Here is a 126821-nt window from a genome sequence, read left to right as displayed (position 1 = left end):
TGTAGCAGTTGGTGTTCTGTTTCTACTTTCATTGATTGTTTTGAGGAGGATAAATGGTCAGCTAAGAAACCAACGAGGCGTCTGCCAGTCCTGTATGTAGAATATACGCCATTATAAGCAGGTTGCTCGGGTGCCCTCAGATGATGTGGATGAGAAACACAAAGTTGTATCGCTGTAATATTTTCTTAACAGAGAATCAAAAGTATTGCAGTGCTTGGATATTTATATACTCTCTGTTAAATTACTCGCCCGCTCAGATGCCCTCCCAGAAATGATTTCCCTTAAGAAGAGAAGCCATTAAATATTTACTGTTGTGGACAGTCCTGGCAATATTGTCCCTTTTAACGTTTGTGGGTTCAATGTGTGAGAGGAGCTTGGTGGGCTCTAGTCTTGGGAGTATCTGTGTTATGAATGACTCCTAGACTTGAGCTTAGTCTGGTGTGAGAAGGTGGCTCCTGGTAGCCCAGGACTCCACAGGAACCAGTTCTCTATAGATGTCTCCTGTTATGGGAAATCTGGTCATAACCCCCGCAGTTTGGAAGACTATTGGGTTAGAGCAGAAGTTTTGAAACCCAAAGCTCAAGTGCTGCCAGTTGTACAGGTTTTCTGTTTCTCCTCACACAAGTGTACGTCTGAAGACAGGTGGGGTTGATCTGTAGCAACAACGCACCGTGGGGTCTCAGAAGGCAGGAAAGGCCTAGGTGGTTTTTATACTTGTGATACGCAACTTAATAGTGACATATAGCCTCCTAACCTTTAATAACTTAAAATTGAATAACCATAAGGCAATATATGAGATCATGTCAAATCGTATTGCAGATAATCTAGGTCTTGAAATGTGTTGTCTGTATAGACAGGTGAATAGTTATTGGTTTCCATAGCTTGCAAAATTAATAGGATTATTGTGTGTTATTGACTGTACACAAAAGGTGCACACGTACGATGTCCGTAAATGTGCCAGTAGTTCATTGTTTCCTTTTAACATTGTCCTTTCTACCTGTTCCTCTCCTTTTCTGCGTGTGTGACGGACAGTATCATACCTGGTCTCGCCAAAGGATCTGAAGGAGTGCTAACGCTGATTGGACCTTTCCACGGTTCGTTCTGGTGATAAGACTGCCGGTGCACCATACTTTGCACCAGAATTACTTTTTACTGATAACCGGTGTTATATCTCCATCCTTTGTGTGACCTTTGTGGACACCACGCATGGCAGGTGATATGGACTGCATCCGTTTCCCGCCCCATCAATGTATTCCTATCGTCCGTAGGAAGTAAGGCACGCGATGGCTGCTGGGTGCAGTTTGGGTTGTTAATTTTAGGCAAATTAATTTTTTTGTGTTTACCAAATTAAGCTCAATCTCGCATATCTGGTAGAAGCAAATCTCTTATTTTTTTTTTTTCCAATTAAGGAAAATAACCATTTTTAATATTTAACCACTTATAGTTCCTTTAAGGTGATAAAGAATAAGGAATACAAATACAGTGGAAAATAGGAACATAGAATTTGAGATAAGAGTTCTTCCCATTTTTTCCTGCGGTATAAAAACCTAAACCTTATTTTTGGTCTTTTCTTATTTTCAGAGTAGCTCTACATCTACCCCATGCGTGTTTAAATTCTACTTCTCTACAACCTTTTTAAATGAAGTAAAACTTCTTTACATTAAGCGTTTAACTCTTTGTCCCGTTACATATTTAAATGTCTCGTATCCCCCCCCCCCCCCAAAAAAGACCTTGTGAAACGAGTAGCAAGATGCGGAACTGTATTAGACCGCCGCCGTGTTTTCATAGCTTCCGGAAGATGATGTTGTTCATAGAAGTCATAGAAGTTGTGTGTTTATAAAGTTTGCAGCTTTTATCGCTTGTATTTATCTTATTTTTTGTGCATTTACTGAATCTTCTGAATTTCAGTTGAAATGTGAATCATCTTTGAGGCATACGAGTACATACGAACACGTTAGTGTTGACATTGCTGGATGCTGTGTATGCAGTAATTAAGAAAACACTATTCCATTTGTGCAATGTAATGTATCTTAAAGAAAATAATAGGAACCAGGAAGAAAATTCCTAAGGAGAAAAAATTCCTTGGGCGCGGGTCATGTGACGCGGTCAGACACTGACTGGCTGCCGTAAATCTTTGTGTTTTTATGGGATCACACATTCTGATGAAGGAATTTGATGACAGAGCTGCTAATTTGCCTGACAAACTAGAAAATGAGAATAATTTATTGTCTAAGCGGAACGGCAACTTTAAAGTGGCTTTGTAGAAACGCGTTTTAAACACACACAGCTGCTCTTTCATTACCTTTCTTTAGCTCTCCGTTCCAAATATTGTCTCGCCATATTTTCTTGGTATGTTTGTTTTGTAAATGGGTCGCTCTTTAGTTTGAGTTTAGAAAATAGTGTTAGGGGTCAGAGCTCTGAATAGCCCTGACATAATGACGTCCTCAGCAGCTGAATATTTACATATAATAATCAGCTATTTTTTGAAAATAATCCATTCATTTTCAATATTCATATTTAGCGGGTTGTTGGGTTTTCAGGATTAAATTAAAATGCTAGTGATAAATCAAGTAAGTCAGTGGCGCAGCATGAAATGATTGTTTATGCCGATATAAGATTGTTAATGAGTCTGATTGACTCAGACTCCGTTTGGAAACAGCCCAGCGGTGCAGAGTCGCTGTGTATTCACAGAGCTGTTGATGCGGAGAAGGGGTTGGAGAATGTGTGGCATGTGCATCTCGGCAATGCTGTGTGTTTCTGGTATTGTGTACCCATAGCCCGGAGCTAGGCTTTGAACGGATGTAACCGATCTTTGCATTCCTCTGTCTGCAGAAAAGAAGTACGTGCTAACAGGATCCCGCGGCAAGAAGCATCGCGTTGTCCCCGAGTCTGAGTGCAGCCGCTCCAGCATGCAAGGAAACGAATGAATTAGGTACTGGCCGTAGCTTACAGGAAGCCCCATCTCACATTCTGCTTCCATGAGCGCAAACACAATGATTCCACGACGAGGGGCTCCTCCCTGACGGCTAGAAATAAACCGCAGAGCATCGCAGAGCGCCCTGTCACTGCCTTTGTTGCTAGAAAATCTAAAAACACCTTTCAAAGGAGGGAAGGATGTAATTGTTGATTATTGTGAAGAGGAATAGCGGAAACAGTCCGGAAAGGAAGCATTGTTCTATGCTATTTGTGTTTAGATGTCTGAAAACCTAGTCATATGTATATAACCAGATCATGATTATTCACGGAAAGTAACATATGATGTAGCCATGTTATATGAGCCTTTGGACCTCCTTATTACCTTTCCTACCTTTCCTTCTGCTGCGCACCCTCCAGACCTGTTTACGTTTCTATAACCATCCACTCCAACTCTCTTCTTCATGCCACCCTGTACGTAAATAAAGCATCCAAAAACGTTCCTACGCCACACATGCTTATAGCATATCCCCAGACTTTGCCGAGGATGAAATCCATCCTCCGGGAGAAATCGGTTATAGATACGATGCAGAAATTACACGCTTTAAAGTGGGAATCACAGCATTTTAAATGCCCTCTATAACGATTGAGTATATTTGAAAGGCCGGAAAGAAATTGTGTTAATCAATTTCCTCTCTTTATGTTTTATTTACATAAGTAATTGTTTTTTTTTTTTTACAGCCTTAAGACGTACTTGGTCTTAAAACAAAACAAAAAGTGGGGGCAAAAAGGGAAATGTTGGACAGCAACATAGTTAATAAACATTGCCCTGGTCTCGAAGGGGTTAAGCTGCCCCTGTCTGCTATGATCTGTTGTAAAACACTCAATCCAATGTTTTTATCTACTGCGCAGATTAAAGGTTAAACAGGGCTCTTCGCTTTCTTCTCGCCAGATGCCGTGTAGCACGTCGGATTGTGACTGTTGTGATAAGTGGTGTAAGAGGCAGGAAACCAGAGCGTGTCCGCTGAGAGCAAGCGATAAAATGTAAGTAATGTTTATCGTGTCCTAGAGACAGGAAGTCTCTCGTTAAAGGTGTTACTCGACTAAGCAAAGCGCCATCCCGGTTACACTTATTTGTCTTATTCCATTTTAAACAGCTAGCGATGTTTTAACTGTTTCATACTACAGCCAGCATGCGCCCGTTTAGCGCTTGTATGTTTATAATACGAGGGAATTTCTAACAGACCCGTGAAAGTTGTAGCTATTGGCAGTTTTGCCGTTTAATAGCAGCAGAAAGGTTCACGGCGTGATGGTATACTATATATACAGAAATCAGGGAGTTGTGTTGGAGGTCACATACACCAAGAGGGAATAAAGATAGATCCAATCCTATGGTGGGGAAACAAGAATAGCATAAGACCCCAATGATTAGATGAGCCTTTATTTACTCTTGGTGTTTGTGACGGCATAAATCACTGTTTTTCAGCACAACTCGCCCATTTTTGTGTTTACAGTAATCACGTTTTGCTTTTATGTAAAAGAGCTCTGCTAAAAGTGATTTTGTTTTTTCTTTCTGACTTGGTAAGTGAACTTCTAGGTGCTTTCAGCTCAAAAGAAGACACTCAGAAATCAAATCATTGTCAGATTTGCAAGTTTGGGGAAACTACCGTATTTGCTCAATTATGAGACAACCCTGATTATATGACGACCCCCCCCCCCCCATTTTTATATTTATTTAGGAAAAAAAGGAAAAGGCCTGAATATAAGACTACCCTGTGGGAAAAAAGGTTGTACTAGTAAATATTCATTCACATGAGAAATATCTTTTTGTTTTTATTTCCTTTTATTTGCCACTCTTCCCCAGTTATGCACATCTGCCACCGAGATATGCCTTATACCCTCCTATATGTCACTCTGCCTCCCTAATATGCCACTCTGCCCCCAGATATGCCTTATACACCCATATACCCAGATATGCCTTATATGCTTATACACCCATATATGCCACTTTGCCTCCCTGACATGCGTTTTAACCCCATATTTGCCACTCTCGCCCTCAGATATGCTTTATACCCCCTATATGCCTCTCTGCCTCCCTGATATGCCTTTTTAACCCCTTATATTCCACTCTGCCTCCCTGATATGCCTTGTAACGCCCTATATGCCACTCTGCCTCCAGAAAACCATTGAACCCCCCCATGCCACTCTAAACCATTCCACCGACTTACCAGTGCATCCCTTTACTTGTGACCCATGCTTTAGACTCCCTGGTGTCTAGTGGGGCAGCCGGTGGAGGTCTGTCCGATGGTGGCCAGTACTTCCACTGGGGCTTCTATGACAGTGCCGGCATCACATGACATTTCGGTGCTCCACCATAGAAGCCCTAGCGGAAGTGCCGGCAGCAGCGGAGGTTGTCTGTGCGCATCACGCGAATTTTCACCGGCTGCGGGATGCGCACAGACAACCTCCACTGCTGCCAACACTACTATCGTGGAGCACCATCATAGAAGCCTCCAAAGGAAGTGCCGGCAGCAGCAGAGGCTGCCAGAGAGATGGATCCAGGTCCCCTGCAGCGCTGTGGGGAATCTGGATCTTATCTTAGTCTTGTAGTCAGGCCTCTATTTGAGGTCTGATTAGAAGATGACCTAGATTATAAAACCTTGTCTTATAATTGCGCAAATACGGTAATTTTGCAGCCAGCTCGTCGTTTTTTTTTTTTCTTGGCTTGTAAAACTGGTTTGGTTTTGTGTCGGTGTGGTTTCTTTGTAGCTATGATAGGCTGATCATTTCTACATAGCGTCTGGTTTCCTACAATTTGTACCGCCATTTCAAGCATTCTTTTTGATCATTGTCCTATATGGGGTTGGTGCGGGTTCTAGTTGCCCTTTCATCAGGATTTTTGGGTTTCTACTAGAAATGTTAGCAATTTTTTTTAATTTTTTATTTTTTTACGATTCCAAATATTACCTCCAAGCTTTCTACTGTAAATATAGTCAGTATATATATCCTGATTTGATAATTTCTTTATTCCTTTTTGTCCCGAGATGATTTTGGTGAAGTTGTGTTGGACTGGAGTGTGTCTATCCAATGTGCTTTAGGCCGCTGTATTACAGGGGCACTTGGCCAGGCTTGTCCTTTAGGCTAAATGTTACCTGCCCTTCCCTCGGCACATTCTTGATGCACAGGATCTCATGATGTGAACAGGTTGTTTATCACCAATGACTGTGCAGCATAACATATAGATCACCTATAGTTATTATTATCTTTTAGTTATATAGCGCCAACAATTTATGCAGCGCTTAATACAATACATAAATTCAAGGGCTATGACAAGATGAGAATTGACAGACTAAGACAAACCGATGCATTAGGTGGAGAGAGCCCTGCTCGCAGGCTTACAATCTATAGTTACAATTGCTAAAAGATTATTGTAATTTGCGTACCTTGATTTGTGTCAATGCATTACTAATATTGATGATATGAGTACTATGCATTTTTCTTGTTCAATCGCAATCATAGATATCATAACGCATGTTATTGCTGATCCAACTGCATGGAGTACATATGCGGATATTCACAGCTAGTCCGTCCCAGTGCTGGCTCCATGGGATCGAACCCCCATGCTGGTCGTTACAGAAAGTATCTCCCATTGGTTTTGGTTGAGTGCTTCGCTGCCTGTGATTGGCTGAATTGCAGACAGCAAGTAGCGGGGTACATTGCAGCTCTGGATCATCTGAAATGGGCTTCTTATTTTTTTATATTTAATGATTTTGTTCCCACAAATTACTTTTTAAATTGTGTGTTGTTGATTTGTGGGCCTGTGCGGTGCATTAGACTGGACGAGTTGGCTTTATTCTGTAGATGTTCATGGTGACTTCACAAGATTTGCTAAGTAGTTTAAAAATTACGATTCAAATACTTCACTAACTGGACAAGTTTTTGTGCTTTAGCGTTCTCTATTTTATTAAGGTCATCGCACAGAGATGCTTATAGAGAGGTTCCTCTTTTGTGACACTTGGTTTTCTTTCGTTCCCGCAGACGTCCGGTTATGTGCTGATCAGAAGATTTTTCTCTGCTGTCACCAGACCGTCTACGTTCCTCGGTGAAGATGGGGTTTGGTAGGGAGCTTAAATTTTCACACGAAGCGTTACTAAAACTGCAGGACTGGGAGCTGCGCCTTCTGGAAACTGTGAAGAAATTCATGTCCTTAAGGATTAAAAGTGACAAAGAGTACGCGTCAACTTTACAAAATATCTGCAACCAAGTGGACAAGGAGAGTTCTCCACAGCTAGATTACATTAGCAATGTGTCCAAAGTAAGTGTCAGATTGCGTCTGCTCGGTACATGGAAATTCGGCTGGTTTAAAGGGATTAACTCACGGGGGTTGATGTTGTACCAAGCCGTTGCGGTTTCTTATGCATCTGATAGCAGGTAAATCTGGAAAAGTGGCCTCTGGCACCGGCTTGAACTATTCTGCCTTAAAGTATTATTAAAGTTGCTGTGAATTTATGTTCAGATTCTTTTTGAAATATTTTTTTATGTGTTGGGGTAAAAGGTGTGACATTTACACTTAGGTCTCGGCTATATCATTAAAGTCACGTGGTTCTTCTACGGCAAAATAAGGATCTGATACTGATAAAATCCAACAATGCTAATGCAACTTGTACCTCGCGCACGTTTCAGGATTAAATATATTGTCACAAAAGTGTGTTGTCTGGACTTTCCCGGTCTTCGCACACAAATCTGTAGTCTACTCTTACGTATAAACACCACACACAGTAAACTAAAAAGGTTTCTCGGGGGCATCATTGATGAGAGCATTTTTTATCCTATCCTCCTTCAAAAACATTATGCTTGTTCCATTGATACAAAATCAACTCTGTCAATGGATTTATCAAGAACAGCTGCGTGAAACTTTTTTTAAATTTTATTTAATATATTTACTTTAAAGACCCTTTTAGCTCCAGCTTTTGATACATTTAATGGAATTCCGGGACACGATCAATCTTTCGTTTTAATAACCTTTTCGGCATAGAGACGTAGCTCAGCTTCCTTCTTTGCTTTGAACAAGGTTGGGCCCAGGTGTGTTTTACACTTACAATTTTAATCTTCTGAATAAAAGTACATTGTCAAGTAACGTGAATTTATTGTGAATTGGAAAAACTTTGAGTCTACATGTTCAATTGACATTAAACAGTCTTCAAGCACATATTTGCCCGTGTTATTGCCTTTTAAATGAGATCATTGAAAAAATAAATACTAGGTGATAAAATGTGTAATTTTGTGTTTAATAGTTTAGAAGGCGATTCAGTTTTTGAATTTAGTTAGAATATTTTAGAAGGTAATTCAAAGAATGCTTGTGAAACGTGTATTTTTTTTTCATTTTCAGTCATGGCAGCACATGGTACAGCAGACAGAACAACTTGGTAAAATAATGAAAGCCCACGCCGAGGAGCTGAACGCTGGACCGCTTCATCGTCTCACTGTCATGATCAAAGACAAGCAACAAGTCAAGAAAAGCTACAGCAGTATCCATCAGCAGATAGAGGCAGAGATGTGTAAGGTAGGTCGTCTGTCAGCGCGCACTTCCATGGACTGTACTGGCGGTATTGGAACTTTAAACATACGTGCTTCATTGTTCCAAGATTTTTCCAGATATCTATGATTGTCCTGGACAAGTAGATGAAGCTAATATGCAGAGATTACTGTAATGATGCCCCAAAATAATCCTCAAAATCGATACACGCAGCGTGGTTTATTATCTGTTGTTTTGATGGATGGCTTTTTTTGGTAAGGGAGCAGTCATTTCTTCCCAGTGATCAGCGAAGCGACCTGATTTTTGTGAACCGGTTGCTTTTTCGGTGAAATATGAGGGAAGCTCGAGAGGGAGCCGCTGATTCTTCCCTTAATCTGATGTCTGTTGGTTAACTGCCACTTCCCTAAAACGTGTTTCTCGCAAAATTTCCTCGTGTATTTTAATGTACATCTCTTGTGTTTACGACTGCCAGTTTGCACAAAAGTCATCGTTTTGTTGGTGAAACCCTCTTAATGGTTGGTTTTGCAATATAGATTCAGTTTAGTCTGGCTTGGCAAAGTTTCCCAAGGGTTCCCTTTTCCTCGTGTTGTTGCAGACAAATCCACATCAGATGCTGATAATGTTTTTAAGGGGAAGCACAACCTAAATGTAAAAATCCATGTTTATAAGATACCCCAATCCATGCCACCGGTGTTTTTGGAAGTAGAAGCAGTGGGGTGTTGATGCGTTAAGATAGCGAGTTTTGGACAAATTTTCAGCACCTCGAGCTCTCTGCGGGAATGATTTTCTCTCTCATCCTATCGCAAGATCAGATGTGTGCATCAAAAATAATATTAAAGAATGAGTGAAATATGGTAAATGTGATAAATATCGATGTAAATTTTTGCTATTTATGACATCGCTATGGAATTTGATGGCGCTATATAAAACGATAATTATTTGAAGGAAATGTTAATAGATTATGGTGCAAATATTTATTGTACAATATATTTTGTATGTTTGATAATAATAAAAAAAATGTTTCTTAAACTGAAAAAAGATCTGAGGTTGGAGTGAAGGTGGTTGCTGGTTTCATTGGTATAACTCTGTATGTTTTATTTGCTTTAAATGGGCTGACTATTCCTTTAAACTGGTTCTATCAAGGTTTTTGTTTCAGATCTTAATCAGTCTTTGGTCTTGGATATCTTCATGCTTATCCCATGTATGTTTAAATTTCCTTTCTGTATTCGGCTCAACCATTACTGATGGCACGCTGCTACATTTATCTACTACACCCTCTCAGTAAAGTAAAACCTTCCTTACATTACATCTAAAACTCTAGTCACGCTAGACAACTGACTCTTTGAAACAAACTTCCCTCCTGTACTTTAACGCCTTGACTGCTAACGACGGCATGGTGCCGTCGCTAGCAGTCCCAGTCAGTGCTAATGACGGCACCATGCACCTTGATGGAGGTCTGTGGACCTACATCACCACCTACCCCGGCGATCTGCCCCTCACACTGAAGGGCATCACCGGGGCTACCCGATCTGCCCGGTGACATCGCGCGCGATGACGTCACAGCGCAACTTTATTAATAACTGACAATTGTCAGTTAAAGAGGTATGGGGGCATGCTGCTTAGATGCCTGTATCTCGGCTACAGACCCCCAACATATACCGTTGGAAAGGTAATCGTATAAGGCTTGTAGAAAAAGAATAAAAAATATTAAGTTAAAAATCTTAAAAAGTAAAAAAAAAAATTTGTGGGTCTCTAAACACAGATAAATAAAGATCAAACCTCGAGACCCCCAAATTAAATTATCTAAACATAAACAATGTTACCACAGTGATCATATAGCTATGAAAAGTCACATTCCCTTTTTAAAAATGGCCGATACTAAATTTTAATCCCATGCTCCCTTTGATCATGGGATTAAATTTAGCCAATTAGCTCCTTGCATTTTTACAGCAATACTTATTTTTTCTCCCTTTACCATGATTTCTTTGGGATTGTAAGGGGAAAGAATGGTGTGTGTGCGTCTGTGAGTGAATGTATGGAAAGTATGGTGTGTGCTTCTGCAAGTGAATGGAGATATGAAAGGAGTGTGAATGGTCAGTAATTAGGGTTGAAGCCTTGACGTGGCATTACTGTTCATGTAGGAAGTTACATTATGGCACAACAAGTACACATTTGCAAAAACTACACCCCTTGGTGCATCAAATGAGGGGCTGCATGTGTTTCTAGTACAAACCTAGAATGCGCAAGACACAAATGAACATGTCGCTATGGTTAGAAAAAAACATTTTCTAGCCAAAGCGACATATTCCGTCATTATTTGTGCACTCAACTTTTGTCCTAGAAATACATATAGCCCCTCATTTGAAGCGCCAAGGGGTGTAGTTTCTTGAAATATGTACTTTATGTACCCTAATTTAACTTCCCAGATGTCTAGAGCACTTTAACTTCAGAAGTGGCAGATTTGAAAATCTTGTTAAAAAATTGTCTTAAAACATTTAGGGGTGATGCCTGCAATTAGACAGCTCTAGACAGCTGGAAAGTTAAATTATGGTACATAAAGTATACATTTTCAGAAACTACACCCCTTGGCGCATCAAATGAGGGGCTGCATGTATTCGTAGCACAAGAATGAACTTGTTGCTTTTGTAAAAAAAAATTTTTATATAAGTGTGATATTTACTTATTTGTTGTGCACGTCAGATTTGTGATACAAATACAAATAAGACCTCATTTGCTGCAGCTGGGGGTGTAGTTTTATAAAAATATATAGTTTTGTTGGCATATTTTAACATCCCAGGCAGCCAGAGCTGTTTAATTGACGGCAGCCACGCATTAAATGTAAAGATGTCTTTTGTGATAGTCTAGTAAATTGAACTTTTAGCAATAAAATATTAGAAAAACACAGTCTACTGTTCTCAATTTCTGTTTATTTTAGACCGGTTACCTACTACAAATATTTAGCAGCACAGCTTTTGATATTAGAGTTTAGAAAAATAAAATGACAAACTAGTTTTTATTGAGTCGGAAGTGAAGAAATACACTTTTTTCCCATTTTTGGCTATATTTTGCAAACCTGATGAGACATACACATATAAAATGGTATATTTGGAATCTGCTGGGTGTGCTGAAAAAAACAATATATGGTTTGTATTAGGGCTGCAACTAACGATTATTTTAATAATCGATTAGTTGGCCGATTATTTTTTCGATTAATCGGATAAAAAAAAACAATATGCAAATTTTTCGTTTATTTAAAATAATTTAATGAACTGGATGTTAAAAAACAACTTAAAATTTACATTAACATTCTTATTTTGTTATGATGTAATAAAAAACAATATTTTCAAAGTACAAGAACCCAAACACAATATTTATGAAACAAAATAACCCCAAACATTCTGAAAAGAGGTGGACTATTACTGTTTAAGAAACTTTGCCCCAGCCCTGGCACTTTGCACCCAGCACTTTGCACCCAGCACTTTGCCCCAGCCCTGGCACTTTGCACCCAGAACTTTGCGCCCAGCCCTGGCACTTTGCGCCCAGCCCTGGCACTTTGCGCCCAGCCCTGGCACTTTGCGCCCAGCACTCAGTACTTTGCACCCAGCACTCAGTACTTTGCACCCAGCCCTGGCACTTTGCACCCAGCCCTGGCACTTTGCACCCAGCCCTGGCACTTTGCACCCAGCACTTTGCACTGTGCCCCTGCACCCAGTCTCCAACTCTGCCCTGCCCCCACATTCTGCCCTGCCCCCACACTCACACCCTGCACCCACACTCACACCCTGCCCTGCACCCAGTCTCCCACTCTGCCCTGCACCCAGTCTCCTGCCCTGCCCCCACACTCACACCCTGCCTTGCACCCCCACCCCCACTCTGCCCTGCACCCACACCCTGCCCTGCATCCCCTGAAACCCCACCCCCACCCCCGCGAATCGCTCTGTGCGAATGGAGCCACTCGCACAGAGCGATTCGCACAGACATGAAGAATACTTACCTCCGGAACGCGTCACGTAACTAAAAGAAGGCGGAGACTGCAGAAGCGGGGAACGCTCGCGGAGGTAAGTAAACAACGAATCGATCACTCGATTAATCGATAACGGAAATCGTCGACAACGATTTCCGTTATCGATTATTATCGATTTTATCGATTCCTTGTTTCAGCCCTAGTTTGTATAGTTTATTCCCAGGAAATTTACTTCTAAAAGCGTTTAAACGTGAGATGCACCAAAATGCCGAAAACCAGCTTAGCACCCAGGTGGGAAATGGCTTAGCAGCCAAGGGGTTAAATCCTTTTACGTATTGAAGGCAGTCTCGTAAGTCACGTCCAGACTTGTTGCATCGCTAGACGTAGGCTCTCCTTCCTCAGTCACACAGATGAAGTCTCTGCCCATCACCAAGCACAATAACTACGCTGTCATTTTTGGAGTATTTTATAACACTTTGGGCTGGATTTAATTACATAGTTTGTCAGTATAATGCATGGATCTGAGAGTCCATAACCAAATGACCTTACCAATTGAACTATGCATTATACAGGGCTGGCTAGACTCCGCTACTTCTGAAGTAATTGGATGACTCCTTAACTTCTTCATGATCAGGCACTGACACGCCAAAAAAAAATATGCAGGGAAGCCGCAGGATAGTTCTCTGGAACGTTCTCATTCACTATGTTTGAAGTCAACATACCTTTCAAATATGGCGGTGCCTAATGCGCCATAAAAACATTACATAGTTACATAGTGCATAAGGTTGAAAAAAGACCTAAGTCCATCAAGTTCAACCCTTCTACCTAACCTTTCTATTCTTGATCCAAAAGAAGGCAAAAAAAAACCCAAATTAAGCTACTTCGAATTCTGCCATCAGGGGAAAAAATTCCTTCTTGACTCCAAGAGGCAATCGGATTTCTCCTTGGATCAAGAAGCTCTAAAATATTAATATTATTCTATTTATATCCCTGTATATCGTGCCTTTCTAAGAAAATATCGAGGCCCCTTTTGAAGGTATCTAATGTATTGGATAACACTACCTCCCTTGGAAGTGAATTCCGTACCTTAATTGTCCTCACTGTGAAGAATCCCTTCCTTTGTCGTCTATGAAACCTGCGTTCTTCCAGTCTCAGAGGGTGACCTCTCGTTCTTTGTACATTTCTGTTAATGAACAGGTCACTGAAGAGCTCTTTATATTGGCCCTGCATATATTTATATAATGTTATCATATCCCCTCTGAGACGCCGTTTTTCCAGTGTATATAATTTTAACTTTTTTAGTCTCTCTTCATAACTAGTATCTCCCAATCCCCTTATTAATTTCGTAGCCCTCCTTTGCACTTTTTCTAATTCCATAATGTCCTTTTTAAGGACCAGTGCCCAGAATTGTACCGCATATTCAAGGTGAGGTCTTACTAATGACCTGTAAAGAGGCAAGATGATATCCTCCTCCCTTGAATCAATACCTCTTTTTTTTTTTTTTTTTTTTTTTTCCCCTTGAATCAATACCTATTTATAAACTCATGACACACATTACAATCTATTTAGTAGTTTTTTTTTCATTAGCTCTTGTAGATGAGTAGAAGGAAAAAAAAGCCTTTCATGAAGGGTGCTACATTTCAAAAAACTGTCCAATTGTGAAGGGGTTAAATGCTGGGCTATCACAGATTGTGGCCTGTTTGCATTATGGCCCAGGTATTCTCTTTATCCGCTTAATGAATCCCAGATAATATGAGGAACCTTGGTAGAAATATGTTTGTTTTTCATATAATCTTTCTCAGGTTTCACTGTATAGCAGCCATAAATATATCTGTTTGGTCAGTTATTTCAAAGGAGACGTCATCTCATTTATTCTTCTTACAATTAGGTTACAAAAACAGAATTGGAAAAGTTGAAAACCAGTTACAGACAGTTAACGAAAGAAGTGAATTCCGCCAAGGAAAAGTTCAAAGAAGCTGTTACAAAAGGTATGCTCTGAATACAATCACACGCTTTCCACCATTTACACAATCTCTCAATTTGGTGGAAACAATTCATTTACTTTGTAAAAAAACAAACAAACTTTAGCAATTACCTACGGAGTAGCTTATTAAATGCTGGTCTAGGGGATGGATTTTTACATTTTAACAGAGCAGAATATATAATATATCAATAATACACACACGTATATATTATATACACACATGCCTATAAATTAAATAAATAACAGGGGTGGGAAACAAAAGGGGGTTCAGATCAACGCCCTCTCTAGTTTCTTCTACAGCCTTAGAACACATTTTAAAAGCTACCATATGACCTTAAACCGCTAAGTTACATTGATTATTTTTGTGAGATTTGGTCTTCACTATTTGAGTGAAATACCAGTTCTGTATTATAAACTCCATCTCTTAATGTAAAAATGTCACGGTAAAGCAGCAGAACTGCTTTTCTCGATAGTGTTAATGAAACCACTGATGCTGAGCAATAGCAGTTGGACTCTGCTGAATACTAACTTGCATTTGGATCAAGTCATGGACACTATATCAGGTCTGCCACCAATTGCCAGGCTACTGTAATGGAAAAAAAGGCCCTCCTTGCAGAAGCCGAGATTGGAACGATGCATCATATCGGCTGTGTGACCATATCCAGCAGAGCTGCTGTCTCAAAGCCATGGCAACCCAAAAAAACTCAGGCTGGTTATTAAACTAAATCCACCAAGATCAATCAATCTCTGAGTAGGCACCATATTGCTGCATTTATCTACATTATATCTGCGACATTCCGTCGATACGTTCAAAGCTGTCCTATAAATATAAAATGAACAGTTGTTCAGGTACCATGTTTTTGAACGACATTCTGCTGAGTTCACTACCCAAAGCCTCAGACATTTGCTTGTATAATGGCAAGTTTATCTGTGGCCTTGATCAGCGGAGCCCGTATTACTATAATCCAAGTGTTTTCAGAAAGTTATTATTGATTAATGTCAATGTGTGAGAATTGCTATCACCAATACAACAGTGTATTATTGTTTGTTTTATTTCTTCACCAGGGATCTTTTGTTTGTCATATGATGATTGGAAGAAATGTTTTATGTATGGTGTTTTTTTTATTTTTTCCATATGCAACTTTTTTTGTTCTCGTTTTTGCAATGCAGGAAAAGAGACAGAAAAGGCCAGGGATCGCTATGACAAAGCCACCATGAAACTCCACATGCTCCATAACCAATATGTTCTCGCACTGAAAGGAGCCCAGCTCCACCAGCATCAGTATTATGACTCCACTCTCCCTGTTTTGCTTGACTCTCTACAGAAGATGCAAGAGGAAATGACCAAAGCCCTGTAAGAATCATTTTACTCAGGAGTAACAAATGTTATAATGGTTGATAGTACATAGAACACTCACACCTTGTAATACATGTAAGATATCGAATTGCACGTCATATACATTCACGCACCTTTTTTTTTTTTTTTTTTTTTTTTTTTTTTTTTTTTTAAGTACTATACATAAACATCACACTTGCCTATTAGCAGTGGCCTTTCTCTTCTGTAGAGCTGTTGATCTGGCTCATATTAGTTCTGGCTTACACAGCGATTAATTAACAACATACAGCCTGTGTCTTCCAGCATCATGCGCCTCGGTACAAACTTTTCTTCATTCCTTGAAGTGCTCAGTCTAGACGTAAAAGCTTGTGTGAAGTGTGAATGAAACACTGATGGCACCCAGAGCACCTGTTTCTCTGGCAGTGTACTGTTTAGGGATAAGGCCAAGTGTAAGCAAATATAAAAAAACATAAAAACAATATTTACTTTTGTCTTATATTGATATCAAAATGAGTTGGTTCCTAAAAGCGTATGCCTGGGACCCTAAATCCTACACCCCTCCAGATAATTGTTTTTCTGCTAAAATAGTTTGTGTGAACAAACCAAAATGCCGTTGCACACGGATCAAAAAATAGGCAGTATGTAGGTAAAGAAAAAAGCCTCCCTCATAGAAGCTAAAACAGTGCATGATATTGGCAGTGCGGCCACAAGTCAGCAGGGAGAATTTTTTTCCCCTCTTTCTGGATTTCTGGTACGGTTCATAAAACACTCTGTATTCTACAGACCTGACAGTCTGACTTCTATCCAGGGATTCTACTACGTGCACAGCGTTCACAGGGAATATTCCGTTTATTTCTATGGGCATTATTCTGCAGTTATAACATTGCCCAAGAATTTGCTTTTTTCTTTATAGTCATAACCCACTGAACCCTTATGCTTTATTATCATTCATTCATTTACCTGTACTGCATTATTCCAAGCACTATGAGAAGAGGTAAGAAAGGTGATCCGTTGCCACTGTGGGGCAACCCAGCCTCTTATATACTGGGCAGGAGATCAGCCATCTGGACATCTTTTGCCCTTAAAACATTTGTAATTTTGTTGTAAAAGGCTATAATTGAGTGGGAAAATGGCATCTTGAATTTTTCAGAATATTAAATATTTCATATTATATACAAATATATATTCAGAACATTTCCATTTGAGTGATTTAGTTTTACTACAGGCTAAAGGTTATAATTTATTCTGGTTTCTTACTTCATTTCCACTTTCTACTTTTATTTTTGCAGGAAAGGAATATTTGATGAATATTGCCAGATCACCAGCCTTGTGTCGGAGGAAATTGTGGCTGTTCATAAAGAGATCGAGGCCTGTGTTCAAGAAATAGATCCAAGCACAGAGTATGAAAGTTTCATTGAGAAAAACAGGTTGGCAAACTAATACTTTTTTGCTTAATAATATAAATAATGTGACTTTGTTGCTGGAGCAAAAACATAAAACTACCTTTCCAGGTTTTGAAGGACATCTCGGAAGGGATGTTCCCATTCCGCTCTACTTTTTCTAGAAGCAAATGTATTTTAAGCAAGCGATAGGCACATTATAGTTTTAACTAACTGCTGCTGTTATTGTTGGGTGTAGTATGCATTTGATGACTGTTTGCTGTACATAGAATTATAAGGCAAGATCAACACTATTTTTTTTTTTGATGGACTCTTTTCAACAGGTCACCAGAAAACAACGAACACAGTATAGAATTTGATTTGTCTCTGCTAGAGGAGATCGAAAGCCTCCAGGCTAACGAAATCATGTGGAACAACCTCACGGCAGACAGTTTAAATGCTATGTAAGTCATTTGTACTATTATCCTATATCCGGAATCCTTCCTTTAAACACATCACTTGGTACCAAGTAAAACAGGCCCTTGACCATCCTTGAGATGAGTAGGACATCTTAACAGAGAACTCTTACCTCTGCAGTACACCAGAGATTCTGAGAAGCTAAACTCTAATAGCCTACAAATTACTGGACACATGAGTGTCCTTTGTGAATTTGCCTTTCATTGAGCAGCTGCCGGCTTCAGTTTGTTTCTGCAGGTTATATCCTTATTCATTGCAAGATCATCTTTACAGAATATTGCGGCAGCTCTCGTTACGTTAAGATTGAAAGTTGCTTTTCACTGAGACTTGCAGAGGTGGGTAGTTACGAGGCACCCGAGCAGAATTTCCTGCCTAGTGGTCCCCAGTTGGCCTTTTAAACCCCTTATTTGAATAACCCAGTGTTAGGTGATATTCTCAGGCCATCCTGACCCATAGTGAGTAGACTTGAAAGGTTGCATTTCAATGGAAATTGTGTATTTTATAACGTATATTATAATGTACGGTATATGTGTAAAGAAACACAGTATGTGATTATATAGTTCTTCACAGCAAGTCTCTTATTGAATTAAAAAGTTCCTAATAGTTACTGCTTTGATTTTATTTAAAAGTTATATTTTTCAAGCGATATCATTCCACGCTTGCTTGTTTTTGTCCACTAATACTGGTAATTGATCATCGTTTGCCTTGCAGGTTAAAAACGGCATCTGAAGAGCTTGCACAGACACAGCAGTCACTTTTAAGTAAGGAAGAGCTCCTGGCTGAGCTACAAAAAAAGATAGAAGAATCTGCAAGCACTTGTGAGAAGAAATCAGAGTAGGTATCTGGTTAACTTTAGTATGTGGGTTTCAGACTTGCCAGCTGACTGCAACCTTTTCCAACCTGATAATAGAGAGCCGAGCCGTATCCAACTTAGAACGTTATCATTTGTTCATTTCCAGTCCTCCGACAACTTACAAAGAGTAGAGATCTGTAATATAACATATACAATTTTGGGGGCTGAACTCTACATCGCTAATTAAGAGATTTATTCACCATGCTGTATATCATTAGAGCAATATTCCCTGGCACATACATGTGAAGCGGAGACTGGCTGTAAGCAGCAGATTCAGTATGGTTATGGTGAGTAGAACAAGCAGCTTATATCTCCAGTCCTGACGCGCGTAAAATGTACTTCTTTCTTTTTAGTATTGTTCTTTTGCTAAGTCAAAAGCAAGCCCTTGAAGAACTCAAGCAGACCATTCAACAGCTCAAGTGCACGGAGGCAAAAATATCCGCTCAGAAGGAGCTGCTAGATCAGAAAGTGCAAGAGAATGATGGAAAAGAGCCTCCTCCAGTAGTTAATTACGAGGAGGATGCTCGTTCTGTGACTTCAATGGTGAGTACTTCTAGGCATTGGGTCATGTATTAGGAATTAAAACTTTGTTAGAAGTTTTTATATTATTTTACTGACAGGATGATAGATAAGTGATACGTGCCACTACAGCAAGGGACTTTAAACATGCATGTCATAGGCATAAAGCTATACTACATAGACAAGACCAAGGGGTGACTAAGACCTGAGCCTTTACATCTTGAGAAATGGTCAGACTAGATGGACCAAATGGTTCTTACCTGCCATCAAATTTCTTGGCATCACTCTAATAATTTGTAGTTACCAGCAGAAACTTTTAATGGCACCTAATCACCACCACTGCTGGTATTTGTGTTTGAACACTCCGGTGCGTTGCGTTTGAACACTCCGGTACGTTGCGTTTGAGCACTCCGGTACGTTGCGTTTGAGCACTCCGGTACGTTGCGTTTGAGCACTCCGGTACGTTGCGTTTGAGCACTCCGGTACGTTGCGTTTGAGCACTCCGGTACGTTGCGTTTGAGCACTCCGGTGCGTTGCGTTTGAGCACTCCGGTGCGTTGCGTTTGAGCACTCCGGTGCGTTGCGTTTGAGCACTCCGGTGCGTTGCGTTTGAGCACTCCGGTGCGTTGCGTTTGAGCACTCCGGTGCGTTGCGTTTGAGCACTCCGGTGCGTTGCGTTTGAACACTCCGGTGCGTTGCGTTTGAACACTCCGGTGCGTTGCGTTTGAACACTCCGGTGCGTTGCGTTTGAACACTCCGGTGCGTTGCGTTTGAACACTCCGGTGCGTTGCGTTTGAACACTCCGGTGCGTTGCGTTTGAACACTCCGGTGCGTTGCGTTTGAACACTCCGGTGCGTTGCGTTTGAACACTCCGGTGCGTTGCGTTTGAACACTCCGGTGCGTTGCGTTTGAACACTCCGGTGCGTTGCGTTTGAACACTCCGGTGCGTTGCGTTTGAACACTCCGGTGCGTTGCGTTTGAACACTCCGGTGCGTTGCGTTTGAACACTCCGGTGCGTTGCGTTTGAACACTCCGGTGCGTTGCGTAAAATAATTTTTCCTGTGTGTGTAAGTTGTGCAAAAGGGCTCTTGGTGTGGCTTGTTTACACGTTTCATCAACTGCATCCTCAATATGAGACGAGTTTGATTTTAAAACCAAGAACACTATACAGTAAAAGTAAAGCACTCTTTGTTCTGTTTCACCCAAGCTAACCATCTAGAGCAGTGGTTCTTAACCTTCCTAATGCCGCGACCCTTTAATACAGTTCCTCATGTTGTGGTGACCCCCAACCATAAAATTATGTAATTTATATATTGTGAAATGTGTTTTCTGATGGTCTTAGGCGACCCCAAAGGGGTCGCGACCCACAGGTTGAGAACCTCTGATCTAGCGGATACAGGCCATCGCTTACGTTTTTTGGTAGCATTTGTTGTTTTTTTTCCTTACAGTGTTAATGTTTTTGTGTTTGTTGGTAATATGGCTCGTTAATGTGGTGACCTGCCTCTCAGACTAGTAAAATCCTTGGGAGGAATACATTTCGTTCCATTATGTACCCATTTTCAGGAGTCGATGGCTGCTTGCACTCGATCAGTTAGGGACGTTCTTTTCTGGCAGGTACAGTAATACCTTGTGGACAGATTTATGTGCAAAATGCTGTAAAACGTAAACCTTTTTAGGGTTCCTCCTGATAACATTTACCTTGCTATATGATCTACATGTTCTTGGGCTTCAGTCGTGGGTTTGCGCTTTACCTTTTTGGTTAAATGTTGCAGGTTATGGCTTTTTTCCCCGTTAACAAACACCGATCTTATTGTCTTTCTTATGTTACGTGAGAACCTAAGACAACGGTGAGCAGTAATCTGACTGAGAGGTGATTTAACATCTCAGTTATTAAACTTGCCAGGTTTTTTCTTTTCTTTTTAGTTCTACTAATTGTCATTTTTGGGGAAGGGTCGGGGGATTCTGGTGTCTGCGCTTCTAAATGGTATCGTCACATCTGCGTTCGTGAAATCCTGCCTGGGAGTGATTATTCCTAAATCTGTTTTTATACATTTGACTTTGGAAATTGGTTTTATGCTGGTTTTTAATTGTGCCTTCTGCAGTTTTATTATATTTTCAGGGGAGACCGAGTGTAATTGTTCGCACACTTTAGGCAAGCAGCCATTTCAATTTAATGCTGGCCGCCACGTAGATACGAAAGGCCTTTCATCAGCTCTGTAGCGTATTTTGGTCCCTTAAGGCAGATAATTAGGACAACCCAATGTCCTTTCCTAAAATTCACTTTCTATAATAAATACGTGAATAACATATCGAAACATTCCAGACCTTAACAAGCCTCTGGCAATTAACGTAGATGTTCCTATTATAATTGAGTTGTGATCGGTTTCCTATTTCATATGTAAGATGATGTTTTGTGCGAATGAAAATGGCCTTCTTGGAATAACTAGTTTTGTCACAAAATGTAAATTCTTGAAGATGAAATACAGTAATTTTTAAAGCGAACCGGGGAACAATAAGTATTTCTGTACCACTGAATAGTTGTTCTGGTTTAGCTGTGTATTCATAGGTTTGGTTAACTCCAGTTAGACTGCCGTGCTGTCTCTTAGAGCGCAATTTTGAATCCGATGCTTTTGGACACGGGATTCTGTGTCGGCTCTTTTTTTTTTTTCCTACGTAATATAACGAGGAGAAAAAAAGCTTTAATGTCTTTCTCTGCCCATTTGCAGTGAGGAAGTATGTTTGCATACACTTAGGGTGCCTTCCGCATTGAGTTGGAAGATACATATAATAAAACACATGTATTATTGCTATTATTCTTGTATTTGGAAAGCGCTTTCAGTCCATGTTTAAAGGCTACGACGGACTAACTGATATATTAGGTAAAGTGGGCCTTGTTCTTATCACTATGCATTATCTAGGGCAACCTTCAAAAAAGGGCTGAGTTGACCCTGTGTAATGCAGAGGAAACGTGGGAGATTTCTTACAATGCACTCGTTGTTTTCCTATAAGTTATTCAGGGCCATATACAAAATGATCAATAAAAATCCTGGTGTCTGTGCGCAAGGCACCTTGAAGAAGCTGTCTACAGCGAAACGCGTAGTGCGCATGCACGTCCCGAATGGCCTTCTGAAGCCTCCACGAGGAGCCATCACGAGGAATCGACACTTTTCTGATTTGTACATGTGAAGTGAAACGTTCTTGCAGCACTTTAGTCATACTTTCATGGTGGAGGTTAATACGTTCAGATCAGTGTGACCTGCCCTCTATATATTTGCGCTTATACGTCCGCACGCTTGTGTTCGTTATGCAGAGCCAGCATTATCTAAACAATTTCATGTTTTTAAGATCTCTACTGCCTCCGCTGCCCCTAAAAACTCAAAGCTTTCTCTAATCAACAGCTATCAGCAATAGTGCCGGGATAATATAACAGGCAGCAGAGAGTTAAGTAATGGTTTCCCATGGGCATGAGGAGGGATTTCCTATGGAATACACACAAGGTTTTTTTTCTTTTTTTCCATACAAGCATTCATTCATTCATACATACATAACATACATATTGTTTAAGCGGTATAGTTTAGTAACAACACATGGGTCTTGCTTATATGGTGCTTTCCAGCACACAGGAGCTACATTCATTCTGTTGTTCTGATTCTCTTTCTGAGTTGTAAAATTAATGTATTTTTAACCCCTTTCATGAGTGAGGGGAGTTTGTGCCCTGATGACAGAAGTGCTTTTTATAAATTTTTTTAATACATGTAATTGGTGATGGCAGCCATCACATGACTCTAGCGGTGTTCTCACGAGCATGCACCGCTTATGACGGTCTATGCTATTTGTATGACCTTATGGAATGCTGGCTAATCAGGTTTGTTTTTTTCTACACAGCATCCACGCCATTTTGCCCCCTAACATCTGTATCTACCTCTATGCAGCTTTTCACTGCACATCATATGTAGTTTTTGGGGGAGAGATTTTGTTTAAAACAATGGATTCTTTTACCTCACTGATGCCCTGATCGGTGATGAAACAAGCGTAACAAACAAGGGTATTCTTCCCTTCTCTTCCAGCGTGCGTGCGTGTGCGTGCGTGTGTGTGCGTGTGTGTGCGTGTGTGTGTAGGCGCAAGAATATTTTGTCAGCTGTCTGTTTTTAGTATATTACTGGGAAAAATCTTTGTTGTTCTCCAGTAGATGGAGCTCTGGGTTTGGAAATCGTTCTGTCTGCATTTCCACCCATAAAAGAAAAAAGACAACCAAGTCTTGTATTTTTTAGTGCACCTGCTTTAGTAATGTCTTAAGATAGTATTCCATAGCCCTCAGATGACAGAGCTGTTATATAGCACGCGGCTTTGAAGCAAAGCACACTAAAACCTTGTATGGGTTCAATCACCATTCTTCCATCATATGTCTTCACGGCCACAAAATCGTCATCTTCTGGCTAGCCTGGCAGGTTTCATCTCCACGTTTTACCTTCTCACTTGACTTCACTTCTATTTCAACCAAGTTATACTAGTAGTAAAAAGTGAAGAGCTAAAAAATGGCATCGAGTAGAGCCACGGGATAGGAAAATAAAAAGCCAATGGATGTAAATAAAATTTACAGGTTTTAATCAACTTAAGCTGCTTGGTCTTATTTCCTTTTTTAATGTTTGCCAAAATAAACTGTCCAGACGTTGCTGAGACTGACAAATGAAAACTACTCTGGAACCCTGAAGCTGCATGGAGAGGTAAAGCAAATAAGGTGCACCTTTTTTGGTGCAAAGCCAGCTTTTATTGTGCTGGTTTTAGGTCAGTATAGAGATAGTTGAACAGAAACAGACCTTAGTGGTTGTACTCGCCAGTTACTATTGTTACTGCTGAGCGCTGGCAGATTCTTGGGTTCTTTTACAACAAAATAATCCAAAATGAACAAACATGAGACTTACAAGCAAAAAAAAAAAAAGAGTCTGAGAAGTTGAGACAGAAGGTGAAGGACTCTTGGATGAAGATGATTTGAGATGTTCAGTGTTGCAAAGATCTTGAAGGTGAGGGCAATAGGTGGCTTCGTTCTAAAATGCAGATGAAGAAATTGTGGGTTTTCAGTGGGTGTTTAAAGGCAGAATTAGTAGGAGGAAATTATAAATGGAATGTGTGTTCATTCTCAGAACAAGTCAAACTCCCTTATTTAGTCTAAAAATACATACTTGTATACTTTTCCAAAATCAAATTTAAGATCTGGGGTAAATGTCCAGTGAATATGTGAGCAATGAAAGCCACAGCCTTTTCAGTGTGCAAACCCAAAAGAACAATGTTGGCAAAAACGTAAAGCAAGCAGTGCCGTCTTAACCAAAAATCTGAATATATTGCAGCTGAAATGTTCCTGAATTCAGGATTAAATGATATCTGTGCTGTAGAAAGAAAACATAATATGGCTCCTTGCCAACAATAAATGAAACACTGAGCAACTAGAGGCTTATGCATTTCTTTTTGGCACTTACAGGTGCCTTTGTCCCGGCGGAAAGAAAAAAATGCCTGCGCTGTAAACCCCACTGACTTGCATCAACTTCAGATATGTTGGGAAATATTAAAGGGGGGACTTTAGTGCGTGGCTCCATTAAATGTTCATGCTCTCCATTTTGCAAATGTATCTCTGTATGTCTGTGCACCTAATATACCGGTACTTGCCCCTCCAGTCAACTTCAGCGTCCACCCCATTAACGCCCCCTGGCCGGCGTGCAAGAATGAATATTAGTACTCGCAGACGATTACTCTGAAAGTACTTTTAAAATTCTGTAGTGGCTCTGTCTGCAAAAATAAACTGTCCCTTTTAATATTTTATGTTGACGTATGTAAAGCGTGCACCCACCACACTTCAGCTTTCATATAATACTGTATAGCAGTTACTTAAAAATGTTACATATATCCAGATGCATACAAATGAAAATGTGATAATTGGTAACCTTAATCATACCACATTGTAATCCTTTGAAAGTCACAAGGCTGATGGTGGCATTTCCGTTACAGTTCCCCATCTGTCTGAGAGTCCTGATTGCGGTGAATCAGAGTATATTCTTTGCAAACGCAACGCTATCATCAAAACAGTCACCCCAACCTTTCCGAAGTAAATCCTCTCCCAACAGTCCCCAGCCTCAATGTCTTGCTTCACAGACTCCCTGCAGCGTGAGAACAATTGAATAATGATTACCGACTGCAAAATCATCCATTTGTCTCTTCTAAGTCAGATCGCATACAGAACTCTTTATAGCAGTCCGTAGTCTGGCTTTAGCTCTCACTAGTTAGACATGTTTATTCGGAGTGTGACTTTGTAACCCTCTTGCTATGTCTTAACCCTTTTATATTGAATAGTTATGGACATACATGACAAAAAAATACTTTTTGCTTGTTCAGTGATTGCATGCACTCCTATTCTTTATTGGGTTACACATCTGAACATCGATTGGTTTTGACTGCTGTTAAACCTGCATGATTTGCTGTTCAACTCCAACTGATCTGTTACTCCTGGATGATTCCTCTTCACAATAATCGTAGTTACAATGGACCAGGGACTCCACAAATAGATTCCCTAGCATGTATGTATGTTGTGCGTTGTAGTCACTTATGAATACCTATTATGTTATTGCTGCAATCTGAGCTGCTGTTACAGGATATCTGCTCAATGGCAAAGGGAGTAATCTTTATTGATTTCTGTAATCTCAAATGACCTTGCTTCGTCATTGCCTGTGTTTGATATTGGTACTGGTACGGTTCTTTGTCAACCTCTCCTCCCCCAAACTAACAGCATTTTTCAATATTGAGTATGAATGACTGTACACACACACACACACACACACACACACACACACACACACACCTATGATTCTTATGGCTTGTTAATGAAAGTTAGGCTTTAATTCATTCTTTTTATTTAGAGTGTGTGAATTCAGTATTATTTTCGTCAAGTGCCTCTGTTCCTGTATTAAATGCAGTCTCGTAATAATTCACCTTCCATTAGGCAAGTTCTGATTTGTTTACTGTAAACAAACTATTTAGTTCTTTTTACATAGCATCCTGCTAAACACAGATGCTTTTATTGTACCTTCTCTTTATGAAATCTGTTGGCGCTAAATATACAGAGACACTAAATAATGATCTTACCTTACGATAAATAATGCAAGGTATTTGTGGCACTAGCGGACCTGATATCTAATGAACTTGGACGGTTGGGTATTGAAGTTGAATTATAAGGAGTAATTTGTGCTGCAGGGGACTGTTTCATTCCACTCTATCTCTGAATCTAATACTTATATAGCATGTACTAGTACATGTGCACATATTTTTTCCTGTTTTGCTATATGTGGAAGTAGCCATGTTGCTGCTGCTTCATATGTTTTACGTTGGTGTCACTGTTGTGATAACAGCTTTGTAGATAAACTCCATGGTTGAAGCAATGGTGGCAGATGTGTTCCAGCTTTTTACTTGGACTGATCTGCCATCTGCATTAATGGGTCATTTGCATGAAATGCATTGGATGCACATTTGATGGCTGTCAGATCTTTTTAAATGCAAATCTGAATAATGTAAGGGAATATTAAACTAAAACATCTAGGAGCCAGCGTAACTAGTTAGGAGCCAGCATTTTTTTTTCTTCCCCAATCATGGTTTGATTTTCCTGGCGCCCGGGCTTCTGCGAGCATTACCATATACTAACATACACTTACACACTCTAACATATACAGTAACTTATGCTTACAGTAACACTACGCTCATGTACACACATGCTTATACCATATACTATATGCTGACACACACACACTCATGCTAATGCTGTACTGTGCCATACAAAAAAACGTACACCTGACGCCCAGAGTTTGTCAAGCCCTGAACTAAAGTAACACTGCGAGTGGTAGTAGGTGGCCTTGGATAACTTTTTATTTCAGATATAACATCCTCTCAACGGTGAAAGGAATAAAAAGTTTAATAAGATTCCTTTTTTTTATTATTTCAGTTTTAGACTAAGATTTTAACCAAGTGACTTTGTGACCATTTCCATTGATGCAACAGGGTGTTTCCTTTAGTTGAACAAGGTCTTCTAGATCAGTAGAAATCTGATACTTGCTAAACATGCTAAGGTCCTAGAAAAGAGGGACATCATCAAGGAAAGAAAGAGGGATATGAGATGTGTGGGAAACTTGGGGTAACATCAGAATGCCTGATGATAAATGTGACCACTTTAATATCTATGTTTGAAGATTTCTGTCACCCAATGCTTTACCTTACGTTGTTTCCAATGTTGTAAGGTTGACTTAATTGTCCCAGTGAAGATTATTTCATTTTTTTTTTGTATGTGTGCTTGTCGTGTCTGTCTCATTTACTTTGCTTGTTGTGTATATACAGACAACCATGCAACCGATCCTACGGTTAATTGGTGTCAGTAGAATCAATTTCACTGACTGGAATCTATTGAAATGCTCTAAAAACCAATATTTAAATGAAGAAAGACCATAGTTGAACGAGACAAGCATCTGTGGGTGTCTTGATCTCCATTTCATTGTTATTATCTCTTCTGCCAAGAGTGCTGGGCATTTTCATAACTGATTGTAGCATGTTCTTGATGAGTGCTCTCCTGCAGAATTCACAATGAACCCTGTTTAAATTATATTTGTGAGTTAGCAACAACGTAAAAAAAGCTCCAGCAGCCGTCAAATCGGGGTTAAGGGTGTTGCTGCCAAAAGCCATATATTTAATGGTTTTGTTAAATTTGTAGAGATTAATTGCTTAAAAACATAATCACAATAAATGGAATTTATTCCCCTAAATTATTTATTATTTTTTTTAAACAGAACGTTTTCACAATAGGCATTGTCTGATAGCCAAACTATTGTTACTGTCACTAAACTATGTTGTTGTTCACAATGTATTTGTGCTTCTCGTTCACAACACTGAGTGCAAAAGTCAAAAGCTTTCAAAATAGCTAGTGTAAAACAAACGAAGATTAGCCTTGCTTTCTGAGATTTTGCAGACATACGCATCAAATAATTATTTTTATTGTATTTTTTACAGCATTTTGTAATCTTTAACCCCTTCGTGACAAAGGCTGATTTTACTTTTTGTACCCTTCGTGACAATGGCCGTTTTAACATTTCTGCGCTGCTCGTGTTTAGCTGTAATTTTCTTCTTTCCCGTTTACTGAACCCACACACATTAGATATTGTTTTTTTCAGGACAAGAAGGGCTTTCTTTAGATGACATTGTTTTGATTGTATCATATGATTTACTATTAAAAAAAGTATAAAATATGGTGAAAAATTTAGAAAAAAATGACTGTTTCTAACTTTTAGTTGAAAAATCTTTTACTCATCTATAAAAGGTAATAAAAAAACCTGCTAAATAGATTCTAATATTTGTCCTGAGTTTAGAAATACCCAATGTTTTTATGTTTTTTTGTTTTTTTTCTGCACGTTATGGAGCAATAAGTACAGGTAGCGTTTTGCTATTTCAAAGCCATTTTTTCCAAATCTGGTAATTCTTCCCCCCATGTGCCATTTCGGGTATCTTTGAAGCCGGCCAATGCAATTTACCCCATCAAATCATATATTTTTGAAAACTAGACAGCCCAGGGTATTCCAAATGCTGGTATTTTAACCCTTTCCAAGCACTTATTCTACCATCAGCCTTTGTCAAACTTTATGGTAGTAATTTTTTTGCATTTGTTTTTTCACACACATTTTACTTTAGGTATGAATAAACAGGTTCTGGTATATGTCACTATCAAAAAACACCCCAATATGTGTTTAGCAACATCTCCTGAGTACAGCGATACCTCACATGAATGATTTTGCCTGGCTGTTTGGGGGCAAAAGGGCCACATTTGGGGCATGCACATTTTTCAATGTTGAACTTTGGCATTTGGGGATCCACTGCCCATGCCCTATTTGGTACATCTTTGAGCCGGGCCATTTCAGTGTACCCAATAAAGCTATATATTTTTGAAAACTAGACACCCCAGGGTATTTCAAATGCTAGTATTTTAACTCTTTGCATGCACACATTTTACCACGAGCATTTTTTCAAAGTTTGCAGTAGTATTTTTGTGTGTGTATTTTTCCCACACACACCTACTTTATGTATGAATTTACAGCTCCTGGTATATGCCGCTGTCACACGACACCCCAATATGTGTTCAGCAGCATCTCCTGAATACAGCGATACCCCACATGCATGGGTTTATCATTTTTGGGGGGAACTAAAAGGCCACATTTGGTACGTGTGCATTTTTCTAATTGGAAATTAGATGTGTGGCCATCCTTCCCCCCGTGTTAATTGGGACCTTGTTGAACCCAGTCAATTCAATTTACCCCATCAAATCATAAATTTTTTAAAAGTAGACACCCCATGGGCATTTAATATGCCAGTATTTAAAATATTGTTTTAAGCTAATATGCTAATTTTAGGACTTGCTCACAAAAATATATTTTTTATATATATATTTTTTTTTTGCCTTTTTTTTTATTTTTTTAACATTTTTTTTCAACTTGAAGGTTCCCCTGATAGTGACATCAGTGGGAAATTATTTTTACATTTTACTGGTTTTTTACTATTTTTTTTCTAATTATTATTAATTTTATTTTATTTTTAATTTATTTTTTCTAATCACACTGTGATTAGAAAGCTGAGCTCCATTGACTTGCATGGTTGAATGCAGTACCTGTAATCAACCTGCAAGTGGAGCCAGAGTTCTCTAGAGGGTCAGGAGACCGTCTAGCAAACTTTTTAGACTTTATTGTTTTTCTTAATTGAATTTTCCCGGACCGCCGCCATCTTGCTGATGGCGAAGATCACCGGCAGCTGCGGCTGTGACCGCTCTCCGGAGCGGTCACAGTCCATCCCCAGGTAAGTGTTTGGTGTCGCTGGATGCCTCCTGATCGAGGCATTCCAGCGACACCATTTAAGTTGATCGCCTCCTAAACGCTTTTAAAACGGGCGTCCTCCGCCATACAAAGTATGGCGGATGTTGACGCCCCGGGGAGGGGCCAGAGATGGCCCCTTTGTGCCGATAATGGCGTTGCTGAATGCCGCGAGGTCGAGGCATTACAGCAACGCCGTTTCGGTGCAGAAAGCGAAAATAGATCGCTTTCTGCACCCCTTTAATGACGTGCCGGTCCTGGCACGTCATTTGTCGTTATCGACTTGAATTTCCGTGACGTGCCCGGACCGCAATTGTCATCAAGGGGTTAATGAAACAAAAAAGAAAAAATGCATTTTTGTAAAAATAAAGTGCTATGTTAAATGTACTACAAGTCTTGTTGCTACGTCATGCTGGGACTGATATCCAGGCTTCAACATAGGACAGTCACATTATCTCAGATTATTACATGATGTCGGATTCGTTTATGAACCCGACAGTCTTGGTTGAACCATGGCTTTAGTAAAATTTTGTGCAAGTGACGTTTCTTAGATGTAAAAACTGCTTGTTCTACTAAATGAATTTAACACTAAGGGTGCGTTTAGCCGAGACGTATCTCCAGTGAGCATTCAGACTGCGTTGAAAGAGAGCCGTGTATCTGCTTTTCCCGTCCACGTTATATTGACTAATAACATCCAAAACTTTGGTTCTCATGTACAATTAAAATGAAGTGAACGCTGTGACAGACAATGTGGATATCTTTTCTGATCCACTTCACAACACTGTAGATCCTTGCTTGGTTGCTGTGTGCCTTCCATTGATTTTAATGGAACTTTTTTTTTGCTTTTGATCTCATTTTCCCTTTCACTGTGGCTTATGCACATTGAATTTCACAGCATGTGCTTTAATCTTCTCGAATATTTGACCCTCCTTCAAGGGCTGATAGAAAAAAAAAAAAAGTATATGGCTTGTAAAATGTTACTTAAATTGCTCTCCGAACCCAAGGGAAACATATTACTGTGAACTGCCAATATACTTCTAAACACATCCATTAGAACGCAACGTGATTCACTGAATGACGAGCATAGGAAGCCGGGATCATGAAACGCTAGTTGCAAACTTTATATGAAGATATGATGTTTGACTTCCATCAAAATATTATATTATGCAAAAAACTAGAACCGTGTTTTATCTGACACATGTGTTGTAGCTCTGTTATGCCAGTCAGATCTACTAGGCGAGCACTCTCAATCTTTATCATACTGACTGTGGCATCTGCCATTTATATAAATTAAACCTACTACGTTGGAGGAAAGTCTCTGCTCGTGCCACACACCAATAAGATCACTTATCTCTACTGTTGCGATGCGTTTTCTTAATGTTTATTTAATCCGCTAGAGACACCCCACTCCATCAAACACACAAAAAATGTGTGTTCCCTTTAAATTTACATGGTGTCCCTTTTGCAAATGTATGGGGCATTCTGCAGAATATGCATCCCCTCGGACCCCCTGCTGCTGTCCGTTGTGCGTATTTGGCTACAAAGCGAAGCGTTCTGCAGCACCAGATACCTTGCATGCCGGTTAGCAGCGATATGGAAGAATGAGCACCTCTAATAGACACGATAATGATATGAGGCTACATGTTGATCTGAATTAATCACCCCGCGTGGTCTGAATCAATAAACGCTGAAGGGATATGCACTGATTTCAGAAGAGACGCATCTCTGCTAGCCACAGGTAATTGCTGCTATAGTGTGCGTTTTCAGTGGGGAATTTTTCATACTATCTGCTGCGGCTGCACAGAAATGATAATTACCTTGGCTGTCAGGCATTTAGATCTATCGGAGGCCCCAGCGATCTAACAAGGTGTGATGAATATATTTAATATTTTTTCTTTAAATAAGCGCACTATGTGAAATACAGTCGGCCCGGGAGAAGGTTGTAACCTCTTCCTGCCATTGAAGTGTAAGTAATTGAAAGCTGTGTGCTGCGTATATGTACGATTATAGGTGAAACTTTGCTTTAACTACTACAGCGGGAAATGTTACTTTTGCTTGTAAAAACCTGTGCAGTGCATGACGTAATTATTGTTCTTTTTTGAAAATGAACTTTATTTAAAAGGACAGTTTACTGTTCCGTTACAACCCCACTAAAGAACAATTTAAACCCCACTAAAGATGAATTTAAACCCCACTAAAGAAGAATTTAAGAATTTGACTGGCTGATTGACGCTGTAGCAGGAAAGCTGTTCCATTGAAATCAAACAGAGCACTTTCTGCACATGCGCACATTGATATGAACATGCTGGCAGCGTTTGCCAAACCAGCGCTGGAGGTATGTATATAATGTTCAGTGTGATTTGATTGGCCGAACACATTTCCTGCACAGAAAACAACCCATGCCGGGGCAAATATGTATAGAATATCCTCATGCGTTTTGTAAAAGGGGACACCACGACAATATGCGATGGACCACGCAGCTATCATTACAATACATATAATCAGTGTCCCTTTAAGGGATTGAACTCCAAGTAAGCACTGAGAACATGTGTTTTAATAGTGGAGATAAGTGACCCTATTGCTATATGGCATAAGCAACCTTTTCCTTGACCAGGAGCGGCCAAGAAAGAAAGAGAGGCATTTGAGACAATTTTACCAGCATGGGCTATTCCAGTTGCTGTAGCGTGGCTTGAGCTGATGTTGAGATGACATTCATCAACTTAAAGCTTCTAGTAAAAATATTGTAAAAATATGTTGTAAAAATACCTTTTTAAATATATCAATTGTGTTAATTTGATGATTTGGATCAATGCATTTTTAAAGTGGGAGTGCAGTTAATGGCTTTTTGACGACATTGCAAACCTTTTCAGGGAGTGTTTCGTTGATATCTAGTCCTGTTACACCAAGCTGTACATGCTATGAAAACAAAAATGAATTCTCATTATATCTAAAATGATGACACACTTGACTTCAGTCATCTCCAGAAGAGCCATAGACTTTCCTTCACACATGCTAATCATTCTGTAGATGGTGCCTGCATGTATGGACCTTGTACTAATATCCCGGACATGGTGCTTTAACCCCTACAATGCCACCTCTTATGTATTTATAAATCTACATGTATGTTGCTTCTTTAAACCTGTAATCGCCCATCTTGCTGCCGTTCTTGTATGTATAATCTGATTTGGTTCTGATTGCTTTCCAAGTCGTCACGCAGGGAAAAGACAAGCAAGTCAACAATTATGGAGATTTGGCTACAGATCACCAGTAATGCTTACTTCAGATGCTTTGCAGATGTAAAATTGTCCTTTATTTTCAACATGATATCCCCCAAAGTCATTAAATTGATTGAAAAACAAAATACATGTGTATTTTTGTTAATTTAATAATGCCCAAAACTCTGTACTTAATTCATTTTACTAGACTAAGAGTTTTGTGCTTTTTTTGTAACGTTTTATTTAATTACACGCATCTAGCTCTAAATTTCTCTTTAAAGTCACAGTTTCTACATTTGTTGGCCAAATATTTCATCCTTGTGTTCTTGGAATGCTGAGTTATGTTCGAATACTGCTGGCAAAGAGGCCCGCTAGCAAACATTAGTTACTAATTAATTTACAGATAATTGGTTTTATGGTGTACACGGCTTCTTGGCAAAGACACGGCACAGCTATTAGAATACTTCTCCCCAACAACACAATTTCTTGAGCAATAAATTTAGAAACTATTTTCTTATCACGTGTGAAATGCTGCTCCAGATGCATCTTTATAAAAAAATAAATTAAAAAAAAAGCTTTCCTTAGCTTCAGTTTATGTTTTAAGTAAAAAATATGTGTGTATATAGATAGATGTGTGTGTGTGTGTGTGTATATATATATAATCAATCCTTATAAATATAGGTGGCGTACTCTGAGTATATGTATGAGATAATCATGTGGTTGGTAGGGATTGGATTTACTGACAATTGAGCTTTCTGTACTATAAGACTTACTATATTCAATAGGTATATAATGACAAACTGGCACCATGACTGTGTGCGTTGATTTAATGTTGTTGAACGTGTGCGTTCATTTAATGTTGTTGAACGTGTGTGTTCATAGCCGTGTGCTTGCTCACGTTTATACGATGTTATAGCTCCATCAGCACTTTGGGGTCCTCATTCAGTACTGTTTTGTTTTATGAAATATATTAACCCCGGTGGGACCCGTATTTATTGTGTATATGGACACCTTGAATTGCACGATGGGAACAGTATATGGTATGCGTGCTCTCCAAATGCATACATAAGGTTTTCTTTTCTGCTGTAAATTGCTTTGTAGGAGGCTGCCGGTTCAGGCATTTTAGGGGCCCAAAGGTTGAGCTTTTTTCTGATTACTTTATATAATGAATGGAATTAAAAACCATGATAAAAAACAATGTTTACCTTAAACCTTTGTTTCTTCGGAAGAGCACAATATCACAGAGTAGTATTTCAGTTTTTACTCTCCTGAACTGCAAGGAACTTTAAGAATAGATTATACATTGAGAAGAAAATTATGAAGGTTTCTTCCCCCCCAACATTCACTGAGAAACAGAACTGTTACTTACCAAACATACTATATATATACGAACTATAAAAAATAGTTATGACATCCTGATACAAAAAAAAAATATCTTTTTTTTAATACACAGACCGGTAAATTCACAAAACAGAATGTAATTTGAAACGGTCCCTTTCTAGTATAGCAGGGAAGAGAAATCCTAAACTTTAAATGTCAGGCATATCAATCATAAAAGCTTCCCGTATAAATTTGTTGTTTCATCCGAGAAAGTAGTCTGATCCATAAGTTGGTACCTTCAGCGGCGTTGGTGTAATTTCACTTTTGATGTATGAGAAGATGAAGCTTCCGTTATTGAGCTACAGATGGATGTTAGCTTTGGTTTCCTTTTTAAAGGGACAGTAACATTTTTTTAATAAAATATTGATGCTTCTGATGCTATTGATGCTTACCCATAGGTAACACTGTGGATCCTCTGTCTCTATATGTATGCCTCTTGGTTTGGCACGTATACGGAGTTTGTCTAGGCAGCCATATTTAAGAACTCGGATAAGAAACTTCAAAGTGCCACCAGCACTGACTAGTCCATCTCTTCCTTCTAATAAACGACCTGTCGGCTAGGCTTTGTAATAAATCATGGTTTCCACTTTAGTTTTGGGAATTTAATTAGAAACGTGAAACAGGTGGCACACCTCGCTTTTACTAAAGAGGCTTACTTAATTACAACTCTGAGATTTTGACCTAATTGCCCTCTCTTCTAATTACATTAATCACTTTAGTAAAACTTTAGTGTGATTCTAGGTGACATCCTTGAAATAACTTGTAGCTTAATGCGTCAAAATGTTCCCCATGCAACCATTTGCTTCATCATTTTGCCCAACCTGAGCTTATCTCCCAAGCTTAACCTAGAAGCTTCATGGATTTTGGTTTCCTACATCGCAAATGAGTGATATTAAGCTTGTTTTTTTGTTTAATGCGGCTTAACGTCCAAAAAAAAGAATTTTGTGCAAAGCTAGGAAAATAAATGCTCTACTCGCCTTTGGAAGCACAGTTTAGTAGACATATGTCTTATTTGCCTTGAATACATATACAATATTCACTAAAACTGGAGTTTGCAGTAGACTTGCACTTTATATAAAGGCCCACTCTGGCAGGTTTCTCCTGTAGAACATTGAATGTGGCCCTGCCTAATGCATACTTCAGAGGGTAAACTGACTTTTGAGTGTAGTTCACTGATCCAGTTTTGCGTTGTACGGGGCTTCGAGTGCTTCTCGAGGTTGAAGCTCGTTGGGTTTGGCCCTCCTTAATTCATTGCGAAGTCGATGAGTTCAAATTACAGCCTAATCCAGCAAACTAGTGAATACACTGCAGTATGTCTACATGTTCTCGGGTCCCGATAGAAGCGTAGGCATGATTCAGTCAAAGCAGTGGGTGTGTGAAATTATGGCTTTATTACGGTTAACGTCATTGAGTAACTTTACAGTGAAATTCTAAAATAGAACCGTGAATAATAAAGACTGGAAAAGTTATTTTGCTGTCTTAAAGGTGATGGTGTCCTATCTCCGATAATATTTATGGCATATGTTTCTAACTGAAATTTATTGTATAGCGTATTTATAAAAATCTAAAAGTCACGTAAGCATGTTTTTAACATTTAAGAAGTGACTCTGTTTTCTTTCTTGTTACAGGATAAAAAAGAGAGAATATCAAAGTTTGATACGCTACGTCATTCCATAGCTGGAATTATAAGATCTCCAAAATCAATGCTGGGTTCGTCATCTGTAAGTGCATACAATGTCTTTTTTAACTCTTAAACGTTCGCCAGATGTTTACACTACAGCAGACACTATTAAGTTGTAAAGTATATTGTAAACATAATAGAGATTGCAAGGTGAGGGTGGTGGCAGGATTTTCTTCTTCGTGATATATGGGAGAGAGAGAGAGAATACTGATAACTGATGATTGGAGAGGGGGAAGAAAATTGATTGTTCAAGTTCAGTTAATGGTACACACAGGCTCACAGCCCACTCTGGGATAGAGAGTGGGGAGCGAAGTCTATGAAAGCCTAGGGTGGGCATTGAGTTCTGCTAATTATTCTGGTTAAAGGCTGTATTTAGACCCTACAATACATTCATTCGACACGTGGGCTTCATAGTGTGAATAAACCCCCCCCCTAGTGTTGATTAGGGATTCTAGGCAGATATATGCAGCAAATCCCCCAAGACCTTTAGAAAGTTTGTACATTTGTGAATTCAGAGCAGGTTTTGTTTACATCATATCCATATTGGTATCCGTTTCTTTTATTGCCGCACATAATAAAGGCACGTTTATTTTATTTGTTTGCATTCGGCACATCTGTCACTTTCTGCTCACCGTAAGCGCACCGCATCCATAGATCTGTAGATATGTCTTCATATTTACAGGCTAGTATAAAAATACAAATGAAACCGGTAAAAACATTTATGCAGTGCCGGGATCTCTCTTACTACAGCAGTTTCATGCTAAAGCGCTTCCAGGCTTTGGTTAAAAACTTTAGTTTGGCTTCTAGCTGTTGGCTCTTTTGAATCACGTTGTGTTTTCTTTACATTTCCGTATGCAGCCCACCGAACATTATGCTCATAATCCGGCAATTCCAGCTTAAAATATCTAATGTCTGCGTGAAATGGAAACGGGTGAAATGGAAATTGCTCCGAGGAAGGTTTTTTAAGTGGACAGACGGGAGCTCTTATTTTGTTTATTTACTTCTCATACCACCGCTTCACACATTTTTTTTTTTTATGCTGCTTAAAAGGCTAAGCCCATTTTTTTTCTGTAGTTAAAATGAAACCCGTGGGCTGTTTTGCAGCAGCGAATGTGAGCCGCTCAGTATGAAGCCGGTAATTAACTGAACAGAAATGGAACAAAGCCGATAAGAAAAGTTACAGTATAATTTTAACTGTTAGGTAATAAACAAAAGTGCAATCAGTGTTACACGGAAAGGGTTGGAAACAATATAACAGACGTCCTGCGCCGTAGTCCATGGTTTTAGCACTGCACAATATTTAGATGATTTGCAAAACGAAATACACCGCGTTGTTTTTAATGATGCCTCTATGCTCGTCTGATGCTTTTATAAGGATGGAACGGGTATTGAAGGTGTGTTAGAAACCCGCTTGTACTGCTGTGAGCATCCACCTTTACTTATCTTTCATGGACTCTGCATGGTTCTCTCCTCCTTTGCTTGCTTACATGCCCCCCCCCTTTGTAGAAAGCCAATCTTGCAACCTTTCCGATGGGTGTATGGAGGACAGGTCAGTCTAGGATGTTGATATGGTGGCTCTGCCTTTGTTCGACACACATCCCACCTTCCATCAAGTGAAGAGGTCTCTATAGGCTTTCTAACCAAGAATTTACCCAACCATTACTGACTGAAACACCAAAAAACACACAAGCGGTCTTAAGTTCTAATCAATTACTTTAATGAAGTTCCCCTTTAAGTGTGTGAATAGGACAAACCGATACCTTAGGCAAAGAGCGGCCTGCTCGCAATCTTCTCGAGTATTCACAAAGCCCCCCTTGTAGAGGGAAGAGCATGAGTTCATCATGGAATTACCTTTTTGAAAATGGGCAATGAATGTGTGTGGTTTATTATGTGTCTGTTAACCAAATGCTTTGTTTGCGTTTTTAGTTTTTTGACGTGATATCTGCCAGCGAAAAACCCTTGTCCGAGCAGGACTGGTATCACGGTGCAATTCCACGGGTGGAAGCGCAGGAACTGCTAAAGCAACAGGGGGACTTCCTGGTGCGGGAAAGCCATGGGAAACCCGGTGAATATGTCCTTTCTGTGTTTTCAGACTCCCAGCGGAGGCATTTTATCATTCAGTTTGCCGATGTACGTTTGTGATTTTTCTTCTTCTTGCTTATAAGTCGTATAAATAATAGAATCAAACGCACTCAATCTTATTCAGCTCGACATGGTACCTTTTGAGATGTGACATAATCCCTCTCTCTCGTTTTAGAGAGATTTTGTAACAGTCAGTTGTTTGATATAAAAAAAAAAAAAGAATTTTGAAACAAACTATTTTAATTTCAACTATAAAGTAGCAATATGATTTCATTGTGGCCGTAGTGCCAGGAATAACCAGGACTTGTGAGGTGAAGTAGAGTATCTTAATGAATGAATGTTTGATTTAAAGCTCTTTTAGCGCCTCTGCTTCTTGCTGTGTTTCCATATATAAATTTCACAGTGGTACCAATATTTAAATTGACTCTTTGTGTTTTACTACTTCCTGTTGCTTATTTTAGTTCAAATCGGTAAATTTTTTCCTTTTCCCCTTCTTACGAAGACCTGAGCATTCCAGCCCTCTGCTTTTACTACGAAGGGCCAAACTCAGTAAACCCCTTCTTCAAGAAGGGTCAAGAGTTTGCCCTGGAGAGCGGAGTCATGGTGGTGGCACGCTCGGATCTTCTGCTAACTCCCACCTACTCCCAGTTAACGAGTCTGATATTTCTGCTGCCTCCGAACCATAGGCAGAAATTCAGCATTCAGCACCATAGACAGCTCCCTGCAGCCTGGATGAACGGGAGCACCGCTGTGCGTCTGTTCTGCAGGATTCTCATGTTTAAACGTCTCGCTGCGTGCTCCTAATGGGATCCTATTCCATAGCCCATTGGATCACAGCTCGTAGCCATTCAGGATGTTCACTGTGTATATATTGCATTTTCTACGTCTTTCCGATGCCAAATGCATACCACAGAAAGCAATGTTTTAATTATTTTTTCTTTACGTTTGTTGTTCGATTTTCCAACAAAGTTCAAAGCCATTTAAAATAATCTTTCTGTTGCTGTTTTATTGTGCTTTCACTTACGGCTGTACTAATTTGTGTTTCGCCCCTCTTACCTTGAATATTATGCCGTTCTTAAAAGGAATTTGCCTAGAATTGAATTATGCATTATTCTATGATAATTTATCAATTTAAATTGCAAACTTATTGTGAGGTTTAATATGTAGCCTCGCTTTCCATCCCGCAGAATCAGTATCGGTTTGAAGGTACCGGCTTCCCGACGATTCCACAACTTATTGAACATCACTATACGACTAAGCAGGTCATAACCAAAAAGTCTGGGGTTGTTCTGCTGAATCCCGTTGTTAAGGTATGTTACGTTTTAACGCTTGCTTTTGGGTTTGGTATTGAAATAAGAAAAAAAACTGTTTTTTTCTTCCCTTGATAAGGGTCATTTGCCCATTTCTGTTCCTGTTTTGGGAGTAATAGGGGGCCTGGCGCCCCTGCAGTGTGTTTCTTATGCAAAACGATAGGAGCCTGAGGGGGGCTCTTCCATTTTAACATTATAGGAAAATAAAAACAGAAGGAATCCCTGCTTACTATAACCAGCCTATTGTTATTGGCTTATTATTCCACGATGTAGTAATGTAGTAGTATTTGCTAATGTATATCTTCTGACAACAGTCTCGATATTACTATCGATCTCCGTGATTTTACTGGTAAAGCCGCATAGTACGAGTATAAATTCCTAATATATTGTATAACAGTGTGCTTTATTTATTTCACACTGGGGTTTATGTTGTGTTGGTCTTGCCGTGTATTTTTCTTTTTATATTGTGTTTTTAGCATTTGTAATCAGCAGATATGTTCTAATTGTTTGATGCCAGAATATAAATATTTTGCTTTACATATACAATACGGTGTGCTTTTTGCCCCCCCCCCCCCCGCAGAAATGAGTGTCCCTCCTTAATGGACGCTTTTAAAGCATCTTTGTACATTTGCCCCAATAATAAGTACGCGCAAACTTTTTTTTGCTTGTTTCCTTTACGTTGGCCCGGTGGTTTTTGAAAACTAACGACATCGTTTCTTTTGTATGTTGTCTGTTTGCCTTTTAGACTATAAATGATAAATGGTTTTATGATTGCAGTTCTTTGTTTTCTACAGAATGATCATTACATTAGCTTACATTACACATTACATTACACATTTAGCTTGGGGAGAAAAGCGATAAAGTCCTTTTTAGCTGAAATGTGTCTCCCTCCCCGTGTTATGCCTTGCCTTGTAGAGACAACAGATGCAATAATGAAATCCAATTTGGAAGTCCTATTTCGCTTTTGATGACTAGAGAGAAATGACAGTTTGTCAGTGCAGGTGTATAGCGGAATAGCTGTTTACCATAATTTCATAATCCACGGCTCAGCATCCTCATTCTTTATGATGGTAAAGCAATCAAGGGGGCCGCGTCTCCACAGCGCTCTCGGTTGTAGGGAACTTTGGTCTAGCCTAACTTTTATTTAACCATTTAATATCCAGGGAGGGGTGGAAGTAGTCGTCTGTTAAGTGGTTTGTGATCGGTCGAAAGCTGTACAAACGCGTCTAAGTTGTAGGTACGTCCGTGTCAAAAACATAAGTTCATCTGTCCATGGCTGTCTCTTAATGGTAAAAGTTATAACAGTACTAAAAAAAAAAAAAAAAAATAATAATTAAAGCCTAAGTTATCCATGTCACTTTCTAGCATTGTTATAATCTGCACGTCGATGAAGAATATTACTGAGATTTTTTGTGACATCATATTTGTCATGACACTGTTTTGAAGCAATAATTTTTAATATTTTTTTCTGTTTAATTCAATTTAATTATAAAAAAAATATATACCGGTATATTATAAATCCAAATGTTTTAATTTATTTTATTTTTTTTGTAAGAGCATTTCTATACCTTATAAAGTGGTTCTTATCTTTAATAGCATTTTCTGTAGACGCCAGCGTTTGAAGAATTTTATGGAGGACAGGTATTGAATTATCACCATGATTTTATTTTTTTCCCCAAATATGAAAAATAACTTTTGTGTCTAATTTTCAGTAAATGGCAATGTATTTGCTCAAGGACATTAAAGCAGCCATTAAAAACACACTGACCTCGAAACTTGGGAGTTGTAGTTGTGGTTTTTGTTATGAGTTTGGCCTTTTTAGGAAGGCATGAAGTATACGTGACCTGAAATTACGGTTATATGCGTTACAAGCACTTTCGAGAATTTTATTCCTAAACTTTATAGTATTTCTTTTTTCAACAGTATAATTACCTATATATGCAGGAATTAGTGGAAGAGGCTCTACACGTTTCCGATAATATTCTGTTCATTATGACTTGCATTCTTTTTTGTCTACTTTGTAAATCCCAAAAAAGAGTACATTTGTTGCTGCTGTTTTCAGACAATTTATTTTTCAAGGTAGAAAATCTATTCAAACTGCTGCAGTTAGCTCAAATAGGTTTAATAATGCTAATCCGTGAACCCATAATTGGGGCTTAAAGTAATCTTAAAAGCATGGTAAAGGTTGCAGAAAAGTATTCATTCATTACTTTTTGAAGTTAAATATTTAATAAGGTGCTGCACAGTTTGTTTTTTCCAGCATTTTGGTGGAGCTGGGATTTTTTCTATAAAATTCGGCAATTTTTTTTTTTATTTTTTTTTTATTTTTTTTTTACATTTACCCTTAATAAAGATTAGTAATTACACATTCATATTAAAGTAAGCAATATATAGTTCCAGGATGTGGCCGATTGGGGCCATTCCTTGGTTTATAGTCAGTCCTATTCAGAACAATAGGAATTACCAATAGTTATTTTACTTTTTAAAGTTTCTGTCAAGTCAACACAAAAATGTCATTAGTTGCTATGGTGAGAATACTACTTTGTACACTATATGTAAAGATAATTACTTTATGTACAATTTTTTTTTACTATAAATTCCTTTAGTATTTTAATTGTACATCTAATTCACAGAAATAGTTCTGAAAAAGACCTGTAATGACAGCGATGTTGCGGGGAGATGCTCCCTAACAAACCCATTTGTCACTTCTTTCATTGTAACTGCCTCACCAGTTACGCATCTGTGGTTCCCTGTCATTGCTATCCGTGGATCAGCAGGTTTTGACAAATGATGCCTGAAAGTATTTTTTTAATGGCAGGCTTTATGCTGCAATGCTTTTGATATCCATAAAGCATTTTAGATGAAAACCGACTTTTGTATTCATATTAAATTGTATTTTGCATACAGATGTAGCAACCATTATCCTTAAGGATAAGTATGTTAAAAGTGGGATGTATGCGCTCTCATAAATTAATAATAGAACATAAACAGGATGATTTATCAATATAACAACAGCAGTACTAGAACAAAGTGATAAATATAGAGCAACAGCTGAAACATTTGCATGGAACTGTAAAATATGGACGTTCTCCTCTTGAAAGTTCCTCCAGGTTTGGATAAATATGAGATGTCAAACTGTACATTTTGAAGGTGTGTTTAGGTGAAACATTCCAAATACTACATGAAAGTTGGCCCTGTAAAATGCATAATTAAATAGAAGATCTCACACTTTAACCAAGCTTTATGCAGTTTTGGCTAAGCATTATATAGGCTTGGCACGTGGATTCTTGCATAAGAAGGTTAGGGGTTTGACCTTCATCACGAATCGTAAAGTGAGGATTTGAAATAACAAATTCAAATGCAAACTCTTAGTTTTGCAATAGAAACTCATAAGCATTAAGTGAAGTAGTTGTCAAGTAGGGGATGGTGGACTGGAGGGACCTTGGCAATGTATGGATCACCTAATGGCCAATAAGGTACTTCCTGTTTACCCCTAAATGAGTACTCTTTGTAGAGTGGCTTATATTAAAAAAAAAATATATAGATATATTTATATATATATTCCCCCCCCTATTTCTAAGTATTGCATTATTTTTAATATTTATATCTAATGCCAGCTTAAGGTATTTACCATGGCATCAGTCCTTATGTGTTAACTCATACAGAGGCTGTGTTACGGAATAAAGTGACGTATTTGGTTCTTCCCAGTTGCCTTTCATTGGGAACGTTCATATTAATGTTATTATTCTAATATTTTGTTACGAATGGAATAAAGATCTGAAGTTTGCATTCTTTATATGAACTTCTAACCCATTCCTCTAGAGAATGGAATTCTAGAATTTGAAGACCGTTCTTCCCACTCAGCATCTCTTTAATCTAAGAAGCATTTTAATGTATTTTTTAAAATCCCTTTTAAGTTAAACTTCTATAAGACGGGTCTATTAGATTTGTTCTTTCTTTTATCCAACACAGTCAGATTTAACATCATCACTATTATTTGTAAAGATATATATTTTTTAAAATAAATTGACTAGAAATCAATCATTTTGCTGTAATGAAGCATTTCGCATTTTTGGCAGCCTTCAAGAACGGACAGCGTGGCAATTTCCCTTCATATAATTAAGCACAAATCAAATTACCGTAGATGTTAGTCACTGCAACAAGTTTATTGCTTATAACTGTTGTTTTCTATTTTTTCGAAGCCTGGAGAAAGCTTAGTTAATTGCACGCATTTCCCAAATTTATTCCGTTATATATCCAGAGCTAGTTCTAAACCGACGAGCCACAGGATTAATGAACACGTGATCCGCTTTGACGGTTTCAGGCGCATGTAAATTAGCCCGGCTTATTAAGGAAGCTTTACATGTTTTCTGTAATTGAGCACAAGTTAGGTACACTATAAATGAATGCCACATACCCCAACTTTCCAGGGAATTAAAATATATATATATATATATATATATATATATATACGGTATATATTATGTCTAAAGATTGGAAGGCACACCCTAATCTATAAATTTACTTCCCCCGGTGCTGATCCTCAACCACTATTAGACATTCATGAATGCATATTAAAGTACAAAAATTTGTTTTTATACCGGTATATATACCGTATTGGCTCGGATATAGGCCGCACCCGAATATAGGCCGCACCCTTAAAGTTAGGTGCTTTTTTAAGGAAACATTTTTCTTAGTTAAAAAAAACGTAGAATAGATATGCTGCTACTCTGCCCCCCCGAGATATGCTGCCACTCTGCCCCCCCCCCACGACTTACCAAAGCAGACTCCCGTGTGTCTTGCGAGGCCGGCAGGGGACACCTACGCAATACGCGTAGACAACTTCCGGTGCCGGCACGAGGGATTGTCTAAGCGCATAGTGCTGACGTTCACCGGCTGCGGCGATGCGCGTAAACGACCTCCGCTGCCGGCATGTCTGCACGATGCGCTTTAACAATCTCCCTTGCCGGGACTCCCCTTGTGGGAATTCCCAGTAAGGGAGATTGTTAAAGCGCATCGAGCAGACGTGCCGGCAGCGGAGGTCGTTCACGCTCATCGCCGCTGCCGGTGAGCGTCCTTGAGTCTGCACGATGCGCCTAGACAATCTCCTGTGCCGCACCCCCCCCCCCCCCGTGGAAAGTGCCGACAGGGGAGGCTGTCAAAGCGCATCGGAGAGTAGGATGCAGGTCCCCTGCACCGCTGCGGGGGATCTGTATCCTAACCCTGCTGCCTGCCCGGCGCCCGGAACTGCATGTCCCGGGCGTCGGGCGCTAGACCCCGAATATAGGCCGCACCCCCACTTTAAAGACTTAAATTGGGGGGGGGGAAGTGCGGCCTATATTCGTGCAGATGTCCTGGCAGCGGAGGTTGTTTACCCGCATCGCCGCAGCCGGTGACCGTCCGCACGATGCGTTTTACCTCTGCCCCCAAGACTTACCAGAGCAGACTCCCGGGTGTCTTGCGGGGCCGGCGGGGGACATCTACGCAATACGCGTATACAACTTCTGGTGCCGGCACATCCGCTGAGTGGGGATGGGGTAAGGAGGACAGTGGCAGCATATCTCGGGGGGGGGGGGGTGGCAGCATATCTCGGGGGGGGGGGAGACAGAGTGGCAGCATGTTTTTTGGTGCTTTTTTAAAGAAAAAAACTTTTTCTTTAAAAAAGCACCAAACTTTTAGGGTGCGGCCTATATACGGGGGCGGCCTATATCCGAGCCAATACGGTATATATATGTGTATATATATATGTATATTTTATAATATTTCAACTTTAACATCTTCTGTGAGACTGAAATCAGAAGAACAGATTATTCTGAAGGTTTAGTTCTGACACCACGAATCAATAGAGCAGAAAACTACCTTGTTTTAATTATTGAAATGCATGGTATTGTAGGTTTTGTGATATTTATAATAATAACGATAATAAAATCGCTCTGCCTAAGGAAAACTAGACAGTACTAGACAAAGAATACCTAGTACTAGAACATTGATGTGAGAAGCTACAGCCAGAAGCAGCTCATCAGTGCCAGGAGAGCGCTCCTCTTGAAATAAATGGGGGTGTTTTCTGCACATGACAATGGGGGGTCAGGTTAGACACCCAACAGAATGCCCGCCAAGTGAGTACTGGAGCTTGCTGACGATAAGTATATCACGTGGCAAGAGAAGTGTTTAGATGAACACATCCCCTACAAGCAAAATAGGTGGGGAGCTGGGAAACCAGTAAACATATGTGTTGTATTCTGCAGAATCCCTTCCTGGATTTGCAACAGAGACCACAAAAATGTAAAAGGGCCATACATTAAAGCATCCCATGTTATCTAACACACATTCTATTTGGGGATTTCTGTGCCAGAAGATCTAAGTTGAATTTTTTTTTAAACAAGATATTGCAAATACCCTTAAAAGATATATAACGCATGATTAAATATGTTCACAAAACAGAGCAGCTATTTTTTATAAATAAATCTATTCAGAACGGAATTCCCGTAATTCGAAGCATCTTATGTGAGTGAATTATTTGTAATTGAACTGTTATAGAAGCCTTAATGTTCTGTTATATCCCCTGTGATATAAATATGTAAATTGATTTATTTTTTTGTCTCACCTTTTTATTAGTTGAATGTCGTCGTTGGTAAGCAAAATATAGTCCTAATAGTGTTTTGGTAGATTTATTGTCATAAATCCATGAGATATCCTATAGATACCAGTATTAATGTGACAGTGTGCGGCTCCCAGATATATGTATATATATCTGCTGCAGCTGCTCGTACTGAGCGGAGCTCGGTCTTTTACATTTCCCTGTTTCCGCTCTTCCAGTTTTAGAAATAACCTTTTTTTGGCATTTCATTGTCTCGTTCTTGCTTTCCATTTAGCCCCTTCTCACCTGATAGCTAAGGGCTTTGTGGTTTGATCCATTGAGGCAGGCTTTTGTTGCAGATCTGTGGAGCGTTGCCTGGTCTTCAGTATAAATAGATTGTGCAAGGGAAATGGTAAAGTCTTGTGCCTTGAAGAGAAATTGGATTCTAGATTGCGGCACTTGTGAGAAATGGGCTAGACGGTGCCATTTGGCTTTAAAATCCTAAAATATAGGCATATATGTGTATATAAATATTAGCTTGTGTACAAGATCATGACCGTGTCTCTTATGGTTCCTAGCTGGGATGCGAGCGTCCTAGTACTGGACCCGACCCTCTTTGTAAATGGAGTATGTTCCCCAAAATCGTGTAATAAAATGAAAGCGCACATTTAATTGTGAGTCTGGAAAGTGTGCTCGGTGAGCCTCGGATACAGCAGTATAGTGCAGTAAACTAGGACAGAACAAGTGCCGGTGGGAAACTCTGATTCCTCCCTGCATTTAATTATTTGTAAAATAATGAAGCGCATCGCTATCCGCTACTATGGCCACCATTGCCTGTTTTGAGAGCATTCATGGGTTTTAAGCTAATTTGTCTTCACCATTTTGATAATCAGCATTTCTTTAAGTATTCATGATTTTATCTTTAGTTTCTTTTTCTTACATGGAATGGATTTCTATTAGAGTTGCATATTTCTGTTGCAGTTTTTAAGAAGCCCTCTAGTATTTTAAACAAAACCCTCTTATCTGTTATCATGTAAATAGCTTTCAGAATTTAAAGTAGAAAGCATCATTTTCAGTGCATTCTGTTAAAGTGCACTATTTTAAGCTTGGCTCCATTTTATGAATTTGCCGTAACATACATTTTAATATCCTGTTGTATTGCAATATCTTACGGCCTCTTATTCTCTCAATGAAGAGATTTGCTTGCTTGCAGTGTTCTCTGTGCCTTTTTGTTCCATCAGCTTGAAAAGCATCCAGACAAATGTATTATTTTACTTTACATCACGGGATTTTTTTTCTTTTAAACACAGGATAAAAAATGGATTCTCAATCATGAAGATGTGACACTTGGCGAATTGTTGGGTAAAGTAAGTAATTCAATTTAACAGAAAAATAGTTATTGCCTTAATGTTGATCTGTAATTGTTTATAGCTGGGTGCTATGTGATGATTGACGATAAAATATTCCATTAAAAAGTAGACGTGAGTAAAACCGTAATAAACATTTGAAACTGTGATATTTGTTCTACTGTTTAGTTTGTATAAATACCACTGCGCACATCTGGTTGCTGAAGTGGATTATATAGGGCATCAATTCACTTGGGCTGTGTTGGGACAACAAGGTTATGTTCAAAGGAAATGAATCCGGCCGCAATTTCACGTGGAGACTCAAAAACTAGTTTGCTGGAAAGATTGAATGTAGCAGAAATGTCACTTGAGGGCTTATGTAATTTGCTGCCGTCTTCTACCCTAGTGTCTTAAGTGGTTGCCTATCCTGTAGCTGCTAGAGGGTAATATTAACCCAATGGTTTATTGTTCACCTCATGTAAATGAAAACAATTACCGCAAATATTTGCTCTTCTTATAGAGACAATTAAAAGTAAATAGAAGTTTGCAATTTGGAAGACAATTTAAGAAAGGAGAGCATACAGACGGAGAGTTTTGTATAAATAGCAATTTTGGGGTAAAAGCGGTGTAATCAGCATGCACGTTCTCTTGGTTGTTATGCCGATTGCAACAGAAATTCCCCTTTATATATAACCTTTGTATTAGCTTTGAGATCATGAGAGGTTAAATGCTTGCAAGACTAATGTAAAATTAATCTTTTCATTTAAAAATAAAATGTTCTATGGAAAGTAGCAGAATGCCTCTTGTAGAATTCTACTGGTTTTGCGTGGATGGTCTCCACAGAGACCTGGATGATTACACTGCATGGCGGCTCCGCTAACATTGGTCAACCTGTTCACTACAGTTTGCACCAAATTCGGCTCACAAAGCCATATTATTGGAGTCACAATACTGAAGAAAGGCATAGTACTCCTGTAAGGTTCTTTTTAGCAGAAAGACATAGAATAAAATAGATATAGATTATCTTATATGCAAGCAGGGGAAAATGTTCTGCATCTATCAGGTGAATAAGAATCTTCTACCAAAACTGTATGTCGTTGGTAAAGAAAGGGTTAATGTGTGGCACCTGTTATGCCAACAAAGTGACTAAATAGCCCAGTGTCTATTTAATTTATTATGTTCCAATTTATTTTTGTGTTTTAATTTCAGGGGAATTTTGGTGAAGTATTTAAAGGAACACTGAAAGATAAGACAGCAGTTGCAGTGAAAACATGCAAAGAAGACCTTCCTCAAGAACTGAAAATGAAATTTTTATCAGAAGCCAGGTGTGTTAATTTGAGGAAATAATTTATTTACAGTTTCAATTAATTTGTTACAGCTGCCTGTGACCTCTGCTTTTTGTTTATCGATCATTGGAATTGCTTTGGAGATATTTAGACTAATAGTACACCTCACTGCATCCTATGATGGATCTCCTGTCCCGGAGTTATCTATTTTCCTCATCCACACTGTGGTTTGAGTGGCATTGAAGCTCATTTTGGGACCCTAGCTAGGCTGGCAGGCCAATGGGGTAGACAATCTGTCAGTGATTTTTAGAGCCCAACTAGACAGCAAGGTGCAGCGCGTGATCCAGCACTGGTTGCGTTTATACCGTGGACGTCCTAAACCAAGAAGTGATTGTTGTGTCCAAAATGGCAAAGTTCAGTTATGTATGGCTGCCCCTTTAATGTCCACTTTGTCCGCCCCTTTAATGTCCACTGTGTCCACCCCTTTAATGTCCACTGTGCTTCGGTGTTCTTGTTTGTGAAGACTTGCCTAGGAACTCCTGTAGTCGCCCTCATCCCACCACTTACCCACCAGTATTTTACGTTAAGAAACCATTAACCATATTTTTGCTGTTTTGTAGGGAGTAAATGTTAAGTAAGCATTTATCTCTTTTGCTTTCTTTACAGAATATTAAAGCAGTACGATCATGCCAATATTGTTAAGCTTATTGGCGTATGCACCCAAAGACAGCCTATTTATATTGTCATGGAACTAGTGCCAGGTAAGCTTTCTCATTGTAGTTCGCTGGGAATAAATTGATGTTTGTGCAGGCTGTAAATCTTGTGAATATGACTCTTGGAACCCAAAGTTTATCTACGATAGGCATACATACTGTATGTGAACAGTCAAAAGTGCTTTACGGCTTTGATAAAATATTTTAATGTTATTTTGTTTTATACACAAACCTAGACAGCATCTAACTTTGCCTTTGATCAAACATTGTTAATCAATAGAGTTCTTTTAATTGTGGACTATTTTACTACATTGGAGTACGGCGGGCCTCCTAGAAACATTCTGCTTACATTTTTCATTACCGTGTGGGCAGCAAACCATATCACTGTCCGGCTGACCTCATGAGCGACCAAGATGGATCCGATGAAGGTTAAAGATTAAACCCAAGCTTTCAAGAAGATGTTTACAGACTAGTTGCCCCTAGGATGTCCCTATACTAGTTGTCCAAAGCCAGAATCCATGAGTTTTGTTGGATTAAGGTGCATAGTTTTTTTTGCTAATTATTGATGCATAAGTAAATCTGTTTCCTATCTGAGCTACTTAGAGCATGCATACCATATAAACGATCTCTCAAATGTGATATATATATGTTCATATATATATAATATGTATAGGAAACTACATTTTAGGAGCTTATGCACAATACTTGATGCTGTCTCCAGCTGCCCCCTGTTTCAGATCATGTGCTTATGAAGCCAAGTTAGAAATGCAATCATATGCATTGTGACACAGTAGATGTAAAGGTGCTGTTCCATCAATTCTTAGCACTTGTCCACACCCTTCCACCCTTCTTTAATCATTTAGAAAGTTTACTTCATAATTTTTGCCAGATACACTTTGTCTAGTAAGTACAAAAGCAGGCAGTGATAGGTTGTTGCCACAGAAACAGCCTTCCTAAAAGTGTTATTTTTATTTGATTTAAACACCCAGAAAAAATGATAATGTGACAGTTCTGCCACACTTGATGCAACACCTAAATATCGCTGTCTTTTTTTACAACTTATGGCACACTATATACTGGCACTATGTAAATGATCATGAAGCACAGAACCCATAGTAAAATTTGCTTTATTTTTGTGCATATTGTTATGCTTATTATACATATCCTTAAATAATGATGCTTATTTTCTAGTTAATGTGCACCTTCTTAATTTATATAGTGCCATTATGATCCCAAGTTCAAAAATGCATCCGCTACGTAGCTAGAAGACCTACAGATGCACAGCTTCTTCTTTTCACTGAACACCTTGCTTTATAAGAATATATGAATGTCGCTTTCAAGCAAAGTCCAGTGTGATTTGGTTGTTCTAATGTTTTATTTAGCACCTAATATCCCAAAACAAATGAGGACTGAATGACGTGAGCTACCCATTTGTATAGACACAGAACACACATTAATTCGGTGAAACGAGAGTTCTTTTCTTTAATGTCTGTTATAGAGGTTTACAGCCTGCTGGCAGATTACACAGCTGCGGTAATGGCATGTTTCAGCCCCTGAGATGAAATGTTACATTACAGTAATGCCTTATTCCCCTTTAGACTCTGTTTTGTATGAAATGATTGTTGCTTGGATATTAAACGTGCATTTGAAATACTTAAGGTTTTCCTTCTGTTACCACTTGAGAAATTTCTTTAGGAAAAACGTATTCTTGCCAATTGCTTTCCTTGTTGGGTTAAATTCCGATTTGTTTTCCCCCACTGCAGTAGTGATCTAAGTTGTATCTACATCTTTGCTGATATATATGTGTGTGTGTCTATACATACACACACCATGCTTCTCAATTTTTGTTGAATAAATCATGACACAATGTAATATGTAATGTGTTGCTGTTCATCTGAGGTTGTATTTATCTAATTCTTAGACCTGCTTGGGAACAGATGATTGTGTATATGTCCTGATATGTAAAACCATAGAATTTAAAGAGGGTGTACTTTCTTTTTTCACACAAAATCACCAATATTTGTTCAACGCCTACCACACCTATTAAACTACATGTTACACAGGCCCAGCCTTTTCTAATGGAGAAACTTGCCAAGGTTGTCACTTCTTAGTGAATAGTAAAGTTGGGGAGTTGATACATCTGTCTCTCTAATGAATAAACCCCATTGTTCTGTCAGTTTGACTAAGGGAAAGGTACACTTATAGCAGCCTGCGTACTCCTGTGTTTTAATATCTGTGTACAATCATAGTTTTAGTCCATTTGCGTTGGGGCCTTGTGTTACTATCTGGATGGTCTTTGTTTCCATTGCAGTTAGTGTTAAAAGTTTGGGGTCACTTAGCTGTTTCCATGGAAAACAAGGAAATTCCTAGCTGTGTAACATAATCGCAAATGGGGTTTTCTAACGATTAATTAGCCTTTTAAACTTCTATGAGCTAATGCAGTGTGCCATTGGATAAAGGGCCTCTGAAGATATTCATTAAAAATCAGCCGTTTCCAGCTACAATAGTCATTTACAACATTAATGATGTCTATGCTTCATTTTGGATCCATTTCATGTTCTTTTAATGGTCAAAATTTTCTTTTCTTTAAAAACCAAGGACATTTCTAAGTGACCCCACATAAGAATAGTATGTTTGTGTGTGTGTGTATGTATGTATGTATATATATATATATATATATAACACTTTCAAAAAGATGGTCAGCACTCCAGGTCTTTAAATAGACAATTTCATTTTATTCAAAGTCAAGTCGACGTTTCAGTCATTACTGACTTTCATCAGGACTGATGAAAGTCAGTAATGACTGAAACGTCGACTTGACTTTGAATAAAATGAAATTGTCTATTTAAAGACCTGGAGTGCTGACCATCTTTTTGAAAGTGTTTTACATGGAAACTGCTGGTTACTAGCACCGGGCTTGGAATATTTGGAATGGTGTGCAATGGACTCTGTGAGTAAATATATATATATATATATATATATATATATATATATATATATATATATATATATATATATATATATATATATATATATATATATATAATCAGGGCTTGACAAATTTGTTGTGAATCTAGGCGCCAGCTAAAAAAGTTAGGAGCCAGGATTTTTTTTAAAAACTAATAGTTGGTCAGGAGTGATCTGATCATCATCAGCCCATCTAAACTCACAGCGTTTGACCTGGAAGCACCCTGGACTTTCAGGTCAGTGCTGTTTTTTTTTTATTATTATTACATTTTTTTATTTTTTTTTTAACTCTTTCAATGCTGATGTTCCATTGGAGCACAGCATTGACTGATATTTAGTCCCTACAAGCTTGTGGGGACAAATGTTAACCCCTGCAATGCCGTGAATGTGTCATACACAATTGTGGCATTGAAGGGGTTAACGCTGCACTGTCGCTCTCATGGAGCGATCAGGCAGCAGTGGAGGGTTGGGGCTGCTCTCCACACTCATGTGGAGACCAAAGAACCCTCTCCCCTGTGCCTGAAGCTGCCTCTGCCAGCTGGGACGCAATTGCAGGGGGAGTCTTTGACTGCTGTAGGCTTCCATGCGGCATTGAAGGGGTTAACGCTGCACTGTCGCTCTCATGGAGCGATCAGGCAGCTGGGGGGTGTTGGGTCAAGTCATCAACACATCACCCCCTTCCCTGAAGCTGCCTGTGGCAGCTGAAAACACGATTGCTGGTTTTCCTGCAACCGCGTTTTCAGCCTACAGGATCACTCCGTGGGAGTGACCTCAGGTTCGGGGGCGGGCTCGGAGTGGCTGTGCTGGTCTGCACAGACTCCTGGGCAATTTTTTGTGGATGTAACTAGAGGCTGACAAACACCTAGGCGCCAGGACAAAATTCTCTGTCGCCATGGCGACCTGGAGCCTGGGATTTGTCGAGCCCTGATATATATAATTGTTTTCAGCATGCTTGTATGAAATTTATTTTTTATAAAGGCATAGTCTGGCTTCATGGTATACCATATTTAAGCTACCTATAAAGCGTGAATCTTACTATATCAATACAGAAAATATGAGAACTTTCTGTTGCAGGAGTCATTTGTGGGAAATTAAGTCTATAACATACTTTTCTTCTTGTGTCTGAAAGTACATGAAAACACACAGTATCTAATACAATATAACTGGAAGCCAGGGATCTTACAAATCAATAATCCTATCCATTCAGTATTGGTTTCTTGTATTATTTAATCTTATGTTTTATCGTATAAATTTAAAAGTAAACCTATGAAATAGAGCGTCTCTGAATAATATACCATGGGAGTTATGTGGTACAGTAGAATACAGAATGGCTAAAGAGGAGCAATTAACAGACTCGTCGTATTCTTAAAGGGAGAAGTCCTTTTAAAAAAACTTATTTTTCATCCGTGCTGTGTACAGTAATGTGAGTTAGCATTGATGATAACATTTAATCTTCTTTCGTTCGAAGAAACTTCCTTTATCTGCAGTCCTGGATGATGCCATTGTTGTCGCCTGATGTTTTGGGTGACATTCTCACGTTGGGTGATATTTTGCTTGATGCACAATCACCGCACTGAGCTGATTCTTTATGGCAATCCTATGTAGCCTTTTCCTTCTTAGACTTTCATTAACCTGAATGTCTGATTAGCCATTGCATTGTTTCCCATAGATAGTATGATTAGCAGTCAGGGTGTCTTTTAACTCTTTACAATACTATATTAGGTGACCTGGTCCTTTAACACGCAAGTTTTTTTTTTTTCCCCCCGTTCTTTTTAGAGTAACACAAAAAAATCCCAATTTTTAATTTTTAGATATAATCCTTTAAAAAGCCTTACGTAAACAGCTGAGCCGTAGCTAGAGGGCAAGCAGGTGTATCATGCCGGGAGCTGCCATTAAGAACAGAAACACATTAAGGTCATCACCTCCGGGGAAGCTGTTCCTTAAGAAGTCTAAATTCGAGAGCTCACACAATGGAGAGAAAGTGTAGATGACGACAATTAAAATGCAAATCCTTCCTGCAAACACTCCAGTTTAATATACCAGCGCCTCGGAGACTCAGCCAGCCCGCTCTTAAATCTCTTTAATAACCCTGCATTATCTTGTTTATTGTGAGCCATAAGTAGCTATACCTTGCTAAGAAAATTCTAATGTATTTCTATTAGGAAAGTCTTTCAAACCTTCACTTAACTCAGCGAGAAACAAAGTATGTCTAATGTACAGCAAAACATAATAATTACATATAAATATACCTTAACCCGATGGGAACAGTTAAATAGACGGCAAACCTAATCGTATTAACTCCATCAGTTCTGATGTACTTTTGCTCCTTTAACCAAAAGCATGTGCAGATATTATTCCATTGACCATTTACGGGTACCATTGACTTATTGTAAAGATAAATGTTAAATTTTTTTCTTTGATTTGAAGTTGTACTGATGGCGGATTATGTGGTCTTGCGGTGTAAATTTCTAACAACCTCTCTAACCCTGGTCAATCTATAAATGTGTGTGTATAAATATATATATATATTATATTAGAGAGAGAGAGCGAGCAAGAGAGTAGAGGTTGTAGCTGTATTAGTCCAGTGTTGTCAATATCAAATAACAGATGAAATGTGTATCTTGTGATAATATCTTTTTTGTTGGCACTAACGGAATTTTGGAATGACAAGCTTTCAGGAGCTCTTCTCCCTTTCTCAAATTTAAAATATATAGTGATAGTCTATAGGTTACAAGCGACAGACTAAAGAGTCTCCCTGACCGCTTTCTTTCTCGGTGAACCCTGGCTATGTACGCTCAAAAATCCCATCGCACTGCCTACATCATTCGTGGCAAGGCATAGGAAGGAACCAAAATACAATGTTTACCTTGCCTATATCAATCTCGGGACTGTCCCATCTGGTGAAAAAAACCCAAAATGTAATAAGAACCCAATGCGCGTTTCAAAGTATCATTGGCTACACCATCGTCGGGGGATTGTCGGACCTTGTGTTTTGGTTCCTTCCTACTCCCTGATACGGTATGACGCCACAATGTTCCCAACTAAGACTTGTGTTGAAATAATTTCAGTGCCCTTAATGCAAAATACATTAGAAGACTTTCTACTTTTTGTTTTCTTTTTTGATGTTGTACCCAGTTTGACGTGTGCGCCACCCACCTCTTCTCTCCAGCATCCGTTTCAGAAAGGCTCCATCCCGCTGCTTTAATCTCTTGCTGAACATAACGTGAAATATGTTGGCATATTCTTACACTGCCCGCAGCTTAACACAAATACTTTTAACTAAGGGATACACTTTCTTTTCATTATTCCCCTTTACTGTGGTAATTAGGAATAAGAATAAAAACAAGTTCTGCACGTCGCAAAATTATTCTGTCAGTGGACTGCTGACGAAAAATGGTCTATGTATATAGAATATTAATGAAGTGGACTTGTTTTATTTACCTGATGCCCCAATTGTAATTAAGGTGCTAGATTTAACATACTGTACAGCCCAGCAACTATGTTTAGGATACTTGATTTAATTCCACGAGGATTTGATTGTTGACTTAACAGCTACAGACGAACAAGAATATGTGATCTATGTACTGGTACAGACCTGTAAACAGTCTGGATGCTGCTATTTTATACATTTTATCCAGTCTGTTTATAGGTTTGCACCAGCACACATTTCATTTTACTTATGCAACCGTTTTTTTGCTGTGCTGCTAGTACAAGGTGGGCACATAGGGAAGTCTTACTTTTATGGCTTAACAGTTGATGTCAATATTTTATTTAATACATGAAAATATTAAATATAAAGTCAAATGCTTGATTGCACAATATGTTTACAATAACTGATTTGGGTGGCAGTTGCTGGGCAGGTGGGGTATTTCCCATGATTGATCGCTGATAATTTAGTGCACGTTTATACAGTGTAATACATGTTTGTATTTTGAATCCTGCTTTATCTTTCCACAAACTGCAAACCTTTCCTTTGCCCGGCCATCTCTGTTCTATCTCCTTCACATTATTTTCATTTCAAGCAGGCTCCTTTCCCTTCAGTCGCATTGACAATCCAACCTTTCCTATCCTCCACCCACTTTGTTTCTCTACTTTATCCTTGCTGTATCATCACCTTATTTCCCTTATCTGTCACTGATGTCCTCCTTTAAGGTTCTGTGGACATTTGATGGGCATCTCTGTGGAGCTCATGCCTGAGCGAACCGTCATCTCACAGGAACTTGTTAAATCTTAGACACCTGCTGCTTTGATTATATAATGAGTGGGTTTGCTCATGCCGGATTGATCTAGATTGTATCTGGACTTTACTTGTATTTATGTGAAATTGAATTAGGCAGTGAAGGTGATAGTTTAATACTTCATGTGCAGCCAGCCATCTCTAATGAGGTATTAAATACTAACCACAATGCATTTGTATCTCACTGTCCATCTGCCTGGTCCTTTAGGGGGTGATTTCCTGTCATATTTAAGAAAGAAGAAGGATGAATTGAAACTCAAGCAGCTAGTCAAGTTTTCCCTAGACGCTGCTTCTGGGATGGCCTATCTAGAATCTAAAAACTGCATTCACAGGTATGGAATGTTCATTTTTATTCATTTCGGATTGTGAACTCATTTAAGCTCTATCCTCCTCACCTTTAGTTCCTGTAATTCCAAATGCTGTGTGATGCCCTACTGTTGTCTCGTATACTCATTGTAGAGCACTTAAGAATATTATGGAGCTATATAAGTCACATCCAAGTGCCCATAATGTTTCCATCCCCTTTCATCAGTTGAACATGTTATCCTGTCTCACATTCGTACCAGTATCCCTTTCTAATCTCAGCTGGGTTCAGTCTTGAACCGGAGCCACTACAGAATAATGCATTGATAATACATTGTGAACATACACGTCCTTCTCTTGTGCATGCACATGCTTATGCAGACAATCCAGTGTTACTGAATGACAAAAGACAGCTGTCATTGAAACTGCATGGGTTTTTGAAAAGTAGCGATCCAGACTATTTCACTCCCTTTAAATGAACAGTAATGCCCCAGGGAGCTAGTCCATTGAATAATACAAAGTAAATTACTGAGCACTTTAACATTGATTATTGAAAAATTAAATTAGAAAAACCTTGAATTCAATGGGAGTACCTTCAATGCATCACCATTGGGGGTCCACAGAGGGACAACATGTGCCATCACATTAAAACTACAAACGCCAACTATAATTTTTGTTACTTTGTTTATCAAGACTGTCTGTCTTTGCACGATGTTAAATATCAAGTAGTAGAAAAATGTTAAGAAATATGTTAGAATCCCCAGACTGTGGCTGTGTGCGGTCTGCCAGACTACTACATTGAGGATACTTGTCTCTATATTACATATTCATGGCGGATTATTTCTTCCTTGGGAAGGCTCATTTCCCATTATCTTGTTTTACATCTTTCCCCTGGTTTTCTTTACTGGTTAGTGAAACAGCTGATGTCGTTGAGTCCACTCGAGTGGCCCAAGGAAAATGGTGACACATAACATGACACACACAGAGTCACCCAGGAACTGCTATGCAAGAACGGCCAATAAATCCAATACACAAAACCATTCCTGATTCGGGACATCATAGCAAATTCACTGCTCGATATGAAACATTCTAGCGGCATCTGGTCAGACATTGCCTTGACAAAAAAAACATTAAAAATACTCTGGAACAGAATTTTTAACGGTCCTGATAACTTGCATCAGATCAGTGCTTCTGATAAAATAGATATTACATTTAATGTGTCCTAGACTGCTAAGGACAAACACATTTTTCACTGCACAGCTGCACAAACAGTCTTTCATCTTCAATTTCTCTGTCAGAAGCCAGTATATGTATGGCTTGGGTACATTAATATTTGATTAAGGAAAATAAACCCAAAGCTACTCACAGAAAGTAATGAGATAAATGTCATGGCATACCTGTTGTTGGAAATATGACAACTTTTTATTAATTTTACATAGTGCATTGTTTTTTGGTTTTTTTTGAGCAAAGCAATACTTTTCTTTATTTTGTTGGTTTTATTTAGAATGGTTTGGGAGTTTGTAATCTAATGCGCATTTAAATATGATATGATATATATATAGGATTGTTATTTGTAATTTACTTGCAGCATCCTTGGAAAGATTATTTTTCCTGTGTTTGAGTGTGTAATCCAACATCCAGCAAGTTTACAAAGCCAGACTGATTAATATGCCTTTGTACTGTAATAATTTGGATCAGTTAAATGCCAGTAGCATTATTGCTAATGATAAACTTCCATTCGCTGTGCATTTGCATATTCTAAAAACTACTGTGCAGCATGTTACGGAGTTGAAAACAGAAAATTCTCCACCTATCCAGGTGGTGCAGAAAATGATAAAACTTCCAGAACCTCCTGGAATAACCAGACTCTGAAGTTAAGTAATATGAAACTTTATTTGGGTGGGTATTGTGCTTCCAGGAAACGACAAGGAAAATAAATTGTCAGTTAAGAATTTCCATGTTTCCATGTCATTCCCAGTAGCATGTAGCAGGAGATAACAAATGGACAGGGATAGATTCATGACAATGATTGCAGCACTCTTGCCAAAATAGAAATCTTCGGCTAGAGAAACCTCAAGCCGATAGTAGAGTAATCACGTGCATATTCAAAACGGCTTCCTACAAATCTGGTTCAGTTAAATGCCGATTGCCTCTGCCCATGGAGCCGAGACAGGCCTAGTAGAATGAGCGCATCACCCAGGTGGAGGTTCCTTTCCAGCCTTTGTGTAAACTTCCTAATCATAATACAATCCAAGTGGCAATAGTGGCTTTGGACGATTTTGCCTATTCCTAGGGCCTAGACAACTTTCTCCAGGATGTTGTCCTATGCAAATAAATTTGCATACAGCTAATGAGTAGAGGGGGGATTACTTCACATTCCGTAGATAGGGACACAATACTGATGATTTCATGATTCAGGTGGAATATCGTTAGACACCAATTCTGGAGGTAGGCAAAGACCAGCCCAATATGGTTTTTAAATTAAGAATGACAGAAATTCTTCTACTCTCTTATCTGAAGTGAGAGCTATGAGCAAAGCAGTTTTATTGTGAGGAATCTATACATCAACGAAATTCAGATCCTGGGATGTAGACAAGTCATTTTCTAGGTTGAATTCGACAAATCGTCTGTAGAAAATGCCTACCTAAAGATGTAATACTAGTTGGCCTAAAGAAAGCACCTCATGTAGTCGCATGTACCTTCAGGGTTGCTGGATAAAACTCATCTCCAAATCAGAAACAACCTAGGTCAATCAATGCAACCAGCACTTGCCGATCTAGAATAGTGGACAATGGTGACAGACATTAGATTGAATATCACAGTGTAGAAAATGATCAAAGAGCCAGGCCTTTAATCTCCAGTAACCTTGACCTGAATGCATTATATAGACCCCTTATTCAATAGGTCCATCTTGGTTTCTACCCTATAGAGACAGCACAGATGGACGAACCATATGTGCTTGGGCCAAACTGGGGAAAACAAGGTCACCGACTTCTTCTCTCCTGGTCTGTCTCATGGGAAGCTAGGTTGTTTGGGAAGGTTCAATCTGGATGAACTAGAATTCCTTAGACTGTTACTTGCTCCATCAAATTGATAGCCTTTCAGATCATTCAGCTGGAAGAAAGACTCCATCCATAATAGCTCCCAAACTCTAGGCTATCATTCCTCATGATAATCATCCACACAGTTTTCACCCTAGATATGCCTTTTCCCAATCTCTCCTCCTTCAACCACCATCTGAGAGAGGCTGTCACCGAGAGGAATCAGAAATTATTAATCAAGAGAGAAAACACACTGATCCCAAACTTTCAGTCTAAACATTTGGAGCTACAACTGTGAAAATAAATGTAGGGCACTGCCTATCTTGCAGATGTTATTAACCTAAGAGGCTTCATATAAGTCTGAAACGGCATCTGCAGTCATGGTATTAAGTCCTGTTTATGAGGTTCTGGACCTTGCTTTATGGAAGAAATACCTACTTTAGCAATAAGTCTTATCAGACCAAGGAAACCACAGGTCTGATAATCACAGAACGAGACGTGGTTCATCTTGGAGTTAGGCAGAAGTTCGCAATTCATCTTGCCTTTTAGAGCTCTGAATGGACTGCAACAAGAGGCAATGTTTTTTTTTTCTGGTAGTATATCTTTATACCACCGATAAAGCTGAAGCTGTCATGGACACCATAGCTGCATAAAGGTCAGCTGCCTCTTAATGTCAGCAATATCATGGATATCTCTATGGGTCCTCCAGCCACATCCTCCAGTTGCTGCATCCAAAGTCTGAAAGATTTGGCGACAAGTGCTGCAACAATGCGTAAAGACTTTCTTAACAGACCCTTTTACTTCACGGTCCCTGTCATCTGAAAACTGAGTCTGAAAAGAGTCCTCCAGAATCTGACCTTCTGGTTGCTCTGGTCACAGGGACATCGATCTTAGAGGCAGCAGGTAACTCCTCAAGCTTACCTACAAAGATAAAAAGCCAGGACACCCTGTAGAGACAGAGTGTCTTTCACTGGATTACTCTATTGTTCCGTGATAAAGGAACAGAAAGCATCGTGCACTGGAAAAATCCTGGATTCTCTAACAGACCATCGGAAGAACTGGTATGGTTTACACTTCTTATCCTCTTCTAATATCAATGGAGATCTGACGGCTGCCAACATCTATAGAAAAAATATCTGAATCCTCACAAAGACTCCTAGGTGCACAAAATCCCTGTCCCATAGGTAAGGCCCTGATTGATTAGTTTAGATATATTTCTATTTACTGTTCCTACACAATGTTACTGTAAGAATGTGTAAGCAGTCATGGATATTCCTACCTATGGGGGTTAAAATAAATACAATTAGAAAACGGTTAATTATAAGTAATGGTGATACTTTTGGTCATGCATTTGATGACCTTGTTTATGTACTGTGACCGAAACCAACGTCCGTCCTCCTTGGATAACGTTCTCCTAAACAATAAAAATAATTTATTTTACTTTGTCTTAATCTTGTTGCATGAAATACAGAGAACCGTCTGTTACAATGAAAGCATCTAAATGCTTTAACATTGTCCAGTTTCAGACTACTTAATAGGGAACCCAGTGAATTCGTTACCTTTTTACTAGGTTACTAGAGACGTTGGTTTGGCTTCCATGTTCTGGAGAGTAGTGGCTTAGTGATCACAAGAGATGAACATTTCTGGATTATTCATCCAACAGTATTCGGTTTAAGAGCGAACTCCCGTGAACATGGGGCTTTGAGATTAAGGAGCTCCCCGGGACTTCGCTAACATATGCTGATTGTCGCACAACAAAGGAGTCATATCTGGCACCCCTGTTAATCGGTATTTGTTGCATAAGAGTGAATTTTATTAGGTATACTTACTTCTTTAATGCTGGTATTGAACAATGTAGCAAAAGTAAACGGCCTTTGATGAAGAGCTCGGTAGCAGTACAAATTTACAATAACTAATTGTGTGAAAATTACAATTCTTCTCTGACTCGGCATGGGATCTCTTAACTGCTGCTCTAAACAACTAACCTGCGTTTTAGTATTATAAGCCAAAATGGCACACCAATTTAATTGCTTCACAGTTATTACTGTATTTTTCATTTTCTGATGTTATAGAAATGCTAATTTCACCTTTTTTCCCTCTTTGTACTGTACACCTATGGCTTTTCATTGTAGGTTTTGCCGTATGCCAACATAACTTCACAAATCCACGGTGTTTGCTTTTCACCTATTTGAAAACCGTATTGTGTATTGCCTTTGGGAATAAATTTGCTTTGAATAATGACAGTCATGCCGGTTTTTGAACGACAAAAAATGCCATAACCTATTATTCTTTTTCCATTTCTTTTTCTCTTGTGAGAGGTATTTGTTAAATTTAAAATGAATAATGAGAGTCATGTCCATCAGTAAACTTAGAGCTCAAAAAATAAGACCAAGAGAATGTGTGTGTTTTTTCACGGGGGCTTCATTTGAAATTGAGTAAACCCTTCAGTTCAATGTGTGGATACTTGATATTATTTGTTTTACGCCATTAGCTACGGAGAAGTGATTTCCTCCGCACAGGTATGTATTCAGCCATAAAACATTTAGAAAATAAATGATACAGAAATGGGCACCAAGTCATGCAACTGAGTATGTGCATCAGAACATGAAATCAAATCAGCGCTAATCACCCTTTATCAAAAATGCTTCTTTGTGTAGATTGTCTCACAGATATAATCCTGTGTTTTGGTAGTCGTCATTCTAAAGCACATTTTACCCTGATGTGTTGAGGCGACCCTTTGGTTACTTTTAAATGATCAATTACAGGTTTGAGACCCAAAATGAATTCAGCTACAAATGACAGGTAATTTCCCAGTGCTCAGATCCTGTGACCAGATGTTCTTAATGGTGCTGTAAACTGTTGTGGGTTGCCTGGACTCCCTTATTATTAATGATACACAACCCCGCTACACATTGATTAGGCACAGGTGTTCGCCAAGGGCACCATTAGAAATGTGCCAACTTAGCCTCCAATCTACATCAGTGCTTAAAATGCTGCCGCTTCTGGCAGTAGGATCGGTATGGCCTACGCAGTTATCCCAGGCAAGGACAGAAGGGTTAGTAAACCCGTGTTGGACTGTGGGGTGTCATAGTCCGCAGAGTCTGGGATGCATACAGCTGTACCAACCACGCTCAACTGTTCATAAGTCAAAATATCTGATATCCACATTTTTAAGGAGTGCAGTAATGTTTTCCAAAAGGAACCCGCTTCATGGGGGTGTGTAAAGTTTCAAATAATATTAGTATGAAGGAGTTTTGCTCCCATGATAGTTCTGATGCTTGTCATTTGGTTGCAAAACCGATCCCACTTGAGTTGACAAATAGGCTTGGTACGACTAGACTTCTGACATTTTTTGGAAGGTGCACCTGTGGCATCATAATGTCCATTATTCCTTTTGGATGACTTTGAGGCAATTGTTAGGTAAACATCACTTTTGTTGCCAAGGTTTTAGACATTAATGGCTGTGTGTTGACTTATACAGGCTGTACACTCCCTACTTTACATTGTAGCAGAGTGTCATTTCTTCAGTGATGTCACAAGAAAAGATATAATAAAATATTTACAAAAATGTGAGATACTCTGTGTGTGTGTATGTATGTGTGTATATATATATATATATATATATATATATATATATATGTGTTTATGTGTGTGTGTATATGTGTATATATATATATGTGTGTGTGTGTATTGAGGACTGCTGTACAGTGTAGTGTTATTTTGCACATTTTCTGAGATACACCAGAGGGGCAATAGTACTAGGAAACGCTGCATATTATACATTATAATACAACCCTCTACAACAAAGCAAAATTTCCCTTTAGCAAGTTAATAATGCTTTGCCGTTGTGTCCCAATCCATCATGACCATTGTTTCCATGAATGAAAAAAGAAAACTTTATTTTTATTTATTTATTTTTCGCCATGAGCAATTTAGCACGATATGCATAAAATACGTGCTGCTAAATAATGATACTCTTATTCAGATCATATTTCTTCTTAACATTTGCTCCAAGCTGTTGAAAGGAAGAAAAATAATCCCATTAGCCCTCCTTTCTGTTTTGTCATTTAAGCAGAACCCCTTCCTTAAAAGCTGAGAGAACCATTTTTGTGATTTGAAAGTTGACTAGTTTTTTGTTGCTTAATTAAAAGAAATCTCCTATTTCATCTTAAAAATGCACCTTTTTTCAAGGATGTGTTTTTCTACGGCAACGAGTACTGGCAGCCTAGTGACACGAAGAACTGCAAGAACAATCCATTCTTCCGCATGCTGCAAATTCTTCCTTCTGTCATGCGCTGCACAATATACGTCAGCCCTTAGTTTCACCCTTTTAAGTATAATAGTCTTTCAGTTTAACTTCTTGTTTTTTGCTTTCCTTTACCCCATATGTACTACATTTGTAAAAGCCCTACATTTTCCTCTTTCTAGTAGCATAGATCTGTTTCTCATAAAAATGACCTTGTTAAATTAAGCAATGTTTAAGCCATATGCTTCTTTAGATGTGTGTAAAAAGAATATATATTTAATATATATAAGTTTTTTGTGCATTCCTTTAGTTAGCTGTGCCAGTAAATTCATCTGAATTGTGCTGGTTGGTCTTACTCACTAAAGACAGTTTAGTCTTCTCACTTCACTCGCAGCTTTAAAATTAAATTTCCTGACCTGTGATTTTGATTAATTTGGTAAATTGTTGACTTGTCGCATTGACTGCGGGTATGAGGGCAACTTTTTTACATGGGTATAACAAAAATTGGTACACATTTTTCCTGCTGGATACCTAAGGTAACCTTTTATTTGGTTTCAGGGTAACTTTTTTGTAATGTGACCATATTTTTCCCCACTCTACAGCTTTGCCCATAGGAGCCTTAAAATGTGTGGCGGTGGTTGAAACCAGTCGCTTGCCCTTGGAACTTTCCATCATTAATCATCTTTGCAGCTCCACGCTCTAATAATTCTCCAATAAATCATCTTGGTGTCACTAAGGAAATGTACGGAGTGTTACTTCCATCACAACTATATTAACAACAAAATGGCATCTCTAGAATAAAGTCGCCTGGGTGCTTTGTGATTACACCTGAAAAATTAGGTTTACCGCTGTAAATACCTGGGGAGGGTTTCGCTTTAATTTTAAGTCTATACTATAAAACAACAATTTACCTATTCTAGATCCTTTCAAAATAGATGCAATTTGGCAGCATTAAGAAACATATTGAAGCTTTCTATAAAGTGCAGTATGTTGTTTAAAAAGAGCAGCCAAGGAAAAGCTAAACGTTTAAATCTTTTTTCTGAAACGTATGATCGCGAGGTGCGTATTTTAAAGCCTTTTTAGTTTATTTTGGGTTGTAGAGCGTTTCAGTAATATCATACAGAAAAGACCTGGCCCTCATACTAGCTATGGGTCTAGTGCTCACCTTTCCCGTATGCCCAGAAAGCATTATATAATGTCTTCTGTTTCTGATGAAACGGCAGCATTATAAAATCATGAATTCATAGAGACAGTTTAATGTCATCATACCCCCATCAATGAAGAATGTATATTAATGTACTCCATGAGCACTTTAACATGCGTTCTTCAAAATCAAGAAAATACGAGTGCACAATCCCCATATCCATGTGCAAAAGCAACACAACAAACCTAAAAGGGAACCATGCAGCTGTCCTTTACATTAAAGTGCATGCGGCAGCTGGATTTAAAACAGTCTACAGCTAGCACTTTTGTTTTCAAATAGTGTAATTATTTTGAAGACATTTGGTTTAAATGTAAAATATTATTTTACCAGAGGCAAGCAGAGATCAGTGGAAAAGATTGACCAAGGTAACATAGCTATTTAGTTTCAGACATTCTTTAATTCTAACAATAGGAAGGACACATAGATTGCTGCTTACAGTGCTATAAATAATGTGGTTTTCTAATACATTCCCAATACCATTTTTTCTCATCTGTTAATAGTAATTTCCAGATCTTCAAACTTTTAAAGTGCTAAACTATGAGTTATAATACATTTATTAGTACGGCTCCCATTATATACACATACTCAATATTCATTGAGTTTATTGGACTGCAAAATATAGTGTATGCAAAACATATTTAGGAAAAAGACTAGTTTAATAAGATTGCACAAGGTCAGATATGGTGGGATTTTAGTACTTCTATTATAGTAGTTCTGACTTCTCATTTAGTAATTGTTAGCTCTCAAATTAACCACCTTTTTTTAGGAAACATTTTTGTTTGATAAGTTGTTAGATTTTCTACAACTAAGTAGCTCCATGGACATATTATGTGTATTATAAATCCAACGAAAGACAATCCTTTTATTACTACGGATATGTTCATTTATATTCCGCTCTAGTCTGTTTCGTCTCCTGGTATTTCGGCATGCAACATTTTGTGAACACAATAATGAGAAACTCATAAATGTGTAATATTCATCTTATATTATTTGTACCTCATAGTGACTGTCATTGCATATTCTTTTATTTGTGCTGACAGCAGTTATAAATTATTGTTTAATGAAAACACAAAAGTAGCAGGGAAAATACTCAGGGCGTAAATAATAGCAGAGAGATGGTTGGGTCTTTTGCTGTTTGTTGCCTCTCAAAACTACAAACCTAACTTTTAAGGTATTAACCCACCAATATATTTAACAAATCTGTTTACAAACGGCAGTTGATTAAAACTTGCTTTACTTTACCTCAGGTTTTCTGGCTTATAAAAAAAAACAATTAAGTTGGAATTTCAGAACTTTGCTCCAAATTGAATTCTCCTAAAAAAAAAAAAAAAAAAAAAAAAAATGTTAATCGCAACCTTGTTTCGTACGTATCTACATACAAGTATTATTGTTTAAGGGAATAACCGTATTTGCTCAATTATAAGACGACCCTGATTATAAGACGACCCCCCAAATCTGAATATTAATTTAGAAAAAAAAGAAAAAGCCTGAATATAAGACGACCCTATAGGAAAAAAGTTTTACCAGTAAATGTTAATTCATGTAAATGATTTTTTTTAATAAAAGCTATGATTGAGAAAAATATTTTGGTTTTATTTCCTTCTATTTTCCAACCTGCCCCCCCAGTTATGCACATCTGCCCCAGAAATGCCTTATACCCCTATATGTCACTCTGGCATTAAGGGGGTTAAAAGGCATATTATGGGGCAGAGTGGCATATAGGGAGGTTTAAGGCATTTCAGGAGGCGTATAAAGCGTTAAAAAGGCATTTCTGGGGGCAGAGTGGCATTAAGGGGGGTTAAAAGGCATTTCATAGAACACTCTGCCTCCAGAAATGCCTTATGCCCCCCATTTAACACTCCCCTACCCCACCCCCCCACACACAAACTTACGGGTGCTTCTGACTCCCCCGTCATGCACCCGGGGCAGCGTGTAGATGTTAACTTACGCTGCAGCTGGAAGGAGGTGTGGCTAGCAGCGGGGGTTGTCTGCGTCCATTGCGCAGACCTTCCCCCGACTGTCAGAGAGAATTCCCTGCACCGGCTGCAGCGTAAGTTGTCTACGCGAATCGCATAGACATCTACACGCTGCCCCGGCTGCACACCGGGGACCCAGAAGCACCGGGAAGTGGGGCGGGGGGGAGACAGGAGGATCCAGGTCCCCTGCAGCTGGGGGGGATCTGGATCTTAGTCGTCTCATAGTCAGACCTATTTGAGGTCTGATTATAAGACGACCCCGATTATAAGACGAGGGGTATTTTTAAGAGCATTTGCTCTGAAAAAAACCTCGTCTTATAATCGAGCAAATACGGTATATATTGAAATCAACCGTTAATATTATTACTACACTGGCATTAAATTAGTATGATAATTTTTCTTTATATTAGCATTTACTCCTCCTTCATAAGCTTTTTATCATCCATTTCGGGAAGAAAACACAAATAGAACTGGTTGTGTGCCGGTTGGAAACATTAAAACCATTTATTAATAGTGTTGCGGTGTGTGTGTGTATATATATATATATATATATATATATATTAACCTAATTTAAAAATGCAGTGTTTGTGTATCCCAGATATACTTGAAAATGAGAGAAATCTCAAAGTATCATTCCTGGTTAAATACTTCATAAATAATTACTAATACAATTCTATTCTTATTACTTTACAAAGCGTTGAGAAATGTTTACATGTTATCTTTTTTACATTTTCATTTTCTTGAAACCCAAACTACTATCATAATTGTAGTGTTTAGAAAGGATGGTAACACTGATAGAACCCCAGGAGTGCTGGGTAAAGAGTTAGGGCTTCTTCATACTGAAGCATTTAAAATTTTATTGTAGTCACAGTGAATAATTTATTGGCCAAAATAAGGCTTCTAACCTGAAGAATACATCACGCTCAATATGTATTGCAATCCCTCAACAAATAATGTAAATATATGCACCAGGCTTGCCATGGTATTCAAATGCATTGCCTCTTAAGTTTTATATACTATAGTGAATATGTGGAGGCAGTTCATAAAGTAAGTCCTGTATTTGTGACAAATTCCTTCTTGTGATTTTATTCATAGAGTAATAGAACAGTATATAATTACATTTGGTTGCACGGTTCTCCGTATTGTCAAATTAAAGGTTGGATCTTCATAATCATTTTCAGCATAGCAACATTTCCATATACAGAATCATTATTTCAGAGTCACTGGGCTTCTCTACGATCGTACTAAACAGAAGAGATTAAACTCCTAGTTCCACAAAATCTTGATGTGGTGATATATTGAAAAATAGGAGAAGTATATCATTTTTTTAATAGATCATAAATACGGCATGGAGACAAATGCATTTTTCCTCTGCATATGTATAGAAAATATCTCATTCACGCTGTATTTTATCAAGGGAAATGACTTACACTGTTTCATAAACAATAAAAAGATTAGCTGTAAAGTCTTGCTTGCGAAACATCTTGGATCATACATAGTTTCTCAGTCTAGTTGCCTATAGCTACTTGTCCTGTTGTTCAATATTACACTCGTAATATTACCTAAATCTGTTAGCAAATCTATACTCAATCAATTTATATTCTACCGCTGTGCAGACTAGATTCCCATACTGTGATGTGTGTCAACGGGGCCAACATCTCATTTAATCAGATTGCAACGTTACATAGGGAGTTAGTTTGAAAAACGACTCACGTCCATCAACTTCAACCATTCTGTTGGTCCAGAAGAAACTACAAATGATATACCCATATTTAAAAAAAAACAAAAAACAAAGCTCTGATGGGAATTTTACAGCATGAATGATATATGTTTATTTTATTTTCATGCACTCTATGGAAGGTACAAGATGGCTAGGGATATTTCAGTTTAATAATTTAAACAGGTCATGTTTTCATATGCCGTTACCTTGGCCTTGGCCAATAAAACAGCTTGTAATACCGGTCTATTAAAAAAAGCCAAACCAAGACTTGAATGCCTTTGGACCTTCCCAGCATCTGGAACATCAGTGACTTTCGAAGCCTTTTAAAATGGTGCTTGCAAGCAGTGCCCCTCTTTACCTAATGTATCGATTTGTCCGGTCTCATCATTTCATCATTTCATTTGAATATATGTATTGGGGGGGAAAAGCGCTGCGTACATTGTTGACGCTACTTAAATAAAATATAATAGTAAAATGGCAATTACTCAGAGGCTTTGTTGACCTGCCATTCAATGCTGTGTACCTGAAATGTTAAATGGACAGAATCATATATATCATCAGTATTCTCTTGCGAGGTACATTTTTCATTTCCTCCTATTATTTCTATACATCAATGTGCTATATACTAAATATTTCATAGTAATATATATATTTTCCATGGATATTTTTGATGAATATTTATTTTGAGACCAAATATGATATATATCTTTTTTTGTTGTTTGTTTTGTTTTTATTATTTCTTTCTCTAAAAACTACCATGTATTCTGCTTGAAAGAAATAAACACAAACAGTAGAATAATTCATGTGCTTTCACTGCTGTTAATCTGAAAGTAAATATAATTCTTTTCCAACAGGGATTTGGCAGCACGAAACTGCCTGGTAGGTGAAAATAATGTTTTGAAAATCAGTGACTTTGGCATGTCTCGTCAAGAGGATGATGGAATATATTCATCTTCTGGCTTAAAACAAATACCTATCAAATGGACAGCCCCAGAAGCTCTGAACTATGGTAAGGAAGTAAAATATCTTCTTATTCCTATATATTTATTTATATATATATTTATGACATCTCTGTGTGAACCATGTCACTTAAACGCACTAATAGCTTTATCTACTGTGATTGTGTTTTTGTTTGTTTTATTCATGGTAGTACAATTGTTTTATCATACTGAGAAGGATTAGAGGCAAATAATGTTAATTCTTTAATAAAAAGGTACTTTAATGTATTTTACTGTATTATTAATTGGCAGACTGTAGTGAAAGCCTAATGTGAGTATGATCATCCCTGCTGGTAATTGCAGATATGGTGAAGCAGAATGAAAAATGTGTTAAAATGTATCAGCTCTGCACGCAATTAGAAAGTAGTTTGTTAGAAAATGTTGGCTTCTAACATCTATTAAAAAGAATTGAACAAATTGGCCTGTGGAATATAGCTTTATATAAATGAGAAAAAATCAACAATATTATAATTATTTGAAGCAGTCACATCTCCATTTAAACATAAATACATATAATAAACATTTAACTCCAAGCTGTCAATATGAGGTCTGTTGACTAAAAGTAGAGTTGGCAGAAGAGCTCTTTGATTCACTGTTGATTATGAACGGCTAACCCCTATGAGCATGGACTATGTGAAGCACATGGCTGGCCCAATATAATGTACAGTTAATTCTGTGTGATTTCTTTAAGGGCTCCGCATCCATTGAACTATACACTATACAGGGTCAGGATGAACATGCGTTGTTAATCATAATGCGTAGAGAGAGGGTGCAGAAACCACGATGCTCTCAAACTTTGCCAACTCTCCCTTTAGTGAACAAACCCCCGGTGTGTTATCATTTACCAGCCTCTGTGTTTAAATGTTACCTCCCCAACAGACTGTTAGAAATCTAGATTCATAGGATTCATATAATTATTATTCCCCCAGATATGATGGTATTCTGGGGTAATAGATCCTGTTCTCATGGACACATTTCTGGTATATTTAACAAACTTTGGCAAGGCAAGCAATTCTACTTTTAAGATTTGAAGTGATATAATAATGTACTAGGGAAGGCCTTCAGAGGAAGGTTGTTGGTTGAATTAATGGTCGAATTCTTCTCAGAAAGAGTTTTCCTTTATTTAGATCATGCGCATAATCGAGACAAGGCACACAACAAACAAAAGTCGAAGCATTGTCTGATTACATGTTTGGATTACATGGTTTATATAACCTCTTATCTACTTCTAATAGCATGCATCATTCTGGTTACTTTTCAAGCAGGTTACGCCTCTTAAGCTGCATAATTAAGAATGGCCTATACTTGACCCTTCGCACACACACATATATATATATATATATAATAACATAGAGTAGATATGTTGACGCAAACGCGTACATATATCATAGACTAGACATCTTGGTGCCTAGACAGCATGGTGCCGTCGCTAGCAGTCCCAGTCAGGTGCCAACGGCGGCACCATGCCGTCACACTGAAGGGCATCACCGGGGCCATCCGATCCGGCCGGTGACGGCACGCGCAATGACGCGATGACGTCACCGCGCAACTTTATTAATAACTGACTTGTGAAAAGAATAAAAAATATTAAGTAAAAAAAATAAAAATGTACAAAAAAAGTAAAAAAAATGATTTGAGGGTCTCTAAAGGCAGATAAATAAAGATCAAAATTGCCCAGAGACCCCCAAATTAAATTATCTAAACATAAACTAGTTTAACTTTAAAAAAAAACAAAAAAAAAAAAAGTTTAGTATTTAGTATTCTAGCTAAATAATCACTGTGGTAGCCAATGTTACCACAGTAATCATATAGCTATGAAAAGTCACATTCCCTTTTTAAAAATGGCCGATACTAAATTTCCCTTTGATCAAAAATCCCTTTGATCATGGGGTTAAATTTACCAATGGTAGAGGGAGACAATTTTTGAAATCCTGATGAACTGCAAATATTATTAAAATCAGCCGTTTAGCCTGTGCGGTACGTGAGTAACCATCTCATCCCTGGAGTTCCTTGCATTTTTACTGCAAAACTTATTTTTGCTGTAAAAGTGATTTTTTTTCTCCCTTTACCATTATTTCTTTGGGATTGTAAGGGGAAAGAATGGTGTGTGAATGTATGGAAAGTATGGTGTGTGCTTCTGCGAGTGAATGGAGATATGAAAGGTATGTGAATGGTCAGTAATTAGGGTTGAAGCCTTGACGTGGCATTACTGCTCACGTAAGAAGTTAAATTATGGCACAAAAAGTACATATTTGCAAAAACTACACCCCTTGGCGCATCAAATGAGGGGCTGCATGTGTTTCTAGTATAAACCTGGAGTGCGCAAGACACAAATGAACATGTCGCTATGGTTAGAAAAAAACATTTTCTAGCCAAAGCGACATATTCCATCATTATTTGTGCACTCAACTTTTCTCCTAGAAATACATGTAGCCCCTCATTTGAAGCTCCAAGGGGTGTGGTTTCTTGAAATGTGTACTTTATGTACCCTAATTTAACTTCCCAGATGTCTAGACCACTTTAGTTTCAGATATGGCAGATTGGAGAATCTTGTCAAAAATTGTCTTAAAACATTTAGGGGTGATGCCTGCAATTAGACAGCTCTAGACAGCTGGAAAGTTAAATTATGGTACATAAAGTATACATTTTCAGAACCACCAGAACTACACCCCTTGGCGCATCAAATGAGGGGCTACATGTATTCGTAGCACAAGACTGGAGTGCGCAAGACATAAATGAACTTGGCGCTTTTAACTTCATTTTTTTTTTTTTTTATTTATAAGCGTGATATTCATTTATTTGTTGTGCACGTCAGATTTGTGATACAAACACAAATAAGACCTCATTTGCTGCGGCTGGGGGTGTAGTTTCTAAAAATATATAGTTTTGATAGCATATTTTAACATCCTGGGCAGCTAGAGCTGTTTAATTGACGCCAGCCATGCATTAAATGTAAAGATGTCTTTTGTGATAGTCTAATAAATTTAACTTTTAGCAATAAAATATTAGAAAAACAAAGTCTACTGTTCTCAATTTCGGTTTATTTTAGACCGGTTACCTACTACAAATATTTAGCAGCACAGCTTTTGATATTAGAATTTAGAAAAATAAAATTACAAACTAGTTTTTATTGAGTCGGAAGTGAAAAATTACACTTTTTTCCCATTTTTGGCTATATTTTGCAAACCTGATGAGACATACACATATAAAAATGGTATATTTGGAATCTGCTGGGTGTGCTGAAAAAAACAATATATGGTTTGTATAGTTTATTCCCAAGAAATTTACTTATAAACGCGTTTAAACGTGAGATGCACCAAAATGCCGAAAACCAGCTTAGCACCAGGGTGGGAAGTGGCTTAGCAGCCAAGGGGTTAAAAGAAGGAAGCACAAGGGGTAATTGCTAGATAGATATATAATGCCCTATTAGCCTTTGTTTTAGAATGGGTAACGTAAACATATTTCTAATAAATTAATCAGGTTTCATGCTCTTTTCTCCAGATGAGTCAGTAACATGTTAATTTCCAGTGTGTTATAGGCATGTGGTATTCTGCTTTGGGCACATTAACAAACGTATTCATCTGGAGAGAGAAATATTACAACTTCCCTTTTCGTTACAGGGGCTTATTCACTACATGGTATGTTGTAGGTGAGCTGTAAATTTTCACCTCATCAATTTAACCATGCTTTTTGCAAAGTAAGAGAAAATCTCTCCAGGCTTGTCCCGCCATAATCCACAGTTCATGTGGTGAGATGAATTGTTAACTAACCCAGGGCTCGACAAATCCTAGGCACCAGGTCGCCATGGCGACAGATAATTTTGTCCTGGCGCCTAGGTGTTTGTGAGCCAAACCGGTGGCCGAAACACATATTCGGCAAAATACCAAAATAAAAAAAAAAGGCCGAAAATAATCCTCACAGGGGCCGCACTGCTTAACTGTGCATTGCTCTTAATGTGCAAGCAGCGTCTCTTCTGCTGGCCACAGGAAGCAGGAAACCAGATGAGTCACATGACTGCTCTGTTCCTCCTCCCAGTGGGGGAGAAGTTCGTGCAGAGAGACAGAGATAGAAGAAGCAGGGCCCCTATGGAAGTCTGCGTGTGAGAGATCTGCAGTGCAGGTAAGGGGGTGAATGAATGAGTATATGAATGAGTGTGTGTGTGTGATAGCATGGTTGTGTAAGTGGGGGAGGAGCATGGCACATAGGGCTCTAAGTGATGTGCAGCATCAATACACAAGGGGGGGTAGCAAGCCAGGTTTCAGCATCTACTCCTATCATGCCAAGTCAGCCAGTACACGCTGGAACCTGGGTATGTCTGGGCAGGACTGTGATTGGTGTTAACAATCAATAACTCGAGATTGAGTGCTGGGGCAAAGTGTGGGTGCTGGGGCAAAGTGTGAGACTTAGTGCTGGGCAAAGTGTGGGTGCTGGGGCAAAGTGTGAGTGTAGGGCAAAAAAAAGTCCTGGCTCCTAACTTTTTTAGCTGGCTCCTAGATTTAAAACAAATTTGTCAAGCCCTGAACTAACCGTACAACTGTAAATGTTTCCATTATTCCTGGTGCATCATGAAGACCACGTGCTGGTTTGCTGATCCTTTCACTCTTTGACATTATTGTCTTTAGTGAAAGTAAGGTCCCTAAAGCAGAATGCCGCATTCTAGGCAAACTCCTTTGTAAAATGATAAAAGTATGTTTTCAATAGTGAAGAGTTAAAAAAGCTACATCATGTTTTCTCCGAGGCTGGTTCTGTTATTTGTCGCTGTATTTAGCATTGTCTACTGTACCGTATTTTGCTGAAGAACCCCATGGAAAAATATGGTACTGTACTGTAAACTGTAATCTAGGTCAGCATTGATATAGTCTGGTTTTCTCTCATTTTGTTCCAATAAATTTTCTTTATCTTGAGACCTGGAGGCTGCCATTGGTGTCAACCATGAAATACTGTGCTATGTAGCCCTTCATAGACTTTTATAAGCCAGAACGTCTGGCCGGTCTTATGGACAGCGGACCCCAGTGTACATCCTAATTTCTGTCAAGGTGAAACAAATATGGTATTCATGGTGGACACAAGGAAGTCACTGATATCACTTTGGATTTCCTTGGACTATTTGCGTGAAGGCTGAAATGCTGAAATGGATAACAGTGCCACACATAAAACACCCAGATTCTTTATGGATAGTCTCTGTCCCTTGAATATGTTGAAGTACAATCTGGTAGATCTGAGACTAGTATCTCAGCTTTGAAAATCGGACCTTTCCCTATTCGCATTCTGCAGTGCACGCGATACGCAGGTCTGCATCACCGTCCCATCTGTTCTTCTAGGACACATCACTTTAAATATTTTATGTTCTGTGAGTTTGTCTGTCACGGGCAGGGCTATCGGCCGAGCCGCGACGTGGGAGTATGGTTGTACCAAGGGTTAAACGCCAACCAGACTTCCGGCACGTTTGGTCACTTTCCCCGCAGGGCACCAAGCAACCACCACCAACCCCAACCAGTCACCCCAAAACTCCCAGTGTAAACCACGCTGCCACCACCAAGAACTTTAAAACCGGGCATCTTAGGTTACCCAAAAACAATCAGACCGCGATAACTACACAGTCCCCAAACTGATATCTATATAGTTAACCGCTTAGTAACGTGACGTATTTATATGTATACAAAAGGCTATCTCCAGGCTGAATTCGATTAGAGAACAAAGACAGAACTGATTAAAAATGTTTAATCTGAGCATAAAATGGGTCACAGTGCTGTTACATAAAAATGCATATAAAAAGAGACATAGACTTAGATACAAAACAGTGTAAAATAAAAGGGATAAAACAGAGTATCATACCATACTTCCTTGGAGCCTTGATGTTGTCTGATGGTAAAAACAGGCTCTCCCTCCATTACCAATTGCCCACCTTTTTATCCCCCCCCCAAGACCGCCCTTTTCCTGTTACCTGAGCAAGGGGATGGGAGTAGGGGGTTCAGAACTATGACCTTCTGAAGGCGGGCTTATATCTTCTCATCTTTGGTCTGGGATCACAAAATATGTAATATGACGCTGGCTGAGCTTGGCATAATTATGACACCAGGATCATCATAATTCTCTGGTCCTAGTGATCATTTTCATACCAAACTCCACACCTGTATCAGTTGGCACAAGGACACGTTCGCATAACACTTGTTATGGTCATGCCTGCATGGCGTGTTTGGTCTCCCTGAAACCAGCACGTCGCAGGCATAAGGATGCAATGTACGATGGGGCCCAAAAGTTATGTACCCATCATATTTTGGACATTATACATTTAATAATTTTACCCTGTGTCTATTGATACCCTGTCTCCACACCCCAGGGAGATGTTGCCAGGATGTCTGGCCTTTCACTCTTCCACAGGAATCCCTTCCTGTCCAAGGTGACAATACCCAGCATGGGGTAATCAAGTTTTATTTTGGGTTCTGGCTCCAAAAGGAAAAGTGTGAACAAATGTTACTGGACTTAGAATCAGTCAAATGCCTTAACCCATTCAGTGCCAAGCTCCGGTTACTCATGCCGTGGCATGACATGGTCCCCAGTAAAACAGTACATTTTCATATAAGCGTTAGTCCCCTGGCTTCATGTCTGCGACTTGGATGATTTATGGTGATCTGGACGGGGACCTGCTTTCCCTTCATAACAGTTCAGCATATGGGGAGGACCAAGGAATGTTGACTTGTGCAGGGGTTGTGTCTTGCACTGTGGGTGGGATGATGATGATAAATAAGGAAGATTCCCCACCACTCTCCATAAGAGCCTGCAAGTGCTGTGCGCATGTCCATTATAGCCATGTGTCAAGAAACATAAAGCAAGGAGACAGATAAGAATCAACAGCTACTTGAGCACTAAAGATCCATAGTCATCACATTGGTTTTGTTTGATTGACATAGAAACACTGTCTTAAATTACAGGAAAAAAACTTATTTTTAACTGCTTAAGTGTGCTCCAAAAAGCCATGCTTCAAATAAAATCGGAAAACATTTCAGAACCACTGTGATCTTTAAATTATAGCGTTCCAAATCTTTCCAATTATGTTTCAGTGCATTTTGATGAAACTCCTTCTGTTAAAGTTCCACTTAAATCACCTACCATTTAGATAATCAGCCTCAGTTCACACAGTGCAATCAAGTGAAGTATGACGGTAATTAACTATACCTATACAAATCTTTTTTTGCGTGATCATGGCCAACCCAAAAAGAAAATAGGCCTTTGACTAGTCTGTTCATGTTAAGATTTTACAAATACCAATGATTACTCCGCACAGCACTCTTCATCATCATCATTAGAACAATTAATCTGAGTAGGTCAAGTTTCAAACTGTGTTCTCAACATTGTTAATATTAGGTATGTCTACAGCAAGTGTTATAACAGAAGAGCACCACTGGACTTAAATGTGGTCTACAATTAATGCTTCCTCAGTCTTTTCTCCTTAGCCAGCCAGCCAGAATTGCTGTACGTCAGGCACAAACACTGTAATTTCACATAAATGAATAGATTTTGTTTACTTCTGTGATTTGCATATGCCAAAATACTTAGTTTTTTTTCAGTTAGCTTTTTTGTTTGTTTCTGAAGAAATACGTCATGTTAATCAGACAACATGTCAAGTAGCAGAATGCTTTTTTTTCACAAAAGTGACATTCCATATATTTTATGTTCAAAATAGTCCACAAAAAACTGTGTTAATTCTCTGTGCCCGGCTTCTTCTATCTTGAGAAATGTAATTACATTTAATATATAGTAACCGAATGACTTCTGCAAAGTGTGTGAAATTACAGCATGCCACAATTTGAAGCAAATGGGTAAGCAGAAAGAAAACTCATGTTAACTTCCAGCCGCACATTGAATGGTCTTAATTCTGGTCTATTAAACTCAAAAACTAATTTAACACAGCTGGGGAAGATAGTTAGTTTAAGTGCACACTAAATCCTCAAGACAGTTAACACACTATTCCTATATGATTTCTATCGCTGTAGGTAGCAAAATGGCTTCAACAAGTTTCTACGGTTGCCAGAGATCTTCTTGGCATATGTAGAAGCCGGAAGGTCTTACTCCAACAAGAACATTTAAAATAAAATGTTCAGTACATAGAAGAGGAGATATACAGTAAATGTTTGAGTTCTACTGAAACCAAATACCCAGAAAGGCCTTTTATAAGTAAATTGAGGCCAGGGCACTAGTAGGTGAGATTCTAAGAATAAATCTTATGGTAAAAGAAGCATTAAAAAAAAAACTAAAAACTTGGCTCAATGTGTCATTGTTCATCTTTCTTAATACTTGGCTCAGAGGCAAAGGATCTTATTACTCTGTCATTCAAGATGTCATAATCCGGCTCTTGTGTGTTTTTGTCAATTTTGCCATGTTTTCTTAAAAGGGATCAAACATGCTATGTTCAGTTCACTTACCCTATACCCCTGAAATCCAAGCAATATTTCACTTTCTTTACGTTGCTTGTACACATAATTGGCAGCAGTGTTACAGATTATTCTTCTGGACTGCCAGTTCTCTTCTCATGTGCACGTATAGGCTGTGCATAAGTGTCCATCTTTCCTCACCTGCTGTCCCTTTTTTGTAGAAGTACATAATGTTTGCGTGATTTGCAGCCCCAAAAGTCAAAATAATGTGTAGTAAAAATTTAAAATTGTACCCAATAACAAAGTGGTGCAATGAAAAAGATGATATTGCTCTTGCAAGCTTACAATCTAGTCGGTGGTTGAGATACAAGTAAAGCCATAGTAGAGGGCTGCTTGGATAAGGATGAGTTTATTAAGACAGGATGATCTGTAGAGGTTGTTGATCATTAAGATGGCTTGATTAGGATGATGGCTGAGTGTTAGCAAGAAAGGTTGTACGCTTCTCAAAGAAGAGTCTTCAGAGAGCTTTTGAAATTTGTGTACAAAGGAGAAAGTTTGGCAGAGCGGGATAGGGAATTCCAGAGAAGGGGTACAGCAATGGTGAAATCCTGAATACAGGATTGGGAAGAGGTCATCACGGTAGGAGACACAGTTCATGAGAGGGCTGTATTTCGATAAGAGATGTAGGGGCGTACAGAGTTGTTAAGGGCTCTGTAGGAGGGTATGGGGGGCCATTGGAGTAATTGTCATAGTGAAGCTGCAGATGACGAACAACTTGAAAAAGACCTCATTGTGAGGTCGAAACGTTGTTTCTGTCTTCCTCTAATAAATCTGCCTGAGCTGGAACCCTTGAGTGCCTGGAGCCTTTATTTATTTTAACAGTAATAGAGATGTCTGGAAATCTGGACAGAGTGGATGGCTGGATTACCATACATTTAGTCTTTAAAATGTTAAGCTTCATGTAATGCAACGCCATCTATGATAGTCGGTGAGGAGAGTTACAAGAGATGTTGAAAGGATAGAAAATGTAGATTAGGGTGTCGTCCGTGTATAGGTTGTATTGGAAGCCAAAGGAATTAAATATCTTACTCTGTTTCTCCAAATATAAGTCACAATTTAAGTCCTAGTTAAAACTCTGTCTCTGAGCCACCACTCTAAATAAAAAGTGTCCCTTAGTGGTAACTTGAAATTTTGGCAGGTATAGCTGCTTGACTGAGTGTAGACTCTTGTGTCTAGAGTCCCAATGGGGATGCACAATGCATGGGCTATTTGCAGATCCAAAAGCACACATGAAAATAGTCTCTTACTGCCAAATTATTGTATACCTCCCATTATGATGAGATATTTCTGAAGTGTAATGTGTGACATACATATTTTCGTAATGCGGTATATCTTTGACTATATATATGGCCTTCTCTCAAACAGTTCAAATCAGGCAATAATCCTCTTGTTTCCTGATTTTCTCCTTTCCTATAGGCCGATACAGTTCAGAGAGTGATGTATGGAGCTTTGGGATTCTCCTCTGGGAAACCTTCAGCTTGGGAGTATGTCCCTACCCAGGAATGACTAATCAGCAAGCTCGAGAACAAGTGGAAAAGGGTAAAAAAGCAAAATACAACAAATATAATTAAAATATTTTAGGAATATGTTATTGTAACTCATTTAGCATTTTCACCCATTGCCTCTAGACAGTGAACAGTGTAATGTTTTTCTTCCTGGGCTTTAGTACTGTGATTTAATTTTTCCCATCCAATTTACCTTAAAATAGAGATTTGCAAAAGCCTCATCATGGAAAAAAAAAAATCTAATTCATCGGTTCTGTAGCTTTTCAGAACAAAAAACATTTATTTAATCAACTTTTTGTGAGTAACTTACTGCTTCGACTTTGCATTTGCACATTTCAGACACATCTAATTTTTGAGGGCATCTTAGGTCTAACCTTTTGAAAATTGTCGTTTTAGGTTACCGGATGTCTGCCCCACAAAAGTGTCCAGAAGAAATCTTTAAAATAATGCAGAGGTGCTGGGAGTATAAGCCAGAAAATCGACCAAAGTTCAGTGAAATGCAGAAAGAGCTTTCAGTAATCAAAAAGAAAATAACATAGTACCAAGCACCCTAGTGGACACTTGTTTTGTATCTTTCTATTCTTAATACACAGTGAGTTCCTCCACTTACTGCTATAGATGCCGTAGGTGTTGCATACTTATTGTTTGTGCCTTTATTACCAGTATCACAAAAGCCACCTACAGAACGACTAATTATTACATCTTCAGGATTCCTCCTAAAAACAACTTTGTAGCTTAATTTCAACTGTATTGGTTAATTGTCTGCATAGGCAGCATCCAGCACATTTTCAATCATCTGTTACTTATTATGGGACACGTGGGTATACATGGTTGTGTACTAAAGCTCATCATTCCACGACTGTTTTATAATGTATGCAACATTGAATACGTCTTTCAGCTGGGTCTTGATGAACAAGATTTTCAGTGCATTCCAAACTGTGATAATGACAAGATAAATATTGATGTTAACTAGCAATGGCGGAGTAGCTGATACAAGGGCATTTACAAAAGGCAGTTTTTTTGGTTTCATTTAACTAATTGCCTGTACAAGTTATGATGTTTTAAATGTAACCAGATTTTGTAAATCATGTCAAGGGGGTTGATTCACTTACACCGTGAGTTATCACTTGAGTAGCTCTTTGTGCATGGAAAAGATCAGCTCAGATATTTAGAAGTCATGCCAAATTAAAGAGAGAGAAAAAAAACACACACCGAAAAGCTATTGAAATTATGTACTGTCCTTTTGTCTATATATATATATGCATTATTTATTCATTTGCCTGGATGCCTTGAGCCTTCTTTGTTGATGCAAAGCCCTTTGTTGCGCTCACGGTGCACTCTTTCCTAAGTCCTGTGTTAAAATGGGGCAAGAGGTTGGCGTGTCCAGTGCCTGCTTTCTCTTTCCCGCACCCATATGCCTGGGTACCCATTTCCTTCCTTGAGTAAAGGAGTCAAGGGTACCCAGCTTCCAACCCTTGTCTTGACTACCCTACATTATAACCCCCTTCTATCATAACCAACAAAGTTCTATGTCCTAGTTGGTGCTCATTCTACCTGGTTCCCCTACTGCCCCCCCACTACCTTGATTTTTATTTGATTGAGTGCCAAAGGGGATGAAATATGGTTTTGTGCCTTTAGCGTCTTATCTTCAACCAGGGCATTTTTGCATCAAAATCAAATACGGAACACCCAGTGAGACCATTCTTTCAAATAAACTGACCGCCCTACGTTCAAAGCACAGAAATGTTTGTTGTCGTGTGCATACGGCAGAATTGTATACCTGCCCCCCCTCCCCCTAAGTATGACCTTCAGATCCAGCACTGCGCCCACGTCGGTCTGCAGGAAAGCATTATTCACATAATCGCCAATAATTACATTGTCTTTTCATTCTATTGTCATTTTAGATACTTAAGCAGGAATTATTGTGTTGCAACAAAATGGTTACATATGCCATATGAAACATAACATTAAGCAGATATTATTAGGCATTCCTCTTTTGGTGTCGGCACATGAAGTTCCACTGACTGTAAATGCAAAATGAAGAGGGCAATAATTGTTACGTTAGACAATTTTAATTACTGTTGGTTACATCTATATTGTTTACACACGTATATATATACACATACTCATATATATATTTTTTAATTTGCCTTCACTTTTATTAAATGGAAGTATATATAGAACTATCCGTTTAACATAGGACACGTTGTAAAAGCATTTAAGAGTCGAGCAGCACTCATCCCATTTAATTTGTGCTTGTTTACACAATCGTCTTATCAAACGTCTTATTGCACACCGGGAGAAAAACTGACCCGTTCACTCCGACTTCAAATGTTTTTGGAAATGTGCCGATATCAGACTATGTGATCACAATACACCAATACTGATATAAACGTTTCACCTTTAGTAGCTAATTGTGATGGGTATTGTAAGGTTTGTGGATGATGGGGATTTTTATTTTCCGGAAAACTGTTTGCTATGTCCTGAGACAGATCAAAGCACATTCCTTTTTGTATTTAAACTGGTGTCAGCAATTCATAACCAGTTGCACCACTATATTTTTGTGGTGTCGCATTGTAAAAATCTTTGTGATGGATTTTCTAGTAATTAGCTTTTACATCCAGATTTTGACTGTAACCGTCTGTTACATAGAATCCCGCGTATTTTAATAGCTCGTTTTTATTTCCTACGTCCGCGCTTCCCGGCTCTTTAAAGTGGAATGTTGCCCATCATTCAAGCGGATGCTATGGGGGAGAGAGGAGCTACTAAGCAGATTCATCGAGCCAACCTCATGACTTTTTAGGTGTGATCAGGGCCTGAAGCTCTTTTACAGTTGTATAATCCTTTTGTTACAGCAAGCATATTTTTTAGATTTTAGTTAAAATATGAATTTGAAATCCTTTTTAATGTGACTATACTGTTTGTGAACACTAATAACTAACCATTTTAGCACTTTTGAGTATTAATTTGTGCTCTGAGAATTGATTGTACCACTATACTAATCTCAAACATGCTTCTAAATATTATATTTATGTATAGTTTGTTCATATATCTAAGCCTTCACTCCTTTCAAAGATATATATATATATATATATATATATATATATATATATATATATATATATATATATATATAGTAGTTTGCATGCCTTTTATTAATCTGTTGACAAGTATCCAAGTGAACATATTCCGTTTAAGATACTAATGTAGCAAAAATGTATGGTACAAGCCCTTTGTACTCTCTGCAGTTTTGAAACTAGCCCTCTTTCTGACGCTCTTCTGTTTCATGTTAGTAGGATGCTTTCTTTTCATTTACATATCAGTTTTGATTAACCCAGAGTGTTTTGTTACTGGACTGCCCTTTAATTTATTGAAGAACACGGTCTATGTTGGGCTGATGGCGAGCTGGATCACTATAGATAAAATGACACGTCGGTAACCAGAATATAGTGGAGCAGCTTGAGACCAGGTGCTGATGTTGTTAAATCTAACACAATGAATAGTCAGAGATTTACCAAGCCCAAGCATCACATTATGTGTTATGTACTTTATTAGATGTTATTTGCATGCGCATAAGTTATTTTCAATGCGGGGCAAAGTTAAGTTCAAGCAGATAGGTCCACGGCTGGCTAAATGGAAACGTTACAGGGGCAGATATTTGCTATGCAGTTATTTTGGTTTCCTCCATTAAATGAGCCAATTTTGTTTTGCACACATTTTTCACTATTTATGTTTTTATGAGAATGTGTAATCATAGGAATAGTTTGGTGGCTCAATAATTAATTTCCCTTGATAGATGTGGAGAAAGTATTCTATTAAAGAGAACCATCTACTTGTCTATGTAAGAAAAACAAAATCTCGTAAATTAAACTGTTATTTAACAGTAAATAAAGCCAACCTTAATATAAGTTTCAGAACTAACAGTGGCTGTTAATTAAAGTGCTTGAGGTGCTCGGTACAAACTGTATTGTTTGCTTGCACTGTTGCTATTTTAATATGGGAATTCTTGAACTGGCAGTCAGTTAATTCTTTGTAGTATTATGCAGTTTATTAAAACATATGCACAGCATCTAAAATGTATATAATAACTATTTGCATCATTATCTACGCATTGTAGTCTTATAGTTTTTAGGGTAGCCTCTATTTGTAGCTCTGAAGAAAGTATTTTGTAGTCTTCAGTAAAGTCATAAAAATAGTGATTGCTCTCTGAGTTTTTATGGAAAATCTATCATAACTAGTTTTGTGTAGTCCAAACGGCATAAAACCAATCTATGTCCTTACATACATACATTCAGTTTGTATGCTGAACTTTTAAACAAGTTTGTTTGACAGGCACAACTCTTTGGTTATTTTAGAGGATACTATGCACTATTTGGCAAAACCAAAAAAAGCCCTTTTTTATGATGGCAAGGTCATTTTTTTACTTTAGTTGCTGTCGTAGTGAGTTGCTTCAGTACACAGAAAACAGTGTGCCTCAAGTGTCTCAAATATTACTGATGACCCCTTATGTTTATGACTTGCTGTTGGTGTTAAGACATGGCCATGCAAGCTTTCTACCCAGTGCACCCCTAAAACAAAACAAGTGCTTCTAGGGAGAACTGGCCATAGGTTCAGCAGATTATATAAATGCTATAGATCATAGATCACATAAATTACCTTAACAAACTCCAGCACAGTTTATGTCAGAAATTGAGATTGGAACGCCCATTATAGTTTTTGTTTTAGTACCAATATCCCTTTAAACATTTTTATAGAAATTTTCCTTTTTAGCATTGTTTTCACCAAATGCAGTGTATGTAACAGCTGTATGTGTTCTAAGCTCTCTTTTCATGACTGTGTCTATTGTTTAGTCAGTATGACCGACTAGTAGACTAAGACATGAGGGAGAGAGGACTGTATTGACGTACTCAGAACTGTATTAACTTTGCCATAAGCCATACGCTCAGAATGGTGTTTGAATTACCAAAATATTACATGACTGCCACAAATGCAGCCTCCAGATCTGCAGATAAGGTTTATTTCGACAATGTAAAGCAAATCTAGTGTCTGTTCATGTTCATTACTACTCTTACTGTATCCAACAGTGCTATTTTTGTGTTTTATATATATATGTGTATATATATATATATATATATTCTCTGCCTCCATCCATATATACACGTGTGTTATAAAAACTGTAGCTGTGAACATTGACAGGAAAAACTACATACTGCATTCCTACCGCACTTGTAAAGGTAGTAAAAAATGATGGCCTTAACGCATGTCAATTATTTTAATGGTAAATGTATGCATCCACTGCCCTAAACCACTGCTTGTTAAAGACTGTTAAAGTTGTGTCACCATACAGTGATGTCATGGCTTCTGCTACTGTATGTCATAGTTACTTGACGGGTAGATTATCTCTAAATGCCATGCAACAACAAATTTTACCTTCTTTTGGGGGGAAATTACATTATTGATAGTTTTGTATTGCATTCTTCACTTGATTGACATTCAGGATGTGATCCATTATATGTTCTGCCGTCAGGGTTATGTTGCTGGCACCAAAGGCCATATAAGTACAGTATTATACACAAATGTTTCCTTGCACTGTAGAGCTTATATAGAGTTTACGCTTTCTAACTTAGATTTGATATTCTGTAGTTAACAAAATACCAGCCCAAAGTTTTTTTTTGTTTTTTTTTTAAATTGTATTTTTAAGACCAGTATGTTTTAAAAATGCTTAAAACAACAAACCTCATAATTTATAACAGTTGTATTTGTTGTTTCATTAGGTGCTATCAGGCATATAACGTATATACATACTTATTTCCTATATGAAGGTTTAAAATTGATGACCAAAACGGTAAAAGTTTTTCCTATATTTCTGTTTCGGTGTCAGTGCTATTTCTTTCCTTTATCTTTAACATCCTCCGCTGTCAGAGCAGTCAAACCTTTCCCAGGTTAATGATGTTCCTGCTTAGATCTGTGCAGCTGTATTGACATGTTTTGTTGAAAGTATCTTCTCTGTTTCTGTCCTGCTTCTGCATTTCCAAAATATGTGGCAGGAGTGATCACCCTGTAAAATCTAGGTGTATATTTACAAATACTGTATATTGGTCATATTACAAAGGAAAGGCGGTGCGGTATATTCTCTCAAAGAGGAGTTGGTGTGTTGTGAAGTTGCTACAATGAAATGTGTATGCAGAGCAAACCTCGCTTTAAATTTTCTCCTAACTTATCGGTTCCTGGGCCTCATCAACACTTAATAATTCAGGTCTACCTGAGTTGCCCATTTAATTATTTTGTTTCTTAAGCTCAGTACCCACAGGCTTGCTATAGCACAATATTTTCAGATACCTTTTTTCCCTTTTGACAGGAGGGGATGTGTACTTCAGAACCAATGTAAGACGAAGTTGAGCATGCAGCACTGGGAATAACATTGTACTGGAAACGTTACTTGCCATTAAATTGACTTATACCACACCCAATCATATTCTGCTGCTACCCTAGGTGTAAGATTTTTGGTGTAATTACCTTCAGCATAACAATGCTTTTTTTAAAACATACATAATTTTCTTCGTGAAGTTTTTGAAACAGTTTTAATCTGCACACAACCTATTCAAATAGACCCATTCCCATTCCTCTGCCTTTTCTATTCAGTTAAATCATCTATCAGACATGGGATTGTCTTCAAACGTTCTGATTTACTGTAGACTTCAACTGTTCTTCTCTTTTTTTATTAAGATCTACACAATATTATTGAACGATAATTATCCTTTGTAAAAACGTTTCACTTATTTTTGTCTTTCGTATATAGGAATGCGTGTTTCAATAGATGGTTTGTCAACTTTTGTATCCCTTTAAAAGTTGTTTGGTAAGAACTATTGTACATCTGCACAGCTCTACGTTGGACCTCGCTGCGTTTCTGATCTCACCTTCTTCCTTCTCCGTCCTATTATATTCTGCAGCACGCACCCCCACCATAGTGATAAAATGGGGAGAAACGTTCATGCTATTTTGGTTCAGGTTGGTTAAATGTTTTCAAAGGTAACTAATGCCCCCTTAAATTGATGTCTAATAAAGTATCCAGTACGTAAACCAGCCTGTCATAAGGTTTGTGGTAGTCTGGCAGGAACAAGAATATTAGGAGGGAAGTAGACATACCTTTTTCGACATGTATAGGTTGTGCTATTGGGGAATTTGTTTTAGGAATGCACATCCGCCGCTTAAAACATATCTCTGTATGTACTTCTGTTTTTACATAAAAATGTATAGACTTTTTGTTTTGTTTTCTTTTTTTTTTACCTAGTGCCAAACGGTGAACTATCTTTTTTCCTTTGTTGTTTAAAGCACCTTTTTACCTTTTTTTTTTTAAATAACACTTTCTGTTGTTTAGAAATAATATATTTCTACATACCGTTACACTGGAAATGGGTGCAAATGCTGCGCAATTACACGTAATACTGACAGCATAAACAGTGACAGCACATGCATTTTTAAAGTTTTGCCATACAGCTGCATTTTAACGTTTATTTATTTGATTATTTTTTACCTTTTTGAATACAATACTTCCTATAAAGTAATCATTAAACTAACAAGTATCTTTATATTGCATTTTCTATAAAAAAAAATAATAAATCCTTTGTGTTTTACAGTTACAGCTGTTTTGTTAAAATGGACCACTAAGGTGTCTGCAACACTCACGATGATGTATTCCTCAAATAAATGTGCCATATTTGTAACTTTTGAGTGTTTCATATTATTTTGATCTAATGAACATTATATGCTTTTGGAATACCTTTTCTGTAGTGAAACAATGTTTTAAAGACGACAAAATAGTGGTGCTTTGCCATCCAGAACTGCATAGAACTGGGGTAAGAAAATGGGGTACCCAGCTGATTTATACACCAGATTCACATGAGTTACATCAATGGGAACACCTAATCCATTAACACACAATGTTTTAACAGATATCCATAGAATATATTTTTGTAATATTCCTCTGGATTTTGTGTGTTATTGTCATTTAACAGATAGAAATGGCTACAAGAATTTTTTATTTTTTTTACTTTCTACCATGTGTAGTCCCACAAGCTTTAACACTAATGCCACCTAACTCAACTCATACCATGGCATGTATATGCATATACATGAAACCTTCTGATGAACTGGTACTGGATTCAGGTGGCAAAGCTGATTTGTGATGTTTTGAAAGTCTGAGACTAGGGGCAAGACCTTAACCCTGAAGCGTGGCTATTGGTTAGCTGCTATGGCATAAGAACAGGCTTTAGCATTTATGTCCTTTATGACAGTGATCTCAAGCAATCAATTGATGAGCTTACAATTTAAAAAAAACAAAAAACTATTTAAAACCATATTCAAACTCAGTCTCTATGAAGTTGTAGAGCTCAGAAAGGCATGTGGTATAACTAGATCTGGGAGGGTTTGAGGATGTAAAATATGAGTATCTGTGAGCCAAGAGGGATTTGTTTTGCTAATACTGTACAAGGCAAATGCAATAATTGATTTAAAAAAGGTCAGTTATGGAAAGATAGGATTTGTTTTCTGCCTGCTGAATAAAGTGCAGAAGTGTCTAATTTTAGTCTCCTATAACTAAGCCTGTTAACCATAAAGCATTGTGAATGTGTAAGAACAGAACTACAAATGGCCTTTTAAGTCTGAATTTTAAGCTTTGTTTGGGGAAATGCTTCTTAATGAAAAGCTTCTCAAAGTTAATTGGCAGGTAAGGAGTGTGAGCCTGAAATTAGTATTAGTATTTTGTATATGTGATGAATACAATGAGGTCACAGAAGACATTGACAAGGATATAATATGAAAGGGCAAGTTAAAATAAACCCGCAATGTGAAAGTCTGTGGAAAAGCATGTGCCAAGAAGCTTGTTAACCATGTCCAAAGCAGCAGAGAGGACAAGAACTACTGGCTGAACTGACTTTTGTAAGAAATTACTCCATAAAACACGGGTCTAAAACAAGAAGATAAAGGTGGACCATTGGAGAAAAAGTCAAACATTCCACACAACTTTCTCCAGTGGTCTAGATGCAAATGTGGATAAAAATACATAGAAACAAATTACCGTATTTGCAAATGCTCTGAAAAATACCCCTCATCTTCTAATCGGGGTCGTCTTCTAATCAGACCTCAAATAGAGGAGATAATAGCAATCTTTTGCTCATAAACATATTTTAAAAATAGGTAAATACAACCGCAGATGAACAACAACACATGACACATTTCATTGTGTAATGATGCATTAAACAAAAATAAGACAAAATGTAGAAGCCATGTGTGAAAACTAAGTACACCAATAGCTTGTAGAACTAGCCTTAGCAACAATAACTTGAAGTTATCGTTTTGTGCATGACTTTATCCGTCTCTTACATCATTGTGGAGGATCTTTACCCGCGGTTCTTTACAACGTTGCTCCAGTTCATTGAGGTTTATGGGGATTTGTTTATGCACAGCTCTCTTGCCATAGCATTTCAATCGGGTTTACATCTGGACTTTGACTGGGCCATTGCATCGCCTTGATTCTTTTCCTTTTCAGCCATCCCATTGTATATTTGTTGCTGTGCTTGGGATCATTGTCCTGTTGCATGACCTTATTTTGGCCAAGCTTTAGATGTCGAACACATGGTCTCACATTTGACTTCAGAATACTTTGGTATACAGAGAAGTTTATGGTCGATTCAATGACTGCAAGGTTCCCAGGTCCTGTGGCTGCAAACCGTTGTGCTTGGCAGTTGGTATGAGATGTTTGCACTGATATGCTGTGTTTGGTTTTAACCACACATCTCCACTTTGGTCTTGTTTTTTCCAAAAGATATTTTTCCAGAAGTCTTGTGGTTTGTTCAGAAGCAACTTTGCAAACCTAAGCCGTGCTGCCATGTTCTTTTTAGAGAGAAGAGGCTTTCTCCTCGCAACCCTTCCAAACAAACCATACCTGTTCAGTCTTTTCCTAATTGTACTGTCATGAACTCTAACATTTAACATGCTAACTGAGGAGTGTAGAGTCTGAGATGTAGCTCCTGGGGTTTTTTAATGTTTTTTTTTGCACGATCTGACCTTGTGTTGAATTTCAATGGGCTTTACTGTCTGGGTTCTGTGCAGGCCACTCGAGTTCCTCCGCAACAAGCTCATCAAACCATGTTTTTATGGACCTTTCTTTGTGCACAAGGGCACAGTCATGCTGGAACAGGAAACGTCCTTACTCAAACTGGGGCTACAAAGTTGGAAGCATTCAATGGTTGAAAATGCCTTTGTATGTTGTAGATATAAAATTGCCCTTCACGCACAGTAAGTGGCCCAGCCCAAACCCTGATTAACATCCCTTACCATTATTTCTCCTCCACCAAACTTTACAGTAGGGACTATGCTTTCCGATAAGTAGTGTCATCCTGGTATCAACCGCACCCAGATTTGTCCATCAAACTGATGATTAAGCGGGATTCATCGCCTAAGAGAATGCACGTCTACTGCTCCAGAGTGGCTGAGCTGTTCAAACTCGTAGATGCTTGCGGTTCACAACAATGGCAGATGTAGCAAGGCAGAAATTTAACAAACTGACTTGTGTTAAAGGTGCGCCATTTAAAGCCATGTTTGGCTATGGAGATGGCTGCCTATGTGCTTGATTTAATACATCTGTTAGCAATGGGTATGTTTGAAACACCTAGTCAATAAGTAGGTGGGGTGTCTATATACTTAACTTAATAACTATACTGTTTCAATTTGTAGGCTATTGTAGTTTTGCATTGTTTCATATCTAATGTGGAAAATGCAAAATAAGTCTGTATAGGCTTCAATATGATGTTATGGGTGGATCTGGGGGAGAGGGTCAACAAGGCAAATCTTCAGGGTTAGGGATAAATAGGTAAGTCTTGGGCCCATCAAGTTAATATCTTTTGCATATATTCACTTTAAGAAGGAATAACCCATTCTTCTAATTATAATAATATAATCTCGTTTTTCTAGCCTCTTCTTTCTAAGCTTTATGCTGTTTGTGTTAATCAGAATGTTACCTATATACTGCAAGCAACATTATACTAAATACATACAGTTAGGGAGTTAAGAGAAACCTGTTTGTCAAGTTATATTAGAGGAACACGACTGGGCAACTCTGTGATGTCTAACAGTAATCATTAGAACTAATTTAGCTAACTCCATGTCCCAACATTAATTTGTATGATTTGATTTTAGAAATATTCTCCCTTTTGGTTTGTGCATATCTGTGACATCTTATCTTAGAAGGATCCTTAGATGGATTTAGCAGTATGTGAATTTATTAGCAAAATATAGCCTGTAAACCAAACACAGGGCAGTGAATATTGATAGGATGATGTTAACATTCGTTGGAGTTTAAGTACCCCCTGCCGTGTTAAGCATTTTAACATGGATTCTGTAAAGGAGATAACATTTTATAATTATTTTAATAAAAGCACAATTTGAATGTCATGCTACAGGGGTTTATTCACTAAGGGGAGAAAGTTGATGTTGTATTGCATTCACTTTGTGAGGCCCATGATTTGAATTAATTCTTCTATTGCTGCACCTTAGACGATCATACTGCATGATGCCGGAGCTGAACTGTGCCATTTATATACAGCTATGCCTTGTTTCTTCATTTTATCTTGAGAGTGTCTGTCTTCCTATGCATAAAAAGAACACACTTCTATATAACTCACTATTGCTCCGTGCCGCTTCTGTGACCCACAGAGTTTCCCCGTGATGACCTGGAGACCAGAAGAAGTGGCATTTCACCTGGTGTGTCTGAGCGAATCCCGTAGAGTTTCTACGTCTGCATAAATGTAATTTCCATTTATCTTCCTTTTCACTGTGTAGTTATACACATTAAACAACTGAGGATTTAGGAGTAAATTTGGTGTACTAATCTGCGTTTTTACATTGTTTGGAAAATATAAAAAAGCCACCACCATGCCTCTGTCTAAATACTCCCCACCTCTAGCCACATACACCCAACACATGTTCCCATTTGGACACCTGGAATGTTAAGGGACGTCATATGCTTTGTGAAACAGGACATAAAACATTCATTCCTCATCTATGACTTTGCTGTTGAATAGTGACCCAACAAACACTCACTTTGTGCTTACTCTTTCTTTCATTGGATGATGATGAGCTATCTTTTAGAACAGACATGGTGCTGCCTTAATTTTGTGGTCAGAGACCAGCTGTGTTCCAATTCCCTAGCACATTCACTAGGGGGCAATCAGGCTATTAGTACATGTTAATTTTTGTATCTAGATGGGTTAAAACATTCTAAGATGACTCGATCAATCAGAACTTTTTAGTGCCCAAAATACAGCCTGTAAAAACATTGGAAACTTTAACTGTACCCTTCTTGCCATTATCACCTGCACAACTAGAAAACAGACTCAGCCTTTCACGGTCTTGTCAATCACAACAGTTCTGTTTACTTTGAGCTTTCCAAGTGGTTTTTTTAAAATGAACAAATGTACAGCTGGAAATGCGGGGTGCTGATTCCATTTGTTGTCACACCTTTTACAATTCAGACAAATAGTCGAAAAGCAAATCAGAGTATGGCGAGTAAAGAGAAACCTGACAATGTTGGCCCTCATAATGAGCAATAGAAGGGGGGTCTTGAAAACAGAACTATTCTACGCTTGATGACACAAGAGGTTTCAGTACTTTCTGGTTCGACTGTATTTTCCCCTTCTGTCATGTGGTGTACCCAAACAAACTTCATGTTGCTTTATTTCAGTTTTGCCCATTATAAATTATACACACAGTACAAATGGAGACAAAAATTTTAAGAATGGATTTATTTACTTGTGGTGAATTTGTAAACACCTTAGATCTAGGTTTCTAACCTGTTTTAGTGATTACAGGGTCAAGTATGAAATAAAATGTGATATGCTGTGTGTGGAGCCAGAACAGAATTGGGTATTTAGGTAAAGTATGTATTTTTTCAAATAGGCTACCCAAGGTATTTCACTAGGGACACTATGCCACTTTTTATGCAACCACTTTACTGCCAATCTCTGCCAAACATTGTGGTAATAATCTGTGATCTGTACTCGGCAACATTCCCTGGATACAGCCATGTCCTACATACAGGACATAGAAGGGTATGAGATGTCGTAGAGTATAAATCGGAATACGCACATTTCGGTTGTATGGTGGTAGCATGTTTCAATTTAACCCAGGGTATTTATCTAGGGGTATATCAGCATATTTCCGCAGATATTTTTATGCCAACATTTTCCAAACTTTTTTTTTTTTTTTAGATTTTTGTTTGTGCTCAGTATATGAAAGCACATAAATGCACACGCTGATCATTTTTGGATCGATAGGGAATATATAATGGTTTTACTCATTCCGTAGAGTAGATTGTGTTTTTGGAAGCTGTATTGAACTTCCTGTTTGATATCTCAAGTTTGTTTCAAAGAACTTGCATTATTCTTTTTCTGTTTTTTTCCTGTAGGGGACTAACCGGCAAAGGGTGTAACCATAACTCTATTCATATTATTTACAACACAGTCCTATAAGTAACATGCTTGACTGTTTTTTTAATAAAACCCATAATGGTTAGAAGCTGTCAATATGGCTGAGGCTATAGTTTCCCAGGCCTAACAATACCTATAGTGTTTCATGTTCCCAGGAACCACTTAATCATTTTCTTCAATATGTAACATTACCTTGTTCCCATCGGTCTCCTATTTTGTTTCTTCGAAGAAATCTCTAGTTAGTTTCCTCAGCGCTATTTTTTCCTCAAGTTCATTGATAGTATTTACTGGAAATGTGGATTGCGTGGTTTTTTTTTTCATTCTCTGTTACTCTGGAGAAAAGTAACATGTTTAATAGAAGTGTAGAACATTAGTCTATTTACCTTGTAATGGATATTTTCATGTTCAGGTGGAAACAGATATCCTGCTGGGCCGGCCAATATGCGTTTCTATTTATTTTGTTCAAAAGCGGGATTTCTCTTGTAGTGGAGAAAATGAATCATGGAGTTGAAACACAGACTGCATTTAAATCACTTTTTTACGTTTTCCGTGTGCTACCATTGTGGTGGAAATAATATCTACCCATATAAACACACTCACACCTAATCTTTATAGCGTTTCTAATATTTAATTTTTCTATATTGCTAAATATTGTCCCATTTACAAGTGCATATCGTGCATATTTCAGAGAGAGGGGAAAAAAACAAATTGTATTCCCAGAAAATAATAGTTATGTTTATAATGGCATCTTTAGTTTGAGTTTCTTATGGATTATTTGTATATGTATAATGTTTATGATGTAATGAGTTTTCTGTGTATGAGAAAAATAAATCACGGTACATTGCTGTCAGGGCCGGCCTTAGGGGTGTGTGACCGGTGCGGCCGCACAGGGTGCCATGGCAGCAGGGGCGCCTGCCCGGGACTTAAATGAAAACATCGGGGTTTTTTTGTTTGTTTTTTAAACTTTATTTAACATCCTTCATGTTAAATAAAGTTTAAAAAAAACCCGATGCTTTAATTTAAGTCCCGGGCAGGGGCGCCGAGTCGCGGTGCCTGCATTTCACGTAGATAGTTAGAAGGGGCAGGGGGGAGAATAGTTAGAAGGGGCAGGGGGGAGAATAGTTAGAAGGGGCAGGGGGGAGAATAGTTAGAAGGGGCAGGGGGAGAATAGTTAGAAGGGGCAGGGGGGAGAATAGTTATAAGGGGCAGGGGGGAGAATAGTTATAAGGGGCAGGGGGGGGAATAGTTAGAAGGGGCAGGGGGGGAATAGTTAGAAGGGGCAGGGGGGGAATAGTTAGAAGGGGCAGGGGGAGTAGTTAGAAGGGGCAGGGGGAGTAGTTAGAAGGGGCAGGGGGAGTAGTTAGAAGGGGCAGGGGGGGAATAGTTAGAAGGGGCGGGGGGATTAGTTAGAGGGGGCAGGGGGGGAATAGTTAGAAGGGGCAGGGGGGATTAGTTAGAAGGGGCAGGGGGGAATAGTTAGAGGGGGCAGGGGGGGAATAGTTAGAAGGGGCAGGGGGAATAGTTAGAAGGGGCAGGGGGGAATAGTTAGAAGGGGCAGGGGGGGATAGTTAGAAGGGGCAGGGGGGGGATAGTTAGAAGGGGCAGGGGGGGATAGTTAGAAGGGGCAGGGGGGGATAGTTAGAAGGGGCAGGGGGAATAGTTAGAAGGGGCAGGGGGAATAGTTAGAAGGGGCAGGGGGAATAGTTAGAAGGGGCAGGGGGAATAGTTAGAGGGGGCAGGGGGGGAATAGTTAGAAGGGGAAGGGGGGGAGTAGTGAGAAGGGGCAGAATGGGGGGGGATAGTGAGAAGGGGCATATGCATTCCTTTATATATAGCTTTGCGCATATTAATATTATGTACTTTATTTTCTGTTATAAAAAGAAAAGTTACAACAGCTTTGTTTGATTAATGCTCTGTTTTGATGAACATTGTCCATGATTCAGCTTCTTCTTGCAAAGTTAAAGCAAGGCGTTCACACATAATTAACAATGGTTTGCCTGTTAGCAAAGGTGAAACTAAGTAGCTAAGATGAAACAAACAATCGTTGTCCACAGATCAGCAGTTCTCACTGCAGTGCGTTTCCTTATTTTAATGTCAGCCTAAAGTTCACAACAATAGAAGTGTATTCTCAATTACTGTATGATATTATTCCAGTTCAGTGCTTTGTGGATTCATAGAAGTTAGGTTTAAAAATCTGCTAATTTTTGTCTCTTTGGTCAATGTTACCTTTTAACTCCTTGTCATTAAACAAGCTTTTTTAATATGTATTTTGAATAGCAGTTTTTAACATTATTATATCAGCTTTAAAGAGATTGTTGGGGGGGGGGGCTTACGTCTCCCTCCAGGATTTTCTCTCGCTTGCCAGCTGCCAGTCTCTATAGGGGCCCCACTACGCTCCTGTCTCCCCATGCTGGTTCAAAATTGTTCAGAAAGGTCGGAAGGCCCCTTTCTAAACAATTTTGAACCGCTAGATAGAGACTGGAGCACAGTGGGGTACCCCGTTGAGAGACAAGGTTATGTTTATGTGATCATGCAGTGAAACAGAGCCAGTGAGCACTGGACATAAAGCTACAAGAGAGGTAAGAAGGTACGGGTGGGTTGGGAGGGGGTATGCATGTTTGTATGTATGTGAGCATGAATGTCTATGGATAAGCATATGTGTGCATGAATGTCTACGTATAAGAGTATATCGACACAAAAATTTGCAACATGGTTAATGTTCCTGAAGGCATCAGCCAAATGGCAAATGATTGCCATCTGGAAAAATGGTCAGAGCTGTAGCAACTGGCATTGAATGTGGATAAATGCAAAATAATGCACCTAGAGCATAAAAAGCCAAGGGCAGAGTAAAGAATATTTCATGCAGTCCTAACCTCAATGTGTGAGAGGGTTTAGGGGTAATTTTTTAGGTAGGTAGACAATGCAATAGAGCAGCAGGAAATGCTAGCAGAATTATTGGTTGTATAGGGAGAGGTATTAGCAGTAGATAGAGTGAAGAGCTTATGTGCTTTCCCACCAGGAAAGGTTAAACGATCATAACATATATAGCCTGGAAGAAAGACGTTACAGGGGGGATATGATAGAAACATTTAAATACTTAAAGGCAGTCAACATGATAAAAGAAGAGAGTTTATTTAAAAGAAAAAATACTACCACAACAAGAGGACATAGTCTTAAGCTAGAGGGGCAAATGTTTAAAAGTAACACCAGGAAATATTACTTTACTGAAAGAATAGTGGATGCATGGAATATCTTTACAGAAGTGGCAGATATTAATGCAGTGAAGACGTTTAAGCAAGCATGGGATAGGCATAAGGCTAAGCTAGATATAAGATAAGACTAGAGACTAAGGAAAGTATTCAGAGGTTGGGCAGACTGGTTGGGCCAAATGGTTCTTATCTGCAGACACTTTCTATGTTTTTGTGTGTACATGAATGTCTATGTATAAGTGTATGCAAACATAAATGTGTAAGTGGTGTAAGATGGAGTGTGTGTTAGCGTGAGTGTGTAAATGTGTTTGTGTGCGCATTAATGTGTAAGCATGTGTATGAGTGTTACATTACAGATATGTATCCCTTATGGTAGGTTTCCAATATTTATATATATATATATATATATATATATATATATATATATATATATTTATTTATTTATTTTTTTCTTCAATTAAGGATATATTTAAGTGGTAGATCTGCTTTATAGAAACTATAAAATTGTTGCCATATTTGGAATACATAAATAAGTATTACGCTATAAATATCTTCTTTAAGCAACACATAATTCTTAATTTTGATTACCAGTCCTCTTTTCTCAAACCAGGATTTCATTAGATTCGTTATCAAAATATTACTCTGGTATTTATTGGCCCCTTGAGAATCCTCTGATATATTAAAAATGTTATCTCCATTGATGCTTTAGCATTCTGTATTAGTCAGATGTTACTTCTGTTTTAAATATGTTCCAGACCATTTCCCAAATCTCAGTGTACAGATAAAAGTTCTGATTTAGTGAGTTGTGCAAGTGACAAGTTTGAAATCTAAAAGTAAATCGAGTTGCATGTAAAATGTAGTTACACTTATAGTATCAATTGACATTAAGGGTTTGCAGTAGTTTAATGACATTTAAGACTGATTATTTACAAATCCTCTGCTAATTATATATATATACACCATTCAGCCATAATATTATGACCACTGACAGGTGAAGTGAATAACACGGATAATCTTCTTATCATGGCACCTGTCAGTGGGTGGGATATACTATTATTTCGTCCTCAAAGTTGATGTTTTAGAAGCAGGAAAAAATGGGTAATTTTAAGGATTTGAGAGACTTTGACAAGGGGCATTTTGTCTGACTGGGTCAGAACATCTCCCAAACTGCAGCTCTTGTGGGGTCTTCCCAGTCTGTAGTGGTGAGTACCTATCAAATGTCGTCCAAGGAAGGCGGCCAAGGCTCATTAATGCACGTAGAGGCTGAAGGCTGGCCCGTGTGGTCAAATCCAACAGATGAGCTACTGTAGCTCAAATTGCTGAAAACGTTAATGTTGGTTCTGATAGAAAGGTGTCAGAACACACAGTGCATCACAGTTTATTGTGTATGGGGTTACATAATCAGTCAGGGTGCCCATGCTGACCCCTGTCCACTGCCAAAAGCACCTACAATGGGCATGTGAGCAAAAGAACTGGACCACGGAACAATGGAAGAAGGTGGCCTAGTCTGGTGAATCATGTTTTTTTTTAACATCATGTGGATGGCTGGGTGCGTGTGCATTACTTACCTGGAGAACACATGGCACCAGGATGCCTCGATGGGTCAAGGCTGTTTTGGTGGCAAAAGGGGGACCTACACAATGTATTGATTTGGATGCCAGTGGAAGAGTCCGACCAGAAGGGCACAGAGCCACTGCAGTCTGTGGCCATCTTGGAAACAGAAGGTTTGTTTCAGCTGCTTGGAGGTACCTTGTAGAATCCCTCCAACGGTCGCTATGCCAGAAGAGGCCGCAGCCGTGCAGGAAGGTAAGTCTGCGGTTAAATGGTAAAACCTATATTGCGTGTAAAGAACTGTGTATGTTTTCATTTTAAAAGTAAGTTTGGTTTCAAATTTGAAAAGCTTTTTTACCTCCATACTCTTTACCTCCATATTCACCAGTAGAATGGTCCAATCAGCATTAACATTCCAATACTGTGTCTCAAGACTTATGAACCATTGATGCCATAATAACTGAGGAGTGTTTTTTTTATTTTACATGGTGCACCTATTGTGTTCTTGAATAAAAATTAAAATAAAACAAGCAACATTTCTATACACTGACAATAGAAATTTAGTGCTTAACATTCTAGTGTTATCTCCATAATCTATAATTACAGAGAGCTCTTGTAAAGTATGATACCTCAAAACTATAACTGAAGATTAACTCTTCAGATAATCTTTAATTATATGTTTGTGTAGTATTGCAAAATGGAAAAACATTGAATAAGTTAAACCCCTAACTGAGTGGATGATTATATGTTATCAAAATATCAGGAAATATGTTTGTTTTTATATGTTGCTCCCAACTATGTACAGATATAATAGAAGGATGTGTGTTTTAAGGCCAGATCTATCGCTTCATAGATGTGCTCTGTAGGATTTGTATAGATCAGTGGTGACATGGCAAATAATCATTGGATTAAGAATATATATTCTACTAACGTTGTCATTTTAAATGGGGACATCATGCTTACAACCCACACACTTACCGTGATTTCAGGCAACAGCTGCTGGTAGAACTCTAAAAATGCCTGGAGGTAGCCAGAAGTGATGCTTTACAGTGAATCAGGTAGCTCTTCGGTAATGTGTTCATAAACAATTTAGCAAGCTACCTTTTTGTTACAACTGACTTAGATACGCATAGAACTAAACAATCCTGATCCATAACCAAATGAGAAAATCAACAAGAAACCTTAGGTAGTGTGTAGGCTGGAGGGTACACTTGGATGCAGGGGTATAACTAAAAACCACTGGTTCGCACTTGGCCCCCCAACTTCACCAAGCAACATGTCCCACAGTGCCACTTTTGCCCTCAAACAGCTTATGAGTGCCAACTTTGCCCCCAAGTAGCTTATCAGTGCCACCCTGACCCATAAACGGCCTGCCTTTGCACACATATGCAAATAAACTTACACAAATTAACTCCTGCTTGGATAGGTCTATGCCGGGCCACTAGCAGCTGTTCAGAAGGGAAAAATGACAGTGTATATGGGCCGCTAAGGTAAAGCTGGGCGTGAGGCAGCTGCAACTTTTGCCTTGCAATAAAGGTGGCTTTGTTTTTCTGTTGTTAATGCAAATTACTGGTTGGCTGTAACAGTATCAACCAATTTAGGAGATTGGTCTAAAAATATACCTTGTTCAACAGTAGATCTACAGCAATTATAAAGCTGCTGATTTTTTGTTGTAGACATTGCTGTACATATTACTGCTGCTGGGATAAAGATCATTGTGCGACCTGTGGAATCTTTGGAGCAACAATAATATGGCCTATACTATACAAAGCATATCAAACAACACGTCATTCACTACCACGCAGTCCTCACCTCCTGTTTCTCACCCCTTATCCACCTAGATTGTAAGTTCCTGCGGGAACAGGGCCCTTCATTCCTCTTGTATCTGTATGTCAATTGCTATATTGTACTTGTCGTTATCTTTAACATTTTCATCTTTGCACAGCGCTGCGGAATGGCGCTTTATAAATAAAGTATAATAATAATAATAATGTATCAATACTTATATATAAAATAGTACAAGGATCCAATGTAACTCTGTCCTTGTAAAATTATTTATCATCTCACTAGATATAAAGAAATATAATCAGTGAATAACGTCACAATGCAAAACTACAGTTTCAGTGGCATTTCACGCTATTTTGTAGCCTAGTTCTATTTATTATTTCCCCTATTATCTAGAGTCTATGCATCTTATAATTGTATATTCACAAACCTTAGATCCCATACTTTATCAAGCCTCATTAGGTGATTTGTAGGTTTACACCTAAGCCACCCTGCTACCAATTTCAGCAATCCTTCTCTATAAATGCTTGCTGTTATTATAGTTCTCTAGTCTAAAAGGATTCTTCCATAAACGGTGAATCAGTCCCCTGACATTACTTTACATTATGAAAGGCCAACCCCAGTGAGCTTCTTCTTTTATCACCTCAACACACCTGCAAGCAGTTTGTAGAATCAAACTCAAGACTCATCTCATCCCAAACTTTAGCAGCTTTATCTTGAATGGTATAGAAAAAATCATCTAACTCACTAGACAACAGAACACAAACTACTTGGCTCAATGACAGTTTACACATAAAAAAACATTAATTGAAAATTCGCTACATGACAACTACTTGACTTTTTAAGTTGCTTTCCAGTATTATTAGAAATAATAAATAACTGTAATTATGAATATATTGCATGCTAATAAATAATGTAATGAGCGTTGCTGGCTTAGGTTAGCAATGCATGTTTTTTTTCCAATATTTCCATATGGATTAATTTTATTAATCTTTGCCATGTCCTCTGTTAAATGCAATGTTGAACTGTCCTACAAACCTGCTTTAATTAACAAACCCTATTGTTATTAACCAATAATAATTATTTTAGGTTATGTAGGACACCCTATGCTTTTTATTATTGTGTTTCCATATGCAAACCTTAGCTCAAGCTATTTTTACAGTACATACATAATCGGTAATAAGGTTTCACTTATGGTTCTTTTCATCCCATCTCTTGGAACAGTTACCTTCTCAAACATTGTTTCAGGTTGAGAGATAAATAGTAAATGAAAAGAAGTCTCATCCATAAGACACAGGAGTGTATACAGATGTCAGCCCAGCTGGGTTAGCCAGCGCAGCGCTTGTCTTCATGAAATACCATTTTTTTTAAAAAGGGGCGCACTCTTGGACGCGTCACTCGGGTTTTGGTAGACTATTTTAACAGACATACAGATGAGTAAATCAGATATATTATTTATATGCCATTTTACTTTCCACATTATTGCGTAATGTGAAAAGATACTCCTACATAGGAAACAGATTTTGTTTGTGATGCGGCAAATGTGTATGCATCGGACAGAAGGCAGACTGGGAATCACAGAAACGTCTGACATGTGAGAACTCAGTCTAGCATTAGAGAAGTCTGGATATCACAGAGTAAAAACATTTTGTTTGCCAACAAAAGGGCTCGTACATTCTGGCTTAAAGGACTACGGGAGAATCTTAACAAGGCCTGATTTAAAAAAAATATATACTGCTCCCCCCCCCTCTCCTTTTTTAGAAGACTTTTTTTAGAAAATGCATGGTGGATTAGAGACCAACACAATTATTCACTACAGCAGGTATTTGGTGGCAAGTTGTGGTCTCATATTATGAAGGGTCAACCCTGGCAAATTGCTCATGAAAAAACTGGTGTATAGATGTATCAGTGAGGTAATGGTTAATAAATCCCAGATTTAAATATTTAGTATGCGCCACAAACCAAGCTCACTAGTTAACCACTCATAATGCACAGTGCAGTCAAGCAGTTTAAACGGCAACTTTCTTGCTAATGTCCATATTGGTGAAAAAACCCCAATGTGCTAAATTGTTTCAGATTAATATGTCCTTAGCGAGGGGCACAAATAATTTAGAAGTAGGTGATGCCCAGTATTCTGCTGAAACAATGTTGAACATTATGAATTTCCTGGAACCTATTCTGTATGCCTCGTAGGAATCATATTACGTTAGCGACATCTGTTCTTATGTCCTCTGCGGCATCAGTCAGGGTCGGCCTTAGGTGTTCAGGCACCCTGTGCAGACTACTTCTCTGATGCCCCCTTCGACAAAAAAAAGAAAGGGAAACAAATCTTATTTATGTGCAACTGCAAACAAGTACGCTAAATTATAACTGGAAACAATAATGTACCTTAAATACATTAAATATAGGAAAAAGAACAGCTAACAGTGCAATCTTTGTAACAAAAACATTTTTCCTTTCAATATTAAAAAAATTCTACCCTAGGCAATTATTTCCTGTGCACCCCCTCCACGCTCCCCAGCATGCAATCACTCCCTCCGCTCCCATTCTGGGGAATGGAATGGAGTTTCTTCTTTGTACCGGTATAACAGAAGAGGAACGGAGGAGTGATAAAAAAAAATAAATAAAAAAATAATAAAAGTTACAACTTTAATAGAAATAAAAAAGTAGTATCTTACATAGGAAAATACTTTAAGGCTCCTGTAGAGAGGACCAGAATAGTGCAGTGCTGCAGCAGTGACAGCTTGGTCCTCACAAGATTCCTTTGTGTTCACTTCCTCAATAGGCGTATTCAGCACAACGCATTTCCCATTTGTAGAGCCATTAGCCCCTTCTCTACCAATCATTTGATTAAGTCCATTAACCCCTTAACAAAATCACTCAATTAACATAAAAATACAATTAATAGCTAAAACACATAAAATACAATATGGGGTCATCACATAAGAAATAGCCACAAATGCATAATACAGGCCTTTTGACACAAAAAATGACATGTTCTTAAAGTACTGCATAACATGGAAAAGGCTAATAATTATAGTACTGATGTTGCAATGGTTAACTTAAAGTGCAAAGTGCTTCAAGGTCTACCTGTTAATACACATAGCCTACATACACATAGCAGCATGAAACTTTACTGCTCAATTTATCATAATAAAATACTGGGTTACGGATGAACACATCTGTCTAATACAGCATGTATAACTAACTCAAAAATAATACTGCGTAATTGAATATATCAAAGAATGTATAAATATTCTGGAACGAAGTTCATGCAGAAAAAAGGGAGAATGGAAAAGGCAGTATCAGAACTCAAAAGATCATAAGAAATTAAACAAATCAGAGTCTTGGTTGAGTCCAAATGGATGTAATGTTTTTAACTGGTAGACCGCATCTCCTCCTGACCTATCCTTCTAATAAAATCACCCCCCCTTCAGTTTCTAGTGACGGCATGGATTCCCATAAAACTCAGGACCCTAGGATTGCATTGATGCTAACTGTCAAAATGATCGGACACACTATGTTTACCACATCCCTTTCTAATATTTCGCACGTGTTCACCAATTTGGACATATAGTGGTCTTATGGTGCGGCCTACATTCTGTAGTCCACATAACTGAAATTTTTAGTGTGGCAGGTGATAATTGTTTCCATAGGGAATTCTTTATTTGTTCTAGAACCTCCAATGGTAATAGAATTCAGTTTTAGGGGTGGTGATAACTATAATAGAAAAAACCACACCAATTGGCAGGAGAGGATTGTAGAAAATAGACATAACCATCTTTAAAGCACATTTTTCTTTTAACTGTGTTTAATCCTTCATTTCACCCTCGTACCAAACACTTGGTGTGTGTCCTTGTTGACCTTGTCTCCTTATGGTAATGTTGTAACAAAAATGTAATATTATCTATACTCATTTTTTGTCATGTGAACATAACTGTAATCCCTTAGCAAACCATATCAAATTCTAGTAATTTGCACTGGAGCAAATTGATTTAAGATCATCTTTCGCATATACAGTAAATACTACATATTGCTAACTTTATAATGAATTTCATCTGCATCATTTATGGAGGTTTTGGTGTCTTTTGTACAGTCAAAGAGTATTTTTAGATTGTTTTGAGATACATCTCTTCTCTAACGACCTGACCCATTAGCGTATAAATTAAAAGCAGGTCCTAGTAAAGGCGAAGTGTGTCCTGTTTTAAGGTTAACTATATTAAATTAAACGCAAAAGGGCAACACTTTCAAATGTTTGTGTTACTTTATTGCATTTTTACGGTTTGTGTGGTAAAGTACTTCATACAAAATAACATTTTTTTAGAAAATAACTGTATTCAGCTCTGCATAACTGCAGATGAACCAGACATCCACAATGAAAAATACTATATAAACTTACAATTCAATAAACAAAAATATATCATGTAATGTATGTGAATATATACACATACACGCAACAGGGAGCAATGTATGTGGAAGGGAAAGAAGGAGGTAATTGGTAAGGGGAAACCAAGGTCAAGAAGCCCAGGGCAGAATCCACAGGAGTGAAGTTTGCTAACACTGGACTCTAGCTAACACTGCACACTAACATTGCACAGTAGCAAACCCAAAGCAACACAGTAACAAACACATGCTAACGGCATATTCCCACACATACTCTAACACCATACACTTACACATGCATACTCTAGCATCAGACAGTGAAATACACTCATGCTCAGGGCCGGCCTTTGGGGTGTGCGACCTGTGCGACCGCACAGGGCGCCACACTCCAGGGGGCGCCGCCGCCAGCAGCGTACCTAGCGGGGGGGCACCCGGCACCCCTCCAGAGACGGACAGTAATGTCCGCCGCTGGAGGAGCAGGCTCGCAAGGGAGCGGTATTGGAGGTCTTTAACAGACCTCCGGCTCCCTTGAGTGATTTTAAGCCGGTTCAAGGATCTCCCTTGAACCCGGCTTAACATCACTCAAGGGAGCCGGAGGTCTGTTAAAGACCTCCGATACGGCTCCCTTGTGATCCGCGCGGCAACAGCTGCTGTGCGCCGGGGTTTGTTGTCAGATCCCGGCGCACAACACTGAAGCCGCGCCCACCGCTGTCCGTGCCCTCTGACCCGGAAGAAGACAGAAGAACTGAAGAAGAAGAACGAAGAGGAGGAAAAGGAGCTGTAAGGAGAAAAGAGGAAAGGTAGGAAAGCATTCAGTGAGAGTGGATTGGTATATGTGTGGATTGGTATGTGTGTGGATTGGTATATATGTGTGGATTAGTGTATATGTGTGGATTGGTATATATGTGTGGATTAGTGTATATGTGTGTGGATTGGTATGTGTGTGGATTGGTATATATGTGTGGATTAGTGTATATGTGTGGATTGGTATATATGTGTGGATTAGTGTATATGTGTGTGGATTGGTATATGTGTGTGGATTGGTATATGTGTGTGGATTGGTATATATGTGTGGATTGGTGTATATGTGTGGATTGGTATATATGTGTGGATTGGTATATATGTGTGGATTGGTATACGTGTGGATTGGTATACGTGTGGATTGGTATATATGTGTGGATTGGTATGTGTGTGGATTGGTATATATGTGTGGATTAGTGTATACGTGTGGATTAGTGTATACGTGTGGATTAGTGTATACGTGTGGATTAGTGTATACGTGTGGATTAGTGTATACGTGTGGATTAGTATGCGTGTGGATTGGTAAGTGTGTGGATTGGTAAATGTGTGAGAGTGATGGGTGTTATGCTGTACCATTTCCAATGTCTTTTTCATGATCTAATTATGCTCTAAAAGTACATCATAACTCCCATCATTCTATACTGTTCCATACAGTGGCAGAGCTGGGAGGCAGAGGCCTTGCACCCCCACCGCAGGACTCCTGAAAGGTAAGTGAACTTCAAAGAGGGAAAGGGTAGATAGTTAGGAGGGCGTATATAGGGAGAAGGGAGTGAGACAGGGGAAAGGGGGTAGATAGGGAGAAGGGAGTGAGAAGGGGTAGATACGGCAGAAGAGAGTGAGAAGGGGTAGATAGGGCAATCATACTCCTATCATGCCAAGTCTGCAAGTAAATCCTGGAATCTGGGTATGCCTGGGCATGATAGGAATGTGATTGCTGTTAATCATATATATATATGATATATATAGACTTGAAAACCGAAGTTGTTTGTGTGGTTATTTGGAAAGTCCCTGGAGTGCCGGTAACTATTTTTGGACTTTATATATATATATATATATATATATATATATATATATATATATATATATATATAATATTATTTAATTGTTTTGTCCTATTTTGGTGTGTTACTTACTTTAAATAAAAGTGTTAGATTTTTTATGGTGTTGGGGGGGTCATATTCGGTTTTGGCCAGGTAAATGCTGCACTTTCGGTTTCAGTCCAGAATTCGTTTCGGTGCATCCCTACTACTAAGCCAGACAATGAAGTGGTAGGCCTAGACCACATCAATGTTTGGCGTAGTATATAGTGATTGCGGTTTTGTTACAAGTTTTGTTACAAGTTTTTATTCCTTTCTTTTTTGGGGATGGGGGGGCGCCAGAGGAGTAGTCCGCACAGGGCGCCAGAACACCTAAGGCCGGCTCTGCTCATGCTAACACCATACGCTCTCCCATTGCTTCACTAACACCTCTCCCCTCTGTCAGTCCCTACATCTCCTCACTCATCTCTAAATACACTCCTAACCGGTCTCTCCGCTCATCCAATGATCTCCTTCTATCCTCTCCTCTGATTTCTAGCTCTCATGCACACTTACAAAATTTCTCAAGGGCTGCCCTCTATCCTCTGGAATGCTCTCCCCCGGTCTATCTGTCTCTCCCCTTGACTTTATTCCTTCAAAAAATCCTTCAAGACCCACTTCTTTAAGGACGCTTATAACACAGCACATTAACGCCCTCCCATATTCCATTAGCTCACCTTTCCTAGTCCCTCTCCTGCAATACTTTTACTAGCGTGGCTGCTCCATCCCTTACACTGGCACTTTTACCTTTTACCTATTGTGTAATACACCCTAAATCCCTCTAGATTGTAAACTCGTTTGTGCAGGGCCCTCCTCACCTGTTGTCTCTGTAAGTCAAATTGTTATGTTACATATAGGCCCGGGCATTTAAGACTGAGCAGCCCATTTTTATTTATTTATTTATTGTTAAACCAAATTCTGACAAATATAATATACCATTTCTTGTTGTCTATTAGTTATATTTCAGCATGCTTTTGTCACTGTAATCAATTAGCATTACATAAATATATAATAAATGAATCATAACGTCATGCAATTTATAAAGTGCTATATCTTTAATGAAAGATTCAAAACAGTAACAAATCTTTGACCATTTAGTTGGTACTTAGAAAGAGGTAGAAACTTTGTAAAAAAACTTTCACTTAGAAACCAAGACCCGTCTGGGTCTAACAAGCTATTAACTATTAGCTACAACTATTAACTACAAGCTATTAGAGCAGGAGATAAGAGATTCTAAATTAGACAGAATTTGCAATAAAGGTAGCATAAAGTTTAGAGTACCTTTTGGAAGACATCCTATTATCTAATGAATCTATATATATATATGAAAAACAAACAAAAACAACCTGCCACTGATTTTTCCAACATTATATATACACACACACACACACACACACATTAACCCCTTAAGGACCGGGCTCATTTTTCGTTTTGTACCCTGTGGGACCGAGGCTGTTTTGACACTTTTGTGGTGCTTGTGTTCAGCTGTAATTTTCTCCTCACCCATTTAGTGTACCCACATAAGTTATATATTGTTTTTTTCAGGACAAGATGGGCTTTCTTCAGATACCATTTTGATCGTATCATCTTATTTACTATAAAAAAAATAAAAAAAACATGATGCAAAATTGAAAAAAAAAATTGAAAAAAATAGATTCTACTACTTGTCCTGAGTTTAGAAATACCCAATGTTTTTATGTTTTTTTGCTGTTTTTTGTAAGTTATAGGGCAATAAGTACAAGGAGCGTTTTATGATTTCCAAATCTTTTTTAACAAATCTGGTCAGTCTGCCTCCATCTCCTCTTTGGAACATCTTTGAAGCCGGTTAACTCAATTTAACCCATTCAAACCATATATTTTTGAAAACTAGACACCCCAGGGTATTCCAAATGCTGTTATTTTAACCCTTTCCATGCACCAATTATACAACTACACTTTGTCAAACTTTGTAATAGTAATTTTTTTTATTTTTTTTTCACACAAATTGTACTTTAGTTATAGATATACAGGTCCTGGTATATGCCACTGTCAAACAACACGCCAATGTGTGTTCAGGAACATCTCCTGAGTGCAGTGATACCCGACATGCATGGGTTTGTCGGGTTGTTTCAGATTTAAAATGCCACATTTGGGAAATGCGCTTTTTTTCTCCATTTTGGTCAGTCTGTACCTATGCCCTATCTTTGAGCTAGGCCACTCCAATTTACCCCATCAGCCATTTTTTTTATATATTAGACACCCCTTGGGTATTTGAAGTGCTTTTATTTTAACTCTTTGTTGAGATTTTTGAGAAATTTTAGCACTTGCTCAAAATATCGACATCGAGGCATTGCAGCAAGGCCGTTTAAGCGAAGAAAGTGATCCTTGATCACTTTCTAAGCTTATTTAATTTTTTGACGGTTCAGGACCGTCAAAGGTCATTTAGTGACCTTCTTGTTATGACGGTCCTGAACCGGCAAAGGTCGCGAAGGGGTTAAATATCAGTCACAAACTCACAGCACTACACGGAAACAATCTTTAAAACTGAAATGCCCCATAAAAATGGAGGGCTTGAATAGGCCTCTGAACTAGGGCTGCAACTAACGATTATTTTAATAATCTATTAGTTGGCCAATTATTTTTTTGATTAATCGATGAATCAGATAAAAAATATTCTAATTTTTCGTTTATTTAAAATAAAAACTTATAATATGTGTCATTAACACTTTTATCTCTTTATCAAAATCGCATTTCTTTATTCGCCTTCTTATTTTACTGACATAATAATTAAAGGTATATTTTTAAGGTACAAGAACCCAAAACACATTTCTCAAACTAAGGTTTTTTTTACCAAAATACCAAAAAAAAAGTTTTACTAGTAAATATTAGTTAATGTAAAAACTATGAGAAAAATGCCTCTAGTTTATATTTTTTTTTTATTTGCCAACCAGCCCCCCAGTTATGCACATCTGCCCCCAGCTTGCCACACTGCCCCAGGAATGCCTTCTACCCTCCTATATGCCAGAGGTGCCACTGTGCCCCCTGATATCCCTTATACCTCCTATATGACACTCTGTCCCGTGATATGCCTTTTACCCCCGATATGCCTTATACCCCCCAGATATAAGAAAAACTGACAGCGCTAAAATAGGTATGAAAATATATGCTTTAATAAATAGACAAAAAAAAATAGATAATACATAATACAATATCAATATATATAAATATACGGACAATACAAGCAATAAATCAAATATTTCAGCAATCAAAAAAAAAAATAAAAAAAAATTAAAGAATGCACATAATTAATAGATCCCGAAAAAATTCTATCTGCCCACCAGGGGTTAATATATCAACAGAAGAAACATGGGGCAAATAAGCAAAAAAATAAAGATAATACTCCAGGCTAAGCTTACCCAGTGGTGCTTATTTGCCCTGTTTTTCTTCTGTTGATATATTAACTCCTGTTGGGGCAGATGGAAGTGAAGTAGTGGAAGTTGCACACTAAAATCCAAATTCCCCGCAGCACTGCAGGGGACCTGGATCCTCTCTCGCAGCCAGTCACAAACTAAGAAACTCAGACCACGCCAACTGAATTGCGGCGCTCAGCCAATCCTCTAGGCTGAGCAATGTGACTAAAAAAAGTCATCATACACGGGACCCCTGAAGCCACAATCTAGTGCCACAAATCCTTTTTAATAAGATACGCAGGTTGAAATAAGAGTAAATAACACAATACCTTTACTTTTGCTGGGCCTAGAATGTTTTGTCCCTGAAGTGACAAATTCAGGAGGGCGTTTTATCTCTGGATAAGTAAAAATTAAATAGTTCAATTTAATCCTACAGAAAGTAAAGGGCCAGAAAACAGATGACTAAATACACATCAGGGCAGGCTCTGCCACCCAGTCAGTCACACACACAAGGACAGACTCTGCCACACCAACACCTAAACACAAACACCAGGACAGGCTCTGCCACACTGACACGCGCATCCGGAAGGTTTCCACGGACGCTTTCCCTTTGATTTAGGTGATGGCCGCAGCTGGCTCTCTTGTGTATTGATGCTGCCAGCCCCCCATTGTGCCCAGCCCCACTTTAGTATTGATTTATGTGATGCACTGATGCCCCAGCCAGCACCCGCTTGTGAATTAATGCCCCCACACCCTTGCGTATTGCCCCGTCAGCCAGCCCTACATTGTGTATTTATGCCAGCCACCCTCCTTTAGTATCAAATCAGACCTGGCACCCAGATTGGAAGAATAGGACTTGCCATCTTTGCTCCCAAAACAGCCCGCCTGTGGCATTTTTGGCCCCAAAACAGCTTGCCTGTGGCATCTTTGCCACCAAAATAGCCCGCCGGTGGCATCTTTGGCCCCATAACAGTCCGCCTGTGGCATCTTTGGCCCCATAACAGCCCGCCTGTGGCATCTTTGGCCCCAAAACAGCCCGCCTGTGGCATCTTTGCCACCAAAACAGCCTGCCTGTGGCATCTTTGGCCCCAAAACAGCCCGCCTGTGGCATCTTTGCCACCAAAACAGCCTGCCTGTGGCATCTTTGCCACCAAAACTGCCGCCTGTGGTATCTTTGCCCCCCCTTACACATCCATGCTATCACACACACACATATTAATTCACAAATATTTACTCACTAATTCACAGATAATCCATTCACTCATTCAGATATTCATACATTGATACTCATTAATTCCCTCAGACACTCATTTACATATACTCATTCACAAACATTCATTCACTCACTCCTTCACAGATACTCATTAATTCACTCACTCAATCTCAAATACTCCTTCATGCAGCCTCCCCTTACCTGAACAACTGAAGATGTAAAAAGTATGTGCCGCTGTGTTCTACTGCACAGGAGGAAGCAGATGTGCAGCAGGGTCATGTGACGTACGTCACGTGATTCTGTTGGATTCCTGCGGTCCCCAGCATCCTCGGCTCGCGCGCGTCTGCCAGTAAGTAGCGCGCCCCCGCGGAATTAATCGCGGGGGTTGCCCGGCCCCCCTGGAGTGGCGGGCCCGGTCGCAGTTGCTGCTGGGTTAAGGGGCAGGTGCCCCTTTTGCCTTGCGTTGTAGAGGCCGCATAGGCCCAGTCAGTCAGGTCCTGACTGGGACTATTTTAAGGTAGGGGCCTGGAGCTGCAGCTCCATCAGCCCCTAAGTCAATCCAGATGGCCAGTCCGGGCCTGGTTACATACTACTTGTTGTGTCCTGTCCACCCATTGTACAGCGCTACAGAATTTGATGGCGCTATATAAAACAATACATAATAATAATAATGTACTCTAATGTGCGCACTATATACTTACACATAAACACATAAACATAAACCATCATACACTTACCCACACACACACTCTCACTCTCTCTCATCATCCATGCAGCTTTTCCACACCTTGCACTGTGCCCAGTCTTCACTGCAGCTAACATTCTCTAGTACTACTACTTACTTCCTTATGTTACATGACCCCCTGGGTGCGACAGTTATCGGGACACCTGGGCACTGTGCACCTGCCATAGTACACCACTTGGTGCATTCCTTCGACCCTTCAGAAGTACTATTGTTCAGTAACCAGTGCAGAATGATAATGTAAGTTTATATTGTCATTTTTGATGTTACTCCATCTTTATGCAGGTGCAGCTATTTGCTGGCCACTCATTTGGAATGAGGTATCATACATTATTTTATCCTTCAACTTCCCATCATTTAGTCATCTAATGCAAAAAGCCTGTAATCGTGTACATCGTTTACCAACCATATTTAGTTTTTTTTTAACTGTTGCATTATATTAGACCATCCACGTTTATCTGTAGTCACATATCAGATGCCATTGGATTCAATCAGATCTGTATGTATTTCATGACTGTAAATATATTTCTCTGCTGGTTTCCCGAGACCATTGGATCCGGTTTAACCCCTTAAGGACAATGGGCGGTCCCTAAACCCATTGAAAACAATGCATTTTGAGCCTGTACATGTACGGGCTTTGTCATTAAGGGGTTAAACATTTCAGTGAGGGTGAATTACATACTTTGCTATTTTTTCCACTTGAATATTTTGAAGCGGTCAAAAAACCACTAGGAGACTAGTGAAAATAAAATATTCTCTAATTTTGGCAAATTATCTCATCCGCCTTAACCCCCTGGCTAAAGCATTACTTTGGCATGAATATAATGCATATAGTAGTTAACCCATTTTTTACAACAAATGCATATATTGTATAGCTTTTCCCTCCAGAGGGGTTAATTGCTAAAAAAATCTGTGCCGTGTTAAGCTGAATTACAATTCAACACCAGAAATACTTTTATTGATGTTTAAAATTCTTGTTAATCAAGTCATACCTTCTTTATTCTGCAATCAATAACCATCAGACCTGTTCTGTTCTAGCCATTGAGTAATCACAGCATTGTCTCATTGAACATATCTTTAAATCAAGTTTGTATCAGAGTTGAACAAAGGTTGCTTTTATATCCTCTCATTATTTTCAAGAGAGAAACAAAGTCACCGATATACAAAAATACACTCAGGGTTTGAATTGATCTATTGTTCAAACAAACCTATGTCCTCTTTCAATTATTACAATCTGACCTGTGAAGTATCTGGATTCTTAGTTATTTATCAGGAGGTTTATTTTTGTAAAACATTTTAATATAGTTACCCAGCATATCAAACACAAACACAAAAGGAAGGTGAAAAGGGATGCCACACCGTTCTATGGTGCTCAATAGCAGTTGTGAGGGAGAAAATTGACAACATTAAAGTACATGGATTGAAGCAGGGGCCTACCTAGAGTATTTGGCACCTGGGACGGATCCTGTATGTGGCACCCCCCACACACAAACACTTTAAAACTGCATAGCTTCTATCGTTATATACTGGCGCAGACATTGAAGGTGGTACAGCATTACTGTTATCATTATATCATTATATACTGAGGCAGACATTGACGGTGGTACAGCATTACACCTATCACTATATACTGAGGCAGACATTGATGGGGGTACAGCTTAACACCTATCACTATATACTGAGGCCGACATTGACAGGGGTACACCATAACACCTATCACTATATACTGAGGCCGACATTGACAGGGGTACACCATAACACCTAACACTATATACTGAGGCAGACATTGACGGTGGTACAGCGTAATCCCTATCACTATACATTGAGCCAGACCCTGATAATAGTGCAGCATAACTCCTTTCACTATATACTAACCCAAACATTGATGTGGTGTAGGCCTACCACTTCATTGTCTGGCTTAGGGATGCACCGAAACGAAAATTCTGGACTGAAACCGAAAATCTAGCATTTACCTGTCTGAAACCAAATATGACCCCCCACCAGTGTTCCCTCTAAGCTGTCCGCTTGTGCGCGCGCACATAGCTTTTTTAGAGAGCGCACATGTCCAAAAATTGTGCGCACAACAGTTTTTCCCCAAAAAAGAAACAAATTATAATTTTTTGAAACTTTATGCGGCGCGGATATTGTGCGCACAAAATTTTTGCTCTGTGAAACTTTTTGCACAAGAGAAATTTTCTGCGCACGCCAACTAAGAAAAATTAGATGAAATATTGCCCCCACCATAAAAAAAAATCTCACACTATTTAAAGTAACACAGCAAAATAGGACAACAAAATTCAATAACAATATTAATATATTATACATATATATATATATATATATATATATATATATATATATATATATATATATGATTGTTAACAGCAATCACACTCCTATCATATATATATATATATATTGTTATTATTATTGTTCACATGTGAACTCAGCACTAGAGGCATAGAATCAGACATACAAATCCCGTATTTGCAGGTATACAATAATAATGTATGGAAACATAGCAAGAGATAAAACTACAGGCATAGATGATAGGTTGCACAACCCAAAGCCAGCCCTGGCGTCCACACTGCCCACTTAGAACCTGACCAGCACCCAGATTACACACATAGGATTTACCATCTTTGTCCCAAACAACCCAGCATGAGTCAACTTTGTCCCATAAACAACCTGTATCATCTTGGTCCCCAAGGCTCAAACATCCTGCTCTACATCAATTATACATCTATCATACACACACAAACACTTTAACAGTCACTCACTAATTCACACTTTCATTCACATAATTCACACAATCATTTATTCTGTCTCTCATTCACACAAATTTGCACATTCATTAATGCATTCTCACAAACTCATTAATTATCTCCCTTATTCAGACAATTCATCCACACATTCATTCATTCTTTCACTCATTCTCACTATCTACCTTTCCCCTTTTCTACCCCTTCTCACTATCTACCCCCCTCCCTCCTCACTATCTACCCCCCTCTAAAGATTCATCTTTATCCCCCTCCCTCCCCACTATCTACCCCCCCTCTCCCTCCCCACTATCTACCCCCCTCTCCCTCCCCACTATCTACCCCCCCTCTCCCTCCCCACTATCTACCCCCCCTCTCCCTCCCCACTATCTACCCCCCCTCTCCCTCCCCACTATCTACCCCCCCTCTCCCTCCCCACTATCTACCCCCCCTCTCCCTCCCCACTATCTACCCCCCCTCTCCCTCCCCACTATCTACCCCCCCTCCCTCCCCACTATCTACCCCCTCTCCCTCCCCACTATCTACCCCCCCTCTCCCTCCCCACTATCTACCCCCCCTCTCCCTCCCCACTATCTACCCCCCCTCTCCCTCCCCACTATCTACCCCCCCCTCCCTCCTCACTATCTACCCCCCTCTAAAGATTCATCTTTATCCCCTCCCTCCCCACTATCTACCCCCCTCTCCCTCCCCACTATCTACCCCCCTCTCCCTCCCCACTATCTACCCCCCCTCTCCCTCCCCACTATCTACCCCCCTCTCCCTCCCCACTATCTACCCCCCCTCTCCCTCCCCACTATCTACCCCCCCTCTCCCTCCCCACTATCTACCCCCCCTCTCCCTCCCCACTATCTACCCCCCCTCTCCCTCCCCACTATCTACCCCCCCTCTCCCTCCCCACTATCTACCCCCCTCTCCCTCCCCACTATCTACCCCCCCCTCCCTCCCCACTATCTACCCCCCCCTCCCTCCCCACTATCTACCCCCCCCTCCCTCCCCACTATCTACCCCCTCTCTCCCTCCCCACTATCTACCCCCCCTCTCCCTCCCCACTATCTACCCCCCCTCTCCCTCCCCACTATCTACCCCCCCTCTCCCTCCCCACTATCTACCCCCCCTCTCCCCTCCCCACTATCTACCCCCCCTCTCCCTCCCCACTATCTACCCCCCTCTCCCTCCCCACTATCTACCCCCCCTCTCCTCCCCACTATCTACCCCCCCTCCCTCCCACTATCTACCCCCCCTCTCCCTCCCCACTATCTACCCCCCCTCTCCTCCCCACTATCTACCCCCCTCTCCCTCCCCCCACTATCTACCCCCCCTCTCCCTCCCACTATCTCCCCCCTCTCCTCCCCACTATCTACCCCCCCTCTCCCTCGCCACTATCTACCTCTCCCCCTTTTGGTTTTGGTTTTGGACTTACCATTCAGAAGTCCTGCGGTGGGAGCATGACGCCTCCGTCTTCCTGCTCTGGGGATAGAGGGGGTAAAGATGAACTGTGGACAGTAGGGGAATAAAAGACAATGGAGTGCGGCTTATACAAAATGTAGGTCCTTATCCTGGACAAGCCTCTACAACCTTTTGTAGGTCCTTATCCTGGGACAAGCCTCTACAAACCTTTAATAATCATCCATACCCAATATGTATATAATATAATAATTACTTCTACACCTTTTCGAGCACTGATCATGGCATTCATCATTAACCGTTATGCAGAAAATTTGAAAAATAAATAACTTGCCGATATCTCAAATGAATGAAAAATGTTTTTATGCACTATTTGGTTGGTTTAATACTTAACTTGAAAAAAATTAGAATGGCATCAATTTAAGAGCAAGGTTTGGATAAGATGTTGAACTCCCTGACAACTTTTAAATAATTCTAATCTCTCAAATAATCAGTACATTATAATTTTTAATCTGTAGTTTATTTATGGGATGACATTGTAAATAAGTATCATGGAGAATTAGAATTTTTCTTTAGATGTCAGCCATGTGAAAAACATAAATTGAAAACATTTCATCCAATGGAAATGTAAATATTCTTTTACAAATGCAAATGCACTTGCCTTTGGCTTCACACATTAATTTAAGGATTAAAGTACTGAGGAAAATGTTTTTAATTAAAGTAGCACCACAAACTTCTACTTCATTTTCCACATTGCAGTCACTATGTTTGTCCTATAGGAAAAAAAATAACAGATTTTTTTCTATGTAATTAGAAAAGCATTTTGATGCCGAACCCATAAATTCTAAGCTTCTTATCCTGTCCTGTAGCTATGAAGTAAAGGGGAAAAAGCATCTTCTTTTTCACATTTAGTTGTATACATGGGTAAATTGCATCAACCAAATCATATGCAACAATAAATACTTTCAACCATGTAATTTTAAGTGAAGTTTAAAGGTTAACTGATTCTGTTTATTTTTATTATGTTGGCCTAATCCTTTAAGTGGACATCTCTGGCACTGTGTGTCAAAGGCTTATATGGAAGCAGATCTAGATTCATTCAACATAAAAGTAAAGAGATCCAAGTATAATAATTCACTAGAAAAGCAGTTAAGATATCCTATCTTTGCTTAAAGGAGAAGCATCAGAGGATCTCAGCTCCTTACTCCATCCCCTGTGTTCCTTGCCTTGTTCCCCCGTCCTTTGTTGTATCCTGTACCATGTATGTCTTGTCTGGTTCAGTTTCTTGCTTTGTCTCCCTGTTCCTTGCTAAGTTCTCCTTACTCGCTCTGTCCCCTTGCTTGTTATGTTTCTCTATACCCTCTGCTGTTACTCTGGTTAGCTCCCCTAATCCCAGCCTGCAGCATCCTGCATGTTTCTCTGTAGAGTTATGTCTCATGCCTGCTCCAGGCTGCCTGCAGGATATCACCTGGTTCTGTTTTGTTCTGGACAACATCTGCTGCTATGTCAGGGTGCTGGTTGTGGTCGCACAACCCTGATGTTCAAGACCCAGGAGAGTGCAGTCCCCCTGCACCCAGGCTCTTTCTGGCTACTGCACAATAACTCCTGTATAGCATCATTGGTCATTACAGTCGTCTGTATGGACCCAGTCCCCTGACATTTCATATTGCCCAATGGTCAGTAGGGACTTTGAACCACATATATATTGTGGTACATATATTTCATTACAAAGATCTAATGGAAATTGAGACCTGTGTTTGTTAGTGAGTATGAATAAGCGTGTGTAATTTGTGTGTTTATATATGTTGTATGTTGGAAGGGGGGCAAGTGGAGAAGAAGGCACAGACCAGTTGTGTGGGGACAATTATGGCACAGATTAGCTGTTGAAGTTAGGGGGGCCCAACGTAATTTTAGCAACAGAGCCCCGTGGTTTCTAGTTATGCCACTGGCTGTGTCTATAGGTTTATTTTATTATGTAAGATTGTTTTTTATCAAAATATTGTTTTACAGTACATTTTTTTAAATTATGCCAGCATATCTTTCTTCTGTATGTGAAGACCACAAGGGGTAACATGGCAGAAAATAATGCAGATGTATTTTCAGAGGTATTTTGTTTCAATGCAGCAATGAGGCTGACTTATTCCCTATGCCCTTTATCTTGTAAAGAGTATGATTGTTATTGTATCATTGCATCATAGTATCATTGCCACATGAAGTGGCAACAAGACATGGCGGCTATTTGCTGTTCCTTTACCAGAACAATATAACCATGTATCATTTTCATGGCTCAATAGACTAATCTTACAGATAGATGCTTGGTGTAACATTACTGCATCCCTGTAGTATGTATGTCATATGCAATGAGGGAATGTTATGGCATCAAATGACCACATCATGTACCCCCCCCCCCCCCCGAAACATTGTCATATGAAATGACAGGGTACAAATGCACTTATCATCATGCCTAAAAAAGACGTGAAATGCACATATATTTATAACAGTACTCAGACCTTGGACTTTGGGGGATGATAACACTGTTAGATTAATTAACCCCTTAAGGACAATGGGCGGTCCCTAAACCCATTAAAAACAATGCATTTTGAGCCCGTACATGTACAGGCTTTGTCATTAAGGGGTTAAAATGAAATTCCATTGTCGTGGTCATAGCTTATCAATCAAATCTGAGAACCAGAAGGTGGAAGGCACCCAAGCAAAACGTTTGCTTATCCCAACACAAAACTACCAACACACAGACCTGGCCATCATAATGGTTCCAACATGATAGGCTACTATAAAACCACAACTATTTCATGAATAGCTTTTTTGGTGCTGTAATAAACAGCAAAATATATTTTTATAAAATAAATTTGATAAAGTAGAGTTGTAAGCTTTGAAAGGTCACGTTATTGTATACATTTTCTCAACAGTAAAGCATTTTGCACTGACACCTGAAACTTCATTCAGCAGTCTCTAGTCATATCATGCCATTTGCTGTTCAGGTTTCATTCAGTTTACAAAATTGTTCACAATCAAGTAAGCAGAAATCAATCTAAGCAATGTCATATTACACATAATAAATGCTATTTGTTTCTGTCCTGTTGTGTACAGTGCACATTGAGTCACACAACATATTTAGGGTCTGCATATTAAATTACCAGCAATCTTAAATGACTTAGCCTTAGAGAAATATTGCTTTTCTTAGCCAAGAAAAATGACTAAGCAAGAACATTCTTAGGGACAGCAATAACATGTTTTATTTATAGCAAGGTGATGTATGAAACAGCCATCAGTAGAGCTGTTAGGGCATTAGTACCTGGTACAGTCTGTTGCTCTTGGCTTCCACTAAAACATTTACCACTGGTTTGTTTAATAAAAGTTTCAAATGTTATAGTAAACAATACCAGGAGGGGCTGGCACTTGAATCAAGTGGGCTAGTATAGCCAAATGGCCCTCTGGCCTCTCAACACACTATATCAGCCGCTGATCTTTTCTTCATTTACACACATTCTCCCTCACCTGGATTACAGCTTTTTTTTTTTTTTTTTACCTTCTCTGGTGTCTGCCCTCCCTTTTTGTTAGCAATCTACTGCAGGCCCACTTAGCATTGTGTCACAAGACCCCGCTGAGCTTCCACAGCAGGCCGGCCCTGCTCACCCCTTAATACCACAATTACATGCTACATGGCAGGTAGGAGAGGGACTGAGTGTGTAAGGGAGAAATGTACCAGTTGTAGCAGTTGGGGTTGGAGAAATTACCCAGGTAGGAGGATGTAATGCTTAGGATGCAAGTCTCATGGCTACAGGTGTTGCAAAGCATCCTTTGCATTTAACATATTTAGTGCAGGTATTTGGTTCAGGATTGGTGGTGTTTGTGCTGCAAAAAGCTCAACATGTTATGGCTGTTCAGTAGACTTGTGCATTCGGATTCATAGAAATTTGTAATAATTTCGATCAATTTGTGAATTTGTCTGAAAACAAGGGGCCCCAATAAAACAAACATAAAGCAGAGAGCTCAAATTTTCATTTGCATTTCATTGTTTTTTTTATGCTCTCATTTGCTCTCATTTGCTCACTCTCTCTCACATGCTCTCTCACATGCTCTCTCACATGCTCTCTCACATGCTCTGTCACACGCTCTGTCAATCTCTCTGTGAATGTCTTCCTACTTTTTCATTCGCTTTTGTTCTCTGAACTGTATTGTATGTTTTGTTAATGGATTTTTTTTTATGACGCTGTGACTGTTGTTATTCAAAATCAGAGGTGTAATGATGTAATTCACTAAAAATTTAGTTTTAAGAAGACATTTTTCAACTCCCCTCCAAACCCTCTCATTAGTCAACAGACCATCTATCTCCCTGTCTCTTTCAATATTATTGTTCACTCCTTTAGGAAATGTTAGATATTTATTTGTACTTTTTGGCAATAATAAGGCTGTCTATCCTTAACATCCAAATAGCGACAAACAATGACACACCTTTTACAGCTTTACTCATCAAATTGGCCACCAACGCAATGGCAGATGTGCCAATGAGCTATTATTAGTCGCAAGAAAACAGCATTTAGCTTTTCAAAATAAGAATTCGAACCTACATATTGGTCAACCCTTTCATTAGGCACAGAAGGAAGTTGGCTTGTAAAGATCATTCAAGTAGCTATTCCTGATGGATAAAAAGAATGAACCTTGTAGTTCATAGAACACACTGCATGATACTGAAATACCTACTAACAAAACACAACAAAAAGAACAAACACACAATTTTTATAGGTTTCCTATAATAAACCAACACCAGGGGTATTATACTTGAATCTATTATATAGTTTCCATTCAGAAGTATTTTGGATGCATGTTTGCCATAAATATAGACCTTTAAGTTGTAAAACATCTGAAGCTGTAACAAACCAACCCGAAGAATTCTAAAATAACTACTGACCTTGTCTTTCAAGACATTTACACATGCTATGATTATTATGATGGAAATGTCAAATATAATCAAGAATCCTATTATTTTATAGTAACATAGTAATTTGCATTGAAAAAAGACCTAAGTCCATCAAGTTCAGCCGTTCTACCCATCCTTCCTGCTTCTAATTCAAAAAATTATATTGTATTGTAATTCTCTTGTTTTCGCTAACGTGAGCTGTGGGAGTGAAAATACCATTTGTTGCCCTCAGCAATTTACAGAAGACGATTACAGCCATTCTACTGTGTGATGGGTTATATCTGTTTCGTCTCCTCAACTAATTTCCAACTACAATTAAGTGCAGCTGCTCTGTATGTGTGGTTCTGACAAAGCAGTCATAGTCATACTATTCTATATGTTGTAATAAAAAGGTCCAACATTTTCTTGCTTCTATGTTTGCACAATTAACCAATGAATTTATGCTATCTTTTTATTCATCAAGCATGCATTGGATTTACACATGATTACTGTGTGATCAGGAACACATTGCGTTGCTGTTCCTGGCTTCTCTAAGACTTATCAAGTTAATGTGTTGGCTTTTCCCAAGTCAATTTAAAACAAACCCTGGGAATGACATCCTGTGTCTTCATGGACTATAGTCCAAACCACACATATGGTATATGGGGACCCTGCCAGCAGCACATTACCAGCTTGCACACAGTGCGACATTCAGGAGCAGCTGCAGAAGATGATGTGTTTTTCACTCTTCAATGCCATGATGCTTACTTTGCCAGTGACAAAAACACAGGAAAAAATGGGGGGGAAAAATCAGTCCAAAACAAACTACACATCATAAGAGCTTTAGCTATAACAGAACAATACGCTTTGTATAACCTATTTGTAATGTAATGGCTATGAATGTACTATACTGCATGGGTTAATAATAAAGTAAATAGCTTCCATACCATTGTAACAACTAAAAATGGTCACATGCTCAACCAAAACATGACGTGCATCTAGATTAGCAATTAGAATCATATGTAGTAGGATACACTAGTAGTAATTTAGATAAATAAAACATATGTTTTATAGTTATGTACCCACAAAAAGTACAAACAAGCTAAGCAGAATAAAAATATGAGAAAACTTGGTGTTCATCTAAAGCTTAATTGGGAACCATATGCGCTTTGGTAGAATGCTTACACTTTCTTGTTTGTTTTCATTATTATTCTTGTGGTGGCTAATAATAAGTTCATTTTTTATTTATCTATATTTAGATGCATTTGTAATTTCTTCAGTCTAGCACACTATGGTTCTAACTAGCCATGGATGGACCTAACCATTTGTTTACATGCTGTTTGCAATGGTGGGGATTGTAGTCAACAGGTTTTGGTGTACCATTGTATGGAAGATATTATTAAAACTTTATAGAACTTTTGGTTTAAACGCATCCTTAAAATTGTTCTAGGGCGTAACTAGAAACCATGGGGCCCTGGTGCAAAGAATTGCCTCGGGCCCCCCACAGCTAATCTGTGCCATCATTGCCCCCACACAACTGGTCTGTGCCTTCTTTGCCCCGTGCACCCCTTCCAACATAGAACATATTTAAACATACTTACACAAATTACACACACTTACTCATACTCACTAACACACACTCCATCTCACCCCACTTATACAATTACACATTCATGCTAATACACACGCAATCACACATCCATGCTCACACACAACTACACAGCTCACACAAACACAGACAAAGTACACATCCATGCTCGCTCACACACAAAGTACACTTATATATATATATATATATATATATATATATATATATATATATATATATTTGCAAACACATATACATATATCCCTTCTCCTGCCCCCGCTTACCACTCACCGCTCCTGCAGCTTTCCCTCTGGCTGCTTGCACACAGTGTGAGAGCAGCCTCGGTTTCACCGCTAGGTCACAGGACCCCAATACATTCCTGTCTCCCCGTGCCGGTTCAAAATAGTTTGGAAAGGGCCCTTCTGACCTGGATCAGTGCAGTCCAGGTCAGAAGGGCCTTTTCTAAACTATTTTGAACCGTCACGGGGAGAAAGGAAGAAGGGGTCGCAAGGGTCGCACCGGGCCACCTAAAGGGACGGGCCCAGTGCTGTTACCTCTGTAATTTCGCCAGTGCCTACACCTACAAAAGATACGTTTAATGCTTTAACAAAGAGATGCCTTTGATATGCCGCTGAGCTCTCGGAGCTGACACCTTGACAGAGGGACAGGGTGCCCCCAAATGTTCCTGCTCTATGAGTTCTGCCTATCCCATGTTAAAGTTAGGCTGATGGTTCTACTGCATTGGCTGGGTCAGTCCACTAGTGCATCAGTTGGGTGAATAATGTATAGTTAAATAAGTGAGATTTCTTCAAAGTCTCCTCGTCCATTCCATCAGCATTTATGAGTAATGAACTGAGAGAGTTCAAAACACAACTCTCCTTTTTGTGGATAAACCCCAGTGTTAGAGTGCTTGTCATCTCTTTTTTCTGTGGATGGACGTTGCACAGTGGATAGACATGGCATTCATCAGGATACAGTATGACAATAGCATTTCTCTTTCTTCATTTTGAGAATGTTTAATATTTTTGGTACTAGTTCCACTAGTTTTTTGTACTGTCCCACTAGTTTAACTATACATTATGCAGGGGCAGCTCAGCTCTCATTGCAGAAGAAACTTACTATACTTGGCCAAACGTAATGCATACACACACCATTGAGTTAAGTTGTTTGGGTTGCCTACAAAATCCTATTTAGTGCATATATCTTTACAGTCATGAACGATTCACATTCATATGTTTACCGCATTGGTATCTTGACATTTTTGAAAATTGCTTCATTGTTTGTCTTTCAATGTTTTCTTATGTGAGTATTATGTATTATCTTCATACTTGCACTTGCTACAATAACTCGATTGTATAACTGTATACGCTTTATAAGCTGTATATGTATATATTTATGTAATAGTTACTTCAAGAAAAGTAGACAATTGTAAAATTGACTTTTCTACTCAAAACATCATCCTGTTAAAAATTGATATTTAAAAACAATGTAACCAATACCAAACATTTTTACTATGAAACACTTGCTACAACATGGGCTAAATTCAAAGCTGGAGATAAATCTATCACAAGTAATTGAATAGCAACCCTCACAAGAAATCAGTTAAACATTCTTTAACTGATATAAAATTGATATCACTGTTTTTATATCCCATCCTTCTGTTGCAATCTATGCAATGATTGATATCCAATTACTTGTGGTAGATTTATCTCCGGCATTGAATCCAGACCAATGGCTGCTTCTCTCAAGAGATGCAAGGTTTTTGTATACTGATGTGTAAAAAGGGTGTTATTTTGTGATAAACTGTGTAGAAAGGTCAGAGAAACCATTAAGCAAGAACCAACATTCTGCACTGAGGCCTCATATATGAAAAATATGGCTTTTACCATGGTCTACTATATCTGAAAGTCAACTATGCATGGTAAGTGGAGTACGATAGTTCCAATTTCACAGTTGTCATGTTGGCCTAAATGATTGCTTCTGCATCCAGCTTTCATACTACAGCACTAACAATTCTTAATTGAGAGGAATTTATATCACAATTTCCTTCCCTCTATACACTGTGCAGTCAGCGTAAAAAAAACTGCAGCTCTATAACATAGTCTGCAGGAACCTTTAATCTTCGATACGGTAATTGTGTTGAAGGGAAATAGCATTGCCAGTAAAATCTAGCAACAGCTGGTGGCTTGTGCTTTATATTCAAAGATTATATGTTGATGGCCACACGTGGTAGAATCCATACTGTGTAACAAACTTCACTAGAACCAGTCAAGTGTACTACAGGTAAATAGATTTTTTTTAAACTTCCTGACAATAATACACACCCTACAGTTAAGCACAGAGAAACTAAAAAAAAAAAAAAAAAAAAAAAAAAAAGAAATTTAGAAATTAAATATTGCAAGGTTACTATTTTTTTGGTATTTTAGTCATAAAGGTGCACTTTTGTTCTGCTGTAACAGATGTTTTTTGTCACAAAGTGCTCAACTATTTAGGTTTTTACTTGGTACAAAAGCCCAGCTGGGTCTATCAGAGTGAACTATTATCCACTTAATTCTCAAGGGGTTTTTTTTGTTGTTGTTTTTTTTTTACACAGAGTAGCAACAGCAGTTTTTTTTAAATCTTTGAAGTAGTGGTTCCACAATTATTTGATTTAGATTTGTGAGTTTTGGTCATACATCCCTTTTAGAAGATGTTTTAGACATGATATACTAGTAAAAAGTGTTCCAAACAATTGGAGGCGCTCAGTTATTGAAGGAGATAAAATAAATAACAATAGAGCAGATAGTAATGGTAAACAATGCAGTCCTACAATTACAGACACGGTAGTAGACTTGGGCACCGGCAAAGTCTTCTTGTTTGTCTTCGGGAAAAAATAATCTTCGTATTTGTTTTTCTGCCGGTTTTCTAGCCTCTCTTAATTCTTCTGTAGTAAAGCAGGGGTTAATGCAGAAATCTGTAGGATCGCGCCAGGATTTAAAGGTCCATAAGAGCGACTCTATTGGTCGCCGGCAGAGGGCCTGTCTGGCATCAACCAATGAAGAGCAGCTGCTCTTAGGGATACAACAATCTGCTCTGAGCAGCTCAGTCTGGGAAGGCAGGGAGGCAGGGGAAAAACAAAACAACTCATTCTGAGCAGCTTGCCCTGCGCAGGGAGTAGGGGTGGGGGCAAAACTTAGCTCTTGGCCTGCAGAGGGAAAAAGAAAGAAACGGGGAGAAAAAGAAGATAGAGACAACCACTCTGAGCAACTCAGCCTGGGAGGAATGATTGCTGCAATAAAATAAAAAAGTGCTTCTACAAATTATTAGTTTAACGGTGTGCACACTTATGCAACCGTTTTTGGAATTGAGTTGTTCATGTTATAGGTCACATTAAAGGTGGAAAGAAGTTCTGACATGATCTGTAGATCAATTGGAATTCACCTAAGAACTCAGCATTAAAGGTATTATTATTTATTGTTTATATAGCGCCATCAAATCCCGTAGCGCTGTACAATAGGTACACAGGACATCACAAGTAGTATGTAACATAACAGTTTGACTTACAGAGACAACAGGTGAGGAGGGCCCTGCTCAAACGATCTTACAATCTAGGGGTATAGATAGGTATATATAAAACCCGCTAAATTACAGGCATATATCACAGGTTGCACACCCCAAAGGCCAGCCCTGGCATCCACATTGAAAACATAGAACCTGGACAAAATAAAAAAGGATAGCGTTTCAATTGGGGCACACGGAGGGGCATGCTGTAGTGGGGGCCATGGCCCCCGCTGTCTGTCTATCTATATATATTCTGGCACCTTCTAAACCTCAATGAAAATGTAAAATGTTGAAAACCTTGTACGGATACAGTTAGCATGCCAATAGTATATGAAAGGTCCGTATGTGAGATGAATACATCATATACACAAGACAGTGCCATTTAGGTATTGGCATATAATTAAATGGCTTTATCCAATGCCAAAAAAATGAAAATGTAGATGTTAATTTACTTGTTAGGATAGAAAAGAAGTCATTTTCTGTTGAAAAACGCAATTACATAAGTACCATTTGTTCCACCAAAGTTGACAAGACACCATGTTTAAGTGAATGCGCCATCTGTTTCTTTTGCCATCTCATCTGCGTGTTGACATTTCTCTGTTCTCTCATATGTACCTGCATGCATCAGTGCGCATTGCATATTAACAACCGACAGAAGAAGCAGATGCTGTATCTTCATCCGAATATGTATATAAAAAAACCAGATTGCATTATATTATTGAGATTACAATGTTTGGATGCGCATGACAACTTATTTACTTGGATCAAGTGATTTTCATTTTTTCTTCTTGTTAATAAAGTGGGATGAGATGTTCAGCTTTATGCTAATGCTGATTTGATAGCTTGGGCACTCCAAGTACTTAATTAGAACAAAATAATTGTGCCATCTGAATTCTGAA

General features: G+C 38.7%; 1 protein-coding gene across 2 annotated transcripts; it reads left to right on the top strand.

Moving 5' to 3' along the window:
• The first annotated feature begins 7021 nt into the window (after positions 1-7021).
• Positions 7022-80598, top strand: LOC149302989 (tyrosine-protein kinase Fer-like). Of its 2 annotated transcripts, XM_089481767.1 has the most exons (19): positions 7022-7228; positions 8303-8476; positions 14302-14401; positions 15568-15751; positions 17023-17160; positions 17457-17576; positions 18301-18423; positions 18796-18985; positions 36064-36156; positions 36634-36636; positions 38043-38246; positions 39386-39508; positions 47396-47452; positions 48641-48756; positions 49384-49478; positions 56843-56966; positions 69979-70133; positions 79971-80093; positions 80456-80598. In XM_089481767.1, the coding sequence occupies exons 1-19, from the start codon at positions 7022-7024 to the stop codon at positions 80596-80598; spliced, it is 2472 nt and encodes an 823-aa protein (XP_089337893.1). The 2 variants fall into 2 exon arrangements, with proteins under 2 accessions (XP_089337893.1, XP_089337894.1); XM_089481768.1 differs by lacking the exon at positions 36634-36636.
• Positions 80599-126821: the final 46223 nt, after the last annotated feature.

This window comes from Sceloporus occidentalis, unplaced genomic scaffold (genome assembly GCF_023333645.1).
Source record: "Sceloporus occidentalis isolate IW3139 unplaced genomic scaffold, rSceOcc1.0.p SCAF_16, whole genome shotgun sequence".
Classification (NCBI taxonomy): domain Eukaryota; kingdom Metazoa; phylum Chordata; class Lepidosauria; order Squamata; family Phrynosomatidae; genus Sceloporus; species Sceloporus occidentalis.
The sequence above is the reverse complement of the archived record's forward strand: the minus strand, read 5'-3'. Positions and strand labels throughout refer to the sequence as shown.

What these genes read in the sequence shown, in the direction of transcription:
- LOC149302989 (XM_089481767.1), top strand. Translation starts at nt 7,022, where the DNA reads ATGGGGTTTGGTAGGGAGCTTAAATTTTCACACGAAGCGTTACTAAAA. An exon ending in ACTTGTGAGAAGAAATCAGA is followed by an intron (nt 18,424 to 18,795) that starts GTAGGTATCTGG and finishes CTTTCTTTTTAG; the next exon opens with TATTGTTCTTTTGCTAAGTC. An exon ending in TTATCATTCAGTTTGCCGAT is followed by an intron (nt 38,247 to 39,385) that starts GTACGTTTGTGA and finishes TCCATCCCGCAG; the next exon opens with AATCAGTATCGGTTTGAAGG.